At 40.5% G+C, this 114,913-nt stretch overlaps 9 protein-coding genes and 1 long non-coding RNA gene across 14 annotated transcripts; 2 read left to right on the forward strand and 8 right to left on the reverse strand.

Moving 5' to 3' along the window:
• Window positions 1–28,672: 28,672 nt before the first annotated feature.
• On the reverse strand, window positions 28,673–35,786 carry csrnp2 (cysteine-serine-rich nuclear protein 2). Its single transcript, XM_028583421.1, has 5 exons — window positions 35,155–35,786; window positions 33,138–33,310; window positions 32,734–32,996; window positions 31,102–31,398; window positions 28,673–29,792 (listed from the first exon to the last, which is right to left on the reverse strand). Exons 2-5 carry the CDS (start codon window positions 33,295–33,297, stop codon window positions 28,836–28,838), a joined length of 1,677 nt encoding a protein of 558 aa, XP_028439222.1. The 5' UTR covers window positions 33,298–33,310; window positions 35,155–35,786; the 3' UTR covers window positions 28,673–28,835.
• Window positions 35,787–36,230: 444 nt separating this feature from the next.
• Window positions 36,231–48,240, reverse strand: tfcp2 (transcription factor CP2). The gene is made up of 16 exons (XM_028582450.1): window positions 47,883–48,240; window positions 47,316–47,511; window positions 44,658–44,809; window positions 43,497–43,573; window positions 42,858–42,963; window positions 42,477–42,583; window positions 42,087–42,239; window positions 41,872–41,982; window positions 41,085–41,176; window positions 40,857–40,905; window positions 40,260–40,353; window positions 39,363–39,453; window positions 38,906–39,012; window positions 37,835–37,977; window positions 37,633–37,684; window positions 36,231–37,522 (listed from the first exon to the last, which is right to left on the reverse strand). Exons 2-16 carry the CDS (start codon window positions 47,435–47,437, stop codon window positions 37,485–37,487), a joined length of 1,494 nt encoding a protein of 497 aa, XP_028438251.1. The 5' UTR covers window positions 47,438–47,511; window positions 47,883–48,240; the 3' UTR covers window positions 36,231–37,484.
• A 5,469-nt stretch (window positions 48,241–53,709) lies between these two features.
• Window positions 53,710–54,949, reverse strand: LOC114558158 (ubiquitin carboxyl-terminal hydrolase 7-like). The gene is made up of 5 exons (XM_028581942.1): window positions 54,779–54,949; window positions 54,428–54,542; window positions 54,264–54,324; window positions 53,883–54,007; window positions 53,710–53,781 (listed from the first exon to the last, which is right to left on the reverse strand). Exons 1-4 carry the CDS (start codon window positions 54,913–54,915, stop codon window positions 53,976–53,978), a joined length of 345 nt encoding a protein of 114 aa, XP_028437743.1. The 5' UTR covers window positions 54,916–54,949; the 3' UTR covers window positions 53,710–53,781; window positions 53,883–53,975.
• A 6,067-nt stretch (window positions 54,950–61,016) lies between these two features.
• Window positions 61,017–62,239, reverse strand: LOC114558260 (uncharacterized). The gene is made up of 3 exons (XR_003692942.1): window positions 62,165–62,239; window positions 61,866–61,927; window positions 61,017–61,101 (listed from the first exon to the last, which is right to left on the reverse strand). It is a non-coding gene; the product is annotated as an uncharacterized LOC114558260 (long non-coding RNA).
• Window positions 62,240–62,818: 579 nt separating this feature from the next.
• On the reverse strand, window positions 62,819–74,469 carry pou6f1 (POU class 6 homeobox 1). 4 transcript variants are annotated; one of them, XM_028582920.1, is made up of 12 exons: window positions 74,006–74,082; window positions 73,289–73,381; window positions 72,723–72,803; window positions 72,141–72,321; window positions 71,856–71,992; window positions 71,164–71,389; window positions 69,577–69,821; window positions 69,343–69,471; window positions 67,028–67,351; window positions 66,433–66,568; window positions 66,181–66,349; window positions 62,819–65,265 (listed from the first exon to the last, which is right to left on the reverse strand). In XM_028582920.1, exons 4-12 carry the CDS (start codon window positions 72,310–72,312, stop codon window positions 64,920–64,922), a joined length of 1,884 nt encoding a protein of 627 aa, XP_028438721.1. In that variant the 5' UTR covers window positions 72,313–72,321; window positions 72,723–72,803; window positions 73,289–73,381; window positions 74,006–74,082; the 3' UTR covers window positions 62,819–64,919. The 4 variants fall into 4 exon arrangements, with proteins under 4 accessions (XP_028438721.1, XP_028438722.1, XP_028438719.1 ...); XM_028582921.1 differs by having other exon boundaries at window positions 73,081–73,381; XM_028582918.1 differs by lacking the exons at window positions 72,723–72,803; window positions 74,006–74,082 and adding an exon at window positions 74,101–74,469.
• An 808-nt stretch (window positions 74,470–75,277) lies between these two features.
• dazap2 (DAZ associated protein 2) lies at window positions 75,278–79,967 on the forward strand. Its single transcript, XM_028582986.1, has 4 exons — window positions 75,278–75,456; window positions 76,549–76,667; window positions 76,745–76,990; window positions 77,134–79,967. The coding sequence occupies exons 1-4, from the start codon at window positions 75,444–75,446 to the stop codon at window positions 77,260–77,262; spliced, it is 507 nt and encodes a 168-aa protein (XP_028438787.1). The 5' UTR covers window positions 75,278–75,443; the 3' UTR covers window positions 77,263–79,967.
• Window positions 79,968–80,785: 818 nt separating this feature from the next.
• Window positions 80,786–84,848, reverse strand: LOC114558767 (cell adhesion molecule 2-like). Of its 2 annotated transcripts, none has more exons than XM_028582988.1 (5): window positions 84,626–84,848; window positions 82,795–82,854; window positions 82,589–82,648; window positions 82,337–82,384; window positions 80,786–81,722 (listed from the first exon to the last, which is right to left on the reverse strand). In XM_028582988.1, the coding sequence occupies exons 2-5, from the start codon at window positions 82,844–82,846 to the stop codon at window positions 81,553–81,555; spliced, it is 330 nt and encodes a 109-aa protein (XP_028438789.1). In that variant the 5' UTR covers window positions 82,847–82,854; window positions 84,626–84,848; the 3' UTR covers window positions 80,786–81,552. The 2 variants fall into 2 exon arrangements, with proteins under 2 accessions (XP_028438789.1, XP_028438788.1); XM_028582987.1 differs by having other exon boundaries at window positions 80,786–81,725.
• A 2,091-nt stretch (window positions 84,849–86,939) lies between these two features.
• bin2a (bridging integrator 2a) lies at window positions 86,940–96,411 on the reverse strand. Its single transcript, XM_028582067.1, has 13 exons — window positions 96,001–96,411; window positions 93,191–93,298; window positions 93,027–93,107; window positions 92,694–92,748; window positions 92,508–92,602; window positions 91,472–91,567; window positions 90,723–90,830; window positions 89,645–89,730; window positions 89,476–89,551; window positions 89,308–89,390; window positions 87,727–88,327; window positions 87,553–87,607; window positions 86,940–87,407 (listed from the first exon to the last, which is right to left on the reverse strand). The coding sequence occupies exons 2-12, from the start codon at window positions 93,272–93,274 to the stop codon at window positions 87,554–87,556; spliced, it is 1,419 nt and encodes a 472-aa protein (XP_028437868.1). The 5' UTR covers window positions 93,275–93,298; window positions 96,001–96,411; the 3' UTR covers window positions 86,940–87,407; window position 87,553.
• Window positions 94,448–97,853, forward strand: LOC114558777 (uncharacterized). Its single transcript, XM_028583000.1, has 5 exons — window positions 94,448–94,691; window positions 96,274–96,379; window positions 96,812–96,918; window positions 97,161–97,333; window positions 97,427–97,853. The coding sequence occupies exons 1-5, from the start codon at window positions 94,535–94,537 to the stop codon at window positions 97,703–97,705; spliced, it is 822 nt and encodes a 273-aa protein (XP_028438801.1). The 5' UTR covers window positions 94,448–94,534; the 3' UTR covers window positions 97,706–97,853.
• A 1,537-nt stretch (window positions 97,854–99,390) lies between these two features.
• On the reverse strand, window positions 99,391–108,782 carry racgap1 (Rac GTPase activating protein 1). The gene is made up of 17 exons (XM_028583107.1): window positions 108,572–108,782; window positions 108,072–108,177; window positions 107,752–107,954; window positions 106,825–106,967; window positions 106,376–106,445; window positions 106,213–106,266; window positions 106,038–106,115; window positions 105,735–105,852; window positions 105,012–105,154; window positions 104,572–104,736; window positions 104,370–104,465; window positions 103,620–103,818; window positions 103,097–103,202; window positions 102,577–102,709; window positions 100,662–100,788; window positions 100,454–100,553; window positions 99,391–100,172 (listed from the first exon to the last, which is right to left on the reverse strand). Exons 2-17 carry the CDS (start codon window positions 108,154–108,156, stop codon window positions 100,097–100,099), a joined length of 1,896 nt encoding a protein of 631 aa, XP_028438908.1. The 5' UTR covers window positions 108,157–108,177; window positions 108,572–108,782; the 3' UTR covers window positions 99,391–100,096.
• Between the last annotated feature and the right edge of the window lie 6,131 nt (window positions 108,783–114,913).

The raw sequence follows: 114,913 nt of genomic DNA on the forward strand, positions 1-114,913 counted from the left end.
AACATAAATCAAACCAACGGAAAGTTTCAATTCTGAACTGATGGTGGCGTAATATGGAAAGTGAAAGGATCACCAAAGTTGTTTGGTTCACCCTGAGGGGGGCATTAATGTCTGCACAAAATTTCATGAAAATCCATCCAATAGTCAGGATATTGAACTCAAAACCACAAATGTCAACCTGCACTAGAGGAAAAGGCAGTAGGATTCATCATCTGGGAACAATGCATGTCCGTTCAAAATGTATCTGGTATCTGGTAGATGTTGAGATATTTCACAGAATAATCAAACTTGAAAACCTGTTGATGGCACAAGAGGAAAGTAGTGCTAAAGCAATTAGGATTCATCCTCTGAGGGCCATGAATGTTGTACAAAATTTCAAGGCAATACATCCACTCTAAACCAAACTACATTTCATTGCTCTGTACTTGTGACATGTGCAATAACAATAAAGTTGAATCTAATCTAATCAGGTTTGATCAGTCTGGATCAAAGTAATTGACTAACAATAAGTCTGATATCACTATCCCCAGAGTCATGCAAGCATGGCTAAAAATAAACAAATACATTCAGCATGTTGTGTTCTGGTGACTCGCACTTCAAATCATTCTGATACTTCCTGATGACGTGTTGCGTGATGTCGGTCCAGACTGTGCTTAGCCGAAGCTGATGAGCAACACAGTCAGTCTTGTGGAGGTCTTGCAGTAAAATAATGTGCCATATTTCAGCTGTGTCACCTTCTGTAAACATAAAAAAACAACTATGTTTGGGATGGTGAGTCACAATGCCCACTAAAATGTTACACCCCCTCCCCCCACACCCCCACCCCTGATTCCCGTTAATCTGTGCTGCTCCTCCTTATAAGTCAATGTTGATGTTAATGCTATCCAGACCACCAAGGTGTCACGCACACTTGTACAGCCTTATATAGAAGCCATCAGAGGTTTATGATCAGTGCATTAGTAGTATCAGCCGGTGTGAAGCAACATGCAGAGGCTATTCTGTCATCTCGCTAATGTACAAGTCAAAGCAAGGTCACATCCCATAGTGGTCTGGTGAAGTGGCTCATACCCTTCCCTTATATGAGGAAGGGTCCCAGCTTGGCTAGGCAGAGCAGGAGGGGCCCTGGGAAATGATTGGCATGGTAACATCAGAATCAGAATAGATTGTTTTGCCAAGTAAGGATGATACGATACAATATGCTTTATTGTCACCTTTGGGAAATTAGTTTTGGACTCAAAAGCTGCACACATAAATAAATGCCTTGACAATAACAAAAAAACAACATATGAACAAACATTACAGCATCAACTGTACCAATCACAACAGTAAATTGCACATAAAGTATTGCACACATCCCGTGGTAAAAACATATTGCACGTAACACACATTTCCTTCGCCCCACAGTAAAACACCATAAATCTATTGCAAAATCTCTACTGCCTCAAGTAACATTGTTTAAAGTTTGACAGAGGTAGCAACAAACAAAGTAACACTAACAAGGAACTTGCCTTGGTGAATGGTGCCTTACATAAACATATTAAAAGGAAATAAGCAATAAAGCAAAGTACTGCAAAAGACCAGAACATGCATTTAGAATAGAAATATTACATTTAAAACTATGTAAAGGACACAATAACCTTATACATATAGTATGTACAATATCACGTTTTTAGTATAAGAAAAGAAGGCTGTACGGTTTTGTGCAGGATGTGCAAAAATGTTGAGGGAATGTGCAAAAGTTCAGGATATATAATATGTGCAACGGTCAGGTATATAGTCCAGGATGTTCAGGATATCAGTTTATAGGTGGGGGTCAAGATTAATGAAGGCGTTGGAGAAGTCTTGGCACGTAGCAGGTCCTCTGCCTGGATAGGGTTACATCCCAAACAAACTGAAAACATGCACACAATCAAACAGCGCGCCGGGGAAGTGTCTTCTCTAATGAAAGGGTGTAAGGTCAGCAGTATTATTATTATTTTTCCTTCACTTGAAATCTGACCCATCACAGGTTCATGTGTTAAAATATCCAAGAAAGGTCTCCACCAGTTCTCTAAATTTATTTGTTTAATAATTTGATAATATATATATATATATATATATATATATATACAAAAAAATAGCAGATGCTATATGACGTGAATATTCAGTTTTAAATCAACTTTTTTCTATTTAAACAATAGCCAGTAGGAAAAAAAAAATCCATTCAGGTATTTTTATTGCTGCTGCATCTAGGTCTGGGACGTCTCCATGGAAAATCTTTTTAGTAGGCCTTTCTGCTCTTGGGACAGTCGTTAATACTGAATCTACTACAGCGTGTTTGACTACTCTCCTGGCTGTAAGGAATGCTCTGGACTAAAAATAGCTTCTTTTGCCTTGTATTTTTGCAGGTTTATCCAAAACCTCATCCCAAACACAGAAGTGGGTCCTATTCACCACTGTGTAACCCTAATCTGTGAATATCACATTGATACGGTGCTTGTGGCATGTTTTATATGTGGAAGAAGTAGGCTACACTGATCCTTTACTTAAAGGGGTGATAGAATGATTATATAGGGTATTTTACACTGTTCCTTAAGGTCTCCTAATGGGGTATGTAACATTGGTTGGGCTGAAAATTGCCCGAATGCTATTGTATTAGGCCCTTAACTACCCTGTGAATATGGCTCTATTTGGAACAAGAGCTTTTCTTCCAAATATGGTATGCTCATGAATATTCAGAATGAGCTACGCGCTGATTGGTTTGAGCAAACTACATAGAAACACATGGGAGACTCGACAGCAGGTCTCATTGCAAAGTTATACATTGTTTGTCGGGCTATTACGTTATTAAATTCACTTCTGAGACTTTTTTAAGCGAGAAATCAACTATATAAAGCTCAAATATGGGCCGTTTTACAAAAATTGATGGCTTATTTCAAATTTGGTAAGACTGCGTGTCGGAGTTCAGCTGCCAGTGCTGCCTGTGTTGCTGCCTCGCTGCACGGCCTGCCTTCCTTTACACACCCCGGCCTGCTCTGAGCTCGATTGAGCTCCGTTACGGCTTGCAGCCCACAGCACTCGATACCCGCGCAAAATCACCGTTTTGGGGTTAATGGACCAAACGCTGGTGCTCTGACAGAGCTCCAGGGCCTGCAGCTCCCCTCTTCCTTCTAGCTAAATGGCCCGTGTGTGAGAGTGATAGGCTTATACAACATCTCCCTAAATGTCTTATAAAGCTAACAACGGTGTCCGATTTCAAATTAATGAATTTTTGTGAACAGTGGGGGTTTCGTTAGCTATGACTGTCCCTTCAATCCTAGCTATGTGTAACGGATAGTTAGCTTCATTTTTGGCGTAATTTCTGTATATTTACAGTTTGAATTTCATCACGCCACGTATACAACATCTCCCTAAATGTCTTATAAAGCTAACAACGGTGTCCGATTTCAAATTGATGAATATTTGTGAATTTCAGAGGAATTCTAGGAGGAGCTAGCTCTCATTGATGGAGCTACATCCAGCCGCAGGCTCTATCAATGAGACTCGCGGACAAGCGGCGTTTATTTCCCCAATCGTTTGTTTAAATAACTCAACACATTATAATTACACACATTAAAAGATTAACTGGAACCTGTGGTAACAGATTGCTGGCGTAACAAGCTCGCTGACTGTGCTCTCACTCACACACAGCGGGCATTTAGCTAGCAGGAAGAGGGGAGCTACAGGCCCTGGAGCTCTGTCAGAGCACCAGCGTTTAGTAGTCCATTATCCAAAAAACGGTGACTTTGCGCGGGTATGGAGTGCTGTGGGCTGCCAGTCGTGACGGAGCTCCAAGTACCTCAGAGCAGGTTGGGCGGCGAGGCAGCAACACAGGCAGCACCGGCAGCTGAATTCCGACACACAGTTGGACAAAATTTGCAATTAGCCATCCATTTTCGTAAAATGGCCCATATTTGAGCCTTACATAGTTGATTTCTCGCATAAAAAAGATTCAGAAGTGAATTTTGTAATGGAATAGCAGAGATCTGCGCGACCTAGATTCGGAAGACTACCTGATCTCAGGTCAGTTGTGTAGCCTATGTAAATGTTGGGGCGTGACCGTTATCTTAATACACCCATGGGCTGACAAAGGTTCCGGTTTTTGGGAGGTTGACGTCAACTTCCAGCTTTGTTGGGATTCACCCGTTTTCAGCGGAAGTTTCAAAATATGAAATTTTCATAGTAAAGTGGTATCAGTGGGACTTTGAGCTTCTATGTATGTCCTATTTACCCACCGAACTGTCTTTATTCAACTATGACAGGGCAAAATCGGTTTTGCATTCTATCACCCCTTTAAGTAAAAGTACTAATAACACACTGTAAAAAAGTCCTGCATTGAAAATGTTACTTAAGTAAAAGAATTAAGCATCATCAGGAAAATGTAGCAATAGTAAAAAAGTAAAATATTAAAAGTAAAAGTAAATGCAGAAAAATCCTCACATTTTAGAAACTGGAAACAATCAAAACTGTTTTGTCAATCAACGAAGTGTTTAACGGTCTAATCATTTCAGCTGGACTTGTAGGCCGTTATATTGTTGGGTAGTTTCATTTATAATAAAAAATTATATTTTATAAACTACATGTGTTTTGTGTGCAAAAATCTTAAATGTAAGGTAACTTGTAACTAAAGCTGACAGATGTAGTGGAGTAAAAAGTACAAGATTTCTCTCTGAAATGTAGCGGAGCAGAGTAAAAAGTGGCATGACAAGAAAAGACTCAAGTACAAGTACCTCAAATTTGTACTCAAGTACAGTACTTGATTAAATGTGCTTAGTTATATTCCACCACTGAGGACATGTTGTATTATTAGGAGTGGCATGCTGCCACAGTTTACAAAGTATTAAGCACAAACAATGCAGTCTTCCTGCATTTGTGTTGAGGAATGTTGTGTTGAGGAATGTTATGGTGCTGCTGATGAATCAACTACGCCTCCAAAGGGAAAGAGACTCATTTTGCAGCTTATTTAACGTCATATGTTGTTCAGGTAGAATGTGTTGACATCCCCATATCTGATTGTTCCATCTTATCAATGCCCAATTATTTCTGTCATTGGAAAAACATGACAATCGCATCCACTTTACTTTACTTTAATCTGGCATTGACGCAATGCTGCTGTAATGAGATTATTATGTGCATTACATGCCAAGTTATCATTAGCATTGACAAAATGCATTTTCCCGACCACACTGGAAATGTAATATAACACAGCTTAGGGTTTAGGGAAGGACCACCTACACACCGGAGCAGCAGTGGTGTCTTCCATGTGGGGAACATGACAAAATATCCACCCAGAGATTTAACTCTCACTGAAAATAAAATGTAATAGTGGAACACCCAGGTGGAAAACAACAGGAAAACATTATCTTGCCAGGAGCTAACTTCCCATGAAGCTACCTACTAACTACTAAGTACTGTTGGGGGGTGTGGGCAGCAGAAACAAGCCGTAAACACTGACATATCATCGCCTTTTAGGTTGATATGGCAAACTTAATAGCAGATGGTTGCTCATTTACACTTTCAGCAGTTAGTGAGGAACTGGAGTCCTGTTTTTGTCCAACTGGTGAATGGATGTCCAATATTCACTAACTCTGGCTTTGGTTCCTACCAACCCCTGAGGTAAATATATGTCTCTTTAGCTGCTAAATGCTCCACTATGTCCACCAGCTAACTGTGTCTGCGTGCTGTTTGGTGCTGGGCAGGTAGTGCACTAAGCTTTTGAGGTATGAGAGCGCTGAGAGTGAATCAAAACAGTAAATTTACAGCTATAACAATGAGCTGAAATCTAACTATAAAGCTCCTTAAAGCTGCAGATTTGGTTGATAAATGTATAATAAAATTCAAGTTACCTATCTTTCTGTAACAGTGCCCAGTCCGACACTGATAAGAGGACATAATGATTAAAACCTGGGTTCATCTGATTAAGCAGATCCACAACCCAGGCAGAGCAACAGCAGACAAAAAAAAGCAACATCTCACACACGCAATAGACCTTTTTATGCAGCATTTTGGCTTGTCATGGTATGAAAGCACAGGTGTAACTGATTAAATTAAAAACAACTTCATTCCATCCAGGTGAAATAGTTTGGTGCACGCCGGCTCACTGGGACACATCATGGAACCGAGCCATCGTTGACCAAATTAGATTCACCGGTGTTGTTCTTACTAATGGCAAAAAAGGTCTATAGGTTGAACCCCTGTCAACAGATCACAATCATATGAAACAAACACATTTGTGTTGTTTATGTAAACTGATTGATCATTTATCAAATAGACTGAAACATTGGACTGTAATATGTCAGAAACTTGTTGGAGAACAGGTCCTAATGTGAAAAAAGAGAAAAGTTTTCACATGTATATTTGTTATCTGTTTTTAATGTTAAACGAACACATAATCACATAATCTTTCAAGGCAGTCATAATCACATTTGAAACTAAGATCTTCCTCCCTCTTTCTATAATTTCTTTATATATATAGTTATAGAAATGTGTTTGAAACCCTGTATTTCAGGTTCATTCAGAATTTGATAACGGGAGAAGACAGGTGACATGTTCTTGACAATTGAAATAACACAATGAAGTTCACAATGACCAGCTCAGTCAGATCCATGCCCTTCATGTTTTTATTATTCAAAACATCACTACATTACAAGCTGTTCAAAATGAAAGTAAAAATACAATATGAGCATTTTGTTTCCACTTACTTAGACTCATCCAGGAAGTGACAGCACAGCTCTGAAAGCTGATTCATCTCCACCACCTGGAGACTAAATGTCTCACTCGGAGGAGGAATTGACCATTCATGGCAATACCTATTTCACACGCACACTGCTGAGCATAAACACCAACACCTTCTGTTTGTGCTTGAATGCTGATTCATTCTCCCTAATGAATTCCCTTGGGAGAGACTGTGCTGCCGATGCCTTGTGACTCAATCCCTCTTCCAACTGGGATTCTAAATAAGGCCGGGTAATTCTCAGTAGCATTTATCAGCGCATTCCAAATTCACTGGTACTCACTGTCCCTGCTTATGACCTGACATGCCGTTCAAGCAGGCAGAAGAGACTGAAGTGGAGCCTCTGTTCTTACTCGCCCGATGTCTCACACATGACCGGCGTGCAACTTCTCCAGGCAAAGAGAGGGAAGACAGTAGAACATGTAATGGTTTATATAAAAATTAAGGAGAGGAATCAAAAGGAAAGAAGAGGAGACGAGAGGAGAGGAGAGAAAATGAGATGAGAGGAAAGGAGACAAGAGGTAAGAAACGGAGGTGAGAGGAAAGAAGAGGAGATGAGAGGAAAGAAGAGGAGATGAGAGAAAAGAAGAGGAGATGAGAAGAAAGAAGAGGTGATGAGGAAAGGAAAGAAGACAAGAGGAAAGAAGAGGAGACGAGAGGAAAGAAAAGGAGACAAGTGAAAAAAAGATGAGGAAAGAAGAAGAGACAAGAGAAAAGAAGATGAGGTGAGAGAACAATAGAGGACAGGAGAGGAGAGGAGAGGAGAGGAGAGGAGAATGGTCTGGTGGCCTTGAGAAAACATCTGATTCACAAAATGATGATTATGAATCATCTGATCTGAAATCCCAATGTCCCAAATTACACAAGTCCTCAGGTTTTCCCCCTCCATTCCCATTTCAGACATACTTTGTCTAATAATAATAAGAAAACACTATTACACCATACTCAGCTTTCACATTTTCTCTGTGCATGTTTCTCCTCTAACACGCTGCTGGCTACATTTCAATATGCTGTCAGTGAGTTCAAAGTTGAAGCTGGGTGGTTATCTGTGTGTGTGCATGTGGTTGTAGTTAGGTTGCTTCATCCCTTAAGCCAAATCAATAAGATGTCAAGAAGAGGAGTATTTTCTCACATATATACAGCCGGATTCATTCTAAAGAATTATCTCAGTTATGTGCTATGCTGGCTTCCCCGTTATCAGCCAGTAGTACTCATCTTTTGAGTGGATGGAGAAATCTCAGATTCAAATAGGGAGTTAACGCTCCCATCCCAGGCAGCCTCCGAGAGCAAATTACGGTTCAAAGTTTGTAGTCTACGCAATTCTTTCTTTCTTTGCCTACTTGACTTACCCTCCCCACCTCCTCTCCTCCGTCACTCCTCCAGTGGTTCCCTCTGGAGCAGTGCAGTGAAAGCCTCACTCCTCATGCGCCATGTGTCTGGTTTCTATTAGGGATTTGGCACAGGCCTCTGCGTGCGTTCTGCCTAGGTACGGGAGCTGTTAAGGCAGAAATTTCCCTTTTACAACACAGCCCCCATCCCTTAGTCTGTCTCTCTCACTTTGACTCATGACTTTGACTTATATACTGTATATATAGCAAAAAAAAAAAAAAAAAAAAAATATATATATATATATATATATATATATATATATATATATTGTCACACCCCTGCAACCAGTGAACATGGACAACCCGGAACATTTGAGTCTCCCAGTAAACTTGTGTGTGTTACTACATTGGTTTCCATGGTTAACAAGGAGGGGTGGACTCCCCGAGGAGTTGCTGTCATGGGCGCGTCCATTCTTTTTTGGATGGACCCACCTCAGCTCATCAGGATCTGGCCGGTCATCAGCCTCTGTGGGGTTGGGTTAGTCTTGGAAGAAATACCTTGGTTGTCTTGTAATACCCCGTGTGATGTGAACGACAGTGACCTCTGCCTGGGTGGAAGGCCAAAGGAAGAAAAAATAGTACGGGCTCAATGGGAGGATGAGAGAAAATGTTGGCGGAGCCTGTGAGAAGTAAGTGGTGAGAAAAATGATCATCGGGATTGAGAAATAATTACATGGATCTTGTGAGAATCGAAGCCGCTGGTGTGGATGCAGAAACAAAAAGTGATTTCAAGGACCATATAATTTTAGGCCGTTCACTGCAAATTCCATATATTATACATTGCTGCTGACCATTTTCAAAGCATACCATAGGTTCTTAGATTGAAATGCTTTTCTTTTTGGCAGCTTCAGTTCAAGCCATTACAGTATACATGATACTTGTAAACTTTGTTGGGATAATTGGATTCAATCACACTTAGTTTCCTTAATTTGTTGTTATGATATTGATGCATGGTACTGCAAATGTTAGAAATGTGGCTGTTGGCTGCTCTGTGACCCAAATTTGAGAATCAGCGGCTAAAAAAACCCTCAAACATGTTAGATCGGGAGATTACTGTAAGCACAAGAGAAAATAGACAAAAACCTGTGAAAAAGATTTTTAGGTGGATGAATCTGGAATTACCTTGAATTCACCAACATATAGTTGAATTGTAGTCAATCCATAAATGTTGCTGTGGAACAGCGCCGAAGGTAATGTATATATAATGTATAGGTCATATGTAGTTAAAGGATAGGTTCACATATTTTCAAGTCTGTCTTAAAACAGTGCGCGCATGCCCCTACGTCCATTGACATTGTTTTTGCTTGCTGTAATCAATCCTCCTGTCCATACTGGTCAACAAAAGATCCCTTCCTAATATTCTTTCAATGGAAGAGATGGGGACAAACTCCACAGTCCTCATTCTGTGCAAAAATATATTCCAAAGTTTATTTCAAGTTATTTCAAGTCACCACTTGGTGAGCCACAGTGGTGAGAGAAAAACAAAAAGACTGTGCTACTCACTTTATTTGCCTAACCCAGACCTCTGGAGGCTCATATCAGCCTCAGATAAGCTTTGCTCAGAATGCGGACTGTGGATTTTGTCCCCATCACTTTTACATTGGAAGCACATTAGGAGGCACTGACAGTTTCAGAGTAGAGTACATGTGGACACCTGATTATTGTTTTGAGACAGACTTGAAAAATTAGGATCCTTTGAAGGGATAAAACATGCAAAAACACAACGTATACTGCTTAGAAATGGGCACTCCAACTTAGAGTTGCACTGGGACTTGAAAGAAAGAGGTTTGCATAAAAGTGGTCCGAATCAATGCAGCAAAGGCTGAATATATTTACATTAAGTTTATAAACTGAGTCAAGCTCCAAAAATCTGCAACTTACATCCAACTGGATAACATCTCTCGTCAGACCCTCCCTGCCTGGTAAACACCCACGTCTTTTTAAACTCTACGTCCACAGTTTGCAATGCAGGCTTTCTGTTGAATATTTGATGGCTCCTAGCCCAAGTTGAGATAACCCTAATGACATCATCAGGATTATTTCTATCCGACTTTATAAAGCTTTTCCAGAGTCACAGAGGACATTATACAGCTGTTTTCTCCGGCTGAGTAGTATAACAGGTACACTGATCTTCATGTGCCCCTTTAACCAACAACCCCCTCATTTTCTGATACAAGACCTTCATAAAAAGTAAGATCAGAACTCTTCCTGACGGCCTCCTGAATCAAGGATCAGTAACCTGGCATGCTAACACAAAGGCAGAGTTTTGATTTTCTTTCTTTTTTCAGATTCAACTTCACCCTGCCTACACTGTGTGTTTCCGTGCCGGCTGCTATAATTGCTTCCATGTCTCTCAGTTGTGGTGCAGGCCATGCTGATGATGTTAGTGAGAGGTGGAGAGAGGAAAGGTTTTGGATGAGGACAGCAGAGACCAGCTGGGTGGGGTCATTTACTGGCTGTGGAAGGCCCATTCTCTCAGCTGAGAGTCTTGCACGTTGATGATGACACAGCTATGGAGACCTCTGTGTGCGCGCTGGATGAGTAAGGCTTTCCTTTGCTCATAACGTGCTATTTCCATAGCAGTCATGTCGGGCGTCCTTACGTCTCGAACCGCAACCTCCTACAGCCAATTAAAGTCACCACGCTCTTAGTATAAAAGGAATGAGGTAAATTTAGTGCATGTAAACCTCTAACAGCTTTTTGAATAGTGAAAGGCCCTCATATGTGAAATGGAGATATATTGATTTGAAACACATTGAAAGGAATTTATAAAGTATTATTTTTACAGTAAAAAAAGCTCCTTTTGATCTGTGATGTGAAGGAGCTTCTGAAGATTTTTTTTTTCCACTTATCAACACATGTCAGTCTGATAAACCCTCAGCTAGACAGTCAAAGCCAGATCTTTTAAGGCAAACAGAATGAACTCAGTGCCCAGACTATATCCAGGTGTTTGGACGCTCCACACCCTGGCAGCAGGTGAGGAGGCTGGATTCCCCAGGTGCCATGTGGTTCCTCTGACTTCGATCTGCCAGGTGTTCCCATCTCTCTGAAAATACCTTGTGATAAGAGCAGCTGGAGGTGATGCATCTTTCTTGAGGAGCAAAAATAAAATGCAATGAAAGGATTAACAAATACCAACTTCTTTCTCACCCCACATCACAGAGAAACAAGCTGCAACAGTAACTTCGTGAGAACAACATCCAATTGTTTCCCACTCCTGGGATCTGGATCTTTATTCACCACATTACCACTGATCTGAGGGTGGCCTGCACTTTACTTTGCTGATGTTCACCACATAAAAAAGTTTTACACTCAGATCATCTGTTAACGACCAGACATCAGCTTCTTTCCCACTGTCATCAATCTACTGAACTGTGGATAAGTGGGGTCATCCCCACTTTGGCCATTCACCCACTTCTCTACACATTACATACTTATCATTCCAATATGCATCTTGCACACTATTTTGCACCATTTCTTTTTGCACTTTACATCCCACTTCATCTTGATATTATGTCTTATTTGTATGTTTGTATATTGTTGTCTCTATTGTACAGTGTGTGTCTATATTTGTCTACTGAATGTTTACTACTACATGTCTATTAGTTGAATGTATAGAGAGTTAACACCTGCCAAAGTCAAATTCCTTATGTATGTATACTTGGCCAATAAAACTGATTCTGATTCTGAAGTGCATTGTTAAAGATAAAGAGAAAGATAAAGATAGCCTGCAGATGAGGAAATGTAATACAAAGGTGCAGAGCTTCATCTGTGTCTTCAGTCTGTGACTGCACTCCTACTCACTCCCAGTGTCTGAAGCGAGAGTTCAGGAGACGTCTGTTCACTGGGGAGACTCAGTGATGCAACACAAAGAATTTGTGGTTTCACAGGGAGTTACGTGTACAGAAACTGTTTCTTGACCGGGCGCAGTGACATCCTGGAGTCTTATCATCCGTGTGAGGTTGCTGACTCTTTCTGTGGTTTGCCTTTCGAACATACTTGACAGAGTGAATAACTGAATAACTATAAAACGTGCATGTTCACGGAAAAATTATTTTAAAGCTGCTGAAATCTGTCAAGAAAATATTCTCTCAGAAGATACATTGGGGAAGCCACAGAACATCCGTAACCTCAGAGATACACATAGACTATTTAAAGGGAGTAGTTAGACTTGGGAAATACACATTTTCACTCCCTTGCCAAAATCTTATGAGAAGATTTATATCACTCTCATGCCTCATGCCTGTGCCCTAAATATGAAGCTCAACAGTGATGGCTGGTTAGCTTAGCCTACAACAAAGAGTGGAAACAGGGGGAAGCAGCTAGCTTGTCTCTGTCCAATGGTTTCCAGTCTTGAAGCTAAGCTAACTGTCTCCTGGCTACAGATCCACACTTAAAAGGAGAAATCCGGCACAAAATGAACCTAGGGGATAATAACGTGTACCGAGTCGACCGTTCTCTGCGATTTGTTTTTATGCCAATTGAAGGTGACCAGTTTTATCACAAACCGCTAATTAGCTTACAAAGCTAGTCGTCGGGGTACAAAGCTAGTCGTCGGGACACTGGGAAAGTAACAAAAAATCGCTATTTCTATACCACTACAGACTGGTCATGACTGTTTTCCCAAGATGGCGCCCACATGTATACATGAAACGTTGTCTTTACAAACTATCTTTTTAATAATAATAAATAATACTGTCTGTACATTTACAAAGTTCTCAATGTTTCGGTTTACATGCAGGGACCCTCATTATGCTACCGTTGAAGTGTGGAGCTATTTTGAGCCTTGGTGTGTGGTGTAGAAATAGCAATTTCTTTTTACTTTACCTGTGCCCAGACAACTAGCTTTATAAGCTAATTACAGTCCTTCCAGAAAAATAATAATAAAATATGCAATGGAATATGTGGGATATTTATGCAATTTTATGCGATGAAATTGCGGGAACTTGCAAAAATTGCGGGAACTTGCAAAAATTGCGGGAACTTGCAAAAATTGCGGGAACTTGCAAAAATTGCGGTTTGATGAAAAAGAGAAAAAAAAGTGATTTCCCCCAACACCCTGCTTTTCAATGATGTTCACGTCGCGTAATTACGTCACTTCTTAACATTCCCATGGCAACAGGAGAAAATGGCTGCTCTTGTGTGGAGTAAACAAAAAAATGTCAACTTTCTGCTAAGATATATGTGACTTTTTTGCAACGAAAATGCAGGGATTATGAAATCATGCAAGCCCTGCATATTTTCCGCGGAAATCGGCAATTTATGCGGCGAAAGTGCGGCGTATTTGAAAAAATGCGGCCCCCGCATAAATATGCAGACTTTGGCTGATTATGCATTGAATTATGCGATCACATAATCACGTTTTTCTGGAGGGACTGTAATTAGAGGTTTGTGATAAAACTGGTCACATTCAATTAGCATGAAAACATATCCCAGAGAACGGTCGACTCGGTACACGTGTTATTAACCCTTTAGGTTCATTTTGCGCCGGATTTCTCCTTTAACGACAGGCATGAGAGTGGTATTGATCTTCTCATCAAATCAAAGCATGAAAGCGAATGTGCGTATTTCCCAAAGGTTTACTCATTTGCCCCTCCTGCCCTGTGTGCCTGGAAACTTACTAAAAAGCAAACGACTATGATTTATAAACACCAAAGCCAAGCTAAAAATCAGGGTGTGTTTCTTCCTGTTTCATTAACACAAAGAGGAAGTCACTTTACGGTTACATCTTTTTCACATCTTATTTAGCCCCTGGGTGGGGACTTCTCTTTGGGTGACTCATCGAGGTTAATAAGGAAGCTTTTTGGTTTCAGCTGGTGACCGGTGTTGGGAGTAACACGTTACAAGAGTAACGCAATTACAGTAATGTATTACTTTTTGCTGTAAGGCAGTAATATAACACATTGCTAATTACATTTCGGTAATATTATACCCATTACAATCTCAGTAACGCGAGTTACAACACATTTTAACGCAACATTTAGAGGGTTTTTTTTTTTTTTTTAGGAATTCCCCAACACCGCGAAACATTTCTTCACAGGAAAAATGAAGCTGTGAGTATTATTTCCTGTTGCTGTATTCGATGGTTGAGATGACTGCAGAGACAGATACATTTGCGAGATGGATATTATTTTCAGGAGTTATTACGCTGCGTTGAAGCGAGCTGTCCCGTCACTGTTCCCGTGGTCAGAGCCAGAACCAGAGACGGTACGGACAACATCTGTGTCCCAACAGGTGACGGTACGTCAGCGCGGACAGCAGTGTGTCCATAGCCTGACAAGCCAGACCCACATCCAGATGTTGGGTCTGGGAACTCACCATTGACAGGGCTCAATCCAAGGGGCGGGATAAATGGTTGTCTTTCAAATTCCCTCTGCACGCAATAGGATAGCGCTACAACCAGGCAGAGCAACGAAGAATGTAGCGGAGCTAGTTGATAGATTAAACTTTTGCCGTATCCGGTCACTAAAACTCCGAACACATCTTCCTTTTTTAAGAATGATTTCTGTGCCGTTCTTTGTTCTTTTCTCAAAGAAAAGCCTAACTCCAAGTAGGATGCGTCTAGATTTCTAGGCTAGTTTGTCCGAGCTGCTGACAGATATAAACATGTTTAGAATTAATGTTTAGGCTTGCTGCACATAAATATCATTGCATTTTATCAGCCGTGGAAAATAACTATGCCGTACTTCAATACAACTGTAAGGTACTTTTAATTGAGTACTTTCATTTTCTGCTACTTGCCTATTGTACGTTTTACTTCTCTATTTTTAGCTTTAGTTACTTTGCATATTCATATTAATTATATAAAATATTACAAATAATCTAAGTGGATAAAGAGGAGACTTTATTGATCCAGTGGTGAAATTCACAAGCTACCTGCCAAGTCAAACTTCCGCTGTTATTTTGGTGAAAGTAACTGAAAAGTAATGCAAAAGTAGTGTAAAGCATTACAATTCAGAGACAGTAATATTGTAATATAACTATTTCCTCTCAAATGACAGTAATTAGTAATCTATAATGTATTACATTTTGGAAGTAACTTGCCCAACACTGCTGGTAACTGCAACCACACGCTGAGCATCAAAACATGTGAGAAACACTTTTTATCCATTAAGACATGATTTGAATGAACACTTTTTGTTCAAAACAGCTTTATAAAAGCAAAGGTAGCCTATTTAATTATCCTGTGACTTGCATAGTTACTTAAAACACTTTCCTTCAGCTGAGGGCATCCAGAGAAAGTGCTGTTGTCAATGTGAGTCTGCGACTTTATTTTCCTTTTGAGGGATAAAAGAGGCTCAGACAGATTTAATGCATATACTAAACTGAGATGGCTATGTAAACTGAGATGAAACAGGCAATAAAGATTATCTTAAGAGTATTGTAAAACCGCAGACTAATACAGTATATTCTGCAGGTCTTCTTTATATACATATAAATATACAGTAGCTAAAGAAATGAAGGGTCAAAGCATCCCAAAATGACAAATACAGATTCATTTAAAGGAATAGTTCAACTCCAATTCCGAAACAGGAAACAAGGCAAAACAGCTAGCCTAGCTTTGCCTGCATTTAGGTGTTTTTTTTTCGGTCCACAAACTAGATTGAATGTGTTAATTAGTGAGCTGTTTGACACATTTTGTTACTTTTGGAAAGAGTCAGGCTAACTGTTTCCCCCTGTTTCCAGTCTTTGCTATAGCCTAATCTAAGATGACCAGCTGCTGGCAGCTTCATATAGCTTTATAAAAGTGTGTTTCCTCAAATGTTATTCCTTTAAAAAAAAAAAGAAATTATACATTAATAATGCACATGGGCACTGTTCGATGACTCAATCATCCAGATGAAAGACATTTCTCATGACTTCCCCCGAATCCATCTCAAAGTTTCCCCAGGCTAAATTTCTAAGACTGTGGAACATTTTCCTTATTGCTTCTGGTATCTCTACCCATACCCTGTACACTTCCTCTCTCAGAGGCTCAATTTTCCCGCAACCTTCTCCACATGCAGGAGCACTCATGCTGTTTTAAGGCACCGGGCACCCTCATTAGCACAGCAGGGACTTTAACTTCCTCTATTCTCTAATAGGGACACACCTTGCACCGACAATGATTTAAAGCCAAGCGTTGACGGCAAGAGTTCCTAAACCTTCCACATTCATATATCACCTGTCACAATCCTGCAATCATCATTCTCCTTTCTCGCTCTTCCTTTACCCTATGTGATCTGATTCATTATTTTCCCTTTTTCCCTAACATTTGTTCCATACACGATTTGCGAGTCGTACATTTAGGATTACCCAGACAGAGAGAAACTGGAGGATTGCTTGGTCTGATTCTAAACACGCAAGTGTACGTCACCACATAAATACAATACCGTGCCTCACAGGAGTCCATCATGATGACAAAGAAAGGATACATTAGGGTAATGAATAAGGAGCAGCTGTTGGTTCAAACCAAACAATGGTACTTCTCTGACTCACCAGCTTTTACCCCGTAATCAGAGATAAAACAACGATTCAGGGGGGAGAAAACAGGCCTTCAGGTGATTTGACAAAGAGTGCGTTGATTCACCTGCCAGCTGCTGGTGAGGGGGTCTGGCTGCTCAGGAGGGGAGGCTGTGATTAGTAAGAGGCTGGGAGATGGCCTCCCCTCACCGGGTGAGTGGCCACACTGTGCAGGAGCTTAATGAAGGGGCCTGAATGCAAAGAAAGACCTGCAGGGGTCAGAGCCTAATGTCGGTGAGAAACCACAGAACCCTCTAATCTATTGACGTGTGTGTGTGTGTGTGTGTGTGTGTGTGTGTGTGTGTGTGTGTGTGTGTGTGTGTGTGTGTGTGTGTGTGTGTGTGTGTGTGTGTGTAAATCTATGATTTAGCCAAAGTTGTCTTTAAAGTGTCCATAGATTCACTGCAGTGATGTCTAGGTTTCGTGTCTCCAATACAATAGAGGTGAATCTTTTTGTTTTTAATACTTACAGCATTGGGAAACTTACATTTATATTCCTAAATTGCACAGCAATGTCTTTTCAGAAACAGTATACCACTTAGTTGGGATAATCGCCAAAATACACTGTTAAAAGAATGGTTCGACATTTTGTTAAATCCACTTATTCTCTTTATCACTGAAAGTTAGACAAGGAAATCAATACCACTTTCATATGTATTCTAAATACAAAGCTACAGCAAAGAAGAACGGTCAATTTGGTTTCCAAATGATCTGTTGGCAAAACAATCTCACCTCAAGGACCAGCTTTTGATCACATCACATGTTCTTCAACAGCAGATGGAGTATGCTCAGTCAAACTGTCTGCATGAGTAAACATGTTTTTTCATAATTGAGAGTAAACCAACCCTTTTAAAAAGGGCACTTTTATAAGTTCCTTTTAAAAAAGGAAAATCGCTTTAATAGTGGAACAGTTGGGAAAGAAAGATTTCAGCTAAGGATATGGATTATGGGGAATACCCATCACTCACTGGGATGGCCGCCATGGCCTCCGCTCAAAAAAAGAGTTAGCATAATATCCACACACATATCCAAAACATCCCTGAGAAGTCTGTACCCACCTCTTAAAGATACAACACCAAATATATACAGGCAAAGATCTAATCTTAATGTTTCAACAGGCCAGGAAGAGAAGACTAATGGCATCTAATTCAAGCCTTTCTACTCATTCCAAAACAATGACTTTTCAGTGTTTCAACCTCAGGGGAAAAGGGCCGGCCTGTGGGAAACAGCACCAGAGGGTGAAATGAGGCGGATCGGGACATATTCTAATCATTAACCAAGTAGTTTGTCTCCAGTTCACGTTACGTCGCCAAGAATATATGGCAGTTTGAACTCCTCATCTCCTCATCTCTCTCTCTCTCTCTCTCTCTCTCTCTCTCTCTCGCCCCCTGGAGCTTAATCTCTGGGAGGGCGTTTAGGGTTTCTATTGAAATATTTTACCAGCTCCCAGGATGCTTTCTGACACGGGAGTCAAGTAAATCTGTCCCAAGATCACAGCGGAGTCCTCTGATGTTTTTCAAGAACGCCTCATCAGTCTCAGTTAACTCTTAAAACCCCAGACAAACGAAGACCCCCGGTAACCAGATTTCTTATCGATTCCCTCGAGAGGTCGGTGGGAAAGCCATCGCATTACGGAAGTGTTGAACCATAACGTTTTCTCTGGGAGCAGCTGGGAGTGTCTGCTCATTAAAGGAAAAAGAAGGAGATCAAATTGACATTCAGCAGTGTTATGGCCTTCTAACTCTTCCCTCTTGCTGCTGCATAATCTCCCTTCTGTACCAGTTTACACAGATCAGGTGACTCTGCGTGCCAGTACTGATGTTTTCTGAATCTTGCAGACACAATGAGGAGCAATGTCTTTTTGTTTTTTTAAAACAGAGGCACATGTTTACTTCTGTGCATTTGGCACCTGGTATGCTTTTCAGTAATTTATCTGAAACTAGTGCTGTCAAACGATTAAAATATTTAATCGCGATTAATCGCATTAATGTCATAGTTAACTTGCAATTAATCGCACATTTTTATCTATTCTAAATGTCCCTTGATTTCTTTTTGTCCCATTCTTTTTTTCTCATTTTAATGCTCTTATCAACATGGAAAAGTGGATTTTGTCGCCTGGCTTTGACGAGGGGGCGGAAAATTCACATCAGCTGTGTGCTTGGCCATCAAGTGGTATTTCAGACTGGACGTGCTGCGATGATAGCTCAGTTCACAACGACTAAACACACAGATCACTTCGGTCTTGTCAATGGAACCATTTGGCAACTTTTTAAAAGTAAACTTTACATTCAGAATCTTATTGGCATCCATTTCAGCATCTCGCGCTCGCCATCCACTTAAAACGTAATGTTAGCCTACTACTCTTTGGCCAGCTCACAAGCCCAAACAAGTGTGTGCCTGTTGTTTTGTTTCCGGTCTAGCTTGATCCAGTGTGGTGTTGTAGTTTTTCTAACGTTACTAGTTGTTGCAACAGCATGTGAAAAAAACTACAAAGTTTGCTAGGCCAAAAAGGATGTTAATCTCGCGATAAAAAAATGGACGCCGTTATAATGGGTTTGTGTTAACGCCAATACTTAACGCGTTTAACTGACAGCACTATCTGAAACATAAACTTAAAAAATGACCAAGAAGGAAGAAAGAACAGAGTTAACAGAAACCAATCCAGTGTTCCAGAGCATTAGAGAGTTTAACATCGCGTTAATTTGGTTGAACTGACTGGTGCAGAGAAATTACAGGAGAAAAAGATTAAGAATCTAGAAGCGGATTCCTCAAAATGTGCCAAAATTTCGGACATGTTTGGGGATGTAGTAGCTGCTTCAACATCAGCATTACCTGAAGCCGAGGAGGAGGAGAGGTGGCTGGCTATACAGAGAAGCAGAAAGAAAGGGATGAAGATGAGGAGAGTAACCATGACAGGGCCATGGGACAGAGTGAGTAAAAGATGGAAGAGAGAGTAGATGACGATGTGGTAAGGAGTAGGCAAATTAACAGGGACTCTCAGGAAGGGAGGGAGGCTGTGTGTGTGTGTGTGTGTGTGTGTGTGTGTGTGTGTGTGTGTGTGTGTGTGTGTGTGTGTGTGTGTGTGTGTGTGTGTGTGTGTCGGTTTGGCTGTAACATTAAAGATAGTGGCTGTCATTGAAAATGCTAGCGATTAGCCTGTTGGGTAGCTGAAAAGTCAGTGTGATCTATAAAATCAGTGTTGATACAAGCATCAGTGTTCCTTGAATGGCTTGATTAGCTTCTCTTGTGTTGGTTGTGTTGGACTTTTCCAGGGCATATACTACTCTCAGCTTTATTGTAGCTTTTGGGAAGGGTTATAGTTATTGTTATAGTATTTAGCAGACACTGGTGTCTAAAGCGACAAAATATGAATCTCAATAGTTAAAATTATCAGTAAACTGTTTTTAAAGTTGCCACTATTAGTAATAATGGCAATACAATATCAAATATCAATAATAAAAAATACCATAAATATACAAATCATAACTCTAAGAATGAATGAATTATTTAAGTGTAAGATTAACAGATAAGTCTTGAGACCCCTCTTGAAGGATCCAAAACGATCACATGAACACAGAACACTAGGCAACTCATATCATAGAATGCACGCATATTTTAAGAGGACTGTCTGCAGGGAATGTGTCTGACCAATCGGTGGGGGTGGGCCGGCTGGGCCAAAAATGCCAGGGCCGATTTTTTGTCCCAGTCCAGCCCTGGATACCTTCATTCTCTCCGAGGGGATCCTCTTTCCACTAAAACCCTTGAGAGAGGCTATAAATAATCTTCTGAAGTCATCCCTGATGCGTAATTAATTTTCAGCAGTAGTTCCCTGGTGATGAAGCGCTGCAGTGTTATGACAAGCCACTCAATCAAGCCCATCACCTGTTGGACTCATGCTACGCCTGTTTTCCCAGCAGTAACCCGAGAACAGGCCCTGCTTCCCAGCACGTATTCGCACCAATGAGACACCAGGTAAAAAATAGAGTTTGTCTATGTCGGAATTCCCTTGTACATTTAGGATTGGAAACATATTCTTAAGGTATTTTTAATGGCAGTTATATTAGCAGTTAAATATATGTTATATATCTTAAATTTTAAGGTTATTTTAAGCACAGATGGAACTTTTTCCTGTAAATTTGTAACATGTGGCTGTATACCCCGTGCAAAAGCTAGGATGTATTAAAATTATGATCCTATAAAGGGTTATCAGTGATATTTTATCTCATCACTTTAATCACTTTAATGAGAAGCAGTTAGCCAAAATACAAGATTATTTATCAGCTTCAACCTAAACTGCACTTGTAACCCTAAACGGCACATTTCCTGAGTAAACTCCACCCTTACAGATTATTCCACAAGTGGAAAGCGGCCTCCACCCTCCAACATCCCTTCCCTAAACACACACTTCTGCTTCTGCATACATGTTTCCATGACACCAAGGGCGATGAGAGAGGGAGAAAAAAAAGTCATAGGCCAGCAACACACACACACACACACACACACACACACACACACACACACACACACACACACAGTATGGAAAATCTTACCCACAGAGACAACATTGTTTTTACAGGTAGACCAGCGAAGCCCTTTGTTACAGGAAATGAGGGCATTTAGATAAAACAATCAAAATACAAGACTGCTACCGAAAACTGAACTACCATAAACTTGAGCACAGCCCCTGCTGGGGCTGACAATCACTGCCAGTTTTGTGCAAGCAAGAGAGAAACACAAAAAGTACTGTAGGAATATGGTAATAATTAAAGTTGAGGAGTGACTTGCTTGCCTGCCGTGATGGGGGTTAGACATTTGCCACAAGCATGGAATTTTACATGATTCACTTAAATGTCCATTAGGGAATTGGGCGCACGGACAGGAAGTGATTCTACATCCTTTCCCAGATTTGCAAAAACACATATCCCTCCTATTCCCACCACAACTACAAGCCAAAGTCTGACCCCCACAAACATGCTATTGATCATGTGAGCCCGAGGCGACAGCAGCATCGGGATCAAGAGCAGAACAGAGCTGCAACAGCATTGTTAGAAAAGTGCATTTAGACAAAGACAATTTGAAACTCTTTGATATCCTTATTTTTTTCCTTTTCATTCTCAGTCTACAGCTCTGTGAGCCTACTCAGTGTTTTGTGCTAAATGCTAATATTAGCATGCTAACATGTTCACAATGCCAATGCCAACTGTGCACTACCTGCTCAGCACCACACAGCACACGGACAGAGTTAGCGACGAGCTGGTGAACATAGTGGAGCATTTAGCCACTAAAGAGACAGATATTTCACTCAGGAGTTGGTAGAGACCAAAAACAGAGCTAAAAGAGAGAGATGTTGGACTTACATTCATCAGGTGGACACAAACAAGACTCCAAAAGAGTGATAATGTTGCCTCAGAACTTGATGTGTAAATAAGCAACTGTTTGCTAATGAGTTCCCCATATCAACTTGAAAGGTATGTCAGTGTTGTTTCACAAGTTGTTTTCTTTGCCACCCGTGGCCAAAAAAATCCGTTATAAAAGTTCTGCTGAGGCTGATGGGAATGAAAGTTTTTAAGGTATTTGGTCATGAACCACATATAAGTAAACTTTGACCTAGATGAGACATCAAGGTATCTCCAAAGTTATTACAATTCATCCTGAGGGCGACACAATTGTCTGTGTCACATTACATGGCAAGCCATACAGTAGATGTGGATATATTTTTCTAGAAAAGTGAAAACTTTGACCCAATGTCTGGCAACCCAACTAAAACTTATTGAAAATTTTAGTTTGGACCAAAACAGCAGACAGCAACTATCCCTCGAGCCTCGCTGCTTGTGTGGTTAAAATGTGGTTTGGGTAGTGAGAGCATGAACTGCATTGTTATATGATATTGCAACAACATTATTTTAATGACATAATATTACCACATGAGGGGGATATAATTATTCATCCATCAGTCCCTGAACCTTGCCACTTTTGTCCAGTTAACGTTGTGCGTTGTAACTATTCAGTTGCCAGCTGAGAGTTTCAGAAAGACTTTTTTTTTTGTAGCATTTTAGGTCTTTATTAGATAGGACAGTTTAGACATGAAAGGGGAGAGAGAGGGGGGAATGACATGCAGCAAACAGCCGCAGGTCGGAGTCTAACCCGCGACAGCTGCATCGAGGACCAAGCCTCTGTATATGGGCCCATGCTCTACCAGGTGAGCTACCCAGGCGCGCTTCAAAACAACAAGCAATTATGAAGAAAACCTCGAACAAGCTAAGATAGCCAACAACCAACATTTCTTACCGCTTTCAACGAATTAACAACAGCCAATTTTCAAAGACTGACTCCCATAAATTAAAGGTATCATCAAAGCTCCAAGAGATGCAGATTCCTCTTTCTCCCGATACTTCTGAAATGAAGTCACCTCTTTTATCTCCTCGGTTAAAATAGGAAACACTCACATGAGGTTACCCACTGGTTGTTGTTGTTAAGAGGCTATGTAAGCAAATAGATATTTAAACTTCCACCTCGAGCAAAGCTGGGCACACAGCCAGTTGCTTAGCTAATGGGATGGTTTTTATTACAGGACTGGAAGGAAGCAAGAACATGTTAACAATAAAAACATGCACGAAACAGAAACTTCATGCTATTTTTTTTTTTTTTAGTAACCTCCACAGTGCATGGATGTTTAGAGTCGATGTTGGGGAACTTGGACGTAGCCATGACGGACATGTCCTTGGGGACCAGCAGGCAGAGCAAGACACACCATATTTCACACAGCTGTGGACACAGCTGTTTTTCTGGTTCTGCTGGGAGTCACTTGGCTGCGCCGCCATGCATCAGTTTCCTTTTTTTGCTTGTTCAGGCAGTGCCATCTTATACCCAGAGCTTGATGACATAATATAAATCTTCTGGTTTTGGCTTCAGTGTGTTCTTTCACATTTCAAACCTGGACTGCATTCAATGCTACAGAGTCAACCATCCCAAATGAATCATATGCAACCGTTTGCTTTAAAACCTCTTTTTATATCCAACCCATTTATATCAATGAGGGTCGAGTAAGTAATAGAAACACCTCTCCGTGTAACACAATGGAATTCAACAACCTCCATAATGATCATATAGTTGAATCAACATCTCTCTTAAACAGTTTGAAAAAAAAAACTGAACATCATAAATTCATGAAGGACTGTAAATTGGCAACTGAGTGAATGTTTAGATATAGAAAAATATTAAAGCAATTGTAAAAGGATTGGTGTCTTATAACTGCATAAAGAGGGAGCTGCACTCTTTAGATGTTGGAAAGAGTCTTCTGTGACTACAGGGATCTTTTCCTCAGCACACATTATTACAGATACAAGTCTTTTTTTCTTTTTTTTTTTTTGAATAAAGCTGCCTCTTTTCCAGCATGGCCACCTGGAACCACAGATAACATTATTATCCTCAAAACCCAGTGATCTTTGCTACTACTTCCTGTTGACAACCCATCCCCCTTGCTTTGTGACAACAGGCAGCTTTTACTGTGAAAATCATGATAAATGGGAAAGGGAATTGCCCTTCTCTTAGCCATACACGCATCCCCGGATGCAAATCCCTGAATAAAATATAAAATAGCTTATATATAAGAAAACAAAGGCTATGACAGAGAATTTAAGAGAATATTTTTTGCATAAAGGCACCAAATATAAAGACGAGCTAGGGACATGTATTGCCATTTCACCGATGGGCCTAAAGAGAAAGTGTGAGCAGCTTTCAGTTTTGTGTTGACCTTAACGGGCTTCATTGTTTCCTTCTTCCTGCTTTCAGGGGGGCATTTGGATCCTGTCTCTGAGCACACAGAGTGAACTTTGTGTGTCGGAGGGTCTGGATTTCCCTCCTCAGTTCAGCCAGCATGTGAAGAGCACGGCAGACCAGTGAAAATACCATGAGCCGGTTTTATGAATAGTGCCATTTAAAAGGGATTGGTTTCGGTGAAGGCCTAACGATGCCATAGCACTAAGCGTCACAGAGCGAGAGGGAAAGAGAGAGCATTCTTTCCAGGCGCTGGAGCAGCACTTTCAGACTGGTAGACTGGAGTGAGGCGGTGTGGCAACTTTCCATTTCACATACGTCACCCCCTAATGCCCAGTTGCTCTCCACGGCTGTGTCCAGTCACAACAGTTAAATTAAAGCCCAGATAAAGCTGGTGATTTTGCACATCTGTCAACACGCTCAGAGATGACTGTGGGAGCCACTCTCTCCTCTGATTATGGTGTTTTTTTAAATGTCCTCTCAAAATATTTCCACAGGCTTGTGTTGGGCTCCATCATCAGCCCTGAAGCTATCAGGCCCTGCTGAGTTCTTCCGGCCATTGGAGAGGTGAAACAATAGAAAGCCAGGGGCCGGATAGGTTAAACAGACAATGCATAGTTCTCAGAGCTGTGGACTGCTGCCAGAATTGTTCCAAAGGTAATTTGTTTCTGCATGTTTGTGGTGTTTCTTTGTGTGTGTGTGTGTGTGTGTGTGTGTGTGTGTGTGTGTGTGTGTGTGTGTGTGTGTGCCTACTCTCAGACTGTTGGCTCACTGAATCGCACCACACAGTGACTGGCACAAAAGAGAATGGGAATTGTAATCAGGTAACTTCAGGTAAAGAAACACACACAGAGGGGTACAGCAGCAATTTAGTATTGCACTTCCCACAAAGTTGGGAAACTTTGTAAGAAACACATTAAAAGCAGAATGGTCAACGTCGAAGCAGAGATATCCAGAAGTTTGGCTCCAGAAACACAGGATCCTACACTTCCCAGAATGCATATCAACAGCACCCTCCCCGCCTGATAAATGCTCACATCTTTAGACCCCCCACACTTATTTTCACAAGCTGAGAAGTACCCCTCAGGGTTAACAACTTTATGTGTAAAATCGGTGATGTGCCCTTTAATTTAACAATACAATCGCCCGCTTTAAGATAATACCAATCTTAAAGGAGAGGGCCCCTATAAACTGTGACATAACACAATTGATTCAGAAAAAGATGATACTGGATGCCTCTGATTATGTTACTATCTCCAGTGGTACTACAGTATAATCCTGTGGCGTGGATAAAATGTAGTGTCTCAGATTTTTAGAGTAACAACTGCAGTGAGTGAACCCAGTATGTGACACACATCTGCATGTAGAGAGGTTGTGTTTTAGAGGAATGCACCTAGTGTATGCTCCCATCTAGTGGTCAGAGACTGTACTGCACCCAGCAGACAGTCAGTCATGACCCCCCCAGGATCTAAATGAGGACAAAGGCTTAACGTGTTCTCCTTTTGGAGAGGCCTTTAAAGACACAACATATGATCTACAGACTTCACACAGGTCATTCACATCCGTTTACAGTGGATCATTGTAATGACCAGACCCAAATGGAATCTGCGGATGTTTTCACAGTTTTCAGCGCTGATCCTGAATTGAAATCTGCAGAATTTGGGGGACTGTTTTTCTGCTTGGTGTGGAGATGTGTTCCGTGTGGCCCTAGTGATGACAAAACCAACAGATAAACACTAACTAAAATAACTATTGAATCACTTTTCAAATCAGAAACGCTAAAACATGTGAACTATAATTGCATTTGAATTCATTTATCTTCAAACTGTCATCAAGTTAAATCTATTAGATCCAAAGCTAATATAGTAAAATCCCAAAAATGGATCATCATCAACATGGCTTTTGTGAATAAATGATAAATATAATTCCCATAATTAGTCCAAAAGTAGCAAAAAGTCATCAACGGCAGCTCAGCCTGTAATGTTTCCAGCCAGTGTTCATGTGAAATAAAGATGTATTACCTGCTGAAACCAACACAACACAAACACACAACTCTATCCTTTTAAAATCAGTGTTTTATTGTTTTTATTTTTGTAAAAAAAAAAAAACTTTAGGCAACAGTTAGCATGAGAGTAGTTCTCACAGCTTTTAGGTGAAGTCTAAACATATCAGTCTTTTCTAACAATCGCACACCCCTTTCACACAGAGAAACACACAATCACATAGTGTACTGGAGTTAATTGGATGCAGTGGTCCCAGACCTAGGTCTATTAGTAGAAAGCCAAGGACAAAAGCTCAACAATAGGCAGCTTTTAATCATCATCGCTTTAAAGATGGTACTATGTTGAGGCAAGTCACGCAAACACACAAAGGGCCACAATAAATCTAAAGCCTCACATTAACTACAGGAGACCGCTTTTTTTTTTTCTTCTTCAATCTGATGGTTCAAAGCGTCATCTAATTAGGGTTGAACCCACTGCTTTGGTGCAACTCTTAAGCAGATTTATATTAAGACAATACAAAAAAAAGAAAAAAGGCAAAGAAACCCAATCGGACATCTCATACACGGCAGCACATCCTGTGTTCGGCGAGCCGTCGCCGAAAGCGACAGCTGTAATTGTAGGCAACAAAACAAAGGACTGATTTTGTGTAAGAAGAGTCGGCACACTTACACAGATCAGTATTAATCAGACATCGCTTAAAAAAGACATTTAAAGACAGGCAATGTTATACGATTGCATTTACATACTCAATGACAAAAAAAAACAAAAAAAATACGCCTCATTCCAGAATCTCCACATTAATCGTTTGTGGTGCAGTAGCTATTGCGTTTCTACGAGAGGCTCTGCGACACATCAGTCATCGAGGAACAGCTCTGTGAAATCAGATTTCTCATGACGGCGGAGAGAGAGAGAAAAAACAAACAGTGAATCGTAAATATGTAGGCTAACATCAGCACCTTTCAGGAATAAAATATGTATCCTCACTAATATACTCCCCCCCTCCCCTTTTTCATAATACAGTACATGTACATGTACACACGGATGCATACAAAACTCCCTCTTTCACACACACACACACACACACACACACACACACACACACACACACACACACACACACACACACACACACACACACGCACACACACACACACACTAAAATATACTAAGTCAGGTCGTTGTCAATCTGTTTCATAAGTTTGTAACATCACATCACTTTGTAGAACTACTTTCTTTGACTCTTTCAATGCTATATTCTTCATATGCAATCTGACTTGATTCGGAATCATCTCTTCCTCATAATGTACCTAGTATAATTCATTAAAAGAGGAGAGGCCTGTGGAAGATCTATCCTGGCATTTCATCAGAATAACAACAGGACATGAGTGACTACATGGGGTTACGGTATAGCAGTATAAAAGATCTTCCTTTCACTCAAAACAAAACAACAACAAAAGAAAACAAAGACTAAGGACTTCAAACCAACAGGATCTAATCCACAAAAGACACATTAATCAAGGAAATAATAAGTAATATCATAGGCATTGGAACTACAGGTAAACTAGAGGTTTTGTCGACAAAAATCAATCGCATTTGCACGAGCGGCGCGAGGTGAGCGAGAGCAATAACTAATAAGACCGGTGTCGGTCCGCTGCTCTGTGTTGGTTTTCCTTCGTGAACAGCAGCGGCGCAACACTGGCCCCTCGGTTTCACAATGTGCGTACGGTTAAAAAAAAAAAAAAAAAAAAAAATAAAAAAGCAGCGACCTCGGCTCTGTCTTGCACATTGCAAATGCATATACAGTACACAAAAACAAGTATTTCCAGGATAATTAGGTCTGTTTTCAGCGGAGGATTACTATCGGAGGCCTTTATTTGGCTTGACTACAGCACAGGTTTGCTGTAAGGGAAAGTGAGCGAGTAGGGATCTCAGCTCGGGAGCTTCGGGCTCACTGCAAAACTATCTGTGTTTAGCATCGATAGCTTTGTTTTTTTGTTTTTATCATCGCCAAACAAAAGGCAAACGTCAGCATTCCCTCATTGTGTTTTCTGTTCGCTACGATGGGAATTAACAAAGCACTACTTGCGGTGTACTTTCCCATTTTTTTTTAAAAATGTTTTTCCATTAAGGCCGTATTCATCACCCCTAAACTGAATAACGTACAATGTTTCCTTGTAACTGCATCCATATTATTTCTCGGGAGTAGTCTGTATGTGCTTTCAGCATTCCACCCCCCCCCCCCCCTCAGGTATTGTAATACTCACTTCTTATTCTCCACATAATTCAATGACAGTCACTACAAGAGATTGCAACCTGTAATAATTCTTGATAATAGCAGTGATAAATGTGAAATGTGTACATTTCTTTTCATCTTAGATGAAGCTATTGTGCAAAATATCTGCAGAGAAGCTAGAGCTAAACTTCGGGGGGCAGTGGATTGACTCCTTCCTCGGAGCACGCCTCCCGTTGGCACTGCTGCACATCAGCCAGGCTGTGCCGGGGGCTCGAGGGCCTCTCCTCCGCCACTGCCACGCAGCCCTCCGAGCGCAGGATCACATTGGTCAAAGACTTGCCCAAAATCGGCCTGCAGGGGATCTCTTCAGGTTTATCATCTTTCGACTCCTCTCCTCCTCCTCCTCCCTCTTCTTCTTCTTCTTCTTCTTCTTCTTCTTTCCTTTGGCCTCCTCCTGAACCCTGTTCTCCCAGCGAGCGCTCCTCCTGTTCCACCTCCTGTGCTCTGTGCAGGCCCTCGAAGGCCCCCGGTTGGATGGGGCCCAGCTGGTAGTAGAGCAGAGAAGTGGAGTCTTTGAGGAGGGCCGAGGGGCTCTCCTCCTGGTTGTCAGTGATGCAGAGCACCGTGGCCCCCGTGGGGAAGGGCCCCTGCAGGAGGACCTGCTCCACCCCTGGCACCCCCGCCTGCCCGGGCAGGAGGCAGAGAGGCTGCTGTGCGCCCAGCTCCGGCTGCACCGCCTCCCCCTCCTGCTCCTCGCGCTCCCGCCTCTCCTGCTCCTCGGCGCTCTGCAGGTGCAGCACGGCCGTCTCGTTCTCCCGCTCCAGGATGTCCTGCTCCGCCAGGAGATCCTGAACCTCCGCCGCCGTCTGCGCCTCGCTCTCCTCCAGCTCGGAGTCCAGGCCGGCGACGGAGGATAGGTCCGGAGACGTGGGGCACGTGGAGGAGGGGGAGGACATGTGGTCGGATTCGGCGTACTGGTCGCCGGTCCCTTGGATCAGCACCCTCCTCTTCTCCAGGTCCAGCTTCATGATGGTGTGCAGGTAGTGCGTTCGGACGCGTAGAGGGTTGAACTCGATGCGGCCCGCCATGTTGCCGCAGCCATCCCGAGAGCAGCCACACGGGAACGACATTCGGTCCACCTGGGAATGAAAGGAGAGGTCATTTCAGTTCCAGTTTTATTTGAGTCTAAACACTTTACGGACTCTTTTTAGAAGTTATATGAATGTTTACAGTTAAATCCGGTTGCGGTTCCTCCTAGTCAAGTGAAAATATGTCCAAACAAAAGAGAAAGACCATTCATAAAGTTAAACACCTGGATGATTCTTTAACAGGTGTGCCACTTTCATCAACAACATCAACAATACTAGGGCTGCAATGAACGATTATTTTTATTATTGATTTTCTTCTTCCACTTTTGTTATTTTCTGGATCTATAATTCATCTGCGTTTACAAAACATCAGAAAAATGTCCATCACAATTTCCTAGATTGAGACATCATCACCTCTTGTTCTTCTTGCCCCCAGTTATTACATGACACAAATGAGTTGTACCAATGGATGATGGTGTTAATGACTACTATTTGATTCACTGCATCAATGGGTTGATTTTTGTTAAATTCAGCTCATTTCACCGCATTGATCAATAAAAGAGAAACTGCATTTCAAGCTCAACGAATGGCTCTGGCTGCAGCCCTGTATCATACCGTGCTTTGAATATACAGTAGCATTCACAATTCCTAACAGGAGAAAGAACTAACTGACTTATTTTACCAACTTAAATTAAACTACTGTACACATGCACAGAGGCACCTTTTAGGTGGCTCTCTTCCCTTAGATAGTAAAGTAGAGACTTTCTTGGTGCCAATACTGAAAAACAAAGTACAAACACTGTTTTGGTTTTTTTAACAAATGGAAGACAGAGAGAGTGACCGACAAGAAGAATAAAACAGCAGAGGTGCTGCAGGAACTAAATATATCTACGCAGTACTATTTTCAAACTATAAGGATAGTCTCACTGGAATAATGAACATGTTTATATCATGGATACACAATTCTGGCTTAGATCACAGCAGACATTTTTTGACTGGTCATAGTAGGAAAAGGTGTTATGAATAACATTAGCGCTGGCTCCCAGCGTCCCAGTAAGCCATGACAGGGTGACAGGGAGCCAGGATGCACAGTACGGGGGCCCTGAAAGTCAAACGGCCATCATGAATTTCCTTATTTATACCTATGCTTTTTTTTTTCCCTTCTGTGATGTCAAAAGATTTCCCCTGAAAAAAGGCCACTGGGAATACAAATTGCACATGACTTCAAATGATTCAAGTATTGTAAACCGGGCACACGTTTCACTGAGCAGTGAAGACTCATTCCAGCCCCTCAGTGGAAAAACTGCACAGTGGCTCCCTTCTCTCTGCACGTGCACACAGACGAGCCAACAGGCCTTACCTGGCACTTAATCCCAGCCTGGCTGCAGCCGCAGTGGCGCGGGTCGCAGTACAGGCGGCAGTCGCAGCCGCATTCCTCCCGCGAGAGGCGGATGGTTCGGAGCTCGGCTTTCTCCCGCGCATCGATGCGGGCGATGCCGGACGCTCGCAGGAGGGCTCGGCGGCGCTTCGTGGGCAGCGGCTGAAGAAAGAAGCAGTCGTCCACCTCCACCTCGTCCACGTCCAGGTCCTCATCGGACACGTCCTCCAGAGTCAGCAGGTCTGCCTGGGCGCACTCCACCGTGCCGTTCCTGGTCAGCTGTGGACGACAGTTAGTGTACAACGGCGAGCTGGAGACAATAAGAGACTAATTCCCTATTTAAAGCTCAAGAGCATGGTAGTTAAGATTGATACTTCACAAACAGCTTCATCTGTATCTTAATCATTTCATACTGCAACTCTGAAATGGACAATGTCAGAAAAAGTACTCTTTATTTTTTTTTATTGAAGTAGTAGTAAGTCATGCAATCAAAACCCTCCGTAAGTATAATAAAGGAGTATTATCACCAAAAAGTACTTGTTCTGCAGAATATTGGCCCCCGTAACCGATTCATAAGCAGCATTTAACGGTTGTAGCTGGATCGAGCTTCTGATGAATATTGGAGAGTTTTACCTCTTTGTGCCTCAAAGAATTATTTAGTTGAAACCATTCCAAAGGATTATAAAAAAGGGAAATGTCTCTTTGGTGGACCTGCCAACAACTCAGCTACACCTGGAATGTGACTACACACTGTCAAAAAGAGTAACCAGTAACTTTAAATTTAAATATAGATACATGTAGAAGTATAAAGTAGCATATAAATGAGAAGTACGTGTAATTAAAAATGTTACCCTCATGTTATATGATATTCTACATGTCAAGTGAAACAGGACACTGGGCTCATTCAAAAAAACCTTCTCTTCATCAGCAAGGGTGCATAACATTTTGTAAGACGTAATACGCAAAAAAATACTGTATACTTGACCCAAAACTAGGGATGCACCAAATACAGATTTTTGGGGTTCGGCCGAATCCCAAACCGAATACCGAATCCTACTCCCATCCTCACAGTACACACATTAATGTGTGTAATGTACCGGAAGTTGCTGCATTTTGGCTGCTGTCTGTAGATTCCTTCATGCACAATTCATATTCTTTTGGATGTTTCATACGCGAATGTTTTAACAGCGGCCATGTTGTGTATGGTTTAGGGTCCTTGCCACCACGAGACAAATCTGCATTGCAAATTGACCATGTAGCTCGACTTGAATGGCCTTCTTTTGACTGAAAGTACTGCCAAAGAGCACTTTTTCTGCTCACAAGTTCCATTTGCCCTTTCTCACAGCCTACTGTATTGAACGCTCCACCTACGTAAACACCTTCCTGTAATAAACGGCGGCATCATGACGTCGACCAGCGTAGCGCAAGCGTAGGGTTCGGTGGAAAAAAATTCTAAGGTTCAGCGGAAACCGAACCCAGTCAAAAAGGCCAATATTCGGCCGAATCCTGGATTCGGTGCATCCCTGCCAAAAACAAGGCACTTTGATTTACCTCAAGTCATCTCTTAAATCCACTGATCAGTCACACAGGCTGAGATAAAGATGGGAACCCTACCTTCATCTTGCGGGCATTGAGCTTCTCTTGGCGCAGGTGCTGGCGTAGAGTGTGCCGGTGGCTCGTTTCCTGTTCTCGGGCAAACTCGCCCAGCGTGTAGTGTCTGATGGAGGAGTGGTGACGGGCCATGCCCAGGGAGCTGCCACCCTGGCTGGGCACGCTGGTGAACCCCTGCCGCCGGGGAAAGTAATACACCGTCACCACGTCAAAACGTACCCGTTTTCCCCCCGGTGACGGCTTGTGCTGTCTGAGGATGGAGGTGGCTGAAGTGGAGAAAAAAAGCAAAAACGTTTGGAACGCAACGTTATACTTGAGTAATTAAATATTTTAACTAAGCTAATTAACTGTTTGAGTGGGTTTTTAGAGTGTATTGCCTTTAGCGTGTGTCTCCGGTTGTTCCTTACGGGTAAATGCAGTGCTGGAGGGGGGGTTGAGGCTGTCACAGCTGTCAGCGCTGTCACTGCTGGAAATGTCATCGTCGGAGTCCTTAGGTGTAGAGAATGGAGAGCTGTTGTCCACCTCTTCATATCTTCGTTTGAGGCTGAGGGACGAACCTGCCTCCATGGAAACTCGGTGTCTGAGGGCACAGAGGAGCACAGGTCCAGCCACAGACAACACACCCGGGCACCAGGAAATGTGAACCCAGAGATATGTGTGTGTGTGTGTGTGTGTGTGTGTGTTTGTGTGTGTGTGTGGGGGAGAGGGTGAGGGGGGGAGTGGGTTCTCATGGATGATTTAAAACCCTTTCATCAACGAAAGGCAAAGTGTGGATAACGTTTGCCGCACTGTGTTATATCTGTTTGCTAATTAAACTCCTAAAAGACTGAATGCGTTTGGATAATGTGTATCTGTGTCAGTCAGGTCGGCTCTCAGCACAAACACAGAAACCAAAAAAAGGTGACATCAGCTGTTTCTGTTTGGTCTCCTTTCATCTGTATTCCAGCTCCATCATTTCCTCCCTCTGCGCCCCCCCCTCCCTCCATCTCACATGAAATCCTACTTTAAAATCATCAAGTCTAGAGACGTCACCATGGCAACTAGGCAAGCCGGTTTAAAGCGAACAGCCTTGAAGCAAATGACTGGCCATGGCTTTTATTTTTAAATCTTAGTTCTGCTATAAACAGTGCAAAGGGAATTGACATTAGTGAAGCCGGTCAATCACAGCAGCGGGTTGCGGTCAAACAGGGTGAATGAAAAGCAGCATGTTATATTATATTATATTATATTATATTATGCCCTAAAGGTCTGTGGTCAAACTGCATCCCACAAAGCTTTGTATTTTCAATCCAAATAAATGAATATTCACGATGCTATTCCATAAAGACGTATGGTCATGCTTATCTTATTATATATTCCCTATGAATAAGGTACTTCTAAAGGTAATTAATAGTTTACTATGCAAAATCTACATCCGTAGTATGTATGAGGCACATTTTTGACTGTCTGGGTTAACATGCTACTGACAGCAACATGCTGCGTCTTTATTCCTTAAGGGGACAGCTCCAAATGAGCCATTTTCCAAGATCTCGAAGGGGAAAATCCAGCCTGACGTGGGACTACCATGTAACATTTGAATAATATTGTACAGTGTAGTTTGTCCTTATTCTAAATAGAGACAAGGTGTAGGGATGATGTCATGTAGAGACAAATCCTGGAGCTGATCTGAGGACAGTGAATAATAAAACAACTGCTGCAGTCACGGTGATTTTTACTGGGATATGAGGACACTCCCTGTCAAAAAAAAAAAAAAAGTCCTAAAATTGGATGTAATGTCTCAAACAGAAATGATGAGGCCAGAGTGTGAAACTAATCCATTCATGTCTTGATGCTGAGGGAGATGTCGTGTAGTCTGTGTTCATTGAAACAGTACACAAATTATATTTTAATGTGGATTTCCCATCTATGTTCCTCTTTGGAATTAGGTTTTTGACCTAGTAAGGCACACCGTAGGAGGCTGCAAAGTCTTAACATGTTCAGTAAAGATGCCAGTGTGGTTATAGCATCAATGTGAACCATTTTCCACCTGGGGACTCCCAGTATAAATAGGGCAAATGGAGCAGAGGCTGAATTTTGATAGTCTGCTCATTTCCCTCATGAAAATCAGACTCACCCTCCTGTTCCTTTAAGGACTTAGTTGGACAGACTTGCAGTGTGCTTCCAGACAATTAGGACTACATGGTGTAGGCTATTTACCTTCAGGACAGGCGGTGTTGGTGAGGGGTTTGTTAAACTGGTGTACATGCCGCAACGGACTGCGTTGGAGAAGGTTGGATGTTATCTGTCCAACAGGCAAAGGCTCAACCGTCCTCTTTCTCCAGCTTTACCCTTTTCTTATTTTTTTTTTTTTTTACACACACAAAAAAAAAAAGGCACACACACAATGGCAAACCACCCGGTTAATGAAATACCAAACCCTCTTACCTGGGGCAGAAAACAAGGACCCTTATTCCAACCAACTCGTAGGTCGTTTCCCTTTCCAATGTGAGCTGCACATCAATCTTTCAACGCCCTATGAGATGCCTTTTTTAGTACAAAACCGATATCTCTGAACAGAGTATCCAGACTGCAACCGTGGGGCAATCGTAACCTAAAGTAATCGGTCTGGAAGCTTGCGTGACTGTCAATTTGCAACACTTGTATCTGACTATAGCAGGCTACTTAGGCTCCATGCTCATTGTTCTGCACACACGAAGAAAGCAGGAGCTGTCTACTAGACCTGCGGGTTTTATTTAAATGTTGCATGCCTATCCATTTAAAGGACAGACGGCAGAAATAGGGACTTCATATGAATACATGCGATTTATTTCCCAACATGAATAATATAATTAGCCGAATGTCTTATCTTTCTGATAGGCTTGCGATGTATAAATCCGCTGACATCTGTGTTCGTTTATCCTTTTTCTCGCCGGGGCGGGTTCAGTCGGCGGTGCTTACTTCGCTTTCGTCTCGCATTAACACGGATTTTGGCTTCCTTTTTTTAATCGAATGGTGTCAAAATGTTGCAAACGTAACGAGAAGACGCCTGCCTTTCTCCCCGTTCCGCCCCAGCCCCGTTTGTTACAATGTAACAATAGAGGAAGAAATTCTTCCCTGTAGCCGTATATATACTTTGTGTGACATCACAGGCATGCCTTGCGCTGGAGCATGCTGGGAAATGAAGTGATTTTTTTTCTTCTTCTTTGTTCATATTGTGCAGAAACCGACGTGCAAAAATTGTCTGGGATTTAACATAACCCTGACTCATCTATATATATACACAGTATGTAACATCATCATTATTGTGCCCCGTCTTTGTTAAAGCTAGTTTCCATAGCGACAAAATGCATGTCTGTAGCAGGCCTTCACATCTGCCCAGCAAAGGGAAAGGAATGTATTTAATATGAATTAAATACTCTTTTTTTGGGGGAGGAGCTTAAGAACGTTTAGGATATTGTGAAAAATCTCATCATTTTATTTTTGTAAACATTTTAAAGAGACAAACAACAGATGACAGCCAGTACATGGGTAAGTCTTTTAATAAACGCTGATGAGATGGGGCAAAGATGATTATCTAAAATGACAAGCTATCACTTTCATGTAAGCAGCACAATGGACTGAACATAAACTAACTATATCTCTTCACATGCAGCTCTGGTGTGCCCAACCGCTCCTTTTCATTACTGTTTTGAAGTTATTAACATCCAAAAACAATAAAAAGAAGGGACATAAGTATGTTAAAAAAAAATTGCCACATGATACTTTATGAAATTAAAAATTTTAAAATCTATTTACAAATAATGTTGGAAAATGGCCAAAAATAAACATGATGAAATGTTGATGTGCTAAAAAAAAAAACTGATAGGGATGGGGGGCACATGGGCCAGAGACAGTTTGCTGGTGTAGCCACTGTGATCACTAACATAGACAGTGTTTCATCATCATTCAAGGTTCATAAGTAACAACCACGAGTGCCAGTGTGAGCTCTACACTAACTACAAGGATCTAACAGTGTTTGGGAATCTGCAAAACAGGCTTTTCTTTCTCAAAAGTAACAGTTCAAACCAGGAAAATAGTGAAATTGTTAGCTTTTAAAAAGGAATCAGATGTTATTGAGGACAGCTGGATGCCAAACGTTTCCCTTGATGTCCTGATTGCTGATTTGATGTCTCTTGTGGTGCTTTGTTTGTGACTGTTTGATTGTGTTTGCTATCATGCTACCATGTTTCTTGCAGACTGCCTTGAATGGATCCCGGTAAGGCAACCTAGCATGAAGAGGAGACATCATGCTGCTTTGCAGGCTGAAAGTCAATAACTGTCAGAGTAACTATCTCCCTTTCTGTCGTTTCGATTTTTTTTTTTTGCTTATTTGGTTGTTGGTTTTATAAAGAGACGACAAATTGTTTCTGAAGCACAGAGCTTTGGCACACCAGATGCTCAGCTAACAAATAAACCGCAATAGCAGCTGTAGTGCTTCTAACCTCTTTCATGAGACATAAGCGACAGAGGAAAATGCAACCATTTATGGGAGACAATGGCAGGCGAGAAGGAGATTTTTCACTTCACTGTGGTAACAGTCACTCACTCAGAAGTAAGACAATAAGGTATAGTGAGAAGAGGGCCAAGTGATTCAGTCGCATGTTCATCGAAGCAGCCTCAAGATGTTTCTCGCGACGTCCCCACATATTCCAGGAACAGCGAGGAATACGAAGCTCTAGAGAGGCTGACTGGATCGAGTCTAAAGAAGAGAGCAATGCTTTTCTCTTGCCCAGTATTCACTTCAAGATGATGTGGTAGCCGTCATTTGAGTCATCTGGAAAGAAAAGAAAACATAGTTCATCAAATAAACTCGCAGTGATAAAGATAATCATGGTAAATATAGAAACACATAAATCATTATTTATTAATGCCACGCTTATATACCTTTCATTGTGTCCAAAACAAAACAAACTTCATCCTGAAAGTTCTGAATCATCTGTTAAAAAGAGAGTAAATGTTTAATGGAGGAGGGAAACAAGCTAATGCTGTTTATGAGCATGTTCAATGACAACTAGTCTCCATCGGTCTGTGACCGTGATGTGAAAGTGTAGCCTTGGTAAAGGCAGAGAGCAGAGGGATTACTTGCCTCATCACTGACCAGCACATGGATGCCAGTGGGTCCCTGTTTGAAGATCTGATTTATCTGTCTGGGTGAGATGTTGAAGAGCTGAGCGATCTTCTCTGTCAGCTCAGCAGCTGTGAGCTCCTCCAGGTAAATGGCGTGATATACTGAACGAAAAAGGCAAGCACCAAAACCAAAAATTTAAAATTTTTCACCTGCCATTTCTAGACAGTAAAATCTGTAGTTAAAGTGAAAGCCTACTGGGACCTCTGAAGTAACCTAGAAATCTAGACGCACCCTAGCGGCAGCAAATGTAATTTGTAGCCAGGGTTCATCTAGCAACTCTCCGTTGGCTTGCGAGCTGGAAAAACCAAACTCTAGTCAGGCCAATCACATCGTGTATAGAGTCGGTGGGCGGGCTTAACATAAGGACGGCAGAGTTGGGACGGTTCCGCATGAATTCCCTGCTACTTGAAAACAAAGATGGCTGCTGCTGCTGGCAAACAGCGGCCTTTCGAATCAGCTTTGGCCGCGACTCTGGAAGACTTGGAATAAAGCACAGAAATCATTCTTAAAAAAGGAAGAGGTGTTCAGAGTTTTGACGACCGGATAAGGTAAAAGTTTAATCTATCAACTAGCTCCGCTACATTCTTCGTTGCTCTGCCTGGTTGTAGCGCTATCCTATTGCGTGCAGAGGGAATTTGAAAGACAACCATTTATCCCGCCTCTCAGATTGAGCCCTGCCAATGGTGAGTTCCCAGACCCGACATCTTGAAGTGGGTCCGGCTTGTCAGGCTACCTCTGAAGTTCACAAATTAACACATTAACTTCTCGGTTTAGTCCGTATTAAAACCCAAGATATAAAAACGTCAAAGTTTTACAAGAAGCTGCCAAACTATTTCCGAGCCTGGCGCCATGGGCCGCTCTTACTTTTCTTTTTTCATTCCAATGTTTGATCTTATGGTACGGTGATTGTGGGATTTTGAGGTGTGCCTTCTCACTTCTCAAACTCTCAGGCATCCTGTCCTGAATTCAAAGTTGAATTTATGTTTTTGCTATAACAAAAACATGCTTGAAACATGAACACGCACTGACCAAAGAAAGTGTTGGCAGCGGCATCTCCGTTTTCATGCTTCGGTTGCTGCTCCCGTGCCTGCTGAGACTCCTGGCAAACGTAAATGGTCAGCCTCGGGCGAACCACCCTGTAAACGGCATCCACAGAGAGGAAATAACAATATGTTCATACGTGTGTGAAGCCTTTCTTACGATACATCAGGTGAATGACACATTATAAGATGGGATTCTGCGATTGTGTCCCAAACCGGCAGCAGCAGATGACCGTCCACCAAGAGCCTGGGTCTGTCTGAGGTTTCTCCCTAAAAAGGAAGTTTTGACTCGCCCCTAGCACACCAAATGCTTGCTCGTGGGAAATTGTTGGGTCTCTATAAATCATAGGGTGGTCTAGACCTACTCTATCTGTAAAGTATCCTGAGATAACTTCTGTTGTGATTTGACACTAAAAATAAAATTGAATTTATTAAAGAAGACCCACCGTCCTTTCAGTGCATTGAAGAGTCTTATACCATCAGCTGGCCCACAGATCTGAATGACATCCTCCCTGGTCAGCTTCAACAGGTCTGCCCCTGGCACACAAAACACAAGACCCTGCTTAAGAAAAGGTTTGACTCCGACCTGCGGTCCTTTGCTGCGTGTCATTTCCCCTCTCTCTCTCCCCCCTTTCACATCTTCAGCTGTCCTATATAATAAAGGCCTAAAATGCCCAAAAAAGAATCTGGTGTGCTTGGTGTCATACAGAGTTGTCACCCTGCGCACTCTTAATAAAACCAGATCTCTGGTCTACAGTTGTTGTTTTTTTTTTTACATGGAATATGTAACATTGCTGGCTTCTAACATATATCTGATAAGTAAGTAATGACTTAGTAATTGTGAACTGTTATTGACTAATCGGACATGACAAAAGCATCCATAGCAACGTAACACTGGCTCATTCACAGTGTTTTGTGGTTTGTTAGACTTTTTTTTTTCTTTTTTGGAGTATTAAGAAAGAATAATTAAGTGATCATTTTTAAAGTGCTTTGTAAAAGGCCAAATGGCATTTCATTACTCTCTGCATGTTTTACCTTACACTAATCACACAGCACTGAATTCCATCTTGTGCCATGTTGAAAGTGACACAGAAACTTTACTAGGTTCAATTACTGTTGTGACATTCACGTAAAAGTGTTTATTCAGACATGAGACCCACACGTTTTACATAACAAGGTGCACGTCTGAAGGAGGCTTATTTCTAACCATATTCCTGTCTGTCTCTTTACTCTCTAAAATGTTACAAATGACCAGAGCCCACGAGGGCTTCAGTCAAGCTTTTTTTGTGACAGTCACAAGTGACACTAAAACGAATGGGTGTTTAACTTTTATGTATTATTACCTGAGAAGTTGGTGAAGAGCCGACAGAAGGGTGAGAAGCGGTTTCTTAAAAGCCACTGTTGTGCATCCTGTGGCGTTGCTGTGGGTAACAAATTCTGGAGGAGGGAAACACAAAGACAGAATCCAGAATAAAACACTTCATCTCGAAGAGCATCGCAGAGCTTGCTTGTAGCAGTCACGAGTGAAATTACTGGCATTTTCTAAAACGTCAACTCATGCCATACAGGATAGTGCATGTCCTATACTTGAGAAAACACTGAAAATCGACATCTGCCCAAACACATACAGGGTGTACAGCATGAAATATTCTGACTGGTCCGGTTTCAAGGCTAAATAATAGAAGCATTGAATCATGGGCTGGTTCCCTGTAACGCATAGAAAAGATAAAATGTGAGTGTTTTATATTTTTCATTATTTAATGCTTTTATCCACACCTTGGGGTTCATTTTTGTTTGTTTTCAAAGTGCCGGGAGGCAGAGCCTTAACATCCAGATGTCAGCTTTGCATTTGTCAACATTAATATTCATGTGCAGTGGTTCAGGGAGGCAGGAGGTAGCCAGGCAGGGAATCCAGAATGCGGAAATGCACTTGTACTTACATCTGCTACCTGAACGACAGGCTCAGGAGGATGGGTTGGCGATCCATTCCTAAAAAGGATGAAAAATGTACCATGTTAGAAGCCTGGAAGAATACAGAGACCCACATTAAGCAGAATTTAAACCTCATGCATGTTACTCACTAACCAAAACCACACAGCTACTATGTGGATTTTATGGTAAATTCAATTCAACCACCATTAATCAGGAATCATTGACAGAATGTATACCCTTCCGCAACTGGAAAGCTGTTGTGTGTGCTTGTGCTGAAGCCAGGAGACGGGGAGTTGCTCACATATGTGACCTCAGGCCAGGGACAGCACTGCAAAAGAACACTTGTGTTATTGTGGCACCTCAGAATTACATTTCTGCTGTCAACAGTTATAAGCTGCAGCTTTCCCGTACATTTAAGTTCCGTTTGTGTGTCATCCACAATAATTTGTTGAAATTTGAGCCAAAGTTCATTAATTCATTAGATGGACAATTGATTATTTAATTTATTTAATTTCTAATCAAGTATTTGTAACTGCTTGTGTAATCGATTCTATGGTTTGTTGCAATAAAAAACTGCCAATCATTCTCTGATTACAGCTTCGGAATGTGAGGATGTGCTGCTTTTCTCTGTATTATGTCATTGTAAAGTGAATGTCCACACAGCTTTCCGGGATGGGAAAAAAAAACGTGCTTTGGTTTGTCGGCATTTCTTTGAACCAATCTCAATCGTCACTAACGCCGCACAGAGCAACAGGGCCTCTTCAACATAGCCTTGGGAAGGAACTTGTTTTGGTGGAACATGCGTACGTTCAAAAGCTGTTTTAGTCGTGCAACAGAAAACTCAGATTGGACAGATAGTCTAGCTAGCTGTCTGGATTTACCCTGCAGAGATCTGAGGAGCAGTTAACCATAGTCCTCAATGGACATCCGGCCTAAAAAGAGTGACATTAGCCGGAATTTCCTGCGGCACCAGAGCAAATATGGAAGTGGAATGTCGTGTATATAGACAAGTGATATGCTAACCTCTGTCAGGATTGTGGTTTTATAGGAGGGCTGGTACTTTTCCTTTTCCTGTGGCGCCTTCTTCTCCATCTTCTCTCTGTCAGTCTTCTGCTTTCTGTCTGCACCTTTAGGCTGAAACAGGTCATGTGGGAGTCATTTAGGTGGTGGTCATAAATAATAAGTGTGTACAGTACATCAATGTTTTTTTTTTTTTTCCCCCTTCTCTTTCTCCTCACCTTAAAGACTTTGACCTGACAGGAGGCAGAGTGGAGGTGTTCTGTGTACTCTTCATTCTCATTCTCTTTAAACGTGTCGATCTGGATCCGAAAAGGCACCCCCTTTTCTCCTCCATGCTTGCGCATTGTGAATTCTGTGCTGATGCAGTGTACCTAAAAAGGAAAAAAGGAATATAAAATGTTAATCTGTGCAGGAATGATGACATAAGATAAAACTTAGGTCAGTTAAATCAATAAAAAAACAGATCTTGGAAAACCTGTTGTATTAGTGATTACTGCCTGCAGAATGACATTCATGCCTCCGATTACTGATGTTGCTTGTTTTTTTTTTATTATTTTTTTATGATTGAAAGTAATTCAGGAAAACAAAAGTGTTGTCCGTCATGCTACCTGGATAAAAACTGAGGTTCTTTTTGATGGGTCCCAAAGGAACTCCACAGTGTTAAGCTGAGTAGGGTTAGCCCTTGGGTCGATTATGCCGACGGACATGGGGATATCTGCAATGGATCAATGTAAAACAAGCCGTTATCAAAAGAGTACTTAATGGACACCATCTTCTCCATAATATCACCATTGTCACCTAAACTTTGTACTTATAGCTCAGGCTAACAGTCAATATCCTGGATTCATCCAAAAACTACTGGATGGTTAATATGCATACAAGACTTCACAGCAACATTCTTTCCACACACAAATCAAATATGTACGTATAAGACCCAGAACCTTCGGGAGCCATCAAAGCAGACCGGCCATTTTTTATTCAGTGCTCACCCAGGTCGAGGATGCGATCCCCGGGCCTGTTCCAGCGCCAGCCCTCCAGCTGCTGGTGTTCTGTGTACTGAAGTCGTCGGTCATGAAACACCACACGGATGATGCTCTGAAATTCAAAGAGATTCATTCAAGGCAGATCTTAATGCTATTGAAGCTAACATGTTTATTCTGGTTTGTCCCGGCAGACCTGTGCAAATATATTGTAATATATGTTAGGGCTGCACGATATGAGGAAAATGTGCGATAACGTTGTCGACTATTGCGATAACGATATTACTTGCGATAAATAAACAGATACTAAAACATGTACTCAGTTCTGCTGCTTTCAGTATTCTTTTAAAATACAACACAGTGCTTGTTGAATTCAAAACAAATCATTTCCAACATTCTTTTATTGAACACTGAATAGAATATAAAAGGCACCACTTAAAAAAGAATGAGTTACATTTTAATGTGCACTTTTCTACTGATATTTTCTTTCAACTAACAAAAAAATCGATTTTGTGTCTATTGCGATATGTCGCAGCCTTTCGTGATGTGTATATTGCGCCAGTTGATATTGCAATGACGATTAAAAAAAAAACTGATATATTGTGCAGCCCGTATTTATGTGTGTGAACTGGCATGTCTGGATCTTACCTTCACCATTTTATCAGTGATTTCCGGAAGTTCACCAATTTTCCGATTGTCAAGCATTCTAATTTCATAGGACTGCCCTGTAATGACAAGTCCACATAGTGAATAAAAAGTAGGGTGTGGTCCTAAATATTTTTAAATATTATATTATAAATATTTAAAAGACACTGATGACTTTAAGACACTGTTGCAGGCTACGTTTTAAAGCTAGAGTGAAGATAAAGGTATCATATGAAACTACACTACCTAAGGCATCCACTGGTCATGTTAGCTCATCGCGAAGGGGGGATTAATAACGCTCCAAAGTTAGGCTCAATTTTGGCAAGGGAAAAACTGGCATTGCCATTTGCAGGATGTTTGGCTTTAGGAATACCGTCTCTGCACCACACCCTCTGCACTAAAGCACGCGTACAATTTTTTCTGGTCACTCAATACTCTAGAGTTTCCCTTTATTGTGTTGACCGCTGTAGTGTGTTCATGTTAAATAAAAAGTACATTATAATGCATCTGCTTTTGGGGTCAATTCTTAATGTCAACATTCATATTTCAACTAATGCACCAGGTTAGAGGGTTCCAAGTACAATTTACAACATTAGTTATCTGAGAATCTCTTTCATATCGAAACTAAATTGGTATTTTAACTGAAATATCCGATAATCAAAAAGATTTACGATCGAATTGGGACCTTGTGAATTGGAAAATCAGTGGCAATACCCAGCACTAATAAAAAGATCTCAATAAACATTCACAGTTCATATCCAACCTTTGTAGTCGTATTAATCACAATAATATAAAACATGTTAAAGTTAAAAAGAAAACTTGTTTAATTATTTATATTACATACAAGAGTAATGTTGCCCATGGTAACACCATGACTATAAAGCCAATTCTGCAGTACCACATAACCAGAGATAAAGATGATACATCACAAAATCTGTGTAACAGCAAATAACAGGCTGAATTGCCAGAAGAAAATGTATCACTATGTTGGTGCCAGTGTACCAGTGTATCCCCCCCTCCCTGTCTATAAAGATTTACAGTCATCCAGGTAATGAAATACCTAGAATAACTAGTCTAAAAGGTAACTGTATTTGCTTTCAGTTGTTACTGACATTGAGTTTACACAAATCTGGACATAAGTGTGGCAGGGCTCCTGATGCTGACCTTGGTTGAGGTAGGTGAGTGTTTCATCGTGCAGTTTAACTGCCGGCGAGGTAGCTGCACACAGAACATACTGAAAGGGAAGGATCTTGTTGTCGCTGTCTGGAGGCAGGTTGGACTCCTCCTGTTTGAAGATGGGGAGGGCAAGCACATCGCTGGAGAACAGAGACAAAAGAACAACGCTGTTAATAAGCTGCCAAAGCCTGATTACTGTGGGACACACTCATTATTTCATTTTTTATTAAACAAGTCTACAGAAGATTTAAATTGACATTTAACTGTTCAAGCTCATTACTTTCAACCTCACAATAAATTGAAAGTTAAGTGGGTTAAGTCAAATGGAGAGTCTTACACAACACTTGAGGCTGAATGACGGGTTAGTGTGTTTGTCAGCTTTGCAGTTCATTAATTATAATGGAGGCAACTACTAAATACCAAGGTATCCAGTGAGAATCTCCTCTCAACAGAGACATTTCAGGAACAAGCGGTACCGGCTTTGCAGTTTGTACTGTAGCATTTAACAGAGCACTTAGCCAGCCAGGAAAGGGCAGAAAAAGAGAGGCATCTTTCTCCAGCAAGTGTTCAAGGCTGCAAAACCTAAAAGGCTTTCACATGATTCCCATCATGAAAAACTGAGCACGAGAATCATGAATATCTATTTGGACTTTAAACTCTTGATTAACACCCCACAAAAACACAGAACTGTGTGTGTGTGTGTGTGTGTGTGTGTGTGTGTGTGTGTGTGTGTGTGTGTGTGTGTGTGTGTGTGTGTGTGTGTGTATATCAGGGATATGCTGCATAGTAGTAGGCTAAGTCGAATGCCCTAACCAAATTTCATCAAAGAGTATTCTTCCATCTGATAATCGACCAGCAGTGTACTGCTTTGCAATTCATCAGCATGTGGTAATTAATTTGCCCTTCTGCTATTATTAATCAGTGAAGGAATTCACATGCAGTGCATTCATACCTCATTTTTTTACATTTTGTTATGTTGCAGTCTTATGCAAAAAAATCTTTAAATACATGATTGGTTTCTCATCATTCTACGTTCAATACATAATAATGACAAAGCGAAAACTGGATACGATTTTTTTAGCAAATGGATTAAAAAGATAGAACTAATATATCAGACTGACATAAGTATTCAGACCCTAACTCAGTACTTAGTTGAGCAAATTTGGCAGCAATTACAGCCTCACGTCTTCTTGGGTATGACACCAAAAGCTTTGCACACCTTGATTGGAGCATATTTTAATAACGGATATCTTTGTCACAGTATGATGTTGCCACCACCACGCTTCACTGATGGGATGGTAATGCGCTTGTGGCGAGCGGTGCCTGGTGTTCTCCAGACCCGATGCTTAGAATTGAGGCCAAACTGTTCAGTCTTGGCTTCATAAAACCAGAAGAATCTTGTTTCTCACAGTTGTAGAGTCCTTTAGGTGCTTTTTTGAAAACTCCAAGCAGGCTTTCACTGACTAAAGGCTTCCGACTAGCCAATCTGCCAAAAAAACCAGATCGGTAAAGTGTTGCAATGATAGTTATCCATCTGAAACTTTCTCCTATTTTCACACAGGATCTCAGCCAGAGTGACCATCAGGGTCTTTGTCCCCTCTCTTACCAAGGCCCTTCTCCCCCGATTGATCACTTGAAAGTAGAAACATCTCAAAGATGATCAAGAGATATGGGAGGCACCTAAGCTAAATTTTAAGTGTCCTATCAAAGGGTATGAATACTTGTGTCAATGGGATATTTTAGTTTTTTCTTCTTAATAAATTTGCAAAGAAATTCTAAAATCCTGTTTTCGCTTAGTCATTACTTATACAGCTGCAACATAACAAAATGGGGGGGGAAGTGAAGGGGTTTGAATACATTTTTGAATGCAATGTATGTATGTATGCATTCAAAGTGCAAAGACATTTCTCTGCTCAAACTGCACACTGATGTCTACACAAAGCATATCTGAGACAAAAATATGAAACACTGCACATTAATAAAAACCCATCTGATTAGACAGAAACTTTTGATCCCTTATCTTAAAAAGATACCAAATACCTTCGTATATAATCTACAATCAATTTCAAATAATAGTGCTAGTGTTCAGCAAATTATGGGATTTTGAAAACAACTATGAGAAACAAACCACAAAGCAAGTTATACTGTAAGTGAACTAAAAAGCAACGGTCATAAAACCACACTGTTAAAGCAGAGGTCAAGTGAAAACACACACTGCTGACATTTAAATATCAAGCAGGTGACAGTTTCACTAACTTTAGAAAGTGACAACTGAAGAAGGCATCACTTTGAGGGTGCCATTACTGTCACTGTGTACACCAATTAGGTATATGTGCAGTTACGTGTTCCAAATTCCCCATACAATGTCCTTAATTAATTATTAACCTGCTAAACCACCTGTGCTACCCTAACCTGTCTCAAATAAGACTCTCAGCATTTGGGACACTCAGTTTTTGGGAAATAATTTGGGACACTAAACTACACGTATACAATTAAGCCCACTAAATAAAAATCAAATTTTAAACAGGTTTGACTTGTATTTAAATAAGTCACAAATCACATCACAATATTTGGGTACAATATCTAAGTGTAGCACTAGCTGCAAGAAGACAATGCACAAGCACCCGTATAAATCTCATACAGTACCTCATGCTGTATGCCCCAGCACCAAGCTCCTGCCCAATGCCCGACAGACTGGCATCAAAGTCCTGGACCAGTCCGGACTCAATCACTTCATCAGTGAGAGGTAATTTCAGAGCCCACGCCATGGTGACAATATGGAGATCTCACGGAGTGCAGTTCCGTTTCAAACTTGCGCAAAGCTTTCCCACAGCCTTCCAATCTTTAATGGAGAAAGTGAGAGAAGACGTTTGTTATCACTGGACGTAGCTCCAACTTTAAAACGGTTATAACAACGTAACGTGTGGATGTTTGATTCGGAGGACATATTCAACATCAACCAGATTAAAGGGTCAAATTAGCATTAGTTTGTGGAACTGACAGTAACAGGTTGTCATGCTGAAGAATGCAGAGCTCCTCTTGAGGTTAAACGTTATATGCACGTGTTATGCAGTCGTGCACTTATGTTCTGTTCAGAAAAAAATAACTTGTGTTGAGCCACATTCTTTTTTAGTTTTTACTCTTTTTTTTAATTTAGGTAGATAACGTAATAAAACAAAAGAAACTTAATACAATTGAAGAAACGTATCATACCTTTGAGTGAGAGTGCAGCTAACACTGCGACAGTTTCATGCCATCATGTCGCGCTCCTTCGCCCCAGCACTAGAACAAACATGACGAGCTAACCTGCTACAAGCTCGTACAGCTTGCTTGTCAGATAGCTTAGCAAGGATACAGCTAGCTATTCTTCGCCTCACTTATGAGGGATTCACGGGAAGAATGTATTCCTGGTAGACGTATATATTCATCGAGACATATCTAAATTAGTTCAGACTCCTAAATATATGTAATAAAATATGTCCTGCTTTTGTTTGTTTATCTAGCTTCATCAGGAAGAAAAAAAGCGTCCGTAACTTCCGTTTCTTCTGGTCTTTTTCTTCTTTTAGGTTCCCTTTAGTGAAGAAGCGTCAGAGCCGTAATGGCTGCCCCACCCCCCACAGGTCAAAGTTTGAACTACATTCTTACGTCTAGTCTTCTTTCTTTTTTCTTCTTCTTCTTTATTCATTCATTCAAGAATACAAATATACAAACAAACAAGGCATATTTACAAATCCACTTCATAAATAGAGCTTTTGCCTCGGGTCGAGCATATAAACAAAACCTAGGAGCTTATAGGCTACATAACAAATCAACAAAAAGAATAAAATAAAATAAGAGAAAGTAAATGGAAGAGACTATCTCAAATTAAGTTAAGAGTTTCAAGTAAATAAATCAATTCAAGGGCTTTTTTTATTATCTTTAACCCATTTCAATAACTCAAAATATTTAACTAATTCTTCGCCGCAGGACGCTGCCACGTGACCTAACCACACACACACACAACGTGGAAGCATGTGGCTGTTTGCCAGAAGACACATTTTGTGCAAAACTACACATAAAATCTCCAAAACCATAAGCTATTTCTCAGCCTTTCACTCAGTTTTCAATTGTATAAAACACTTTTTTCAAAACACTACACACAATTCTCTACGTAAGACCATATACAGTCAATGGGTAAGACACAAAAATCTAACAGGAAGTGACTTGCTTTCCTTTTCCAAACACAATCAAAATGCTACACTTATTCACCAGGTCACACACACACACACACACACACACACACACACACACACACACACACACACACACACACACTCCTCACATGTGCAAACACATTATGCTTACAGTTTTTTCTGATTGCTTAAGCACATTTTTTTTAACTATTGGCTATTTTTGCAAAACTCTACACACAAATAAGAAAACCTTTCACCCAATTATCAAAACATTGTAGTTCTCTTGCAAAAGCGAACACAGCTAGATTAACTCTTCACACCTTCGTAAAAATTGTGTTTTCGTATCAAACAGTAAACACAAGCCATCATCTACTAAGCACACAATGTGCCAACTACACACTGATGGTATGAATACAAAACACATCTGGCTTTTGCTTTCTCTGTGTACAGATGTCAATTTGAGGTGATACTTTTGTCATAGTGTCATGTAAACATACAAGGATCCAAACTTCAAGTGTTGGTGTTTATTCACACTCATCAAAACCAAGACAAAGTCAGAACACAAAATAGTAATTTCACAAAAAAAAAAAAAAAGTAAAAGACAATCAGCCTACATCATGTCGTCTTTCTGGGTCCGGCCACAAAATTTCGTCCACATCGCATGCGATATCCTCCAGTCCAAGGCACCAGGGAAAATATCTCCTTGAATGCCGTATCCAGGCCTGACATGATGCCTGGTCAATATCTTCACATGCCTCCTTCATTGCCTGTAACAGGGCTACCTGTTGATGAGGATGACGGTCGTACACTTTCCAGCGCCAGGCAGAGAAGAACTCCTCGATGGGATTTAAGAATGGAGAGAATGGAGGGAGGTTGAGTGCCATGAAGAATGGGTGGTCTGTAAACCAGTTGCGGACCAAAGCAGCCCTATGGAAACTAACATTGTCCCATATGATGACATATCGGGTATGCTCTGGTCTCTGAACAGTGAGCATGTCATGTAAGGTGTCCAGGAATGCGATAATGTGTGCAGTGTTGTATGGGCCTATGGTTGCATGATGGTGAACAACACCATTTAGGCTTATAGCTGCACACATGCTTATGTTACCACCACGTTGTCCTGGGACATTGATGATGGCACAGTGTCCAATAATGTTCCTGCCACGTCTCTTGGTTTTACTGAGGTTAAAACCAGCCTCATCTACAAAAAGTAGCTCATGTCCCATGGCATCTGCTTCTAGTTCCATCACTCTCTGGACAAGACAAAACAAATGCAACACATCAGGCCCATGCACAGCACTACAGTATGCACTTCCAAATTCAGAACCAATGACTCTATAGCTTACCTGCACATAGTCATATCGCAGTTGCTTTACACGTTCTGTGTTTCTCTCGAAAGGAACTCTGTAAATTTGCTTCATTCTTATTCTGTGGCGCGCAAGTACACGACTTAGTGCAGAAATGCTTACACTGTGTATATTTTGAAAGATGGTGTCATTATCAATTATGCGCTGCTGTATTTCGCGCAGTCTTATTGCATTATTGGCAATCACCATGTTCACTATATGGGTCTCTTGCTCTGGAGTGAACAATCTTCCTCTGCCCCCAACATCTGGACGTCTAGCAATTCTGTAAAGTAACAATTTCAGTATTTTTGCATGTATGGTACTGTTGTGTTTCTCATTAGAGTATGGCAGTGCTACAAAGTACTTACCGATTCTCATTTCGAAATGTCCTAATGATGCTTGCCACAGTGTAGCGGCTCAAATTAGGCTGAACCCGTTGGCAAGCTTCCCTCAGGGTCATCCCATGGTTGATGACATGGTCCACTATTGTAGCTCTGATGTCATCAGTTATTCTATTTCTTACTCTTCTTACCCTCCCTCTTTCCCCTCCTCGTCCTCTTCTTGCTCCTCCTTGTCCTCTTCCTCTAACTTCCTCTAACCCTCTCGCTTCTTCAACTCCACGTCCTCTTCCTCCAACTTCTTCACCTCCACGTCCTCTCCCTCGGCCTCCTCGGCCTCCTCGGCCTCCTCGGCCTCCTCGGCCTCCTCTGATTCTCACTCTTCTCACTCTTACTGCTCCTTCCATTGTACTCCACACAGACAGCTTACCTGTGGCTTATTTATAGTGCTTAGGCTGATTGCAAAGTGAACTAATTATCTAAAACAGCTTTCACATGTGAAAGTGTGCCAGACAGTTGGCAAAATAGTGTTAATGATAGCCATACATGTGTATAATTTTGCTAGGAGTGTGTTGGAAATTTGGTAATTGAGTGTAAGCAGTGAGTTGTGTTTAAAGTTCTGCAAAAAGAGTGTTGTACAGTGAATTGTGCCTACAGTTTTGCAAAGTGTGTGTAACAAAATTGCAAACTGAGTGCAAAGCAGTGTTTGTGCTTTTAGTTTTGCAAACTCAGTGAGTGGTTTTGCTATACGTTTTAATAGTTTTAGAAATTGTGCTACAAGAATCACGATTAGCGCTTAAGCATTCAGAAAAAACTGTAACTGAACACTAACCAATAACTGCTTTAGTACACCTATACATAGGTCAAAGGTCAGATTACCTGTTTTGAACAATGGATGCCAACAATAGACAGAGACGACAATGAGGAGGAGGAGGAGGAGGAGGAGGAGAGAAGAAGAGAAAGAAGAAGAGCATCTCTGATGAGATCAGGGCCACATTTATTCATCATGTGATCAACCACAGATTGACCATGAGAGAAGCCCATCTTTACAGTGGCGTCCATACTTCAAACTTTCAGAAATGAGAACAGGTATGCAACTATCTAATGACTATTTCAGCATTAGAAATCAATCAGACTTTGTTTTGCATAAAATACCCCCACACCCCCGCCCAACACATAAGCACGCGCAAACACACACACACACACACAAACACACACATTGTGTGTTTGCCTAACATCTCATAAACACACACATCATGATGTGTGTGTTTATGAGATGTTAGGCATTTTGCATTTTGTGTGTGCAGTTTTGAAAAAAAAAAGGAGACAAAGTTTGGAAAACATGTGTAAGCAGTTGGAAAAAACTGTAATACATCCATGGGACACTCCCGTCTGTTATTAACAATGATGACGCAGTGATTAGTGACAATTCTCTCCGACCAATCAGTAGTCTGCAGGTTTTCGCGTCACTTTTTGCTTCAGCTCGCTTGGAACCTCCACGGAGGTTAAACTAACTAAGTAAATAAATACATAATAATAATAATAATAATAATAATAATAATAATAATAATAATAATAATAATAATAATTAATCCTGCAAGGGAAATTACAAGTAGGCTACCGTGAGTGTTTTTCTTCTAACGTTAGTTAGTTGAAGCTAAAGTCTGTAATAAACTAAGTAACTAAAACACTCAATGTGTCTTTGAAACAAAACAATTTTAGCATAAACTCTTTCTATTAAATCAGATTTTCAGTCTGCAGCTTCAAACTGTAGTTTTCATATTTTCCATCAGATGGAGACATGTTGTCATGTTTCAGAGCTCTGCTGTCTTTAAAAAGCATCTAAATCAATGTTTCTGCTAATCACTGACATATCACAGACACATTGGTGGGATGTAACTAAGTACATTTACTCCAATATTGTACTTAAGTCCAAATGTTGAGGTACTTGTACTTTACTTGAGTCTTTTCTTTTCATGCCACTTTCTACTTCTACTCCACTACATTTTAGAGAGAAATATTGTACTTTTTACTCCACTACATTCATCTGACAGCTTTAGTAACTAGTTACTTTACACATTAAGATTTCTACACACACACACACACACACACACACACACACACACACACACACACACACACACGCACACACACGACAAAAAATCATAAGAGCGGAGTTCCAAGCCATCTTCTCTCCCTGTGGTATTAAAGAGGAAAACCAGACAATGATTGGAGGAAAATTGAATCAACATCAGCCTGGCGATGTAATACGCGACGTAATACAACATGCTGCAGACTGAAGCTGTCGGCTGCCACCTTGAGGTGATTGATTTACTTTGTGCATTATATTTTTTTCACCAATCAAAAGTAAGCGTTATTTCAGTAGTGATGTGTCACATGTTTTTCTTCTGGCAATCTACAGCAGATTCAGAGTTTGGCAGCAATCCACTCCACTTAAATAGTCATAATCACATACATTGTACACACATTTATAAAAAAAAAAAATACTTAAGTTTCCCTTTCACCAGAAGTAAGTCATAATTATTTCTAGATAAAAACATGGAAAAGGTGTAGGTCTATTATGCTAACTGTTAAAGGGGACATTAAATATGTTTTGCAGATTATGTTCACTATAATCATCTTGTGACTTTGCAAATACTTTTAATAAACATGTTTTCTCATCATGTTGATGCTGCTGGCTAATTTCTGATTTAACCTGTGTAACTGATCCTCTGCAGAACTCTACCAACATCAAACATTATTCGGATCTGTATTTTCCACTCTGTGATGGACATGACTTAACCCAGTGAATAAACTGGTTATTTTACTACATTACATGTCATTTCAGCAACTTACAATTGCTATATATCAGAGGTTGCACACCTCTGGAGCATCTAGGGGTCAAGCTTGGTCAAGGGGTCTTGCTCAGGGACACATTGGTTGATGTATCGCAGTGGGAATCAAACCCAGATCTCCCACAGCAAAGGCATGTGTCATATCCACTGCGCCATCACCACCACCACCAAAAAGATTCAAAATGAGGCTGAGATAAATGAAAAATACGGAAAAATTAAGCTTTGATTACATTTTTTGTTAAAACTTACTATCTGTTATGCAGTCTTTTCCCAGAGTTTCATAAATGAGACCCCTGTACAGGATCTTGACAGTTCAAGTGTTTATTTAAGTGCTGTCTTTGTTGGTTTGATCCAGGGAGTACGTCATCAGAAGGTCCCACCATTGCCAGACCGGCCTACATCTAACAGACACAAATATGTTAGTGGTGCTTTGTGTGTGGGGAAACAAGAACATTTTGTGTGTTTGACTTCAGTGCAGGGTGTCACAGTGTTGTCCTCTTACCGATCTTTGGTAGAAAACGATACAAACGGCAGCACCAGTTGTCTTGGCAACCTTGGCATTACTATAGCAGAGCCATCGGTCATATGCGGCATCCTACCCCAGGTTTACGCACTCGCTGTAGTGTCCTAACAGAAGAGGACTGTTCACTGTCACATCAAGTGTCTAAGGATGAAGTGCAACTTATGAAAGGTTAATTTAGAAGAAAAAAGAACTTAGTGCAAATTGTAAATTGAAATTAGGTAACTGAAAGAGCGCCAGTCAATATTAAGTATTTCAATATTTCTGCCTCTGATTGACACTTATCTATCTGTTACATGTCTGAGAACCTAATAGAGGACTACAGAAGGTGACAGTTGAACCTTCAATGTGTAAATATCTTACCACTGTTCCAGTTATAGCCTAAATGGCTGATGACACTAATCAGTTTGTACCAGCCATCAGCCTGATAAGACACACAGATAACAGACACATAGTTAGCTTCACACATACACAAACGCAGTCCACATATTTACTCTCTGTGTGTCCCAGGTGTGTGGTTGTTTTACCTGGCTGGTAGTCACCATCAGCTCCCTGAAGGGCTGAAGGACTACGGGGTCATGCAGCTTCTCCACCTCTAGTGACGGACTGAACCTGAACCTCTTCAGGTGTATAATCAGGTATCTGTAGACAGGAAAGAAAGCACGGGATAGATCATTAATGCAGGCATGGTGGATTAATGGATTATCGATCATAAGCATACTGCCGAATAATTAATAGAAACCACTCACTGCCACACATCTAGAGATAAAAACATCAGATTGTACAGCAGACATCTTAAAATTGTTGGTTCAGATATAAAGTAAATATGATTTGTATAAAGGCCCCTCAGGGTTTGTGGTGGATGTGATGTCACTCACCTGGGCAGGGTTAGAAAGGTGGAGCGCCTGACTGATGTGTTGCAGCCACACTCACAATTATATTCCAACTTTGTCTCCTGCAGTAACAACATGTCAGTTATGTATTGCGTAACACCATAAAAACCCATACAAAACATGTAGAGAGGGGGAAGTAAAATGGTCGTTGTGCTTTAGGAGGTCTCCAGGTTCGTTGAAAAACTTGAGGATAATAATAATTAAATTGTTATTATGAAACGAGGATCATACTATTTTGGCAATATGGGGGTGCTCAATGTCTAATTTCACACATAACTACTGGTTTTGTACGGTTATATTAAGTTATATACAGCCTTTAATTATGATAATGCTGTAAAAAAAAAAAAAAGGTGATAAGAAAGAAAGAAAAGTTCAATAAATATTTTTTACGTGTGTGTGTGTGTAAATCCAACCACCCCTGTGAAAGATTTAAGTTTCACTTTCCCTGATCCGCGACAGACGAGGAGCATCAGACGAGGAGATTAACGTTACTTAACAATGTCTGGAAAAAGAAAATTTAAAGTGTGGATGCACTTTCAAATGGTAAAAGATGATCCAAAAAAAGTAAAATGCAAGTTGTGCCAACAGCTCATGTCCTACCACTCGTCAACAACAAACATGGCTTTCCACTTAAAACGGGTACGTTTATTACCAATAAAGACGTTTCACTTTTTCATATATAATGGCGCTTTTAATTTACGAATAGCAATATCATATGTTGGGACTTAAAATATGTTAGTCTTTTTTCTAGATCCACCCACAGTATCAGACTGACGACAGCAGTTCATCTAGTAGTAGTAGTAGTAGTAGTAGTAGTAGTAGTAGTAGTAGTAGTAGTACCGGAGCTGCGCCAAAACTAACTCAAAGAAAGCTAGATTTGAGACCGCCATTGACCGAGAAAAAAGGAAAAGAGAAATCCAGGACAATTGCAGAGTTTACTTTGCTTCACAATGAGGCCAGTGAATGTTGTGGACGGTGAAGGTTTTAAAGAATTAATGCGCACACTTGAGCCAGGATACACAGTTCCGGGCCTGCGGTTTACATGTTACCCTCCTGCTGACTAGTGTTGTGCCCTTCCCAACCCATTCACACACACAACACACACACACACACACACACACACACACACACACACACACACACATGTCGACTATAGAAAGATTTGTCAATTCTGATTCGAATGTGTAAATCCTTAGTCGGGGAAACCCCTATTAATATTAGGCATTTAGTTGTGATGGTTAAGGTAAGGGTAAGGGGCTAGGGAATGCATTATGTCAATGACGGGTCCCCACAAATATAGTCAAACGCACTTTGTGTGTGTGTGTGAACAAAGGGAAGGTCACAGAGCAGAAGTTATGAGTTCAATATCACAACTATACTGCGGTCTTAATACTTCAGAAGAAATACAGTGCAGTGCCAATTCCAAATGTGGAGCAGAAACTCCTGGTTTGTGTTGGAAGAGAGAAAATGGAACAAACCAGCTGGATTTGGAGAGCAAGAAAGAAAGAAAGACGTCTTCTTCTTTGTCCTCTGGTTGTCCTCCTCAGGTGGAGGTGATGTGGTGGTTGCTGCACAAGCAGAGATAATACTATACTCTAGGGGTGGGAGATATTGACAAAAATGAATATCTCGATATATTTTTTTCAATATCTCGATATCGATATTCAGACGATATTTTTGAAATCCTTCTAGAAGTTAAAAGAAGCCCTGTTCGGAGGCTATTTCAGTGGTTCTCTTGGGAAAATGTACAAGCAAGATGAAATCCTAACAATAAACAAAGGGCTCTGTTCTGTAACATATTGCACACAACCATGTCCTTATTGGAAGCGGTCCTGGAGCTGGGACAGGGCCGGGTCAGACTAGGTTCTGATAGTCCTTCTACTTGGCTCTATAGTCCTTCTGACCGGGACTTATGCTGGGATCAGGAGTTGGATGTGACCTGACTGGCCCAGGTGAGGGAGAGGTGCAGTTCTGTGTGCTTTTTTTGATGATAGAGTTTACATGGTCTAGTGTGTTCTTCCCTCTAGTAACACAATCTACATGCTGGGAGAAAGCTGGAGGGGAACAGACTTTAAGGACGCCTTGTAAAAGTCCCCTGTATCCCGTATCCAGGTGATCGCGCTGCAGTTTGTTCACTATGGTTAGCAGTGAACCAAACTTTTGCTAACGTTAGCATCGGGGGCTATGTAGACGTGTGCTGTTTTCGTAGTAAATAAAATGTACAGTATATTACCGACACGGCTCCAGGGCAGGTGAGCCGTGCTGGGCAACGATCCTGCAGTTGGTACTATTAAGAAATGTCTAAATGACGTGGTCGTTCTGATTTCTGGAGGAAGGAGGAGAGGCTGGGGTCGAATTGAAAGTTAAGCAAAAGGTTTAATGAAACTACATGAAAACGACAGTCAAAACACAATCAAACATAAAACATAAAAAACACTGCCAGCAGCAGACTGCAAACATGCTTCCCTTTGTGGGGACACAGATTGCAGCCATGCGACATGACAAAACAATACACTGTAAACAGCGGACTTCTACATGCTTCCCCCTGCGGGGTCACAGTTGAAGCCCCGAATCTTTCTCCTGCTCCCACATTTATTCCTGTCTCTCAGGATAAGGACACACCTCTGAATTTCAGGTCTACTCCAGGTCACAGACTAAGGTTGATTATCATTTAGTGCTGATTATATTCAAGTTTACACAGTTTGCATTTCCTTTGTTCTAACCCAGACTTGGCACCAGGAGGTTGGAGACTCAAAGAGACGTTTCTCTTCATATGTTAATAGTTGGTTTTAACCAAATCAATTTAACCAAAGACAGGAAGAGAGGGGGAGAGAAAGGGTCTGTCTTTACCTATTGTTTACAGAGACAAAAGGTGGTGATTGTGATAACCAGATCAGTCTGGACCTATTCTTTACATTCATATACATTCATTCCTATTTTCATAACCCGGTTACAGCATACAATTTATTACTTAAAACATAAAACATACATAGTTATTAAAATCAACATTGTTACAACTTTATTTAACTCAACAGTCCCTCCTTTCACACCTTAAAAAGGTGTGAATATAATATTATATATATATGTTACTGAACAAAAATGTAGACATTAGCAAAGTTGTAAGAACTAAATCATGATTTATGAAAGAAATTATTTTCCTTCTCTGACCTCATCTTATCTGACTCCTCATCTTATATCAAGAAGGTTATTTCTCTAACCAAAAAATGGTTAGCTGGTTTTACTCGCAGTGATCTGTGTGTAGGATTCTGGTCTCAAATCTGTAATTTAATCAGATGGGTTGAAAATCTATTCAATAGCAAATCTGGGGAAATGGTGTAAGCTATGTGAAAAGATCTTTTATCTGGCTCAAGGAAAAAATGCATTAGATTTGATCTTAATCACAAAGGAGCTAAAAAACTGATACACACATACAAACTTCAATATATGCTGTCAGTTCAGATGGAGTGAGCACAAGGAAACAGTCTTCATCATTGTCCATTCTGTAGTGAAAGATGCAGACTGGGGAAAAAAGTCTGAAATCAAGATTTTGAAAGTTCCTTGTTGTCCAATCTGAAGATTTGGACAAAATCTCAGACTAAATCGACAATATGAAGTTTGTACTAGAGCTGCTGTGTTTGTGTCTTCTGTTTGGAAACACGTTTTGTGATGAAGAAGGGCGTGCGCCTGGGAGCACCTACGGAGACAGAGTATTACATAGATACATGGGTATGATTCCGGACAACACAGGACCAGATGGCATCGTCACCAAGGCCCTAGCAGCCTTGGGTGGGCTGTCTGGAGAATTGGCCCAAAACTCTGGAGTCAACAATCCTTTTGGTGACAGATCAGAGGGGAGCCCAGGGTCTCATTTACCGCTGGCCCAATTCTCATCACTCCCCTTGTTGGCGTTGGTGTCCTTTGCACGCCCTCTCAGAGACCTTTAGAGCAGCCACAGTTTCTCTCTCCCTCCTTTTCAGAAACATGAAGATGGACCGGCTGGGTGTGCTGCTTGCTCCAGCACCTGTAGAAAAAAGCCATCCTTAGCTTTTTGGTGTGTCAGCAGGGACTCCAGTCTCCCTGCTCTGTCAGGAAACCACCGCAGAAATTCAGCAGCAGTGATGCTCCATGCTCTCAGTCAGCGTCTGGTCAGATGAACTGGGTTCCTGTTGGCACTCTGCTGGGCTTGAAGTTGAAGTGTGAACCTGGTTCCTTGTGATGCGTCTCTACTGCAGCGCTGATGCCCAACCGCACCTTGTATGATTCTCTCCACCTGGACCTGGACCCCTTGTACAGATGACGTCATCAGGCTGAATGACTTCATCAGCAGGAATCTGGAGGCTGCTTTCACCTGTGAATAAAATGGCTGTGATATGCCAACACACTGCCTTGCGAAAAGTCATATTATTGTTTTCATTGTTGGGCAATGTCTAGGTGTGAAAACAAGGAAGAAGAAAAAATGTGATAGTTTGTCCTTGATTTGTCCATTAATTTCTCATGGAGGAGAAATTTCCTTTGTCATCTGTGTTTTCCAAAGTCCTTAAGACAATGGGCAAAAAGCTTCAGTCCATAACACAATAAATGATCCCAAAAAGTCATGAGTCTATTGTAAACATACAGTACAGATCATCAATTACAAAAACACAAAAAACAAAAACAAAAAATAAAAACTCCACAATTTTCTTTCTCATTGGGGGAATGGGCTGCGTGATTGATCTTTTACTATTACTTTAAACATTTTGAAATTGCTATTTTTTGAGCAAATCAATGTCAGTCACGTGTCATTCTTTGTGCTCCATTCAACACTGAGAAGAAGAAGATCTGTGTAGTACTCTGTGTGGCCAGCACAGAAAACTATTCAAATCCTCAACTCTCCCCCCATTTTTTTTTTATTTTTTAACAAAATATTTATAAACTAGGGAATAAAAATAATAATAAAAATAAAATCAACAAACCATAAAGAAATATAAATGGAAAAACTACTACCTTGACTCTCTCAACCCAATGATTTTTCAGAGACATCATCAGCAACATCAAAGAATAAAAATAACAAAACAAAAACAAAAAATAGTGGAAAAAGATTAGCTACAGTAAGATCAGAATGTATTAAAATGCAATGCATTTATCTTCATGTGCCTGTTATTTATCATTTTAAGTGAAAAACAAACCAATTTTGAGTCACGATGCACAAAAATGCCAAATATGCATCTACCAAATTATCCATTGAAAACCCCCTAAGAATCTTAAATTATTTTTGTTACAATTGTAGCTAATGTTAAATTGCTTAAAGCACCTCAATTTATTTCTCCATACTGCTAAATTTATCTCCACCCCCCACTGGACTGTCTTCCCAGGTAGGATGGGGGAGTCGCATCGGTGAGAGTGTAAATTCAAACAAAGGCACCTTTTGTCTTTGTTTCATGAGTGTGACTTAAACAATATGTGTGAAAAAATTCTAACAGCTACTGTTTTGACTTGCAATAGGCTTATCAATCATTCAGACACAATCCTACTCAAGGCAAAAACCGAAAAGAAAAGAAAAATAGATGATTAAAAATGAAATGCACTTATCTCAACTACCTGAACCATTGAGCAACAAACATTAAATCCCAAAAACTCTGAGCAGACATTTTGCTCCAATTTTCAACTGCTGCTCATTCATGCATTCACTGAGAAACTCCACTGAAACTTTAAAACATTTCCACATCTTTCATAGGTTCAGGGTCGGCGCCCCAGTCTTCAAAAGATATTCATACCGATTAATCCATTTCCACTATTTCATCCATTCTCACTGATCCGCCCTTTTCCACAAAAATCAAAACAGCCATCCAGTTAGCCTTTCAATCATAAAGCATTCACAATGCAATCTCTTCAGAAATTTAATTTCTCTAGTTTACCGTATTTTCCATAGTCTGACCCCTGGTTTTAGTAGACGCTCTGTTGTTATGATTTACCAACCAGATGGAGTCGCTGGTCATTATCAGGAAATGGAATTTCCAATGCAAAACTCAACACAAACGAACATCCACAACATTACCAGGATAAAGACTTGAGTTGACAATGAGCATTTCCTTACCTCTTCACAGTCATTGACAGACGTTTAACTTTGCTCTGTAGAGTAAAAACAAAAGCAATGTCTATGTCGAGCATCTTTTGTGTCCAAAAACCCATTTTACAAAATTCTCAAATCTTGGTGTAAAACGCTGTTACTTCCTTTGAAACTTACCAGGAGTCGACTGAACAGTCTGTACCACCTCCAGTCGCAGTTCTCCGCAGAGGTCTTGGCAGCAGGCACTTCTGAGACAGTGACTCTGGTGATGCACAGAAACACATATTCTATTATACACCCAAAATCTTTCATTTAAGGGCATTAAAAACTCTGTTACAGTTGTCACATACTTCAACCATGGCTCTAAACAAATCAAGAAACATTGTTATGAGACCATGATATATACTCCAGAAGCTAAAAGTAAACTAACTAACTAGTAAAGTAACTAACATGTTTCCCCAACGCTATTCTCTTTCACACTTGCACCAAACATAAGATTCGGTATTCACTTGTACACGCTTTTAAGAAAAATTGGCCGAAGGTAACTTGAAGTGTGACAAGTGTGCCCATTAGCCTACATAATCATCAGATTAATCAATAGCAAGCAAGAGTTAATATTGATGATGAAGTCTTCAAAAACAAATTACTAGTCATAGTGCATGTCTCTGAGGTCACTGACTTTTACAATGACACAACATTTAAATATCTTCTTTTTAAAGTAAACTGATGAGAAAACAGAAAAACTTGTATGATGTCATGAACAATCCTATAATAAAAAAGTGAATCTTTTAATTTGTTGTTGACACTCTAACAGAGGAGCTGATTGACCTCTATGGATTATATTATGTTGTAAGATGTTTCTTATATCTTTGCTCCTCTGCATAATATGTGAAATTAGTGGAAAATATCAAGAAAACACCTTACTGTACTGTGCAACACAGCACCTCAATAAATTGCATCACATCGTACAGATGTCTTTATTTTCCCAGTCACTAACTATACTGTATTCAAAAGCAACTTTCTTACCTCCCATTGGAGCACTGTCTGCTCTTATCTCACTCAACTTTTTCAGGAGTGATTTGATTTTTCTGTCAAGGAATAAAGGAAAACACATATATATATATATATATATATATATATATATATATATATATATATATATATATATATATATATATATATATATATAATGTGTCTTCTTTGCTGACATGAACAAGCATCACAGACAACTACTACTCTTGTCAGTAAAGACAGAGAGATACTCAAAGATTTAGATGAACAAGGTCTAAAACACTACACAAACTTTGTACATCTGTGAAACAAACCTTTGGTTGATGGTTGAACATTGTTGCAAATCTTTCAGTAGGTAAAATGTGAGTCAAATGTTGGTCAACTTAGGTTCTCAGTGAGTGTAGGTTTCTAACTCCAACTTGATCTGCTTCCAGAGCAGAACATGTTGTTCTAGAATGAGATGCTTTATGACACACTGTTCTAGCCCACTGATATACTGTACATTGACAAACTCTTATTAACAGGCCCCTTGCTTGGGAAGGTATGATTAAACCCACTCAGTTTGACCCAGTACTGTAACCCTGACTTAATGCCCTTAAGGGCATTTCTCACATTTCAACAAGCAGGGCAGGGGCTGGGGAAGTTCTGAAGGCCCCACAGCAAAGCCTCAAAGCCTTTACCAGCACCACATCTAACCTAACCTAGCCAAAACGGTTTTAGAAGCAGACCCATAATCAAGAGCAGACCTCATCATGGCCGGAAAAATTAGCAGCATCGTCTCCCTATCAGCCCCCCCACTCACACCCAGCCAGACTTGACAGTGTTGGTCTTCTTCTTCTTGGGTTTTAACGCCAGCTTGCATCCCTAATGTTGCACTACTGCCATCTTCTGGAGTGTCCGGTATGTCAGATTGTCCTCATCAGTCCTGTTCTCATTGAAAATATATCAAAAACAACAATAAGGAGTCGTTAGTAAAAACAGGGTTTATTTGATTTTTCGGACAGAAAGACAGATAGCATTCAACTTCTTTTTCCCTTTTCTCACATTTTATGTGCTTTGCAAAAATCAAATGACTTAAAGCTGATATCTTATCTTATTATAGTTTAGCTCTTCTTTTCTCTATTAACTTTATTAAACAATATTAAATATTGTCATCCCATATTGAACATGAAGGAAACCACCTTAAAGCATAACCTTTGCAATGTCAATTATTTTGTATGGTTAGGCATATACTGTACGTATGTCCACTGCAATATAGGCCTATTTATTCAAAATTATTCAAAAGGAAAATATGAGCTGGACCATCAAATGCACCATGTAATTCGCAAAATCAAAGAATGTAATTAATGCATATTAGGTTTTATATTTAATCTGCAGTATTTTACATTTCATCTGCATAAAAAGTAAGTTAATCTTAGAGATAGATGTTGCTTGTTAAATTGATGATTGCAATTTTGCCAGTACTGCTACATTTTGCAAAGCAAAAGATTCTTGCTGTTCAATAAACATTGAAATGCAGACATTAAATTCTCCCACATACATAACTGAACCCTTGCACTGTACATGAACTATTCGTAACCCTTTTACTGTACTTTCCCTGCTGTCACTAAAGTGCGAAGAATTCTTGAAGAATTGGCAAATACAAAGAAAAACGCCATAATATTGTTCCTAGAAAACAGCTTCAGACTGCACATGCAAACACTCTTCAAACTCATTCAGACTAAAAGTCATAACACATTAAACCAAAAAATCCCCTTCCTTGGCTGAAAGGTTGATTACATTTTTTTTAATTCAGTAATTTGATTGAGATTAGGCTTAGTAAGATTAGCTAAAAAAATATGGTGCTTACAGTATGTTTCTAGGCAACGTAAGACTATTTCAAATTGACTTCATAATTGGCCAATTAAGCTCCTCCTAAATACTTTATCTAACTTAAGATTCAAAAAATGAAGCAGAAACATTGTTAAGCCAGGGGAAGAATGACAACAGTGAATCAAGAGGAAATCACAAAATACTCTCAGAGTATTATAAGCACATTAAACAGAAAATGTCAAAACAGGACAGACTGTGGTGAATTCACACACCCATACAGTATGCATATTTGCATGACCAGTAACTTACAAATGAGAAAAAAAACTAAAAAACTAAAATCAGTTTACAGTTGTGGCATCATAGGCAATAGCCGAGGCTACAACTTTATTTTGATAAGAACCTGTTGTCCATCAGAAATGACCCTCTCTATTGACAGCCACTCCAGTGTGACACCTTTCACGCTGCTGAATAAAAATATCAAAGCCACACAAGAGGAAATTACTACAGATTTTAAGCTCATCTTTGTAATTATGAAGAAATATCAGAATGATGATTGTCCTAAAACACTGCTGCAAAGTCAGGAGTCTATAGATAGCAAAGTTTGGCGTTAATTGGACAACTAATTCTGATGAAAATAAGGTGATAAGCTATTTTAGTCACAAAATCTTATGCCTGTCAGAATCGTTATTTGTTTGCAAAGCTGCTCACGCAGTACAAATACTATGCAAATATGAAATAAATGCGCAGCAAGCATTTTGAAAACATCCATGGTGGCAAAAGCATGTTATTCAAATATCAGCGTAATGTCAGGGTTTGTGACAAAGTGACAATTATGTGACTAAAATCAATGTGACTCAATGCACAATGTCACTCGATACGATTCAGAGGGATAGCCTATAAAACCACTTGTATAAAAGTTATTCAAATTTTTTAAATATGACACGTGTATTATCATCACTGTATATGATAAAAAGACCATGCAGTTTGACTTAGTACCCACCACACAGGAGTTGTGTGCACATATACCGCCTCAAAATACAATCACAACTCATCTTTACTACTCTTTCATAACACTATTATTATTATTAAATTACACACTTTTATGTAATTTCCTTCCTTTTCTGAAAAAGTTCATATTCTTTAATAGATTCTGGCTTGTATTTACAACACAATTCACCACTGTGTTGCTGTATTAAATGTTCATCTTCCAAAAAAAACGACAAAAGATCGGCGGCGAAGCCTCCCAGAACGAGGTTGCTACTGAACCTGGAAGACGTTGATTTTGCTTGTGTTTTTCAGCGTCTGTCGCCGGTTGCAGAACCATACTCGCACGACCTCTCGGTCATAGTTTAGCTCTCTTGCAATTTCTGTAATCTCTTGGCCTGTTGGCAATGCATTCTTCTCAAAGTAGGAGTTAAGAACTTCTATTGCCTGCGGTGTGAAACTTGTACGCCGCTTGCGTTTTTTGGATGGTTCCCCGCCGACAAACTCCATCAGATTCTGCTGGCCTTTCTGGTTCCAGTGCTCGGCCTCAGCCAGCCACTTTTCCAACACCGGCTTTAGCTTCTGAGCACTCTTGGGCGTGATATCCAGCTTTTCAAACCTGCGGTGCGAAAGAAAGTTCAGTCTGAACTATTTCATGAGAACACACTGTATTAACTCTATCTCAAGTTCCTCCCTATGAATTCACATTGCAGAAAAGAACTTTAGATTGTTTTGGGTACTAGCTCACCAAGCTTTAACCAACCTATTGACAAATGTCTCATTATTTTACTTAATATACTTACTTACCTCTAAACATTGCCCATTCCCCATTGCTGTTCATATTAAAACCCACTTTAAGATAAAATCTTAAGATGTATTCTCCCAGATGTCTTTATTTGTTTCTGTATGGAAATGTTAATTTAAAGGAATAGTCCCACATTTTGGGAAACCTGCTTATTGGCTTTCTTCTAATAACCGGTTAGCTTAGCTTAACATAGGATAAACAGTGGAAACAGCGGGCAACAGCTGTATGATTCCACCTACTGTGGATTTTGTTAAACCATTTTGATTCATAGGAAATAAACAATATAAAAAATATGTCACAAAAAAATACAATTTATACTCACAGATCTCCTTAATTCTATGAAGAATGTAGCCAAAGCAATGAAGATGTGTTTGAATTAAGTTACCTGAACACATTCACATCAACACATTCATTTAAGGATGTAATACTACAGTCTTTTACATATAAATGTCATATATATGTTGCTGTGATACACTCACTCCACTCCGCATGACTGCACTGACATAATGAAAGTAGATGAGTAAATGTTTGCATGGGGGCCTTAACTACATTCCACTTCTAAAAGTGTTACAATGGTTATTTGGGTGCATGCAAATTGGGTCAGTCTACGGACATATCAAATGCACTGTATACACGCTTTAATAAAGAGAGAATACTGTGTAGAATATACATTACATTACTGAGGAAAGCTTCCATATGCAAGACAACATGAACAGGGAAGTCATTTACCTGCAAATGGCAGACTGGCTGTAGGCCGGACCCTCCGTTGCAGTCAGAGCCTGCCCTACTTGTGTCTGAGTAAGCCCCAAGGACAGCCGGCGGATCTTGAAATTCTTGGCAAACTCTCGAATCTCTTCCAGATTAATGCCTTCCTCGCTGCTGACTACCTGCTGGGGTTCTACAATTGCAAAGAGTCTGGTTAAAAATAACTACCTACTTAAAATGGATCTATGTTTGGATAGGAGAAGCAGGTGTACATACTGCTGACGAGCTGGCCCACTTTTGCAATGTCTCCACAGGTGATGGGTGCTATAGAGGAGAGCGTGGTGGCAGTCTTCAGCACAGACGGCTGCGGGGCGATGACAATTGGTGACTGACTGACAGTTGTTACCGAAGTCTGCGTGGGAACAAAGAAATGATATTCTTAGATGGCAAAATGGCAAAGTTTTATCATATTTAAATACCTTCAGGAATAGTCAAAAGATCTGCCAATTAGCGGCGTCTATTCAAAGATTTAGCAGTTTGGTCTGTTTCAGCTTTAAGATAATAGAAGGGTCCTTTATTGTCATTTCTCAGCTCTTACATACTTTGAAACACAATGTGTGGGCAGCCACAGCGCAGCGCCCAACTCCAATTTCTTTTGCCACTGACAGGAGCACTAACCTAACACACATGTTTTTGGTGGTGTCAGGAAACCAGAGCACCCAGAGGAAACCCACGCGGACACCATGCAACCACAAAGAAAGGCCCCTGCCCAGACGGGGTATGGAACCCAGTACTCCGCAGTGCCTTTTTGCAGCGAGGCAACAGTGATTGCTTTTTCAAGTGTAAATGCAGACAGGTTTTTGTTGTTTACCTGTGTGACAGCTTTGGTAAGTGTTGGAGGAGCAGCAGGTTTGGGCAGAACTGCAGCAGCAGAGGTTGCAACTGCAGACCCATTCCCTAGTGTGGCAATGATCTGGCCCTGGGCGTTGAAAAGCAGCTGTGGGGTGACAGTCTGGACCTGGAGCCCTTGGAGACCCTGGAGCCCCTGTAGCCCCTGAAGACCCTGAAGACCCTGGAGGCCCTGGAGGCCCTGGAGGCCCTGGAGCCCCTGGAGCCCTTGGAGGGGAAGGGTGTGTGTCGCTGGCCCTCCAGCCAGAGAGGCTGGGTTAAACAACAGCGGGAGGGTTCCTATGACCTGTAAACATTGTTTGAATTTAAAAGAAATACAAACGATCAATTGAAAGTGAATCTCTGAGATAGTTTTTGCTTACAAAACCCACTCTCAAAAAATTCAACAACCTGTCAAGTACGTCCTATTAGCACTTCTTTTGGATTCAAATCATGTCTTTTTAAAGTAAACACTGCACCACAAACTCCAATGACCTGCAATAATGGTCGGATTGAGTAATGGAACCGTTTGAGAGGAAAAATCCGTTTTCACAGAAATTGTCTTATGCACCACTGACTTGAAATAGCACTGCTGATTGATGTTAACTAGAGGATGGGGTTTTTACAATATTCCCCCCAACAGACACAAAAGTATTTTCATTGTCCTTGGAGAAGTTGTGATTATCAAACAATATGCATCAATGGGATCCCGTCCAAAACATTTTAATGGCACAATGTGAGGAGAGCATGTGAGATGTGTTCAGTCAATCAAAGTCTAAGGGCACCCGGCGCAGCGCAAAACCCGACACAAGTGTCTTTGCTAGTTTAAGACCAACACAGTTGTCAATTTCCCGTCCAGCACCCACGTCGTTTAAATATCAAATGCACCTGCGCCCATCTTTGCGCCCATGGGCGTGCTGGTCTTACAGGGATGTGTGTTTAGGTGAATTCTTGGTGTATTTGCTATCTTGAGGCAGCAGAAAGTGATCGCGCCATTGACCAACAAAAACCTGATCTAAAGTCAATAACGCAGCATTTCACTGTTATTTAACAGTGCATTAGTAAAATGTGCCTAGGCTCGTGCACAGCGCGCGCGCACACTATGCTTGTTACACAGACACACAGGGATGCGCAGCAGCACACAAACATGCAAAAGATTAAAAATAAAAATATTACAATGTGAATTAGTATTAGGATATGATCTGCTCGCACACTTTCACTTCACGCACGAGCAGATCAGTTTATTCTCCTGAAAATCTCTCCTTCCTGCTCAGCAAATCTGCCATCATAATAGCAATGCTCCAAGGTCCAAACGCGCCTGGCTTTTAAAGGGAATGGGAGATGGCACTTGGATTGGTTTATTGCATGTTACGCCCAAAACACACCTTGAATTAATAAGTACAACCCTTTTGAACCATGCGCCCGGCACACAGACTCTTTTTTTCCGCTGTTAAACTAGCAAAAGTGGATTCGTACAGTACAGGCCAAAAGTTTGGACACACCTTCTCATTCAATGCGTTTCCTTTTTATTTTCATGACTATTTACATTGTAGATTCTCACTGAAGGCATCAAAACTATGAATGAACACATATGGAATTATATACTTAACAAAAAAGTGTGAAATAACTGAAAACATGTCTTATATTTTAGATCCTTCAAAGTAGCCACCCTTTGCTTTTTTATTAATAAGGGAAAAACTTCCACTAATTAACCCTGACAAGGTACACCTGTGAAGTGAAAACCATTTCAGGTGACTACCTCATGAAGCTCATTGAGAGAACACCAAGGGTTTGCAGAGTTATCAAAAAAAGCAAAGGGTGGCTACTTTGAGGAATCTAAAATATAAGACATGTTTTCAGTTATTTTACACTTTTTTGTTAACTACATAAATCCATATGTGCTCATTCATAGTTAGATGCCTTCAGTGAGAATCTACAATGTAAATAGTCATGAAAATAAAGAAACACATTGAATGAGAAGGTGTGTCCAAACTTTTGGCCTGTACTGTACATTTGTACACGCCCTAAACGCACCTGCGCCAGGCGCATAGATCTTTAAACCGGCCCCTAGAAGTCTTTTTTGGCTAATGATACACTACCAAGGAAGAGATGATGTTATTTCCTTTTAACAGATCCATATTTAAAGCATCTTTCCTTCAGCATGAAGTACAAAGTAGAGAGCGTGAGGGCGGTTGGGAGGAGGTGCACAAGACGGACATCATAGTTCCAATCCAAACTCACAAATATAACATCACATAACATAATAGAAACTGAGTGGCATTATTTTATGACACCCACCTGTCCCTGGGCATTTGTGATGATCTGGCTGGTGATGCCAGCCATGTTGGACATGGCACTGGTGATGATGGGAGTGGAGGTGAGAGAACTGAGAAACTGGGGCTGAGCTCCCAAAGAAGAAGCATTGATCTGAGCAGAAGAAAAACACAACATATGTCAATAGCACAGAAAAATAAATTGCACGACTCACACAATATAAACAGTACAGAAAGTATGAACAAGCAGCGTTCTTACAATGGCAGGATTGATGGAGAGTCCTGCAGTCTGGAGTGCCGCTAAGGATATGTTGGACTGAGAGACAGTAGTGGCGGCCGTGGTGGCCTGTGCTGCCGCCACCTGAGCAGCGGTGACCTGGGCATTGGTCACCTGTGTTGGCTGAGAGGTGGCCTGCACCTGCTGTATGGAAGCTGCTTGCGGTTGGAACATCGTCTGGGCATTTGTCTGCAGTTGGGGCTGGACAGAGTTCAGGACTGTCGCAGCTGAGTAAAGATTCAAGAGTTTGTAACCTGTTATTTTTCTGTAGTTCAGTGTCACGATACAGACTCTAAACATTTTCACAAGACTCCGAGGCTACAGCCACGCTAGCGTCTCTGTGAAGCTGTACTTAGGCACAGTGGGGCTTTGAGCTAAATGCTACCGTCAGCATGTTAACCAGCTCATAGTGACAATGCTAACATGCTGATGTTTAGCAGGTGTAATGTTTATCAAGTTCACCATGCAAGTTTAGCGTGTTAGCATGCTAACATTTGCTAAACACTAAACAAAAACTACAGCTGAGGCAGATGGGAATGTCATTAGTTTTGCAGGTATTTGGTTATAAACCAAAAGTATTTAATTTTGACCTGATGATGACACAAACTAAAAAGTTAACAGATCACCAAAGGAATTACAATTCATCCTGAGGAGAACATAAATGCCTAAACCAAATTCCATGACAATCCATCTAATAGTGTAATGTCAACCTCCTGTTTGAGCTAGACGAAAAAGTCCAGGGTAAATCTAGGCAAAATGTAATCGCAATCCACCCATTGTTGAGATATTTGAGTATGGACCAAAGTGGTGGACTGACCAACTGACTGATTTTACTTTTCCTAGAGCCGCGCCGCTAACAGTGGCGCCAGCAGGATTTTAGTTTATAGTACGCACATGAAACATGTTAACACAATCATCATGGCAGCTTTTCATACAGTCTACAAGAGTCATGCAGAAGGCAAAAATACACCACAAAATAATGTATCTGTAGTGACTTTCAACAAAAAGGGCTAGTTTTGGGTGCAGTTTCTGGGCTGAAAATAAACCAATGTCTAGTGCGCTGTATAATTTTGGATTTGGCAATCTATTTATTCACAGTTACATATAGGCTACACATGCTCACTGTACTGTTCTAATTACAAGTCGGAGACAAGAGTAAAGTTCTCGCATTTACTGTTTTCCTAGAGCACTCAAAACAGTGCCGAGAAAACTTAAAAGATGTGTCACAATGTCTCACAGAAACAGAGCACCAACAACAGAGATTACGTTACTAGCGGACCAGAACTGGCCCCCCTCTGCTCTACCAAACACCAGCATGCACACTGACAATGCATGTGCCATGCATGGGAGATGACAGACTGGCTCTTCTAATCCAGAACTCCCAACTGTATGATCATCATCATTAAAAAAAGAAAAAAAATGTACGCATGGTGTGTACAGGATTACGGCTGCCGACGCTACTGGCCACTAGCGTGACTAATTCAAAATGTTGGTATTGTATTGTATTTAGAAATCTCAAAATGAGAGGCTAAATGGGGAGCACATGTACACAGAGAGTTTGTGTTTTACCTTGGAGGCCAGCAAAGGGCAGTTTGAGGAGATTTCCGGCCGTGTTAGCTGCTGTGAACCCGGGGATAGTGGCTACATTGGTGGTAGGCAAGGTGAGAACAGCCAGACCACCCTGGCCACCAATGGAGCCTGCCATACTGAGGGGGATGAGCAAGGGCTGCCCCAGGGATCCTGTCTGGGCCATCATACCAGTCATCAGAGTGGCCAAACTTTCCTGGGTCAGCACCTAATGTAGTATATTAAAAGATTTGTGACTGGGATTAACAGAGTATTGTTTTTTTTCCAGGCAATATTTTTACCTTATTTGTCTCTTTTTACATGCATTCAGTTTTTTTTACAGGGGCAATTTTACTGATATTAATCATAGTACAATTTTCATTGCATTGCACTCAAATACACTATCTTTCTCCACTCCACTATTGAGTTTGAGTTTTTTTTTAAACATATTGGGTATTTGATGTTTTGTTGTTGCAGCGGTATGGTTTGATTTTTCTCCAGTTGCTGGAAAAAGAAATTCTCAGCCTGAGGCTGTGTATTCAGGTGTTTGGGATGATATTCACCCTCGAGCTCTTGTTCTTTTCTGTCCCTGGTTTCAAGACCAACGAATGAGACAAACTAACTATTGACTACAACATTCTTTCTCTGATGACTTAAGATGAATATGTAGTCGGTGTGTGAGTTCCCAGACATACCTGTGGACAGCCTTGTACAGTGATGGGCATGGCGGCCTGTGGCTGCGACAGGGACAAACTGACGGGAACAGCAGGAGACAGCGTTTGGACAGCAGGGGCAGGAGCCTCTACAGACACCACATGCTGCTCGCCCAGCACTGCAGGAGCAAAGCCACGGTTGGGTCTTACTGACATTTGAAGTGGTTTTCACAGCTGTCGTTAACATTTCAGTTCAACTGTGTCACGTATACGTATGAATGATAAGTCATCTCCAATTCCTTATTATCTAGCATGACCGTGATTTACCTACTACCCCGGTGCTCTGGGGCACGTCCTGCGTGCTGCCAGCCTCAGGTTGCTCTGCAGGCCGAGCCACTCCCTCCTCAGCTTTAGCTTCACTCTTCACATCGGGTACTGATGATGGCAGGGACGCGTCGACTTCTACCTCTAGCACACGAATCGTCTCATGGCCAGACATCACAATGACCTGCACAGCAATTAGGAGTAAAAGCTGAGATGACTCATATGCAAAAGAAACCGCACTACACTATTCTATTTTGTATTCAGGGTTCTAAAAAAATATAATAGATAAATTAGCTATAATTGTGTTATTAGTTTGTGAAACACCTACGTGAATAAAAAAAAAGTAATATTTTAAAAGTATCACTTGATCTAGCACCTGAAGGTGCTACAAAAATAGCCAATAACTGAATTTAGTATTTCTCTACTTCATCAACTCCCCCTTTAACCACATATAGTAAATCAAAGATTTTGACTTATAGGATGATGCATGGCATGCAAACATGAAAGACCTAGAGGAGAGGCAGCAAGACAACCTGGGCTGGAGGTGCAGAGAGACAATGCAGGAAGAGAGAGGAGGATGCATACCTGGCTGTCTTTGGCAGGGAATTTCAAAGTGCGGGATTTAAATGGCTGAAAAAAAGACTTCTGCAGTCAGACAGTGAATGGCTACGGAGAACAGAGAAGCCGAGCACATGTTAGGACACAATGACCCAAAACAAACCAAACAACAAAAAGAGACACGAATGAAAAGCGCACGGCATGAGTACACAAAAAAAAATAAATGACAAGAGCATTAGCCAACAAGCAGCTCAAGCAATGCTTTCTTCAAAGCTCCCCTCTGCAGCGTTTCTTGTGTTTGCTGACTATGTCCACACAGAATGTTACTAGACAGAGGAAAAAAACACAAGTTATTATTAAGCATGGCAGTTTGAAGACCGCTAACCCCAAAGTGGGTCCTGTTTTCAATGGACTTCGGTGGAGGTTAATCATTCCATTGTGGTATGGTATGTTGACACATGGAGGGTGACAGGAGCAAACAGCAGCAGAGAATGTGAGGACAACGTAGGTTTTCAGGGTTTGGCTAAGCTCAGAGTGGTTATAGCGGGAAGAGAAGGCCGCTGATCGTGCTTTAACAGACAGGTGAGGGTTACCTGCTCATTGACAGTAAGTGGGGCATCTTTGGCAGGGGGATCCTTGGAGTTCATGGCTCACTGCACCACCACAGCCACTGTCTTCCTGACATTCTGGATAAACAAACATTCATTATAGCAAACTCTGAAAAAGGCCTCTTCTGGATTTAGTGACCACTTAATCCACTCCTAATGTTTTGCAGCCATTTCAGAAATTAAAACTAAATATGAGGTTTCATGATGGTGACCCCTGTTAGCCCACAGTATGTCCACTATAGGGGCAAATGCTAGTTAAAACAGAACCACATGCAGAGGGCTGCTTTTTTTATTTTATTTTTATACATGGCTATTTCTGTCATTGCAGGACCAGACTATTTGGAGGGGCCTATAAACAGGCCATGCTGTGTTGCACTTCGGCTGCAGAGAACGTGATGAAACACGCTGATCGTGGCCATGAAGTGGTTACATTTTTTTATCGCAGATCAAAAAAAAAGATTCAAGATGGTGCATATCCCGCCGCAATGCCCTGTTAGCAACGAGGATCTGTCAAAACTTCAGCGGGTGTTGATGAGCTCCCCACCCGGGCCAATAAAAGTCTCGCCGCGTCGGCCACTTTTCAAGACGAGCACTAACCACCAAGTACATGCGACAGCAATCATCTCTACCCGTGGCTAGGGAGCGAATATTATGTATTTCCCTCTCTTTATCATAAATATATAAATTATGCTAATTACGAACATTGCATATTAACCAAAACTCATTTCCTCTCGCCATTTCGCTGCTATGCGCGAGCAGAAGGCTCGACTGGACTCCGGTTGTTATATTCAACTTACCGCGTAAATGCAGCTTATTTTCTGTAATCCCCCGCTTTTATAAAGGTCCTTGTCACAGTTTGTTTCAGTCACACCTAATTAAAAATTCATCTCAGCTCCCAGACAGGCGCTGTGACTGCACACAAAAGAGGTATTTGCATTGATAAGGAGGGTTGCAATGTTAGGATCTCCTCTCTCTTAATATTTAATGACGATGCCCTTTCTGCAACAGTTCAGATAGTAAAAAAATCCATCGGGGCTCTCACAAAATCCTATCTGAGCTGTAAAGTCGGACAAAATTGCCAGAAAATTGGCTTTTTGCACTACGTCATGAACATAATTTATGCAAGGAAAAAATCTTGCATTGAAAAATGTCTGCTTCGACTTGCGAGGTGCCATGGTTCTCTTAAAGGGGAAGTAGCACAAATAAAAGCCGAGTTAGAAGCATTGACAGTAAAATAATAGATAGCCTAAAACATTGTGCTGCTACACGAACAGTTGCCCAATTACTGCTCTTCATTTAACTTAAATCATTTAGAATGACAAACAAGCTGCTTATTATAGGCCTACTTACTTCTGGAGCCGGGCAACATGGAGAAAAACAAATTCACAAAATATTTACCCCATGACATTTTTGATAAATAATCATCAGTAATTTGGATATAATGACTAAAGGCAAATAACAGAATACAGCTAGAACAGGCTGGTAAGGTCAGAAAATTACATCACTTAATGCAGCCTTTAAAACCAGGGAAAAACAACACGTGTCATATTGCAATATTACCATATCCAAAATGTAAGATGATATATAGTCTCATATATTGTTATAATATATAATATTGCCCAGCCCTATTTACTTCTATGAATTAGTACTGCTCATTGTCTTTGCAGAACTATGTTTGTGTGTAGGCCTACTAAGGCATTCTTTGCTTTTTGATGGCCTGCTATTTTTTTTCTTTAAATAGAGTAGCCGTATTCAAGGACTTCCATCTGCCTAACAATTAGGCTATGACTTTGTAGTAGTGTCACACCTGCTGTCCTTAGGTGCGTTAAGTGGAAATAAATGTATTTCTGACTGGATGGAAAATATGGTCCACCCAGAACCTCAACATAAGAAGTCAAACAGTTCGCCTCCATTCACTGAACTCCTCTGTTTCTAACGGTAGGGGACGCGCGCATTTAAAACACCGAGTGCGTCGAACCACAGATCGAGAACGACTGACGTCACCACTTCCACAACAACAAGAAGCTGAAAAACAAGGAAGTGAATGATTGTGAAGCCGTAACCTGTTATAAGGCCGTGACAAGATACGCAAAGCTCCGTTTAATCAGATATTCCTCAGCCTCCGGATCAATCCAGAAAAATGAACAACAAAGGTATTTATCCAGACCCCGGTTAGGTAATTAGTCAGCTGTCCGTTTTACGGCGCTGATATAGCTAGAGACGAAGAGCTGTCGTTAGCGTTATATCTGAAGCGGACTTCACGTTTAGCTAGCTACGTAACCGTTACATGACAATAAACTGACGTTTTCTGGCTAACCGTGTAGCACACACGTTGATTTTGGGCATCTAGTTTATTATAAGTTACTTTAGATGTAAATAATGAACGCCTAAATTTACTGTCACCTTATATCACCATAGCATTAGCTAGTGGCCAGGTCACATATTTTCGGTTAGCTAGCATCCCTCAATACAGGCAGATTTGAAATGTTTTGGTTAAACGTTACATGCATGGAAATCTAAATCTGTATCCACAATTTTAATAATAGTCCAATTTTTTATTGTTACTTTGCACAATATAGTATACGTGTAAGTATATCTGTATGTCACGTTACATGCCTTGTGTAATCTTTTTTTTTTCTCCGCTAAATGCACCTCATTTGAACATACTCAGATCTTTTGTTGCTTTCAGGGTTTGAAGCGCCCAAGTAGGCCTGCGACTAACGATTATTTTTATTATCCATTAATCTAACGATTATTTCCTCAACTCTGTGTAGATGTGTTATGCGTTTTTCTTGATGCATTTATGTTTTTGGAAGACGTTTGTTCCTGAAATAACGATCATTTAAACTGTATTTTTCATACTGAGTTTATAGTTTTATGTCATAGGATTTTTGGAAACCCTTGAAAGGGGGGAAAAAAATCCATGGCCCTTTTTTTCTTTTTAATCTTTTTGTATAAAAAAAATAATTTTTAGTTATGGGCTGTACTAAAGTTCTTTTGTTCATTTTTAAATAAGTTGAAAATGTGGGATTCTTTGTTTAACCACATAGTAAACATGCACTTTTTTTGACAGCAACTGCTTCTGATAAACATTTGACCTCTAAAATTCTTTAGTTTTGTCATAATTCAACACAGTGCCAAAAAAAAAAAAAAAAAACATCACTCACTCAACCTGGGATTTCTGGGTCAGTCACTGCTAAGACTAAAAGACAACCATTTGCTTAAAGTAAAATGTTGTTTTGCAGGTTCATATCAACAGCAGGCTGTGTACCCTCAGCAGAGCTCTGCACCTGTATACCCCCCTGCTATGCAAATGTCTCCTCAGGCCCCTCCTTACACAGACACACCACCTGCATATTCTGAGGTAACTATTACATTTATGTCATATGATAATACAATACTCTGTGATCAGTTCTGACTTTTCATCTCTGTTGTCTGCAGATATACCAGCCCAGATATGTGCTTCCACATCAGGTGCCCGGTCAGGTGGCGCAGATGTCCTCTCACTACCCTGGTGCTCAGATGTTTATGCCCATGCAACATATGCCTGTTGGGCAAATGGGCCAGAATGTCCCCATGGCTTACTACCCCATGGGAGCCATGTACCCCCATGGTTCAACAGTGATGGTGGATAGCAGCTATGACGCTGGTGCTCGCTTCACAGCAGGCAGCGGTGTTTCCATTCCAGTGAGTATCCACCTAGTTCGCTAATTTATATAAAAAAAAAAAAAAAAAAAAAAAAGGAGCCAGAATTCATTGCAGTATTGTATCAAATCCAAAGTTGATCAGCTTTCTTAACAATGTTTGTGCCTGTTTCTCCCATTTTCTAGCCTCCACCTCCTGGACATCCCCCCAATGCAGCTCAGCTGGCTGCCATGCAGGGTGCCAATGTTGTAATGGCACAGCGCAAGAACAACTTCTTCCTGGGTGGATCCAGTGGAGGTTATACCATCTGGTAACAGCAACTCTTCAACTCCTCCTTCATGCCCAAACCGTGTCCCCGTCCCAAATGATGCCCCAGTTCTTCCCCCATCCCCATACGCCTCCCTCTTCAGGCTGCTTGGTCATGCCACAATACTGATATCACCTAACGGAATGTAATATTTTAGAGCCCTTGTGAAAGGTACAGTACTCCACTTCTGACCTAGAGATCAAATGACGAATGCTACTGCCTGAAGAGGACAAATGCAACTTTTTAATGTCGTAGAATTCATTCCATAATCCTCCATTGGGTCTAACCTCTTTGGTCATTCCAGATTGGACCTCTCAGGCATCTGTAGTTGTTCAAGAGACCTTGTCTCATTTGATCGAATGGATCGCAAATTACCTTGAGATGTTCTTGTATACCTGTAAAAGCTACGTAAATTAAATATTGAAATATCAGACCCGCATTATATAGTTTAGCTGCTTTATGGTGAAAGTGAAATACAGTTAAAGTTGCAGTTAAAGCGCAAAAAAATTCCATTTGTCTTTTTTGAAAAACTTTTAGTGTAGTTAAATTAGTAGATGTGTAATAGTTTCATGTAAATACCAGTATGACCATGAGAAATTACATCTCAACTATACAAAAAAGAAAAGAAGTAGCATCTTGGATGCTTTTAGCTAGATTGTCTTGTCCTTATCACAGTATCCAAAATATTACAGCAAATTTGTTGTACAGTCTTAAAAGATTGTTACATTTAAATCACTTGTAAATTTAGATAAATTAAACTGAAGCAAATAATTAAAGAAAAGATTTCATGCAATATCCAAAGTGGTTTACTGTACCTTGTTGGGCAATTTGTAGATGAATATAGTCAAGTGCCAAAGAGCACTGGGGATAGCCCGAATTTAAAGCAAATTAACTTCAGTAAACTTAAAGGAAAGAAATTTAAAGAAAATCCAAATAGTAAGTTGAATGGGAAGCGGTGGTTGGTGTAACATTTTAGCATTTAGCAGTCTCCTGTTTTTATTTCACAGTCGGATACCCAGAGTTTATACACTAAAATGTTTTATTGTACAGACTTCAAGAACTATCCTCCACTGTCTTTTCTGTCTTTTCACACCGTATCATTTGGTATCATTAAACCAATTTCTAAAGTATTTATTCACCGTAGAAAAATGTCACCTTTGTGATAGCATTAGTTTCTTGTCAACGTTTTCAAAGGTTGGGGAGACTTTAATAAATATTTCAGTGTTTCTTTTTTTTCCTTCATTACTTTTCCACATTTACATGGACTAGTTAGGCTAATAAATTTGTTAGTAGAACCAATGAGCTGGTTGTACCAAAGATTTGGTCTACAATGCACTTCTGTTTGGTCGTGACTTGAAATTTGAAATGGTCACAATTAAAAAGAAAAAAAAAAGAAAACATATCATCGAATAAGCAGGTGTGAGACAGTTGGTACCAAGACCTTCAGTCTGACATGACTGCAATTGTTAGTTAATGTGTTAACGTCACTTTATGTGAATCAACCACATCTTTTAAGTTGTTGCATACTTTTGCACCTTTTTGCTATGTAAAAAATTTGATTAAATACTTTTTATCTGACATGCACTGCAAAGCAAATCGGAGAGGTTGCGGACAAGGGGCTACTTTTTTTTTAATTCTGTTTTCATGACTTTTTAAAGAAAGCTGTGAGAATTTAGAATTTTTTTTTTTTTAGATTTAGAAAATGCATCTAGTCTAGTCCATTGCAAATAATGTCTAGGTGTCGTGTTGTAGTAGCCTGAAAGTGTATGTGCAAACTTGCAAAGAGGCTATATCACTGTCAGCGTAATTGTTCATTTCCAAGACATTTGTGCTGCTAATTAAACTTTATAATCTTTACACAATACGTTATCTTGCAAACTTACAATTTAAAAAAAAATAAAAAAAAGGGTATCTGAAACAGAAACTAGATAAGTCAGCATGGATACCACAAACGTATATTTGTAGATATTCTTCCATTTTGGTGTCTGGATGCGTCAATGTGTCACTGGGTATCCGACACACCGTATCAAGTTTTAACAGCTGTGGCCACCAGAAAACAAAACACTGTTGCTGTCGACTCAACATTCGGTGATTTCAGTGTTAAGTGGGAGAGACCAGCTGTTTGGAAACGTGCTTCGTTCATCTGAACTCCTCACAGCAGCTCCTATGCCAAGCTACTCCAGACGTGACGGACGTGTCACTCCAGTGTTTTTAAATTGGCTCCATTCTTCATTTATTCTCACTCGTGCTGTAGTTTCATACAGTTCTGCTGGGGGAGAGGCCACAGCTATCAAAACTTTAAAAAAGGAGTTAAATCCAATGTTTCTCTTTTTATTCCATCTCTGCTCCAACTGTTTGTAAAGCAGCATAATGGTGGCGCTGTCCCAGCAATATGAAGTACTGTAAACTACAGCTGACCAGTAGATGCTATGCCAACCACAGCCAGCAAATGGATTACTCTTTGTTGAAGGATTATGGACATATATAGTTCAGGGATTCTCTTTACAATATTTTGTAAAATAGATGTATGTACTAAAGTGATGTGATAGACTTTGGTACACGTTCGATCTTTTAAGATTACTAAAGGAGATGAGTGTCAAAGGTGGAGTACTTTGAAAAAAAAAAAAGATCTTAGGTGCACTTAACTTTTTTATACTAAACTTAAAATTTAAAATGTAAGTTTAGAATAAAGGTTATTTTGGAAATTTGAAATGCTGCATGTTTGTTTAATTTGATTTACATATACAATGTATTAGACTTTTTTTTTTTTTTTTTTTTTTTTTTTTTTTTATTTCAAGACTGTGACCTGAGATAACATCTGGGATTTTCGGTTATTGTTTTGTTGTGATTATAGCTTAAATGTTGTCTTTCCCTGGCCGGACTGCATCACAGGTAATTGATCGTTTCACCAACTTGATTGTTTGAGTGGATGCTTCTACTTGCTTGGCCTTCATACCTATATCACTAAAGATTTTTTGTCATAACTAATTATCACCCACCTTAGTTTAGTATACATACTGTATGAAAGAATCAATAACCAAAATATTGTCACTTTGATATAAAAAAGGTATTGAGTCAAATATGGACCTGTATTTTTGTCACAATCACCTAGCATTACACTGATTCGCCAGTTTATCGTGGCCACCGCATTTTAATCCAACAACCCACAATAAATCACACCTTTGATGAAGCTTATTAAATTCAGCTCTTGTGGATGCCGTCAGATTTTCAATTCACATTCTATTGTTATTTGAAGCTGTGGTTTGTCATGTGTTGAAGGGGTGTCTTATAATGTCAGTCGACTCTTAAAAGTCAACAAATCCTGAACATAAGCTTCATTATAGTGGGATTCTGTGTTGTATGGGATTATATTGGATGGAGCTGGTCGTGTCCAACAAACTCAGTGCAATGTGCTGTATGTTCTTTAAAACATTTCAACTCTTTGTGCATTGATCATCCATTCAAAGTCAGATTGTGGGCTTCTGACATTGCCTATTTCGAAATGCATTAAACACCACTGTAAGCGGTCACACTGTGCAATGGCACTAGTCCAAAATCAAGTTTTATTGCCTTCCATATTTGTCTCAAAATAGGGAAGTCATCCGTTACTATGTCTGGCAAGAAATAATACAAAACCAGGCACAACAACAATCAAATACAACAAATAATGTTTAGGCTATCCTGAATTCAAAAGGAGGACATTGTTTTTTTAACTTGCTTATAAAATAATTGCATAGCAAAACTATAATTGTAAAATGCATATCAATATAAAAGTAACTTCCCCCACTGGCTTCACAACACATTTTGCACAAGGTTTTGTTTGGTGTAAAAATAAAAAAAATTTAAATAAAAAGGAAAAACTGTCTGAATAAAACAGCGTATTGCAAATACTAGAGGCCTAAAACTTGGCTGATAAATAGTGTAGCAGACAAACGTCTTACATTTTACTGCTGAGTATTAACTGATCCTGTAACTGTGGCACACTAAAATCCCACCACCTGTTTCATGGCTAGCTCTGCTAATCTCAACACACACCTGTTGTCAGTCACCCACTCCTCATTCATCAATAATACTCACTCTTACTCTAACAATCTTATCTTTGGTATTGCTTGTGCGCCTCTGCAGTTTTTTTTTCACAACAAAATATAAAACAGCTGTGTGCAGAAAGTCGCATTCCTCCCCTCAAAACACAGATGCATTTATAATAAAAACAAAAATAAACAGTCCTATATCCTTTTTAGTCTTTTACAGAGCATTTTGTCTTTCTCCACTCACTCTCTGTAAGTCTTCACCAGGTTCATATGAAGTATTCCTTCTTCTCGCTCGCAGCTTGGTTATTGTACTCGTCATCGGGGTCGTCCCCCGGAGCCGCCTCCCCTGTCGTCCTGTAGTCTCCTTTGTTGTGGCAGAGATACCGGTAAAGCAGGAAGCCCAAAGCAGCTACCGTCAGAAGGATGAGAACAATAACTACTGGAAAAAGAAGGCAAAAAATGTTAGTTCTTTAAGATAGAGATAGATAGATAGATACTTTATTGATCCCCAAGGGGAAATTCAAGGTCCCAGTAGCTTAAAAGACATCACACAACATACACATACAGAAATAGGATGATAAAGTAACAAATAGCAAAAACAAATCCACATGAATAATATGGACCATAAAAGAAAATATACTAAATAAAAAAATCCACATGAACGTACTAAGGGATGTATAAGCATGAGACGCTTGCAGTGACAGGGCAGGTTAGGTGCTCTATGGTAAGGTGCTCTATGAGAGTGTGTGTCATGGTGGTAGTGCAAATAAGTCCAATAGTGCAAGGATAAAGTCTAGAGACCAGCATTAAATATGGACAATATAAGAGAATAATGTAGACATAGTAATATAAAAACTATATAGCAGGGCAAGGATAAAGTTTAAAAAAAAAAAAAAGACAGCATTAAATATGTGCATTATAAGGGACTAAAGTAGACCGTAGGATAGACATAAATCAACAGTCAATATTAGAGGTTTGAAGTAATAGGGTTAAATGTCATTTTGAGACATTATGACAAGAAAAAGTTTACGATAAAGTGCAAACGGTTACCTGCTACAACCGCGGAGTCTGGACTGGCGGGGACTGCTGTTGTTACCGCTGAGGGGGGAAATTAAAGCAAAGAGATTGAGTTTCAAACCACTGGTGACGTTACAGACCACGTAAAAAGGCAAACCAATTGTTCTACTGTAGAGAAGAGGAAGTACATTGTACCATGTATCACTACTGTGTGGGTCCAGGAGGAGACTGGTTAGTGTGCCAGTTATAGAAAACATGAACAGACCAAATAAGTGTACGAGTTACCCTGAATCATGGTGGTGTCTGCTTGTGTAGGAAGGGATGTTAAAGGCCCCATATCTGATGCTGAACAAAACACAAGCATGACACGTTGATAAGGCAACACAAACTTAAAAAGGTTATAATATCAGGATACTTGTTGGCTGCGACTAGTGAGAGTACATTCATAAAACGTACCTAAAACATCCAAACTAAATGAACCGTGTACTCACCCTCTGTCACATTTGTGTTCATATGTGTGGAGAGTGTTGGCGAGGTCACCATATCGGAATCTGGAAGATAGAAAAGTGTGTTAAAAATGTCACAGGGCTCTATCTTCAGCTCACAGTCGGCTAGGAGCGAGTTGTGTAACCGCATAGCTGCTGGCTGAGGAGGGAATATTAGGCCTAAGTGTTGGGCCACACTAATCTGTTTATGAAGGGCTGGGACTGAAACAAACCTGTTATTTATTTCAAAATCCCTATATCAGATATCAGAACACACCGGTGGTAGAAGTACTTAGAACATTAATCGGTTACTATTTTGAGTAATTTTCTTTTAGCAATAATGCCAACAGGCTCTTTATAATCGGAGCATTTCCTGCTCTTCTTGGTCCTAAATTACTCTAAATTGAATATTTGGGGGTTTTGGACAGTTGGTTGAACTAAAACAAGACATCTGATGACATCACATTGGCTCTAGAGGACATTCCAATGGGGTTTTCTTACGTTTCATAGACCTAATGATTAACCAAGAAAATTATCTGCAGATTGATCAATAAGGGTGCACCGATCCAGTTTTGTTAGTTTTTTTCCCTCCGTCGCACGTGAGTCGCATGCTGGAAGAGTTGAGTGTACAAATAAATAAGAATTCAATACATTCCATCTATGTTACTTTGTCTTCGTTAGGAAAGTAATGTTTAGTTAGGAAGGTCTGGTGCCTTTAGTCTCTTCCACATGGTGGAAGGGAGGTATAAGGTGGAAGGTATACAGTGTATTACTAATTCAGCAACGGTATTGGATCGGTATCGACAGACACAAAGCCCAGGTATCGGGACTGAAAAAGTTGGATGGGTGCATCCCTATTAATCAATAATAATAATTAAAAAAATCATCTTTATTTGCAGCCGTGATCCGCAAAATGTACTTAATGGAGAGTAAAAGTAGTCATTGGCCCCAGTCAGAGTGGTAACATTTTTTGGAGTTATTATTACTGCCACAATTATTGTTGTATCTGGTGGAGGTGGAGCTAGTTTAACTACAAGCTGTTGGATAGGTTAATATGACAAGTCAACATATCATATGTTATAAGCTGATTTTGTTTTGCTGAATCTGCAGTGTAATATATATATATATATATATATATATATATATATATATATATATATATATATATATATATATATACACCAGATGTAGTCCAGGGCTGCAGCGTAATATCGATTGATATGTTTTGCTTTTTTTTGTCATTTGTGCTTAAAAATTTACTTAAACAATATCCTTTATGAATTGCCGATTCATTGTATTCTGATCAACTAATAATTAATCGACTAGTCAAGTGGATGCATTAAGCAGCATGACAAGAAAACTACTTTGCTAAAGTAGGCCTACAACTTTTGGTATATTGTAAATTGCACTCTTCTTCAATTGCGTCATAGCAGTAACGAAATAAGAATAAAGACTTCCAAATCAAGAAATAAGCCCTTTCTTAAAAAGGCAGAATTACTACTCATGGTTAGTGCTAGTGAACTGACTGGCTACCTAAAAGAATCACACACAAACAAACCACGTTGACTTGAAATGATTGACATGACAATTAACCGGTCAACACCTTTCTCACCATTGTTACCGACATACCGACTTTCTTTGTCGACTACGCCTGACCTTAAAAAGGGAAATTAAACTTCTTCGTAGTCCTCATTAAGTTAGCATACTTAACCCAAAGCCGACCAAAGAATAAGACCAAAGTTACGTGTAAACTACCGTACGCTTCCAGGCGAAGCCTTCACGGTTCTCAACACCAAACAGCCAGGCATTGTTCATCACAGCTGTTGGGTGGGCTTACCTGGGCGCAGCGGAGCGGGTCGCACACCAAACTGTTTGGCTGACGTCAAGGTGGAGAAAAGTAACGCAAACTTGCTGACTTCAATTTGAAATGTAAGCTGCGTGCGGGGCTGTTGAAACTGCGTCTGTTAAATAGAGTAAGTCGCTATACTTTTCCTCCCAGCAGCACTCATGAGTGAGTCATGCAGCTGAGCACACGCTCTCGATTTCCGCCCCTCCCTTTCCTCGCCCCCCCACCCCCCAAAGATCGTGTATTAGTAAGATGTATCACTTATGAGGTAAACATGTTGAACAGAGTAGAGGATGTGCTAGTTAGAAGTCTTATTTTAAGGCAGATTTTTTTTTTTCTTTCCATTTTATGTATATTTTTTTCATTTATTTTGACTTTCCATTCTACAGTGACGATACAAATTCATTATTTACATTATCAATTAACTTGCTCATTCATTTTTCAGTTACAGTAATGTTTTTTTTCTGTCATAAAATAGAATAAAAAAATAATTAATTATAATAAGGAAAATGCTTACCTAATTTCCAATTATCGATTATTAATGGCTGCACAGATTCATTTGACGAATCTGTGCAGGCAGAGGCCAAGTGAGGTATGCTGACTCTCAGATCCTACCGTGGGTCAAGCATACAAGTTCCATGAGGCAACTTGGCAGCATCTTTAATTTGCTGCACTCCATTTGGCGGTGCCAGATTTCATATCATCTCAGCCTTTAAGTGTTATCAGAGCCAGTGCGGCAGCTTTTCTAATTATGGATTCAGCCACACCAAGCCATGTGAAATATGTGTATATTAGACTCTATTGTTAACAGTGCTGTTTGTGCATGTGGTGTTATGTTTTCCATGCCAGACTGGCCTAAACCAGTACTGTGCCGGTCTGATTTTTGGGGGCCCACCCGACATCCTTCCTGCATGGTAAACAACCACGTTTTTAAAAGCACTTCTCAAAGCTGAGATAGATGAATCTGAGTAAACTCATTTTTGTGTGTGGATTACTCATTTTACAAGAAGTCACCAAGTCAGTCATATTCAGCTGGACAAGATAAGATGATACATGGATATAAATACATCACTCCTCCCTTCCTGTTTTTGTAAACAACACATCCTCAAATCCACTCACTCTCTGTTCCATAAGTAGGTTGTCTCTCAAGCTGACAGCTTCAGAGTTCATGTCATTAGGGAAATAATCATCCAGGTGACTTCACAGTTAAAATAAAGGATTTAAAAGGGGTTAAACATTTGCTTAAACCTGGAAAAAAAAACTGTTTGAATGCTGTCATTCAAAATGTCTGTAGTCTGTGGCTCCTCTCTTGATCATCTGTTTTCACACATTCAGTGTCAGTAAGTGGTTGCTTTGTCCTGATTGTGTCTACCATGATGAAAATCCTAGTGGTCACAATTCAAGACGTTCAGTTGACCACGACACATTTCAGCAAACTCACATCTGATTTTCTTTTTCTTATAATGAATGAAAAAAAAAACACACACATTTTCCTATCATCGAACTAAGGTCAACATTTCAGCTCTGGAATGCAACTGTTCCTTTTTGTAGACATCTGGTCCAAATAAACATTTTGAAGATTTTACATTGATGACTCTTACAGCATGAAGCCATATCTCTTAGCTTTTCCATCAATGCAAGTTATGATGGAGGTCATGATTAAGTTAGGTGGATTCATGAGGACTATGGTTAACTGCTCCTCAGATCTCTGCAGGGTAAATCCAGACAGCTAGCTAGACTATCTGTCCAATCTGAGTTTTCTGTTGCACGACTAAAACAACCTTTGAACGTAACACACGTTCCACCAAAAAAAGTTCCTTCCCGAGGCTGTTTTTCAGCGGCACCGTGGCTCCGCTCAACACTTAGCGCCGCCCAAGACGATCGCGATTGGTTTAAAGAAACGCCTATAAACCCGAGCACGTTTTTCTCCCATCCCAGAATGCTGTGTGGACTAGCCAGACCCTCCTCCGCAGCGCTGTGGAGGAAGGTCTGGCAATGCACGACTGCGATTAAGTCAGCTGAGAAATGTGAGCGTAGTGAGAGCTCGTTGTTTTTGTCCCTATCATTTTAAAACCTCCATTGGCAGAGAAGCAACTACAGCTGTTGAGGCCTTATTTTATATTAAATTAAACAAGATAGGATTTATTGTGTACACATCTCATACACATAATTTATATAAGCTTTACATATTCATATTCCAAAAATGTTTAGTTTAAACCTAATACAAAAAAAGATCATTGTTCAGAATTACATAATGATTTTATCTTTACAGTGCACACCTAATCAACAGATTCCAGTTTTGTGATAAAGGTCAAACATTTAATTCAAACTAAAAATGGGAATTGAAGCTCACAGCACAGTACGTCTGCCAACGCTGACCACACTGTAGTCAGTAAGAAAGTTTTCTAACAATGTAAACCTATTGGTGCATTAATGTTTGCTAACATTAGACACATAATATAACTACTCTGACTTTAAAATGTATCTGTTTGGTGCAGAATATAATGGACGCTGTGGGGATAAAGTCCGGTCCTGCAGTACTTTTGAAAGGATACTTCAGATGAAACATGGCTGTTACAAAAAAAATATGATTTACCCATACTCTGACCTGTATGTACAAGTGATTTCAATAAAAGACAAATAAGAAAACTAACACCAGCGAATTCAATGCACAGTCCATCATTCCTGACACCACGGTTGGACCCTTCAGTGCGGCTGTCTCCACATTTTCCTCTCTTGTGCAGCTGTTGACTTCAATCTCTTCTGTGCTTCTCTGTTTAAATCAACACAGGGCGCACACAGGTTTAAGAAAAGCTCCGTCAAATGTTAGAAACAAGATAGAAAAGGGAATAAGAAGATTGATAAAATGTGATAAAAATGTGTGCATGAAAAACATGCTAAACATAAAGTCTGAATACTTTAAACGTCTGTGCTTTTTGAATCCGGAGATGCCTGTTTTTCTGCAGGAGCATTCTAGATGGGACACAAAGAAAAGTGCTGTAAAATAGGGGAGTCATGACAGAAGAAAACAATAGTGAATACATAGAGGAGGTGTGTGCGTCACCATTCTTTAAGCTAATCAAATGACAAACCTTGTGGGGAATGCTCAGGTCCTTAGCGTCAGAGTTTAGCCCGGAAACCTCTCCGTTCTCCAGTCCATTTGGTCTAGGAGTGTTGAGCACTAGCAAAGTGTCTTCTCTCTCTTCGATGTGCAGCGGGCTGTCGTCTGCTGCAGACAGCTGGAGCTCCAAGCTCAGTGAATCACAGGAGTTGTTGAGTTCAGAGCTGCTCTCGCTCGGCGGAGCTTTCTCACCGCCTCCCTTATTATCAGATGCTGCAGGAGGTGTAGGCTCCTCTTTTTTCAGGCCCTTCTCCTCTTCCACCTGACTGCTGTCTTCCCCCGACTTCAGCTGGTTTCCAGCCGCAGCGTCTTCTTGTTCAGAAGAACCGTGGGACTCGCTGTGGCTGGATCCCGCGTCCAGGTCCCTGGACTCGGGGGTCTCCAGAAGAGGTGATGGCGGGGAGACTGCGAGGGTGCTGCTCTCTCTGGACAGAGTGCTGTGGCGAGGCTTGTCCGGGGACTTGAAACTAAACCTCTGGGCAGGTTTAGGGCTATAGCTCTTGTGAAACTCAGAGAAGCTGGCTTTCCAGGCCTTAGGGGACATTAGACTTCGTCTCTTCAGGGAGCCATATCTGAAATATTTTTTTTTTTTGCAAGGGTAATATCAGCCAACAAGGAATTGGTTTGAATATTTTGCTTCTATCCCCAAATTAGAGACTTATTCGTCCCAAAATAAAAGTTCATTGGCAAGCATTTTGTCTGTGGGGTGTACAGCACCCAAGGCATTGCAAGTCTGGAAAATATAATTAATTATATAGTAAATATTTCAGCTTTGGACCCACAGTGCAACTATTTGGCCACAAAACACATGGAATATATTGGCATTAAAGGTCCCATGGCATGAACATTTCACTTTATGAGGTTTTTTAACATTAATGTGTGTTCCCCCAGCCTGCCTATGGTCCCCCAGTGGCTAGAAATGGTGATAGGTGTAAACAGAGCCCTGGGTATCCTGCTCTGCCTTTGAGAAAATGAAAGCTCAGATGAGCCAATCTGGAATCTTCTCCTTATGAGGTCATAAGGAGCAAGGTTACCTCCCCTTTCTCTGCTTTGCCCGCCCAGAGAATTTGGCGCACCCATGAGAGAGAGAGACATCATGGCTTTCAAACAAGCAAAGTGGCAGTTGGTCAAGGCCACACCCCACCCTCCACCTTGCCCCCCCCCCTCAATAGCATTTAAAGCTACAGACACAGAAATGGCACATCCTAAGGAAAGCTCATTGTGGGACTGGCTCTAGTGGCTGTAATTCTGTGCTGAATTTTGGGAAAGAGACTTCAGATACAGTATTAGGGGACCACTAAGGTCTATATAAAAGCATCCAAAAAGCACCATGTCATAGGACCTTTAAATGCTTTTTGGAGCAGCAAAAAAAACAGCCCTGCTAGCATCAAGTTGCATTAGTAGGATTAGGATGAGAAGAGGCTTTTCATTCACAGTGTTTTGTGATCTGACTTTAGCAGAGCTTCAGCTGTCATGAGTAGTTGATACCATTTTGTGGAACTATTGTCATTGAAAATGTCTTCAAAATTCTAAGCGCATAAGAAAAACTTACCGTTGCATTCCCTTCAAGGCAAACATTTTGTCCGGATGCTGAGCCTGCAGCTCCTTTATCACATTATGTAGATCGAGGTTGAGCTGAAAGAGCAGAGGATTGGTTCGAAAACAACAACTTTTATATAACAATTACCATTATGTGCCAAGCGACTTTAGAAAAACATACCGTGCTCATTTCCTTATAGAAGATGTCTCGTAAATTTGATACAGCTGAGAAGACTGTCACAAAGCATCCAACGCGGCTAAGAAAGACGAAATGTCAAAACATAATGTAAGAACAAATGTGCACACCATCCCACACATCTCATATGATAATAGAAAATATGCCAGCAGACCTATCAAAGAGCACAGGCAGCTCTTCTTTTAACTCAGTGTTGATGCCTTCATAGACACTTTTGGCAGCATTCATCTCTTCTTCTGCCTGCAGAGTGAAAAATTGACTTCTTTTCACAGTATATCTTTGCAGTAGTGTAGTGTGATACGCAGGTATACACAAGTATACCCATTAAGAAAGAGCCAGGATTTCCATATACCCACTTAAAAATGTGCAATGGCACATAACAACATACTTTCCATTATAATTTTGATATATTTTGAAATGTCATGTGTTTTTCTTCTTCACATAGGCTAAATAAAGGTATTTCCACTGTAAAATTGGTGCATAAAAGTGTGTGAGAATGTACTTCCCTTGGGGAGGACACCCAGACCCCCCACTAGGATATGCATTCCCCACCATTCTGGCCCATATATATATACAGTACATATACATCCTGATAAAGTTCCCTTGGCCTTTGGAATTAAAATAGCCCCACATCATCACATACCTTTCACCATACCTAGAGATTGATATGGGGTACTTTCCATAAAATCATTTCTCAATGCAAATCAAACTAGCTATTAGGCTAACTGACATAAAACCATGCCAATCTCTAGGTATGGTGAAGGGTATGTGATGATGTGGGTCTATCTAACTTTATCAGGATGCATAGTATCTTGGATCCATGAAATAACTGGCCTTTAAAAGTAAAAATCTGCCTGCCTCTATAATTTAACATAGGGCTGTACTGACTTTTGTTGCCAGCGTTTTAGACATTAATGGCTGTGTGTTGAGTTATTTTGAGGGGACGGCACATTTACACTGTTATACAAGCTGTAAACTTAATACTTTACATTGTAGCAAAGTGTCATTTCTTCAGTGTTGTCCCATTAAAAGATATAATGAAATATTTACTAAAATGTGAGGGGTGTACTCACTTTTGTGAGATACTGCATATATATATATAGGCCCACACATATACTGTACAGTACAGTATACCCACTACAATACATTAGACTACACCACTGTAATCTTTGAACAAATATAGGTTGAAATACACAGCCAAAAAAAAAGAAATGCATGCCATTATTAATAACCTTGTTAATCTTGACATCGTCCCTCTTCTTAGCAGTCTGCAGTGCCTCCAGGTGGTGAAGGGAAGAGTCGTAGTCCACCAGTTTTCTCCCCCTCTTGGCTACTTTCTCCTACAGATGGAAAAAGACAGAAGACCCAGATATGTATTTTGTGTGTGTGTGTGTGTGTGCGCATATGTGAACTACACAATGGTGGAATGTACATTTACTCAAGTACTATACTAAAGTACAAATTTGTGAGTCTTTTCTTTTCATGTCACTTTCTACTTCTACTCCGCTAGATCTCAGAGAGAAATATTGTACTTTTTACTCCACTACATTCATCTGACAGCTTTAGTTACTAGATAGTTTACAAATTAAGATGTTTACACATAAAACACATGTAGTTTTTAAAATATGATGTTTTATTATAAATTAAACTACCCAACAATATAAAGGCCTATACATAAAAGTTGATTGACAGAACTTTTTGGATCGTTTCCAGTTTCTAAAATGTGAGGATTTTTTCTGCATTGAGTACTTTTACTTGTAATACTTTAAGTATGTTTTCAATGCAGGACTTTTACTTGTAACAGAGTATTATTTTACAGTTTATTATACAGTGTGGTATTAGTACTTTTACTTAAATTCAGGATCTGAATACTCCTTCCACCGCTGGAACTACAGCACTTGTGTGTCTTTGTGGGGTTTTTGTGGGTTGGCTCTCAGGCATTGTGTCTGCGTTTATCCGCTCCTGTATCCTCTTGTCTTACCCTGACATCTGGGAATTGGCTCACGTAGGACTCCATGGTGCGTACGGCCTGGTCTAATAGCTTCACCTCAAAGTCATTCCACAGGAGGTCTTCCCCCTTTATTAAAAGGTGCAGCATAAATATTGCATTCATTATGTATGAAGAGGGGGAGAAAGACAGGGGTTTGGTCCCCAGGCGATGTGTGAGTCCTGCTGCCTTCATACTGGTGAAACACAAATGTGCAACTGTACTGTAACTGCTCTAAGTTTTATAGTATTTTATTTATGTATATATATATATATATATATATATATATATATATATATATATACACACACACTACAGGTCAAATGTTTGGGGTCACTTAGAAATTTCCATTCCACTCCATTATAGACAGAACCAGCTGAGATGAGTTAGATTGTTTTTTTAATCAGGGCAGCAGTTTTCAGATTACATGATGTGCTTACATAATGGAAAAAGGGTTCTCGACTGTTGTAGAAAGAAGTGGCTGATCTTTAATGCAATCTCTACGTTGCCCATTATCAGCAACCATTCATCCAATGTTCCAAAGGCACACTCTGTTTACTAATCTGATATCATTTTAAAAGGCTAACTAAGAAAACATAGGAGAACACTTTTGCAATTATGTAAACACATAATGTAGTGGAATGGAAATTTGTAAGTGACCCCAAACTTTTCACCAGTAGTATAAATTATACATGTATATATATATATATATATATATATATATATATATATATATATATATATATAAAAGACAAACATAGACAAATCAATTGATCCAGAATCAGAATCAGAATCAGAAAAGGAGTTATTTCCAAGTAAGTAGCACTTACGAGGAATTTACCTTCGTTGTTGGTAAATACATAAACATATTTAACATTAATATGAAATGAAATAAACAAACTATAAATACAGAAACAAATAGCACATACATATAACTTTTTAACAATAAGAAAAAGAAAAATTTTGAGGGATGTGCAATAGTTCAGGATATAGAAATCCATCAAAGAACAAAATGATTACTAACACCGACCTCTACGATGGCTCCTAGATCTTCCTCTCCAGCCCAGTCGGTCTCATAAGTGTCAAACAGAGACTGGGAAAGGCGTCTTGAAGCTTCACGCATGTCTGTGAAAAGCAGAATCGTCCATATGAGACCTGCAGAAGGACACAAGTCTACAGTTCTGCAGCATCAACAAGCAAAAAAAAACATTTTCACCTCTAATTGCATTAATGTAGTTCCTCAGGTCCTTGTACATCCGGTTCCCATCAGTCTGCAAATAGACATTAGGTGCATGATTGTCAGTCTTTAGATGTATGACTTTTTTTATGATGTTTGATTAGTAAGCTATGGTCAATAAATCATCCATTGTTCACACATACACAGTAAAACATGTTGAGACAGCAGCGGAAATGCATTTGTTTTTAACCAAAAGACTTGTGTTTTTTAATTGTTCAAACATATAAATCTAAAAATCTATTTTACTGTCCAAATAAACACAAACAGTAACCCTGTACTTCTTATTTTCTCACTAAGCAGGGGTTTTATTACCTGCTGGTCATTAAACTGTTGGAGACACTGTTCAAATTGGTCATCTCTGCTCTCCATTGTCTTCCCCAGCCTTTGCAGAACCTGCAGAAAAAAAGCATATACCTCAAAGTAACAGCAACTACTAACCTCTTGTTATTTGGGGAATACAACTTGCAGACCATTACCTTTTCCTTGCTTCTGCTTAGCTGTCTCTGGACTTTTTTAGCAAAGTCACCAGAGTTGCCTTTTGGACTCGTACTGTCTGCCATAGTGTGTCTTGCCTGTGTTTATTCCTGATGATGAAGGAAAACAGAGAAGAAAGAATCCACATTTGGATTATATTTTAGTAATATTTTAAATGCAGGACTTTTATTTGTACTGGAGTATTTTTACAGTTTGGTAGGCTATTTAGTAGTTTGACTCCATTAAAGGATTACTCGATACTTCCTTCACTACTGAATATAAGTATAAAATAGTAAGGAAAAAACCTCTGCCACCCATGGAGGCTCCCTGCACCTCAGTTTGGAAAACCCTTTTAATACACCCATGCAGGGGTGTCGGACTGGGGGGAAAAAGGGGACTTATGGTGCGTTCTTTTTGTCCACCAAAGTCGATTTACGAGTCGTTTTCCGGAGTTACGAACCGGAAGTTGCAAAACGAACGCCACCGAGGTCGTATATACGACTCGTCAAGTCATCTGAACTCAGAGGACCCCGAGTTCACTTTCAAAGATGGCTACGTCGTGCATCACACGTAGTAAACATTGTGGTTTTCTACAATTTTAGGCACTTTTGTCTTTGTTGTAACCAGATGAAAAAGTCGTACACATAACACTGTATACTGCTACCTATAGGCCGCTACAGTCTTATTAGGAGTTAAATAACGCCTAATTAGTTATTTTGTAGCTTGTGCAGCTGAAATTGGCTAGAGATGCTCAGTTGCTATATGACAACAACGGCTTTAAGCCGAGTCTTGAGCAGAAAGCAGAGCAGTAGCCTAACGCTGACGTTAATCAAAACGTAATTTTCATGTATCAAACTGTGAAATACATTTGTGTAATATGTCAATAACTGGGTGAATAGAATCCTAAATGTTACTAAAAATGTTACAAAAATCCATCTTTTCTCCGACTCGTAGTATTGTGTGACAAAAAGAATGCAACAACCAGCGGTTATTCGTTTTTCGACATGGATGTGACGTCACACTCAAGCTACTAGTTGCGATTACAAGACAAAAAGAACGCACCATGAGCACCCAGGGCCCTCATGTGAGGAGGGCCCAATAAGATGCTAGAATGAATAGCTGTGGATGAGGGCAGGGGCCCATATAGAAAATGCCTTTCTACAGGGCCCATAATGTTGAGATACGCCCCTGCACCCATGGGAAAACTACACCAAGAACCTCCTCTGAAAACTACATTACCCAGAGTTCCCTGCGGCCAAGCCACTCCCAGTAGGCTAGTAGAATGGCAGCGGTGAACTTTACCCAGAGTGTTTAAATATTTCTGTTGGTGTGGGAGGAGTGGCTCTATGATAAATGGTCACATCGCTGCGCTGCTCGCCGACCTGCAGGACGTGATCATGGGCAGCACTCTGGCCAGGTGTGCCGCCACCGACCTGGGCATCCAGTGGGCCGGCTGGTCTCTGGCTGCAGCCTTCAGAACCGAGAAGTTTTATGATTTGGCAGGTAATGCGGGGAAGACACAAAAAAAAACTGGCGAATATTTCCATAGCCTATGTAAACGTTGATTTGCGGCCATTTGCTGACTGCTTTTGCAGCCTGACTCTTCATTCAGGACAGTTTATTTGGTGTAAAGTCAACTCGACAGAAAAGTGAAAATAAAAACAGCCTAGAGGTAGGTTAACTTAAACATAATTCAGCTGTGTGAGTTGTAATGTCATTTTGTAATTTGTAAAAATGCCTTTTTGCTCTGCATTTAAGTATTGAACTGTCACCATTATAAAACCTGTGTTATCTAAAGCAGCCTTGTTGTGAAACAGCCTGGGAGCTCCTCCTTCCTTTTAAGACGCTGCATGCAGACCGGATCAGCTCAGCTGAATGGCCCTGTGTCAGCAGGGGCGCACAGAGGGACCCTGGGATCCTCTTCATAAACTAAAAAGCCCAATTATGGAATGGACGCAGCCTGTCTCCCCACTAGTAGTCTTAATAGATGCACATTGCTGGGACAAAGCCTGTCCCTCCCCTCTCGCTTTCCCCTCTCGCAGCCCAGGACGATTGTGATTAGTTTAAAGAAATCCAAACAGGCTAGAGCGTTTATTTCCCCTATCCCAGAATAGATGGGCGTTGTAGTCAGACCATACTCTAGTGCTGACAGTGCTGTGGAGATAGGTCTGGCATGTGAGACACAAGGGATTACTGCTACCTGGTCTCACTTTTGCATTGGTAAGAAATAATTTCATCTCCAGTTCAAACTGCCTGAACAGCACAATACTAATCAAATAAGAATTACTGTATGTTCTGATTCAATTTTTTTTTTATATAATAGTGTCCTCTAGAGCTGAAACAATAAGTTGATTAATTGATTAGAAAATGTATTCGCAAATAGCTTTACTGAGTATCTCTTATGTCTGTAAAGATTGGCTAAAATTATCCAGTTCCAGCAGTGGTGAGGATTTTCAGCTTTCGTTTTTGCTCATATAATAACAAACTGAATATCTTTTGGATTTTGGACTGCTGGTTGGACAACTTGAGCAATGGGAAGGTGTCACCCTGGAAATTTTGGTCAACATTTTTCACCATTCTCTGACATCTTGCAGACCAAACAACTTAGCAAATTAATCAATCACAAAAAGCTAAGCATTAACATAATCTTAAATTGCAGCCCCAAGTATCTAATTAGACTGTGAGTTTTAACGTGACAAGTTCTGAGCTTAAAAAGTTAAGTACACGAGCAATGATGAAGTCAGAGGTGCCGTGAGGCTTGAATCCAGATCATTCTAAAGTCATGTGTTACATGCGGAGCGGTGCATCTTACCTGTCAACACCAGTGACTGATTTCTTTATAATTTTCCCAAATGGATCACCTTGACACTTTCCTTTGACTCGTCTTCTTCTTGGTTCTCCCCCGTGCGCTGTGCTCCTGGATATTTTACCCTTGAACTTTGGAACCAATTGTCTGCAGTATCCTGGGTAAAAGATTTATTGAACACGCCTTACTGGAGTAGAGCTATCCGCCATGCCCATGTCCCAACCGTCCTAAGTCTGCAGCTTGTCTGTCTCTCTCTCTCTCTTTTTTTTCTTCTTCCAGGATCTGGCACATTTATACTACTTGCCCACCTGAGTCGTATCTGGGGAGGAGCCAGTCATGTCCGCCAGAAGGTGCAGACTGGGTTGGTGACAGCATGGGGACTCAGGTAAGGAAGGTCCGCCCCGCCCCTGCATTTTAGGCCTTTATTTGTGACACGACAGCCTAGACGTGAAAGGGGTGTGAGAGCGGGAATGACATGCAGCAAAGGTCGGGACCGAACCCGTGGCCGCTGCGTCAAAGACTAAGCCTCTGTATATGGGCGAGCACTCTACCAGGTGAGCTAACCAGCGCCTGACCCCCACCCCCTCCCCCATTATTAAACACCAAGTGACACCCCCTGCGCAGTTAAATGCAACCCTAACAGAGGAATGCTGATAATGGCCTGCTTCATCCAAACTGGCAGAGTTGTGTGTAAGTTAGCACGGGGTCCTTGGCCAGGTCAGAGGAGGAAACTAATGAATGTGAAAGCTTCAAGTCAGGTTAATGAATAATGCCTTTTGGTTAATGTGAATGCAAGTTAACCGTGTTCTCTCTGCAGGCTGGGGACATTCCTCTTCATGCGGATCTTGAAGGACGGTCACGATCGCAGGTTCAACAATGTCAGAGACAGCCCAGGGACTTTCTTTGTGTATTGGACTGTTCAAGGTACTTGGAAGTGATGCAAATGCATTCCTCTCATTGCCACAGTCCTTGACCAACTCAGCACCCAACTGAAGCGAGCGTTGCCTTGTATAAATCACTGTCTGGTTTCTAGCTCTTAGTTATGTATATATTCTACTTAGGAGCTGATGGTTACTGTTAGCCAAATTCATTTAGTTCATGGTGGTATTAATGCAAGGCTGGGTGAAGATGATTCATTTTTTCCTTTTTTTTTTTTTTTTTTTTAGCACTGTGGGTATTTATGACCCTCCTGCCCACCCTCATGCTGAATAGCGAGAAGCGAGATGTGCCTCTGGGAACGAGGGACTACCTCGGCTGGACTATATGGGGCCTAGGCTTCGCTGCTGAAGCTATTGCTGACCAGCAGAAATGGCTTTTCAAGCGGGACCCAGATAATGCTGTAAGTTAACAGACGTCATGCTGTGCAACCATGAATGCATCATTCACTGAGTGTAAATGTAATGTATTGTCCAATTTATTTGTATTCCTCCAGGGGAAGTTCATCCAGAGTGGACTATGGGCCTACAGCAGACACCCAAACTATTTTGGAGAGATCCTGCAGTGGTCGGGTCTCTGGCTCTCGGCCTCAACAGTGATGCAGGGTCCCCAGTACCTGAGCGTGGCGTCGCCTCTCTTCGTCTGGTTCCTGCTGCGTTACGTCAGCGGCATCCCCATCCTGGAGAAGCAGGCCGTGAAGAAGTGGGGATCGGTTCCAGGCTTCCAGGACTACATCAAGAACACTCCTCTTCTCTGGCCATGGCCTAAATTTTGATGTTACATTGATGACCATTTTCTCAACTGCTGTACCAACATTTGCCTCAAGCAAAGATCATTTACACCATTTCTAACATTTTCTGTTATTCTGTCAAATAAATTCCAGTTTATCACACAGTCTTTAAATAATAGCTTTCTGTGCAAGATCTCTTTGTGGCGTGTGGTGATTCAGAGCTAAATAAGTGCATTGTGGTCAAGACTATAAAGCTACCTTTTTTAGTCTCTAAATTCACAGGTTGAGCATCTCTACAATAAAGACGTCTAAGATTCGCAATCATTGGAGTTGTTCAGAATTACAAGCCAAGGTGTGAATGGTGGTATGAGTCATCTGAACTGGTGTCCCGACACTTCATTTTTGAGACTTTCTGAAACAGACGTTCGCTCCCACTTCCCTCAGTTATTGATATCCAGCTGTGTGGAAGGGAGACAGAAGCAGGGTTTGTACTTTTCTTTCAAGCACTTTAAATTTGAATACATGACCACGTCCCTTTTCATGTGTACAAGTGCAACTCTATGAACTCCTTCGAGGAGGCGCGTGGTTATCACTGTATTTGAACAATATGGTTTCTCCCTCTGAGTGCAGACCATTCAGAACAACTATTAACCCTTCCTTCTTGCTTCCAAATGTGCTCGGGCAAAACGTATACAGAACCCTACCTTTACAGTGCTGTCCTAACAAACCTTCCCAAGCACTTGAAGACCCATTCAAACCTTAACTAGTGACAAATCTCCCATTACCTTAACCCCTCTCAAAGTGTGAACTAACTTACAGAGGTTAATACCTAGGACTCTCCAACTCAACTGAAGCCTTTTGGATGAAAGGTGAATTTAAAATATTGCTACGTTCCAAATCGATAGTTTCCTTTTAGTACGTTACATATATATATATATTATATATGGCACATACGACTTCTAACGTGCCTTGAACTTCGACCCTCTTGCTCATATTACCGTTGCAGTCTGTAGTTAATGAGCTATCATCTGTCTGTGCTCTCACTGCGGCTCAGTCGATGTGGCGTTATCTACATAATGTGACAATGATCCTGTTATTTTAGGCATACTGCATTGGACATACTACGTATGGGGACATTATCTTTTTCTGGCATTTTATATAGTATGGTAGCATGGGTATTGGAACTCAACCCAAGTGTATTCTAGACTTTAAATGAGTTGATCTTTAGGGGATACATTACAAATGAATGCAATACAGAGGCCTAAGTAGAACCTACCACGAGACATTTATGTATGTGTATGTGCTAACCTGGAACACAGAATCATCCTCCCATCCTCCAATTATTGGATTCATAAAGATAGGAAACCACACAGAGCATTTAACAGAAATCACATGAGGTTTTTGTAAAGGTTAGAAATGTATTTTATAAGTTACATGAATTTTAGAGAAATTACTTGTGTACAAAACGTATGCTAATAGGTAATCAAATAATGCCACGGCAACTTAACTGGCTAATCTTACAAAAGTAATTGCCTTGTGTATGGGAGTGCTCCTAAGCATGCTCCCACTGTACAAACATTACACAGAGCAATAAAAATTGCAAAGGAGGAGCAAAATTAACTGGTAGAGATTAAAGCAACAATGTTCCTGACGATCACTGGCAGTGCAAACACAATGGCAGTGAAGATACATTTTTGCCCTCAACACCCCCCCACCTTTTTTTTTTTTTTTTTTTAAAGAGATCAATGCCAATTACCAATAACCCAGTCAAGCTTACATATGATAGAAAATCTGCCTCGAGGTCTTACAATAACTGTTTGTCGTTCCAGTATGAAAAGGAAAGGGCATGTGAGCTTGTAAACAATTGCAGCACAATTTGCTGGAGGATGAAAACAATCAAAACTTAAGAGAATTGAAATACAAACATCACAAAAAAAATTAAAAAAAAGTAAAAGATACTGTTACTAGCAGTCACATATTCAATTACAAACTAGAATGAAATGCCTTAGAATCAGTTCTTCAACTTCTGAGTGACACATGAGTTGAAAAACTGGCGAGAGAAAATTAGGTCACAATCAATCTGTACATATTTTCACCTATGCGCACATTTCTCAAAAGGAGTAATATACAGTACATTACATGTGTTAAGAAGTGAAATGAGAATGTCTTGTTAAACATTTGGCAAAAACATCAGCTCTAAAGACACACAAGTGTGCATAGATAGGAAAATCTAAAACATATCCTTATACAAACACGTAAAATCATCAAAATACAACTCTTACGATTGTGAAATATTAAAAAGATAATAAAAAAGGCTAAGATGGAGATATTTATAGTCATTATCAAAGCAGTACCATGTTATGCGTTATGCAGTAAAATAAGTAGTAATGGTTGTTATTGCAGTATCCATCAAAGGTTTAGTGTAACTGCTTTGGATTATTTAAGCAGTGGAGATGCAAAGAATTTTCCTTGGCGAGAGAATCCGACTGCTGATTTACTCTTGCTCCCAAATCTGCAACAAAAGGAGTGCACATAATGGCATTAGGAGTCAAAGCCAATTAAACAGAGTCAGTGAAGGATAGTGAGATATTGTACAGTAGATTAACTTCTATGAAAGATGTTCAAATGAGTCAGCCCTTTTCTCTAAATCTGAAGTTCTTTATAGCTTTCCTAAAACATTTGAATCAGCAGCACACACACACCATTCATTCTGGAGGCAATTAATCATGACATCATTGATTATACACACACTGTTGAAACCGGGCAGGAGGGGAAATGTGTTTGTGCGTTTACCTGGGTGTCAGCGTGGACTTCATGCGCTGAGACAAGGAGCTGGAGGAGGGGGTTTTATTGAGCTGGTGCTCCGGAGTAGTCAGAGGCCCCAGCATGCTCACTGCAACAGCACAAACATTACAATGAAATACCAACCAGCAAACAACCACAAACTGTGCCCAGACTCATACGAAGCGCTGCAGAAAAGCGACGTCTAGTGAGCCCTTACTTCTCTCGGGGGTGGCATAGCAGTTTGCGTTCTCGATTATCAGGTGGTCCAAGTTGGGCGGCTCGCTTTCTAACATCACAAACTGGCCCCAGTAATCAGGCGGCAGCGCCAACAGACGCTCCACAACCTGAACAGAAAGATTAGCAAGAAAGCAAAAGATCAGGGTTGTTTCAGTGTGTTGCCTCATCCTCTTCCAACAGTGCTGAACTGGTTCTGTAGATAGCCCTGGGCAAGACAGACGGAAAATACAGGAAAAAAAAAGAAAAAAAGTGGGGTATATAATAAAAAGCTTTTTGGTGGCATCTGTATGTTGTGGTAGGTCAGACTCCCATTAAGCTGGGATAAAATCATGTTTCTGCTAATTAGTGTGATAATGATGATCAATCACTTTAAATAGTTTCAAATGTGTAAAAACGATCCTTTGATACTTAAAATTAAAAATGATGATCTCATCTAGACGTTGAGACTTGAGTTTTGCCTCTGTAAACATTTTGATTGAGAGAAAGTAGAAGCTTTTCATGAAGTAAACGATGGTATTTGTAGTTGGCACTTGATGTGATATATTCAGCGTCACTGGTTATAATGTTATCTCATTAATATCCGCCTCACTGCTTACATGAGTTAGTTAGTTCACATTAAAAGCATTCAACTGGCAAAACATGGGGTGGATTGTATTATGAAGCAGTCACAGGAGACGCAATGTATTTGTGACCAAGGTTAAAGCTGACAGCAAAAACAAGCGTCTATTTTACTAGGAAAGACTAAATGGATTGCAGCTCTATATTGCGTGTGACGGCCATGATTCATGAAGCAGGCGAAAATAACATGCAAACTGTGTAAAAAATAAATATATTTTTTTTTATTAAATCTGTGTGTGTGTCGCGTTAGGTCACGGCAGTTTCCTGCGGCGTCGCCATTAAAACCAGCCACGCTTGCCTCACGCATGAGGCGTTACTTAATCTGCAATGGAAAATGGAGGACGGGGCACCGCAGCCGAGCAGAGCCGGTACTAGCAGTGGGTAAGCGCCATTAGATTTGCAATGAACAGGTTCTCCTCCCCGATTCCCAATACCCCCTCTCCTACCCCATACCTCACTCTTTTTGTTTTGAATTGCTTTTAAGTTTGGTTGCATTTTGTATCTCTTAGTTATGTTACTTTAACAGGTTTAAAACGTATACAAATGTGCAATAGATTTAAAGTGAACAATTTTTTGGAAGATGATACATTACACATTGGAATAAACTATTAATAAGTGTCTACAAGCAAACAAGACATGGTCCTTTTCTGCATTTTTAGACAGCGGATCAATTATACAAATTTTGCTCGGTGCAATGGAAAGAGACAACCCAGCCACAGTGAGCTGTTAGATGAAGAGCTGCAGGCTAACTCCTTTTACCATGCTCACCAGCTGTTGCTCCTGACCTGATGGAAAAAGGCCAGTTGTACGCAGTCTTCTTTATCAAAACAACACAAGATATTATATCGATATTGTGATATGAGACTAGATATCGTCTTAGATTTTGGGTTGTCTTTTCATGCATTACATTAAAGTTATGTCATTTTCTGAACTTACCAGACTCCTGTAACTGTTCCATTATTTGCCTTTACCCACTTAGTCATTATATCCACATTACTGATGATTATTTATCAAAAATCTCATTGTGTAAATATTTTGTGAAAGCACCAATAGTTAACACTACAATACTGTTGCGGTATTAATAGAGGTATTTGGTCAAAAATATTGTAATGTTTGATTTTCTCCATATCGCCCAGCCCTACCAGTTGCTCCTCTGTTGTATTTCTAACAAAGTAGCTGCTTAATGGCGGTTTACTTTAAAGTTTTCTAGGGAATTCTATAACTAAACACTGAAAAAACATGATATACAATAGGCGTGATGAGCCGTTCAGGCCTACCTTAGGTTGTCGTTTGGTATCCTGTAGGATTGTCATCGGGTCAGGGTTGGGAACGGCATGACCCAAAATAGTTGGCCCAAACACTCGAGCCAAGTTACTGATGTCCATCTTTGTGTCCAAACTGTCAGCAACTCTGAAAGAGTTTAAGATTTAATTATGTCTCTTTTGGGTTTACGAAATAGAATATACACAATTTAAAGTGTATTTTAGGTTAAATGAACAGAATTGCCCTTTCAAAAAAAAAAAAAAAAAAAAAAAAAAAATAAATAAATCAGATGAGATCGAGGGGTTTATTAAATTCTTAGCACATCTTTCCCTCAAGCAATTCAACCCACTTAAAGTTAGAGGACACAGCAAAGTAAAACAGTCAGTTACAGAGAGACATCAGCTAATCCCAAAACTCAGTTCGTAGCAGGAATTTGAAAGGCATCAAAGCAGAGTAAATGCATCTTAATCAGCTGTGCTGGGATATGCATAGCTGTAACAGTAGTATTTTATTTAGAGGAGAGTAGCTGCTAACCTCTGAAGGTGGAGGACTAAGAAAGCCAGCGTGTCTCTGTTGGCCTGCGGCAGGTCACTGATGGTTTGGTACATCAGAGCTACGCTGTTGTCGTCGTCTGAAACCTCTGAGGGGGAAACAAAGAAAACGATTTTGTCAGCCGAGACCAAGAAATGGGAGGTTGTGTGGATTTATTAACAACTTGAAGGCAAATTTAACAAAAAAAAAATAAAAGGGCTAACAAGCTGAAAGATCAATCTCTTGTTTGTTCCAGGCAACTTCCCGCCTGAGGTTTCCGTAACTGCTCAAAACAAATTGCAAAAGCAAAGTAGAAGCGCTTATTAAACCTGCATTTAATATGTCTGTTGGGTACACTCCTGCCATCCATTAAGAAGTTACACAAAGTTGAAGTTATTTCAAAGTCTTAATTGTTTTTATTTAAATGTGAGCCATTACTTTTTTTCCTATGGAGCCCCGCCACAGCATAAACAGCTACCAACATAAGCAATCTTTTCTAACGCCAGTCTCACACACATACACATACCGGCTGCTTCCATGAATGTACGGTTGAGGCGGAAGGTGAGAAGAGGCTCCTTGAGGTTCCTCAGGAAGTCCTTGAGGAGGCCAGTTATGGCATGGATATCGTCCACCTTGCTGAGCACGGGAACCGTTTTGCTGCGGAGAAACTTTTCCTTCAGGTCCTTCACTGTGCGATCAGCACCGGAAAGACGGTACAGTCCCGCCTGAGAGGAAGAAATACAATTATTCATTATTTACCGTTTCATTTTGTTCAGTTACTGTGCCCGGGCCACTGGTCGCCTAAAAGAAAAATTGTTCCTGCACGCAACTCACCCATAAAACACCAACTACATTTTTATTTGTGTACAAATCAAACAAAATAGATGGTGCTGGTAGGCATAAATTTGGACAGAGCCAGCTAGCAGGTTCCCCCTGCTTCCAGTCTTAATGCTAAGATAAGTTAATTAAACCAAGATAAAAGTCTCCTGGCTCTAGCTTTGAACTTAGCACACAGAGATGAGATTGGTATCAATCTTGGGAAAGTGAGCAAAACATTAAACAGAAAGAAGAGACAGCAGCAAAGTCATAAAGCAATCAAGAGACATACAGCCACAGCCAAATTACAAATGTAATCTCTCAGGAACAGATAGTCAAATCTTAGTTACAGCTTTCTGTCACAGCTTAGGGGAAAGATATCGGAGATAATTAATGGGATGTGAGGCTTTACTAGCTCACACATTTCCACATGTTTTAAGGACAGATGAACACCACTCACCTCATGCAGGCCCCTTTGCTCGATCTCACTGATACAGTGGACTACGAGAGGAGGAATCATGGGGGATGTGTTATGGACGTAGTCTGCGAGCACACCCTGGAGACATTTGAGAAATGGGGTAAACTGTCAGCACTGTGATACACTTCGGCATTTACCCGCACATCATAAAGACAAAAAAGGTTATGAAAATGTTCTCACACACCTCTCCGATTTTGACCGGTGTGGCACCCATGTTGGGGATGCATGGCAGAGGGCAACGCTCGCGACACTCGGGGTGCGAGACCACCCTGCAGTCACGGCACTTCAGTGAAATCTTGCCAAACTTGATCCTCTTTCCACAGGGTACGCACGATTCAGGCTTAATGACCTATGAAAAGACATTCAACATGATTTTGGAGGCCGGTAAAGATTGTGGGTCAGCAGCTATGTGGAGCTAAGAAATTACACTTTGTTTCTTCAAATAAACGCACTGCATGAACAAGTTTCTTTACAGACGCCAAATTCTATTAGGAGTAGATGATAACAAATGAATAAACTTTGAGTTTGATCTAGTTCATTGGCTTGATGGCAAAACTAGTAACTCCCCTTAATCTAAAAAGTGCTAACATATGCTTTTCTAGTCAGATTAAATGGCCGTCTTACAGTTTTGGAGACAAACTCGTGAAGACGGACAGCCCCGTGGCTCTGCGGAGTGCTGGGCGCTGCTTTTCGCTCTCCCTCGGGGTTGCCAGGCTGCTTGAAGACATCATCAGACTTGACAGATTCAGAGTCCCACTCCATGGCAGCTGAACAGAAGATAAATAAATAAATACCAATGTGTTACATGCCATGACCACTGAGGTTATAAGAAGATAATGTTGATTCACTGATTCTGATCACTGCATATTTAGACTCAAACAGAATAAGAACATTACAAATAATAGGCGGATGACCACGGTCTTATTAATTCAATTATGTTTTGGCGGCATCACAACAGGGCCCTGTTTGTATCTTAAAAACAGAGTTTCAGTAGATTGGTTTGGTGGATGATGATATTAGCCTAAATTTAAAATGGCTTAAAATTGTATCATGTTTTTAATAATAATAATAATAATAATTCCAGGCAGTGTGATGACAACATTTTAAAAAATTTTGACAACAGAAAAGTACAATACAAATGTCCCCAATAGGCTGAAATAAACTAATCACTTGGCCCTAAATGAATTTTAACTTTAGTTTAAATAATAAGTTCACAAGAGAAGAGAGAATTCACAAGCTTAATTAAACCAGCTGACATAATACTAGCCTGGATAAGTTAAACCACATATGTAAAACGGGGCCCAGTACAGCCCAATGTTACATATTGCTAAATAAGAAAAACCTTACCAGTCTTTCTCCTGCTGCGAGTCCAGTAAGGAACAGACTCGATGGTTGAAACAGCCTCAACAGGTCCTCCATTCGCAGGGACTGTCACTGTGGTCTTTGTCACGAGGGTCTCATTTCCCTGTCACAAATTAATAAAAATAATGGTCAAAACAACCACATACAACCAAATTCTATCAGAGCCCAACCGTATGTTCTAAGAGCTGGTTACAGGCTTGCAACAAAACATCTGCTTTTCAATTCTTTATATTTGGAGTGAGTGTAGTTATGTGTACATATTTCAGTAATGAAAAAGCAAAAACGCACCCTCTCTGAAGTTCTGCCTGTTGACCGAGACCGCTTGGAGGCAAGAGGAGGACCATCGATATGATTTCTTGAGGAGCGCTGAAATCAAGACAGCAGACATGACATCTGTACCTCCAGTAGACATTAAGCCATTCTTCCAAACAAGTGTTCAAAGGGGTACATGTACTTAACATACCCTCTTTTCTCTTTTCTTGAGTCGCACTGTCCTCACATTGGAGGAGTCCCAGTCCTGTCACAGATCGAGCACATCAGAATCAGATTGCAAAATTGAAGGAGATCACTTTTTACTGTATAGCATATGATGTTTATAAGAGGATACTGAAATGGGGAGTGCTTACAAGAGAGTCATCCGTTTTGTCGTAGCTGATATCTGACAAGATGGAAGCTGACTCATCTATCGTCATTAGTCTATCAGGAGGAACAAAAAAATATGTGTCAAGCAAGCCAGCAGAATTTCCTACATGCAGAGATTGTTTACATATGCCATTTCATCTTTAAAAAAAAAATCTAAATGGGAATGTATTTCAAAGTTCAGAGTGGTTTCAAAGTGTTGCGGAATGGTGCATTCATGTGGTAAATAGATGGAGATGGCAGATGGGAATAGATGGGGGGAATTAGTTCCCCAGTTTCAAGTTAGCTTGTGAATACAATTCTGCATAAAATCCGACCGAGTCTCAAGTGACCGATGTTCCCACATGCAAATGAAACCCCCCACAGGGTAAATCACCAGGAACACTGTACTCCACGTTTTACCATAGGGCCCAAGAAACGGGTAACAGTTTATTACCTTCGGCTGGTATTCTGGCTGGCTGCTGCCTGGCAGTTTGTGTTCAGGAAGGCTAGAGCTGAGCGCTGCTCTGCACTCAGCTGGATGCTGTTGGAGGATCCCTCACTGGTGAGGAGGTCCCGGATCAACTGAATTTGACGGTCCTGTATTATAGAAATGCAAGCAGAGCACAAATGACACTCATTTAACTAAGTAAATTAACAGAAACTTTTTATTTGTATTCTTATTCGTCACATACACACCGCACAATGTAGTGAGATTCAATTACTGCATTTAACCCATCCTAAGGATTAGCAGCAGTGGACAGCTATACATACAGCATCCGGGGAGCAATTTAGGGTTCAGTGTCTTGCTCATGGACACTTTTGACATGTGGCCGGAGGAGCCTGGGATTAAACCGCCAATCTTGTGGTTGAGGGGCAGCCACTCTACCTATGAGCAACAGCCACACCCACCCCAGAGTGGACTAAAATCAATATACACTACCGGTCAAAAGTTTGGGGTCACTTAGCAATTTCCATTCCACTCCATTATAGACAGAATACCAGCTGAGATCAGTTGCATTGTTTTTTTTAACCAGGGTAACAGTTTTCAGATTACATTATGTGTTTACATAATTTCAAAACGGTTCTCCAATGTTTTCTCAGTTAGCCTTTTAAAATTATATCAGATTAGTAAACAGAATGTGCCTTTGGAACATTGGATGAATGGTTGCTGATAATGGGCAATGTAGAGAACAGTCGAGAACCCTATGCAATTATTACATAATGTAATCTGAAAAACTGCTGCCCTGATTAAAAAAACAATGCAACTGATCTCCGCTGGTATTCTGCCTGTAATGGAGTGGAAATTTCTAGCTAAGTGACCACAAACTTTTGATTGGTAGTGTATATCAATAAACAAGGGTCTGCATTTGATCCAACATACCAACTTCTCACAGTCAGACTCAGCCTTCTGTCTGCGCCGGATCTCCACATCTACTTGGTTGCGAGCATGTTTCAGTTTGACCTCCAAGGCTGACCTCTCTGTCTCTGCTTTGGTGAGCACCTCTTTGCAAGAGCCCAGATCCTGCTCTGTCCTCAGCCATTTGCGACGGCAGTCATCAAAGTTTTGTGCTAGCTGGATGAAGTCTGGGAAAGAGGATGCACATAGTTATGTAGTATGGATCTGTACGTTAACCTAAGTCATACGTCTCAAATGATAACGTTACAAAGTAAAGATAAACACAAGAACCATAAACTACTCACTGGGTTCAATGTTCTCGCTGAGAAGGTCAGCTTGCGTCCTCAGCTTTTCATATAAGCTCTGGAGGCTTAGCACAGCACTCTGCATTATGGGCTGTAACTGAAGACCCTTAAAAGAGATATATTAAGTACATTTAATTCATAGGATAACAAAGGTTATAGTTCAATATAGGTTGGGTATGGCTGCTTTTCAATGTAACTAAATTAAGACATGTAGCTAGCAAATGTGAGGAAAGAGGAATTATCATCAAACTGAATGGCGACGAAAACAATGCATCAAAATATCAATAAACCTTAGCCCCTCTGTAACGTTAACGTTACCCACAGGCTCTCCAACGTTATTCCTCATTTGCTAAAACGTTTGGTTTATCTGCTTTCATTTGCAAAGCACGGTGTTTACTTTAACGTTAGCTAGCTAGCTGCTAGCGTTAACTTTAGTTTAGCTAGCTAGCTAACGCTATATCTCATATGTTAGCAAATATTAGCTAGCAACAGTTACCTACCGTTTCAGTACTGGAGAAATGTTGGACAGCAAAACCCTTTTGGTAGTGTTCAACACAGTGAACGCACTGCTTTTTGCTTCTTTTTTTTAGCGACCACCTTGTTGTATCTTTATCCACATCCTTCCACAGCTGAAGCTACAATGAGCGCGTTTCATTTCAAATTTCGCCGCTAGCCAATGAGAAAAGACCACTGCGCTGATGTCAAGGCAGACTTCCGAGTTCGCATTTTTCAAAATAAATCCACCGTAACGGTCGCTCCTCGCAACCAACAACACACAAGAAATAGCTCGCATCAGTACCACAAAAAGGCACAAACAGAAAGAAACGAGTACCAAAAACTATTAATGTTAAATGCCATCTTAAAATATAATGTTATCCATTAGCTAACAATCAAAGAAAAAAACTAGAGAATTAAAAAGCAGGAATCAATGAAAAGAAAAACGTCTGACTTCCGGTCACAACTTTCAAAATAGATTCCATAGCTAAGTGGCGAAGAAACGGTTGCTTCTTGAAATATGTAAGTGGAAAAACGACTATGGAGAGCCTGTAGGCCACTACATGGAGTTTAGTTGACATGTTGGTATGCTGTGGCTGGGAGGTAATGCCCTACATCTGTAGCTTCTGATGGAGCATCAAAAACCTTTGTTTAACACCACGCAGGCCTAGGATATTTGGTCAATCCATCCCTGGCTAAGACATGACTTTACAAAGTATTTTTAATTCGACCAAGACATTGACCCCTGGTATCCTCTTTTGAACAATGTATTCCATAATTGCACACCACTGTGTTCTTCCGTGGGATAATAATATACTGTATATTATGTTCAAACTTTGAAATCAATAATTCAAAAGAGGATTACTGGGGTCATTACACCTATATTTAGACATGTGCATAAGGTGTGACCTGGAAGTTCTTATTAAGGCACTAAAGGCTTTAGCATTCATAATGATACTGAAGTAGGCTATATTATTGTATTATTAACACACTATGATGGGTTTATAATTATTATATTAATGGATTTAATATACTGTAGCCTGTATCCAATTAACCAGCACCAAAATATACATAGGACTACTAGGATAAAATTGGCTGGTATCTTTCACTAAATATTATGTTTATTTATAATTCCTTAATTTTTAAGCTATAGTTTATCACTCAACCTCCTGTCCTGTCATGACAAATTTCTAAACCAAGGCAGATTGGACAAATGCAAATGAATGAACGAGAGTCACCCGTGCACAGAGAGAGAGAGAGAGAGAGAGAGAGAGAGAGAGAGAGAGAGAGAGAGAAAGAGAGGGAGAGAGAGAGAGAGAGAGAGAGAGAGAGAAAGAGATAGAGGGAGAGGGAGAGGGAGAGAGAGAGAGAGAGAGGGAGAGGGAGAGAGAGAGAGAGAGAGAGAGAGAAAGAGATAGAGGGAGAGGGAGAGGGAGAGAGAGAGCCCAGTGAGGACAAACTTGCAAGAAGCAGAGCATCCAGAAAAAGCTCCGCAAGACAACAGTGCAGCAGCTCGGCGGGTTTTGAAGCTCCAGAGGCAGCAGAGCTTGTTGCGGATTACAATGATTGCCACAACTCAACAAAACATGACCACGGACCTGGTATGTGTGTGTGTTTTTTTTAAATTATTATTTATTGTTCTATCCCCACTAATATTTGTATTATTATTCAGAGCAGTGTGTGTGTGTGTGTGTGTGTGTGTGTGAGAGAGAGAGAGAGAGAGAGAGAGAGCAAGAGAGTATGTGTGTGTGTGTGTGTGTGTGTGTGTGTGTGTGTGTGTGTGTGTGTGTGTGTGATCTAGCCTATGTCTTTGAAGTGCAGTGGGGAATTCCTCATGTATGCCCCGAATAAGACGATTATCGATTAGTCCTTTAGCCATTTCATCCATTCAGACTTTTCCGTCAATATTCATCTACTGGACAGCCTGGACTCTGTAGCCTACACTGCGGTGCAGGCATGGTGTGGTAACTCGACGTCCACTCTTATTGTCCTTCTGTCCCATGCAGACTTTTATAGCTTATTATCTGCATCAATAACAAATGCTCATTTTTTTTGGAAGTCTAATATTCAGATATAAGAATTTATCCCAGCAGACAAATGTCTCCTCCGGACCTGCACAGTGATAAAGGAGGCTCAAACCTATAGCCTTCACTGTATGATTGATTATCCCTCTGCTGTGTAGGTGTATTGTCAATGCACAAATACTATGAACCAACATCCTTTGTTTTTGGTCACACTATTAATACCCATTAGCATGCTAATGATGATGCATAATGCATTTAGTGAAATATCCTCAATGTAAATGTTAGTTAACTCAGCTCTCCCATTCATGTGTAACATGCACGTCCGCTCCAATGTGACTTTCCCTGGTTTATTTGATAGACAGTTCACCTATGTTTATATTTCCTACGCAACTTGTGCAACTTAGTCTACTCATCAGTGGTTTAATGTAATATGGTGATAAATGTTTGCATTAGATGAAAAATCACGCTTTGATTTCAATTGGATTTACATGACTGTATATACTGTATATGCATAACTATGTCATATGCAGTGCTTCCTCCTTTGAATCAAACTTTATAATGCTGCATCGGTCATTCTCTACAGTGCTGTGAAACAATTGAAAACCTTTCCAAATCAACTTATTCACAGATCTCATCAAAAGGTCATCCTTGTTGGGAAAGGGTTTCAATCATGAGATGATTAGTACACAGCTGCCCTGCGTGTGTGTGTGTATGGGGGGAGAAAGTGTTTGAGAAACTAGAGGAACAGTTAACCAATGTCTAATTGGTATGCAATATGAGCACAGTGATGTTTTTTTTTTGTTAACAATATATATATATATATATATATATATATTGGTTTTTCTTATTTTACACAATAACAATAATAATGACACAATACAGATATATAGGCAATCCAAACAAATGAAAAACAAAGTACAGCTCATGTCCACAGAAATATATTGGAGGCCACAGGAAACAGTCCACATTAAAGGAAGTTACATCACAGGTCACAAGAGCCTAGGTTCATCAGATTCTTTGCATAATAATCAAAGAATAGTCAGGTCCAAGATAGTTGAAATAGGGCAGCCAGACTTTGTAGAACTGGTCCGCTTTGTGATGTATTATATTAGTCAAATATTCAATTCCAATATGACCTTAAACCAACCCTTAACAGAAGGGCCCTTATCATTAATCCACTGTGACAATATATTTTTTCTCGCAGCAAAAGTAAGAATGTTATATAATCTTTTGCCAGATGTAGTAGAGCATAGTGATGTTTGACATGGAGTGACACACTACACCTTTAGTTTATTCTTACTCACATGTGATAAAATCTTTGTGAAGCGTCTGTGTAATAATGCTGCAGCATTATTGTCTCCTTGAGAGCGCCACACAAGGCTGCGGGGGGGATATAGACAATCCATTATCTGCAAATGTCGCAACATTTCATGCCACAGTCAGTGCTTATACTGTAAAGCAGTTAATGAGGCAAACCTGGATTACAGCTTGTCATGTCAGTCTCCGTTGGTTAGAAGATTAGAAGGATTTAGGGAATAATGTGGGTTGCCATTTGTGTCATATGTTTGCATGCCATAATATTAGACGTGCCATGATACAGTAGGAGCAAAGAGCATTGCAGAGTCAACGTTAATTGACTTGTGACACCACTCTCTGTCAAATTAGAGAATCACAGGTTCCATGCAAGGAAAAAATTGTAATGCTTTGGTTTTGGTTCAGTTAATCCCTAGCAATAAGGAAGAAAATAACAGTGATTTTAATTAGTTTTTAATTAGGCAATATTGTTTTAACGTTCACCCTCAACACTGATGATGTGACATTATGACAGTGAATTCTTATAGTGTATAGTGAGCATATTATAGGCATATTATTTGCTGATAGAGTATTTCTGTATAGTCTCATCCTAGTGAAAAATCACATTCACTTTCTCATATTTCACTGTAACACTACATCATGTCACCCACCCGCAGCTCTCCCACATGTGTTTTACTGATGCTGCTTCTTTCCTAAAGGCAGGAACTCGGTCACTGTGAGTAGCTGGACATGCTGAGGAAAAGCACCCTCATAGCGAAGCCTTTTGTTCAGTCATTTTCTTATGCGTGATGGGGAGCATGAAAAGAATAATACAGTAGGGCAGCCATGCAGCACTAGAGGCTAAAGCGGCAGGTCTTTCATTTCGCAAAAGCTTGTGCTGCATTGCCTTTAGGGCAAAACAATCTGCCCAGTTAGTCCCATATGTTGTCTATATCTACTGTTTTTTCTTTTTTTTTTTTAAATAACCACAAAGGGAGAAACGGTGGCGCATTGAGTAGGTGCACATAAATGACTCTGGATGTGAAGAAAGATAGCCCAAGACATGAAGAACTGTATATCTCACTACTACAGCACATTGGTTACCATTTCTTCCAACCACTCTAAAGTTACAGCCTGCTCTAATGATGACCTTCATTTTAAATGTGGCAGTGGGAGACATTGACGAGGTAATGCATAAGTGTGTTACTTGCTCATCAACAGCTGTCCCTTGTGAGCAATTACAGCATATCATTAAAGTAAGGAGCATATGTTATACTGAGGGCTGTATGTGTCTGCCAATACATCTCCCCCTTTTTATTTGGTGGTGGTTATTTTATTGATGCGTCTGACAATGCCATGTAAATACTAAACATCTTTGCCCGATGTTAAAGGGGGCTTTAGAGATATACAAATATGCAAATACAGAAGCCTGCACTTGTTCCCTCATTCTTCTGCATGTGATTTATTGAGGGATTCTCCATGCCTCAAAGACACAGAGGATGGAGTTAAGGAGGTCTCCAGAGCCTAATTTAGGAATTCTCCCCACCGCCTGGATTCTGCACAACCTAGTTGTGTTGCACGCTGTGAATATTGAGTAATTTTGTTTAAGTGTGGCTTGCTTTTTTAGTGTGCAAACTCAATCAATACAGTTGGAATTCTGTGTGCAGTGCTCTGAGAAAAAGAAGCCAGTTATCTGGGATATGTCTGTGTGCCATTTATTAAACGCTTCCTGTTTGATAAGTGTGATTCTTAAGTTGAAATGATAGAAAGGACAGAATAGGCCTCAGTGTTCTACCTGAAGGTGTCAGTTTACTTTGCATAAAAAAACAGAACTTCCTAAAACTCTCCTTTATAGCTGTATTCCCGCTATTAATTGTTTCCCTCTGGACCTTGTACAACTGTTATCGATTCTCTCATTTGGTTGAATGAAATCCCTTTGGCAAAACAGAAGAGCTCTCTCTTCTCTAATGCAGTTCTGCGTGGTTTGCCAAAAAAAATCCTCTCAAGGGGATTCCTTCAGGAGAGTTATCCGTACACATAACAACCTTTGGTTTGCAGTCTCGCACCCTTTGGTGTTTGACTGACACGTAGATGCACTCCTGTGGGATCTCACAGTTTGAGTGAAATAGATAGCTCACTTAGAAATGTAATACATTTTTGATCAGGCTCAGCAGAAAACCTGAGACATATGTGATTGTCCATCAGGGTGCTGCTAACTGACATAAGCCCGGCCCGTCCGTCACACAGCCCAGCTCTTCATCTGTTCACCTGTGCCTGCAGTTTGTGCTGCATTAGATTCCCTCGTGCATTGTAATCAGCGACCAGTCGCCATAGCAGCTTGGCCAATGTTCACTCTGGGGATTCGTCTCCGCGCATCTGTACCTCATTTGCAAGTGTGACAAAAATATGGGATTCTCCCGGACTGTCGCAACAACGATGAAACCTTAATTCGAAGCATGGTCTAATGTCTGGGCTCAGGGGAATGATTGGAGCTCTGCATCACATTACATATAAGAGGAATCTCTCACGCACACAGTAATTAGGCGGAGGACTTGGAAATGAAAACACTGTGTGATGGAATCAGTCAAGTGGAGGAATTTCATTTCAAATGTCCCTATCTACTATGAGATCCTGGAATCACTGTGTAATTATTTATATGTTTTATGATATGTAACTATGATACTTAACCATTGCTTTTCATGGATTACAATTGTATGCAACATACCGTATATTTGTTTTGTTGAGAGAGATTCAGTTCTTCTTAATTCTTTTTCAAATTTCAAAACAGTTAAGTCAATCCAAAAGTGCTGAGTGACGATGCACAATGATTCAGTATTGAGCGTATGCTCCCAAAAGCCTTCAGACTGCTGTAGGTTTCTTTATCTGATGGAAGGATAACGGTGGTTTACTGAGAGATTGTGTGCCGAGAGTGCAGGGGAATGAGACAAAACAGAGTGTTAGAAAGGCCAGTAGATACACAGCCTTAGACATCAATCACCGCGCTCTCTCGCCTGCACTGAGAGTTCACTT

The sequence above is a fragment of the Perca flavescens genome, chromosome 7 (genome assembly GCF_004354835.1).
Source record: "Perca flavescens isolate YP-PL-M2 chromosome 7, PFLA_1.0, whole genome shotgun sequence".
In the NCBI taxonomy this organism is placed as follows: Eukaryota; Metazoa; Chordata; class Actinopteri; order Perciformes; family Percidae; genus Perca; species Perca flavescens.

What these genes read in the sequence shown, in the direction of transcription:
- csrnp2 (XM_028583421.1), bottom strand. Translation starts at nt 33,297, where the DNA reads ATGGAGGCAGGTTCGTCCCTCAGCCTCAAACGAAGATATGAAGAGGTG. An exon ending in TCAATGCCCGCAAGATGAAG is followed by an intron (nt 31,399 to 32,733) that starts GTAGGGTTCCCA and finishes TGTCGTCCACAG; the next exon opens with CTGACCAGGAACGGCACGGT. An exon ending in AGGCTGGGATTAAGTGCCAG is followed by an intron (nt 29,793 to 31,101) that starts GTAAGGCCTGTT and finishes TTTCATTCCCAG; the next exon opens with GTGGACCGAATGTCGTTCCC.
- tfcp2 (XM_028582450.1), bottom strand. Translation starts at nt 47,437, where the DNA reads ATGGCGTGGGCTCTGAAATTACCTCTCACTGATGAAGTGATTGAGTCC. An exon ending in GTCAGGTCAAAGTCTTTAAG is followed by an intron (nt 41,983 to 42,086) that starts GTGAGGAGAAAG and finishes GACCTGTTTCAG; the next exon opens with CCTAAAGGTGCAGACAGAAA. An exon ending in CTGTCGTTCAGGTAGCAGAT is followed by an intron (nt 40,354 to 40,856) that starts GTAAGTACAAGT and finishes TCCCTCCTCCAG; the next exon opens with AATTTGTTACCCACAGCAAC.
- LOC114558158 (XM_028581942.1), bottom strand. Translation starts at nt 54,915, where the DNA reads ATGTTTTGTATGGGTTTTTATGGTGTTACGCAATACATAACTGACATG. An exon ending in ACCTTTCTAACCCTGCCCAG is followed by an intron (nt 54,543 to 54,778) that starts GTGAGTGACATC and finishes TCCTGTCTACAG; the next exon opens with ATACCTGATTATACACCTGA. An exon ending in AGGCTATAACTGGAACAGTG is followed by an intron (nt 54,008 to 54,263) that starts GTAAGATATTTA and finishes CTCTTCTGTTAG; the next exon opens with GACACTACAGCGAGTGCGTA.
- pou6f1 (XM_028582918.1), bottom strand. Translation starts at nt 73,342, where the DNA reads ATGAACTCCAAGGATCCCCCTGCCAAAGATGCCCCACTTACTGTCAAT. An exon ending in CTGTACAAGGCTGTCCACAG is followed by an intron (nt 71,390 to 71,855) that starts GTATGTCTGGGA and finishes ATACTACATTAG; the next exon opens with GTGCTGACCCAGGAAAGTTT. An exon ending in AGCCAGTCTGCCATTTGCAG is followed by an intron (nt 65,266 to 66,180) that starts GTAAATGACTTC and finishes TTCGCACCGCAG; the next exon opens with GTTTGAAAAGCTGGATATCA.
- dazap2 (XM_028582986.1), top strand. An exon ending in CACCACCTGCATATTCTGAG is followed by an intron (nt 76,668 to 76,744) that starts GTAACTATTACA and finishes TGTTGTCTGCAG; the next exon opens with ATATACCAGCCCAGATATGT. An exon ending in GCAGCGGTGTTTCCATTCCA is followed by an intron (nt 76,991 to 77,133) that starts GTGAGTATCCAC and finishes CCCATTTTCTAG; the next exon opens with CCTCCACCTCCTGGACATCC.
- LOC114558767 (XM_028582987.1), bottom strand. Translation starts at nt 82,846, where the DNA reads ATGGTGACCTCGCCAACACTCTCCACACATATGAACACAAATGTGACA. An exon ending in GAACACAAATGTGACAGAGG is followed by an intron (nt 82,649 to 82,794) that starts GTGAGTACACGG and finishes TGTTTTGTTCAG; the next exon opens with CATCAGATATGGGGCCTTTA. An exon ending in AGACACCACCATGATTCAGG is followed by an intron (nt 82,385 to 82,588) that starts GTAACTCGTACA and finishes TTCCCCCCTCAG; the next exon opens with CGGTAACAACAGCAGTCCCC.
- bin2a (XM_028582067.1), bottom strand. Translation starts at nt 93,274, where the DNA reads ATGGCAGACAGTACGAGTCCAAAAGGCAACTCTGGTGACTTTGCTAAA. An exon ending in ACGATGTCAAGATTAACAAG is followed by an intron (nt 89,731 to 90,722) that starts GTTATTAATAAT and finishes TTCACTCTGCAG; the next exon opens with GCAGAAGAAGAGATGAATGC. An exon ending in GCCTTGAAGGGAATGCAACG is followed by an intron (nt 88,328 to 89,307) that starts GTAAGTTTTTCT and finishes AAAATATTTCAG; the next exon opens with ATATGGCTCCCTGAAGAGAC.
- LOC114558777 (XM_028583000.1), top strand. Translation starts at nt 94,535, where the DNA reads ATGATAAATGGTCACATCGCTGCGCTGCTCGCCGACCTGCAGGACGTG. An exon ending in GTGACAGCATGGGGACTCAG is followed by an intron (nt 96,380 to 96,811) that starts GTAAGGAAGGTC and finishes TTCTCTCTGCAG; the next exon opens with GCTGGGGACATTCCTCTTCA. An exon ending in AGCGGGACCCAGATAATGCT is followed by an intron (nt 97,334 to 97,426) that starts GTAAGTTAACAG and finishes GTATTCCTCCAG; the next exon opens with GGGAAGTTCATCCAGAGTGG.
- racgap1 (XM_028583107.1), bottom strand. Translation starts at nt 108,156, where the DNA reads ATGCAGAGTGCTGTGCTAAGCCTCCAGAGCTTATATGAAAAGCTGAGG. An exon ending in CAGGCAGAACTTCAGAGAGG is followed by an intron (nt 105,853 to 106,037) that starts GTGCGTTTTTGC and finishes AATTTGTGACAG; the next exon opens with GGAAATGAGACCCTCGTGAC. An exon ending in TACATTCATGGAAGCAGCCG is followed by an intron (nt 103,203 to 103,619) that starts GTATGTGTATGT and finishes TTTCCCCCTCAG; the next exon opens with AGGTTTCAGACGACGACAAC.